The following is a 138,511-nucleotide window of genomic DNA, read 5'->3' as shown; positions in this document are numbered from 1 at the left end:
CAGAAGGGAAGTCGGGAGCAGGATGGGAGCTGGGGACCAGTCTCTAAGTCTCAGGAGGTGGCTGGGGTCTCGGGCAGATGGGCGTGGGGGCAGGGCGCAGAGATTGCAGGGGCTGCTTGGGAGCTTGGAAAAGGGGATCCCTCCCGGTGGGGCTAGAAGGGGACCTGCCTGGTGGCCAGAACCTGGGGCCAAGTTGGGCAGGTCTTCCCAGAGTGGCTGGTGCCCAGGGATGGTGTCCAGGTTGGGCCCAGATACTCACCTCTGGTCCAGAAGGGAAGTCGGGGGCAGGATGGGAACTGGGGGCCAGTTTCCAAGTCTCAGGAAGTGGCTGGGGTCTCGGGCAGATGGGCGTGGGGGCAGGGCGTGGAGATTGCAGGGGCTGCCAGGGGGGGCTTGGAAAAGGGGATCCCTCCTGGTGGGGCTAGAAGGGGACCTGCCCGGTGGCCAGAACCTGGGGAAAATTTGGGCAGGTTTTCCCGAGTGGCTGGTGCCCAGGGATGGGGGCCGGGTTGGGCCCGGATACTCACCTCTGGTCCAGAAGGGAAGTCCTTGTTCAGGTTCTTATTCTACAATCTCAACACACACCTTGAAAATATTCTCTGACTCCTACCTATTTCGCACATCCTAAAGATAATATTTGAATGGACAGAGCCTGTCCTTAGTTAAACACTTCTGTGTTTATGGTGCGGGGGCTATCTAATCCAGACCTTGTGTGTGCACTATGCAAGAAATGTAACACTGAGCCACTCCCCTACAACACCAGCAATGCACGCACATGTACAACAAGCAAACAAATTAGTCCTAAATAACTCCTTAAGATACATTGTTGTTTCTTTCCCTTCATAATTCAAATCCCACACATTCTTTCAAGTTCAGAGAAGTGTGATGTTTCTGTCTTTAAAGCAGGCAAAGTTGAAAATGAAGCACTCTTGCCTCATTCACTGCCACCTTCAGTTATATACGTTCCTGCACTTCCCATGGGAAACAAATATGTATCTTGCTCTGATAGCCTCCATAGCTATGGCAATTTGGGTTTTCAAAAACGTCATGAATCTTAAACAGCCTGTCCTAATTGCTCCGTAATAACATTCACATCTTTCAGATTACATGTTGACAATAGAGGTTTGGAAAATATGGCTACAATGTTCATAACCATGGATGACCGAGACTGCTGATTTTTCTGCCTCTCTGAAATCAAATATCTAGCAAAGTTTAAAATGTTGCCTCACTTGAGTATTGCTTGTGATTTCCAATCATCCTACTCCACCTTTGATGTTTTCCTCTTACCCAAGAGTTTCACAGCACTCAAGAAGCAGAAGCAGAAGGATCTCTGTGAGTTCAAGACCAACCTGGTCTACATGGCAAGGTCAAGGACGGCCATGGCTACATAGAAAGACCATGTCTTAAAACAGCAGTGTCTCAATTATGGCTTCTAATAGTTAATGAAATGTCTGGAACCCTCAACCTCAGAGCATACTGTTCATTCTTTCTCTTTGCTTGGAAAAGTGTCTCCCTTAAGGATTCTGCATATTTGTTTTGTCTCCACTTTAAATAGAGTATTGAAATAGAGTTAGGAGATCCAAAGGTAGAATTATCCCGTTATTTTCTCCATTGTAACATTAATTAATCTTGAAATGAAAACATCAATTAATTTTTTAACTGAACCAAGTACTACATGTATGCTATATGCTAAAATTTCAAAAAATGACTTTCAAAGTTAAAGTTTACATCAAATTTCAATTACAATAATTTTTAGGTAATATAACTTGAATTTCTACTACACCCAAAATACTCTTTTTTTTTAATTTAAACGTATTTTTTGAGAATTTTATCCCTCATTCTCCTCCCTCCAACTCAAACCATGTCACCCATTCCTTCTCAAAGTATTGATTAAAATTGTTTAATATAACTTTTATAGACTATTACTGCTATACGTACATATATACATACTACACACATCATCATCATCCTGAGTTCATTTAGTATTGTTTATATATTTATATGTTTAAGGTTGACCACTTGGTAATGAACAACCAATTAAGGGGCTCATTCCTGGGAAAATTGGCTACCCCTCTCCCCACAGCCATGGATTGACTAGGTCTTCATCTATGGGTAGGGCCTTGTGAAGTATTCTTTCTCCTCTGGGGACTATGACCTCACCAGTAGTTGGCTAGGATTCCAGGACCAGGCATGAATTCCCTCCTGTTGAGCAGGCCTAAGTGCAATTAGAAACCTAAAGCTGTGGGCTCAGCCTAAGAGAGAAGTGCCACTATTGCACCATGGGAACTACTTTGTAGACTAGTCATTATGTCATTGTTGTAGTTTGTAGACTTGTAGCTGGGTAGGGCTATTGATCGCTATTCTCCTTTGGCAGCTTGCATAGCATCTTCACATATTGCTTTACCCCAAAATCTGTTTTCTTTTTTGTTTTGTTTTGTTGTTTGTTTGTTTATTTGTTTGAGATAGGGTTTCTCTGTGCAACACTGGCTGTCCTGGAACTCGTTCTGTAGACCAAGCTGGATTTGAATTCAGAGATCCAACTGCCTCTGCCTCCGGAGTGCTGGGATTAAAGGCACGCACCACTATGCCTGGTTACATAACTCAAAATCTTTTTTTTTTTTGAAAGTTTAACCTACTTTTAATCAAAGCCAAAATGACCCTCCAATATTCCCAGAGATAGTTCTATGAATTGTAGAAATCTAGGTGTGCAATTTTTGCAATTCCATCCTTTTTTTTCTTTTCTTTTCTTTTATAATACTATTCAGTTCTACATAACAGCAACAGATTCCCTTGTTCTCCCCCTTCCTGCCCTCCTTCCCCCCAGCCCACCCCCCATTCCCACCACCTCCACATCAAGGCCATCCGGAGGACTGAGATCGACCTGATAGACTCAGTCCAGGCGGGTCCAGTCCCCTCCTCCCAGATTGAGCCAAGCGTCCCTGTATAACTCCCAGGTTTCATACAGCTGTCTCATGCAGCAAGTCCAGGACCTGGTTCCACTGCCTAGATGCCTGCCAAACAGATCAAGCCAATCAACTATCTCATCAAATATTTCTTCAATATCTACCCGAATGTGTTCTCCTAGAGGAGTCAGTGCTGTAGATTAGAGCTCAAGTTCCAGGAATAATACAAAAGTCCCTGTTTCAACTCTTTACACATGCACATAGAAAGAAGGGCAACTTCTTGATATTATAAAAGTTCTGGTTTTGCTTTTGTTTCTACAGGAGAAGAAAAGATATGCATACCATCAAAATTGATAAAGGTTCAATTTGAACAAGAGAGATCTCTTAATTAGAAGCATGACCATCCAATTAAAATTAACTTATACCACTAACAAATGATATTCATTTAATCAGATATAAGTTGCCAAAAGGAAACCTCCTCAAAGTTAGGCTTGGGGAAAGGTTTTTGTTTTTGTCATTCAGGAGAATGAAAGCTAAGGAGTCTGAAGAACACTGGACAAATGAGACATCTAAAGAGAAAGGACAAATGATCCAGAACAAATGTCCCAAGGAATAGAATAAATTGACCTATTGGTATATCACATATAAAATTTGTAAGTCTTCCTAAATGTTTGTTTCTGTTGTTTTCTACAGACACTTAATACAAATGGTTTTTATGTAGTCCCAGTTCAACCAACAATGAAATCTGTCTTTAGAGTTGGGGAATGGCTCTCTCCTTCTCCAAACCCAAGCATGCTTGTTAAAAGAAAATGCAATATCTCTGTATCATGTCAGAAGAGCCATCTGATATGGGACAGAAGAAAACCAAAATTAAGGGACTATTCTATTGCCACTAATCTCAATTCTTTGGTTCAATTTTGACTTTTTAAAACTTTTCTTAAGATATGAATTTTATATCAAAATTTTTAAGATTTATATATATACATATATTTTAAACATTTGTTATGATATTAATGTCATACAGAGTACTAATTCTAGAAAAAAAGGGCTTCATCTAGCTGCCTGTACATGTTTTTGTGTTTGAGTCTCTATCAGTTTTCTGCAGGGAATCATGACCATGTCTAACAGTGACTTTGAAGATTCCACAAAGATGATGAGGCCCCACAATGAGGATTCCACATAGTCAATAATAATACCACCAAGCTGACAAACATCACTTTAAGATCAGCTTTGGCCTACAAACGGCTTAGGACAATTTCAAGATGGCTAGCTGAGATGATCCAGATTCACAGACTATTTGAGCAAGAACATGAGATAAGCCCTACACTTTTGCATTATGCAGAGACCGGACAACAAATGATACAGCTACCTCTTCCAGGATTTAACAATTAACTCAACTTTTTTTTCAGGATCCCCTAAAGATGGCTTTGTCCCCAAACAGCAGGGACTAATGTTAAGAACATGACACCCACATGCCCAAGAGGCAGGGTGCGTGGTGTTTGGTCTTTCAATGGGTTTTTGTTAATTCTCATTGTTTAGGATGGTTGGTTACAAGTTGTTAATTGTTAATGATCAGGAAAAAAGTTAAACAAAGGAAATTAGATTTATGGTTCTTGTTTGAAAGAAAAAGGAAGAAAAAGATAAAGGTGATATAGATAAGAGGTAGATTATTGAATCTACTCTGAAAAGAAAAAGAGAGGATATGGATATGATATAGATTACAGGTAGATTATTGAATCTACTTTTAGAAGGCAACTACTAGTTTTAAATATTTTATATTGGATTGGATTTTTATATATTATATACAAATTATGTGTATTGCTAAAGAGTTGAGATTGATTTATATAGATATGATAAGATAAAAAGGTAGATTATTGAATTGACTTTTAGAAGGCAACTACTAGTTTTAAATATTTTACATTGGATTGGATTCTTATATATCATATACAAAGTATGTGTATTGATACCAATTTGAGATTGATATATCATACATATATTCCTAATCTTGTTCAAGATATTGTACCTATACAGTTCATTTTAAAATGTAATGAAATTTGCTAATACTTGAAAGTTATTATTACCAACTATTAGTACATAAAGAAATGAAAGTTAGTAGTTAGTCATTACAATTGAACTTGTAGTCATATTAGGTATGTTTTCAAGGTCAAGCAGAGATATATTGTAGATACACAGGTCATTTTCAAACCTTTCAGAGATCTACAGTATATGGAATTTAAGATGTTTTAATAACATAGTTTGTTTTTCTCTTTTTTCTGACTATGAGACATGTCTAGTCCTGGCATGGCCAATGTACATTAGATAAGATATGGACGTTGAAGAATCTCCACATGGAGTTTACTTTCACTGTGGCAAAAGTCAGCCACTGGGCAAGCAAATGCCTTTGAAATGACTGCTGGCAGTATGTTGTCCAAAATGGACAAGCAGGACATAAAACAAAGGACTGCCGATCCTTGCCAAGAAAAGTGTGGTTGCAGCTGTGGCAACAGGCATCCTCTGAGGCCAAGGCAATATGGCACCATCACTGAAGTGGCTTTGCAATCTGTAAAAGGTACAGCGCCCCTTCCTACAAAGGCAGCTGAACAGGCAGTGGGCTGATAGCTTCGGGTGTGCTGCTCCTATTCCACTGATCTCTCTCAGGATTTCACCCCTATATCTGGCTCCATGTTTTCTATTAAAAAGAGCCTTTAGAAATACAAACACATGAACACACATATATACATAAAGAAAAAGAAAAATTAATGGAAAAAATTGGACAAATTATTAATCCTGACACCCCCCCCCAAACTTGCAAGAGCAGGAAAAACCTAGGAAATCTGTCAGGAAGAGAGATACTGACCGTTCCCCACTGTTAATGGTGGTTAAATCAGGCACATATTATTTTTTTCAGAAAAGGTGTCATATGCCTTATAATGTATTTTGTGTGTTTATAAAAGTTGACTAATTGGCTGTCCATGGGTTTGACAGTGTAGATAAAGAGACAGAGACCCCGAGTCTGCAGCATGCTAATGGAGGAAGCTGGGGTCTTTATGGTGATGTGGAGCCATGGAAAGGCACTTGACATTTGTACTTGGGCCTCAGAGGACAGATTTCCCTCTCACTGACTCCCACACAAATTCTAGGAGACCTTTGCATTATCACTTCAGAGGAGGAAGAAAGCAGAAGGCAAAGAAAGAAGCAGCATAAGAAAAAAGAAAATGGGATCGATAGTGTCAGCTCTATTTAGCTAAATCCCAAAGCCTGAGTTCCATATATCTTGGGACTCTGAATGAAATGCCTTGTTCACAGCTTCCTTAACCATGAAATGGGGATAACACCAATGGCACAGGACAGGGATACCATGAGGGTTCATTGAGATACTTGCAGAGTTTGACATCCTTTTATTTCAACTTCACAAAACAGTGTACAGGTAACTACAGTTAACTTCCACTGAAAAGCATAATCTCAGCACTAGGACAGTGCTTCTATAGCCTATGTCAGCATGGATGCCTCATGGATGCCTCTGATTTCTGAATTACTGTAAATAGCTCAATCAAGCTGTCTGTAACAATCCAGTGCATCTCATCCTCAGCTCTAAACAGGATGTCTCCATCACATTCCTCCTTCAGGACTCAGGGAACCCCAGAGAAGAGGAGGCAGGAAGAGTGTAAGATCCAGGGGGGATGGAGGACACCAGGAGACCCTCTAAATCAACTGAGCAAAGCTCCTCTGAACTCTCAGAGACTGAGGCAGCAAGCACAGGGCCGGCATGGGTCTGCACCAGGTCTTCTGCATATATATTATTGCTTCCAGTTTAGTGTTTTCTATGGGATTCCTGAGTGTGTGAACAAATGGGTCTCTGATTCTTGTGTCTTCTCTTGGGCTCTTTTCCTCCTGTTTATTTTTGTGAAAGATAACATTACATTTAAAGTTTAGATTTACTATGCTTGAGAGACCAAAGAGCAAAATAATGCATGGAACATGCGAGCCCCTAGCTTGTACAAGCTGTGCCCTAGGAGCTCACTCTCCCCCCATTTTTCAAAGACATTGAAGACTGTCCTTAAATTGACTGATCCTGTAAAATCTGCTGTTCTAGCAAGATAATAGGTCATTGGACTAAATAATATTTCTGTTTTTGTAATCAAACTTCCTTACTCTGCTCAATGACTGGGACACCTGCAAGACATATATGTTAAAATTAGACCATGCTTTCATGTACACAGAATACATGTAATCTTGTGGTTTTGGCATTATAAGCCTTGGATTAATATGACCAGGGGCTGCAACTTGGGAGCGATCTCAGTTGCAGTCTTGGTATCATGAGCAGCTGGCACCAGTATTTATTTAATAAAGCCTCTTCTTATTAAAATTTATTCATGGTCACAGTGAATTTCTGAGTGAACCCAGACCCACATCAAGCAGCATGGCCAGCTTTCCTAGGGCCAACACATGGCAGGGCTGGCTTAGCACTGCCCTTGGATTTCATCGGGCATGGCCCCCTATGGTAATAAGGGCTACAGACATCAACACAGATCCCAGTTGCAGCAGGACCACAGATGCAGAGGTCGCCCGACAGAGCATCTCAGGCCCAGATGTTACCATGTCCCCTGTGGCAGCTCAGGTCACTTAGAGCAGTTCAGCCCCAGCAGCAAGTAGCATGGCTCTCAGACACCAACATGGTCTGAGGTGACTAAACAGACCTTGGGCATCTACATGGCCCATGGTGACAACAGATGGCATGGACATCAACTCAGACCCTGGTTGCTGTGGGGCCATAGACCCAGAGATGGCCCTAGACCGCAGCATGGGCTCTGAGGTACCATGGTACCAGGTGATAATACAGGCCAACCAGAGCAGCTTGGCCATGGGACACCAACATGGTCTCAGGTGGCAGACCAGACCTCAGTCATCTTCATGCCCTTTTGTGGTAAAAGGAGCCATAGACATCAACTCAGACCCTGGCTGCTGAAGGGACATGGACACAGACACTGCCCTCAGAAGCTACTTAGGCCCGAATGACACCTAGGGCCTGGGTGGTAGCATAGGCTACTCAGATCAGCATGGCTCTGGAGGCTTGGACAACAAGTCCACAGGTTGTGTCACAGACCCTGGGCATCCATGTGGTTTTGGTGGCAACACAGGACATGGACTTTAACACAGACCCCGGCTGTAGTAGGACATGGACCCAGGCACAGTCCTTTGCAGCAACATATCCTGGATGTCCCAAGGCCACAAGTGGCAGCACAGGACACTTATATTGGCATGGCACCAGAGGCAGCATTGTCCAGGGACACCAACACGATCCCAGGTGACAGCCCAGACCCTAGACACATGCATGGCTTTCAATGGTAGCAGGAGCCATGGACATCAACATATAGACCCCACTGCAGTAAGGCCATGGACCCAGACATGGTTCTCAGGTGCAGCTCAGTCCCTGATGTCACCACGGCACAGGGTGGCAGCATAGGCCAATTATATCAGTATAGCCCCTGAGGTGGAATGGTCCTTCGACACCTACCTGTCCACAGGTAGCAGCCCAGACACTGGGTATCCTGTGGTCTTTGTGGCAACATGGCCCATGGATGTCAACACAGACCCCTGCTGCAGTAGGACGACGGACCCAAACATGGCCCTTTGCAGCAGCCTGGGCCCAGGTGTCATCAATTCCCTGGGTGACAAGCAGGCCACCCACCCAAGCCGGCTCCTCACCACCTTTCCTTCTTCTGTTCCACCTCTTTCCACAGCACATGAACAATTCAGCCTCTCATTTTCTCCCATTTCTCCACCACACATTTGCTCATCATAATGACACCCTCCTGCCTTTCAATGTCTTTAGTCAGCCCAGGCCTTACTTGAGGACCCAGAACTTGACATTTTGTTTAAGGGGCATTTCCTGATGAGTGTACATATATATACTACAAAACCCCAGAAAGCATATGAAATTAACTTGGAAATTCATGATTTTATTGTTAACATGAGTGCTGAATTTTAGTGAAGCTGTACATTGAGTACATGTGTCGCCAAATTTATCTCTTGCTCCTGAACACAGATTGCACTCAAGGGATTGTCCTCCCTTTCCCTAAGGAGAATGACCCTTTCAATGAGAGGAGGTATGCTCTGTAATACTACAGACCTCTCTCTCTTCCTCTCTTCTGCTCTCTGATGGAAGAACCATGTCTGAAATCAGAGGAAGACAGAATTGGATTTAGCATTGACTTCTACTCCAGAGCCAAGAGGTAAAAACCACTTTAAGACACTTAACACTTACTTTCTATTCAGCTCATAAAAGCAAATATCAGCTGGGTGTCAACTTCTGCAATAGGCCATGATTCTGACTTTTTCCAGCAGTATAAACACTTCAGTGATTTCTTTTTCATTGGATGGAACGCTTAGCTTACGACTTGTTCCTTGATGTTAATTCAATATATGGTAACTGGGCAAAGGAAAGTCTTCATTCTGACATTTGACCATCAGCTGTAGAATGGCCTCCTCACTAGTGATACATTCCTCTTGTTTGGGCAGAGATTGTAGATCACCAAATGTTACAACATTTTAAAGGCATATGGAGGGGAACAGCTTTCTGTTTGTAAAAGCAGTCTTCAGTATGAAGTAATTAATCAACAGAAACAAGCATGGGAGATATTCAGAAACAAAATAGCATTCAAGGGTGCCAAAGGAATTGTTGGTGCTTGAAATTTCTGGAGAGTGAACAGGTGGTAGGCAGAGAAGGCCTGGACAATGGTTTGACATTTCAGTCTCCAGGGTTTGTGAAAGATGACTACCTTAACCTAAATGACCTACAGGACACTGAAACCTTTGCCATCTCCAGGAGTTCAGCAGAAAGGGTAACTTCCACCCACGGTAAATCTGAACAGTATATTCTTTCATGATATACAAAGTTCTTCAATATCAGGATGAAGAATACTATCTCTGCTTCAGCTATATTTCCAGAATCCTGTCCAGCACAGAGGGCACACTAGATCCTGCTGTGTCACCACGACATCTAAAGCCCATCTTTCTTCAAAAGGCAAAGAGTAAGATGGTCCACAACAGTGTGGGGAAAGTAGTCATAAATCAGCTCTTCCTAAATATGGCCTAGCTATGGAAATACAGTCACACTTACCATTTCACCATCCTCTCGGGCTCCTAGTGAATGAGAGTCCACTGTATTGGGAAGTTGTCAAACTGCACATTTGTGACTCCATGTACTTTCCCTCCCTGCATATTATGTGGATGTATAGTCTAAAGAAGACCAACCAAAGGACCGGAAGCCCTACTACCATCATGATACCTCCAATATATCCCAGTGGTTGACTCATGTGGGCTCACATTAAGTCAGAGTTCCCTGTGTTTGATCCCTAAAGCCTATCTATTACATTTGTAAGAGGAAAGGGGGAAATCAGAAATAAGGCTTTGTGAAAGTCACACTGAAGAGTGTGCAAACAGGAGACCATGGGTGTTGTCTATTGTGTCCTGTGTACACCTTCTCTCTGTACCTGCAATGCATGAGCCTCTCCAGAGGTGTAGTGTATCATCCTCTCTAGAGCTGCAGTGAATCATCCTCTCTAGAGCTGCAATGCATCAGCCTCTAGAGCTGCAGTGCATCAACCTCTCTTGAGCTGCAGTACATCATTCTATAGATCTGCAGTGGATCAGCCTCTATAGAGCTGCAGTGCAACATCCTCCATAGACCTACAGTGCATCATTCTCTGGAGCTGCAGTGCATCATCCTCTCCAGAGCTGTAGTGCATCAATCTCTAGAGCTTCAGTGCATCAACCTCTAGAGCTGCAGTGCATGAACCTTTCTAGAGCTGTAGTGCATCAGCCTCTCTAGAGCTGCATTGCATCAGGGGAGTGGCTTGGTCCTGCCCCAAGTGAATGTACCAGGCTTTGTTGACTCACAGTGGAGCCCTTACCCCATATGAGGAGTGGATGTGTAAGTGGATGGGGGAGGTGAGGGGTGAGAGCAGGAGATGGGGAGGGAGAGGAAACTGTGGTTGGTATGTAAAATGAAAATATCTTAAATAAAAAAGTGCCTATGACAAGGCTTCCCAAGACGTGAGGAAGGCTGTAGATTGGCTGTTCAATGGCTTTGCTTGGATTTACTGACCTTCACTTTGACTTCAGGAATATTCAGAGCTTGTGCAAGTTCCTTCCTGTGGAAAGAAAACCACCAATGTTTAGTGTGCAGTGTTTTACATGAAATGCAGAGTCATATATGATTACTACACTTTTTTAATATTGCTATCCTCCCTCATACCCCCATTTAACTTTCATTCTCAGAACTAGTCTTACTTTTGAAATGGTTTTACCTCTTACGAAAGTTTTTAAACAATACAGATGAATAATTTTAACACACTATTAAAAATTAAAAATAGATGCCAAAGTGTATGCTGAGCAAATTATACTCATTTAAAAAATAGCACCAGGGGAAGGGAAATGGAAAGCGAATGGAGTTGACGGATAGGTACACAGTCCCTGAAAAGATGACGAGGCTACTGGTGAGGAGGTCACCCACCAAAGTGTAAATCCTTAACACTGGTGAACTTGACACTAGTGAGTATTTTGACACACTATACTCATGTTTCTATATTGTACAGTAATTAAAATATGGCAGGAAATGAGTGGTGTTGACTATGTACACTTGTTTCAGGTCAACACTACACACTAATACTGATCTTGACCCCTACACAAGGCACCCTCCTGTACCCACCACCTACGAGAAGACAGCAGTGGCTTAGGGATGGAAGATAGGAAACCAGGGCCTGGAAGAACAAAAGGACATCTCAACCTGAGACAACAGGAAGGTTGGGGATAGCTCCTGGTGCCAGACACATACCTGGCCAGAGCATCTGGGTACTTGGTTTCTTTGAACAATTTTTCCATTTCCTCCACCTGCCACAGTGTGAATTTGAATGTGGTTCGCCGCTGCCTTTGTGAGGAACGGCGCCTCGGAATCCTAATCACAGCCTCAGCTGAGTCATTCTGGCCCTCACGGACCTGGCGACCCCCGTTATTTAGGTCAATTACGCAGCAGGCATCACCTCCACTAGGGTTGCCACCCACCATCTCGAAGGCAGCCTCTAAGGTGGGGACCTGACCTATTTCCTCAACATTCTCATTCTTGCTGGCCATGACTAGTAGTGGGCCGAAGCCACAGAGAGAAGTGGGGCCCCAGGAATGCTCACACTCAAGGCCTATTGTTCGGTCAGTCTCTACTACTGACGAGGCGTCAAGAGAGGGACTGAGGAAAGGGTGACGTCAATGTGTCCTTCTGCTCATGCTCCACACTTCTCCATGTTCCTGATGGTTGACTTCAACACGCTCCTCTCCAGATGAGCGGCATAGGCTTTGCTCTCCCTGACTGACTGCTCTGGGCTTTTTGAACTCCTGCTGAGGTAGGTGGTATTTACTTTGGTGCACAAATGGTGGGTGTGGCCCAAAGATGAGGAACTGAGGGAGCCACTGTGAACAGGCATGTGAAATGTCCTAGGAAGTTAAAACTTATTTCTAGGGCATGTGTGCAGAATGAGTTTTAGCCTGCATCTGCATGCATGCGCAAGCTGCCTGTTCCTCCTAGGTTGTAGAGATGACACTGAAGGGTGAATTGTGTAGCATTGCAAGATAATTGGGGAAGAGAGATGGGAGAAAGGTGGGAACACACACTGACCACAGGATCCTTGCGTGAACATGTAGAAAATTTCTGTGGACCTCACCCTCCACCTACTACTGCTGCTCAGAGAATGGGCTTAGAACTAACTGGACATGATCAGCTTAGTGGCTGCTAGTACAGGAGTCCCTGGTAGTACATTGAAGGCTAGTTAGCCATTCTTCTTCAAGCTCAGCATCAAGGACTTGGGAGTGAGTTTGAATATAATTCTAGTTAATGGCACTGTCGAAAACCAAACAAAAGACACTCCCTCCCCTCAAAAGAAAAAGTGATCTGCTTAAGAAATAGTTAAATCAGATTATAATAATTTTATAATCTCTGTTAAATTCCACATGTAATTTTTGCCTCAGTTTTTATCACTGAGGATGTCGATGCAGTCCCTTATTCTGTTGGATGGAAGGTAAATATATAAATATTCAGGCAGTGTTTAAAACAATACTTGGAATTAGCTCTTCTTGGAAAATCTGGTAGAATTCTGCACAGAAATCATCTGGTCCTGGGCCTTTTTATGGTTGGTAGACTTTTAATGACTGTTTCCATTTCCTTAGGGGTTATTGGTCTATTTAAATAGTTTATCTGGTCTTGATAACTGGTTTTAACTTTGGTATGTGGTACCTATCCAGAAAATTGATTACTTCTTTCAGATTTTCCAATTTTGGAGTACAAGTTTTTGAAGTTTGACCTGATGATTCTCTGGATATCCTCATTGTCTGTTGTTATGTCTCCATTTTCATTTCTGATTTGGATGCTCTCTCTCTCTCTCTCTCTCTCTCTCTCTCTCTCTCTCTCTCTCTCTCTCTCTCTCCTCCCTTTTGGTTAATGTGGATAAGAGCTTGTCTATCTTGTTCATTTTTTTCAAAGAACCAACTCTATGTTTCATTGATTATTTGTATTGTTCTCTTTGTTTCTATTTCATTGATTTCAGCTATCAATTTAATTATTTCCTGGTGTTGCTTCCTCATGGGTGACTTTGCTTCTTTTTCTTCTAGAGCTTTCAGTTGTGCTGTTAAGTCACTAGTGTGAGATTTCTCCAGCTTCTTTATGTGGGCATTTAGTGCTATGAATTTCCCTCTTAGCACTGCTTTCATAGTGTCCCATAAGTTTGGGTATGTAGTACATTCATTTTCATTGAATTCTAGGAAATCTTTAATTTCTTTCTTTATTTCCTGCTTGACCCATTGTTGATTCATTTGGGCATTATTCAGTATCCATGAGATTGTAGGCTTTCTGTAATGTTTGTTGTTGTTGAAATCTAGCATTAAGCCATGGTGGTCTGATAAAATACAGGAGGTCATTCCAATTTTTTGTATCTGTTGAGATTTGCTTTGTGACCCAGCTTGTGGTCAGTTTTAGAGAAGGTTCCATGGGGTGCTGAGAAGATGATATGTTCTTTCCTGTTAGGGTGGAATGTTCCATAAATATCTATTAAGTCCATTTGAGTCATAACTTTTGTTAGATCCCATATTTCTCTTTTTAGTTGCAGTCTGGCAGATCTATCCAGTGGTGAGAGTGGGGTGTTGAAACCTCCCACTACTAGTGTGTGTGGTTTGATGTGTGATTTAAACTTTAGTAATATTTCTTTTACAAATGTGGGTGTCCTTGTATTTGGGAGGCACAAATGTTCAGAATTGAGACTTCATCTTGGTGGTTTTCCCTGTAGTAAATATGTAATGTCCTTCCCGATTTCTTTCAATGGATTTTTGTTTGAAATCTATTTTATTAGGTATTAGGATAGCTACACCAGCTTGCTTCTTAACACTATTTGATTGGAAAGTCTTTTGCCAGCCTTTTTTCTCTAAGGTAATGTCTGTTTTTAAAATTGAGGTGTGTTTCTTGTATGCAGCAGAAGGATGGATCCTGTTTCTGTATCCATTCTGTCAGCCTGTGTCTCTTTATAGGTGAATAATGTTCATTGATATTAATGGATATTAATGACTAGTGACTGTTAATTCCTGGTATTTTTGTTGGTAGTGTTGTGTTTCTCTTCTTTTCTATTAGTAGGTGTGGAACTCTCTATTGCCTGTGTTTTCATGGGTATATCTAACTTCCTTCAGTTGGATTTTTCCTTCTAGTGCTTTCTGTGGGGCTGGATTTGTGGATAGGTATTGTTTACATCTGTAGATGTATCCAACCATATTATTAAATAAGAACACAGAACCAATTTAAAGGAGAAAGCCGAGAGGTCAGAGCTCAGAGCTAAAATCTCACCCTTCCTCCTGCGGTGTCCCAGCTTCCCGAAAGAGAGCTATTTCCCCGTGCGTAAGTCGTTTCATAGTCATTTTGCCTTATCATTGGTTGTAAACCCAAACACGTGACTGCCTCATTAAGGTCTGTATGTACAGCCGCCCAGGTCTTAAAAGCATATGTCTCCAATGCTGGCTGTATCCCTGAACACACAGAGATCTATGGGATTAAAGGTGTGTGCCACTACCGCCACACTCTCTCTATGGCTCTAATAGCTCTGACCCCCGAGCAACTTTATTTATTAACATACAATCAAAATCACATTTCAGTACAATTAGAATACCACCACATACATCTGGTTTTATCATGGAATATTTTGTTTACTGTGTCTATGGTGATTGAGATTTTTGCTGGATATAATAGTCTGGGTTGCCATCCATGGTCTCTTAGTGTCTGTTTAAGTCTGTCCAGGACCTTCAGAGTTCCATTGAGAAGTCAGGTGTTATTCTGATGGGTCTGCCTTTATAAGTTACTTGGCCTTTATCTTTGCATCTCTGTAGCTGTAGAGTTTTCTCTCCGAGTCCCACCAAGCTCTGGCAGTCCAATAGCCCACTTATAAAATAAAAACACAGACACTTATATTATTTAAACTTTTTGGCCTAATGGCTCAGGCTTCTAGCTATCTAGTTCTTACATCTTTAATTAATCCATTTCTATAAATCTATACCTTGCCACGTGGCCTGTGACGTACAGGCAGCTTCATGTGCTTCTTGTCTTGGTGGCAGCTGGCAGTGCCTCCCTCCACCTTCCTGTTCTCTCAGTTCTCCTCTCTGTTAGTCCTGCCTACACTTAATGCCTGGCTACTGGCCAATCAGTGTTTTATTTATTGACCAATCAGAGCAACACATTTGACATACAGAACATCCCACAGCACAGCTCTTAATAATTTTTCTTTATTCTGTATGTTTAGTGATTTGATTATTATGTGGCAAGGGGACATTTTTTGGGATTCAGTCTATTTGGTGTTCTGTAAGCTTCCTGTACCTTCATAGGCATTTCCTTCTTTAAGTTGGGAAAGTTTTCTTCTATGATTTTGTTGAAGATATTTTCTGTGCCTTTGAGTTGGCATTCTTCTCCTTCTTCTATCCCTGTTATTCTTAGGTTTGGTCTTTTCCTGGTATCCCAAATTTTTTGAACATTTTGTGTTACAACTCTTTTGGCTTCAGTGTTTTCTTTGACTGGTGAACCTATTTCCTCTATTGTATCTTCAATGCCAGAGATCGGTTCTTCCATCTCTTACATTCTGTTGCTTTTGCTTGCATCTGTAGTTCCTGTTTATTTACTCAGATTTTCCATTTCCAGTATTCCCTGATTTTGTGTCTTCTTTATTGCGTCTACTTCAGTTTTCAAATCTTGGACTGTTTCATTCACCTTTTTAATTGCTCTTTCTTGGCTTTCTTTAAGGGATTTATTGAGTTCATCCATTTTTTTTGTTTTTCTTTTCTTTCATTTCTTTAAGGGAAAATTTCATTTCCTCTTTAAAGGTCTCTATCAATCAGGGCTGAAATCAATGTGACTAGAAACAAAATATGCAAAGAATCAATGAAATGAAGAGTTGGTTCCTTGAAAAGGTAAACAGACAAATGATAAGCTAAACTAATCAAAATAACTGAAATCTCCTTACCAATATAATGAGAATTGAAAAGAGATATTAAAACAGTATTGCCTAGTTCGGTCCCATGCACGTTCCCCAGCTGTCAATCTAGAGTCAGTGGGCTCCAACTAGCTTGGGTCAGCTGTCTCTGTAGGTTTTCCCACCATGATCTTGACCCCTTTGCTCATATAATCCCTCCTCCCTGTCTTTGACTGGACTTTTAGAGTCTTAGCTGGGTTCATCTAGATAGAGGGAGCCATTATGTGGTCAGGGAGAAACCTGGTGCTGGGGAAATTCCCAGGAATCCACAAGGACGACCCCAGCTTAGACTACTAATGATAGTGGAGAGGGTGCCTGAATTGGCCTACCCTGGTAATCACATTGGTGACGACCCTAATTGTCATCATAGATCCTTCATCCAGTAACTGCTGGAAGCAGATGCAGAGATCCACAACCAACACCAGGTCAAGCTCTGGGAGTCCAGCTGAAGAGAAGGAAGAGGGATTATATGAGCAAGGGGGGTCAAGATCATGATGGGAAAAATCTACAGAAACAACTAAACCAAGATAGTAGGAAGTCACAAACTATGGACCAACAGCTGTGGAATCTGCATGGGACTGGACTAGGCCCTCTGCATAGGGGGGCAATTGTGTAGTTTGGTCTGTTTGAGGGGCCCCTGGCAGTGGCATCAGGATCTATCCATGATACATGAGCTGGCTTACTTGAGCCCATCATCTTTCTTGCTTATTCTTGATGCAGGGGTGAGGGGCTGAGATCTGCCTCTACTGAATGTACCAGGCTTTGCTGATTGACTCCTCATGGGAGGCCTTACAATTTTGGAGGAGGAGATTGGAAGTAGGGGGAGAGATGCTGAGGGGAGCAAGAAGAGTAACGAGAGGGACATCTGTGGTTGGTAGGTAAAATTATTAAAAATTTAAATAAATAGAAAAAGGTATCTCTTTCCTTTCTATCCCTTTCTGTTCTCCCACCCCCAGCTCAACTACCTAGTTCCCTCATGTTCTCTTGCCACCTTCCCTTACCTCTCGCCATGCTCTCTATTTACTCAGGAGATCTTATCTATGCCCCCTTCCAACAATGATCCATGCACGTCTCTATTAGGGTCCTCCTTGTTACCTAGTTTCTCTGGGGTTGCTGAACTAGGCCCTCTTAATGAGGGTTACAGATGTGTGGCTTGGTCAGTTTGTGGGACTACTGGCAGTAGAACAAGGATTTATCCTTGGTGCATGAACTGGCTTTTTGGAGTCCATTCCCTATGCCTTGGGATACATTGATACAGGGGGAGTGGGATTAGTCCTGCCTCAACTCAACATGCCAGACTTTGTTAACTCCCCATGGGAAGCCTTACCTTCTCTGAGGAATGGATAAGGGATGGAGTGGGGGAAAGTTGAGGGGTGAAAGATAGGAGGGGAGGGAGGAGGAACTGTGGTTGGTATGGCAAATGGAAAAAAATCTTTAAATTAAAAAAATTAAAACTTAGAAATCATTGCATGCAATTTCCAAAGAATTAATAAAAATCAGGAAATATTAACATTAAAAATTAAATCTGAAAGAAAATAAAAATGAATGAAAAATTAAAGACAGAAAAAAAGAGCTCAAAAAACATGTTCTGTGTGACAGGACATCAGCAGAAAAATCCCTATACTGGGAAACTCCAGGGCAAACACCAACCAGTGGCAATAGAACGTCTTAGGTTCAGTAATCATGTCATACTGTTGTTTTCAGTTGTGATCTCACATGGTACTTAAAGATTTTTTTAAAACAATTTCTACAACATCATATCATAAAAAGTACAACACAAAATTAGAAAGACTCTCCCAACAAAAAACACCCAGGCCAGAGAGATTCAACACAGATTCCACCAGACTTTCAAAGAAGAATTAACACTAATACTCCTCAAGTTGTTCTAAAAAACAGAAAAAGAAGGAACACTTCCAAATTTGTTTGACTAAGCCAGCATTTCCCTGATACCAAAACCAGTCAAAAACCCAACAAAAAATAAAAGTATATAGGCCAATCTCTCTGATGAACATAAACACAAAAATTTCCATTAAAATATTTGCAAGCCAAATTCAAGACCACATCCAAAATATAATTTAACTTCATCCCAGAGAAGCAGGGATGGTTTGATACATGTAAACCAGTAGATTTAATCCACCACAGAGACTCAAGGAGAGAAGCCTCATGAGCAGATCATTAGATGCTGAAAATGCCTTTAAGAAAATCCAACATCTCTTCATGACAGAAGTCCTGGAGAATCTAGGGATAGAGGGTTGATATTTCAACCTAATAAAGACAATATATAAATCCACTGTCAACTGGTCTGAGGTCACAATTGAAATTAAAACAAAGATTATGTGAATGTTAAGTTTATATTTGTAAAGTCATGTTTTTTGTACAAACATTCTGCCTTTCCTATTTGATAGCTACAGAATTACACTACCATTATAGGCAGGGTGGTAATTCTACAGATGTTGCAACTGGATTAAGGGAAAATTATATGTTAATATACTTTGTAAGAAAACACTCACATATGCAGCATACACCCACACCCACCAACACACACACACACACACACACACACACACACACACACACACACACACACACACACACACACACATACTACAAGCCCACAACAAACATCATGATAAATGGAGAAAAACTGAAATCATTTCTGCTAAAATCAAGAACAAGACAAGAATGGCCACTCTTTCTACTCTCTTTCAATAAATTACTTGAAGTCCTTGGTGGAGCAATGAAACAAGGCTATACAAGGGATACATATAGGAAAGAAAGATAGAAGTCTAATACACCTATTGGAAGATATGATTCTACACGTAAAGAATCCCAAAGAATCCACAGGATAACTAGAGCTGAAAAATACATCCAGCAATGTTGTAGGATACAAAATTAAAAAAAACCAACATCTCTAGTTTTCCTGTATATAGAGGAAAAACATATCAAGAAACCATAAAAACAATCCATTCACAATAGGATCAAAAATATCTTGAAATAAATCTAATCAAGGAAGATAAAGACTTGTACAATGAAAACTTTACACACTGAAGAAAGAAATGAAAGACAAAACCAAAATCTGGAAAGACCTCTCATGCTCATAGTCTAGTAAGATAGGGTGAAAATGTCCATCCTACTGAAAGTAATCTATGTATTCAATGCAATCTGGCAGGCCCAGCAGATGGCGGCTGAAACACAGTGGCAATAAAGACCAGAAACTGAGCTATTACCCACTGAAGAGCTGGTGAAAACAAGCTCTTAATCAAGAGCTTGGAACAGGGGTGCCTTTAATCCCAACACCCTGGGAAGAAGCTATCTCCGTGGGACAGTACCAGAACGAATCTGAACACTCCCTCTGAGGCCAACCCAGGGCCCAGCTGCTGATCCTGCAAAACCCAACAACTTGGAGGTGTTGGTGAGACTACTCTGCTCAGCTGAACTCCATTCGGGAGAGGATTCCGATCCCTACAGTTTGAAGTCTGAAGAAACAAGGTCAGCTGAGGAGTTGACAAATGAACAAAATGTGACCTGGGATCACAGAAGAAGGCGCTGCCCAGTCACCAAACCAGATCACCAGAATCATAAGTATATTCTTCACTGACTGAGATCAGCTGCTCTTGAAGAAACAGCCCAATAGCACCAATTTAACCAAGAACTCCTAGTGAAACAAGACTAAAAATTAGAACAAGAGAGGCACTCTCAGACACAGACACCAACTGCTTCGAGCAGAGGAAGAGATGAGTAGACACCAGGGTAAAAATACAAGCAACAACATACAGACCTATATGGCAACATCAGAATCTAGTGATTCTATACCTGCAAAACCTGAACATACCAAGCCAGAAGAAACAGAAGAATTCAATCCTAAAAATGACTTTAAGAAGATGAGAGTCCCTTAAAGAAGAAATAAAAAATTCCCTTTACAATAGCCACAAATTATATAGAATAACTTGGGATAACACTAACTAAACAAGTGAAGGACTTTTTTGATAAGAACTTTAAATCTCTAAAGAAAGAAATTGAAGAAGAAAACAGAAAATGGAAGGATCTCCCATGCTCTTGGATAGATAGTATTAACATAGTAAAAATGGCAATCTTACCAAAAGCAATCTACAGATGCGATGCAATCCCCATCAAAATCCCAACACAATTCTTCACAGACTTGGAAAGAAAAATACTCAGCTTCATATGGAAAACCAAAAGACCCAGGATAGCTAAAAGAATCCTATACGATAAAGCAACCTTTGGAGGCATCACCATCCCTGACCTCAAACTCTACTCTAGAGCTATAGTAATAAAAACAGCTTGGTACTGGTATAAAAACTGACACACGGACCAAGGGAATCGAATTGAAGACCCTGACATTAATCCATGCACATATGAACACCTGGTCTTTTACAAAGGAGCCAAAACTATACAATGGAAAAAAGAAAGTATCTTCAACAAATGGTGCTGGCATAACTGGATGTCAATATGTAAAAAATTACAAATAGATTCATATCTGTCACCATGCACAAAACTCAAGTCCAAGTGGATCAAAGACCTGAACATAAACCCAGTTACACTAAAATTAGTAGAAAAGAAAGTGGGAAGTACTCTTGAATGCATTGGCACCGGAGACCATTTCCTAAATATAACACCAACAGCACAGACCCTGAGCACAACAATTAATAAATGGGACCTCTCAAAATTGAGAGGCTTTTGCAGGGAGGAAGACACTGTCAATAAGACAAAAAGACAGCCAACAGAATGGGAAAAGATCTTCACCAACCCCACATGTGACAAAGGATTGATCTCCATAGTATATAAAGAACTCAAGAAACTAGACATCAAAATACTAAACAGTCCGATTAAAAAATGGGCTAAGGAGCTAAACAGAATTCACAAATCAAGAATCACCAATGGCTGAAAGACATTTAAAGAAATGCTCAACACCCTCAATCATCAGAGAAATGCAAATCAAAACGATTCTGAGATACCACCTTGCACCTGTCAGAATGGCTAAGATCCAAAACACCAATGACAGTCAATGTTGGAGAGGATGAGGAACAAAGGGAACACTCCTCCACTGTTGGTGGGAATGCAAGCATGTACAACCACTGTGGAAATCATTATGACGGTTTCTCAGAATATTAGGAATCAAACTACCTCAAGACCCAGCCATCCCACTCTTGGGCATATACCCAAGGAATGCTGATTCATACCATTAAGATATATGCTCAGTTATGTTCATAGCAGCCCTATTTGTAATAGCCAGAACCTGGAAACAACCTAGATGCCCGTCAACTGAAGAATGGATGAAAAAAATGTGGTACATATACACATTGGAATACTGCTCAGCAGAGAAAAACAATGAAAGCATGAAATTGGCAGGCAAAAGGATGGAACTACAAAAAATCATCCTGAGTGAGGTAACCTAAACCCAAAAAGACAGTCATGGTATGTACTCACTCATAAGTGGGTTCTAGATATAAAATAAAGAGCAATCAGACTACAACCCACAGAACCATGGAGGCTATATATATATAGCATGGAGGTCCCTAGGACGACTGTGGCCTATAATAAATTTTGGTTTTACTCAATTACTGAGCAAACCTCAATGAAACATCTCACTATAAAGATAAGAATACATACATTGTCAAGCTGATAATAGAAAAATTAGATAATTAATTTAAAAAAATAAAAGAAAAAATTTTGAAATATTAAACAAACAAACATTTTACTAAAGTTAAAAAAAGGGAGACCTAGGGACTGATCATTCCTCTCCACATTCCATTCTTTCCCTTGTTTTACAAATTTTAAAATTTTTTATCAGTGGATTCTGCTGGAATTTATCTGTGCATTGTGCTGGAGGATCTGATGCAGATAAGCACTGGAGGGCTCCTGTTGCAAGTCACCCTCTGGAGCGATGGAAGGATCTTTCTACTAGCACATGGAGGAGACCTGATCTAGTGTTGGTGTGGCCCTGTAGTTTGGTTTCTGTCTTTCCTCAGGACAATGAGGTTCTTCTTTGGATTCCTGAGAACTGAATGTGCCCTGTGGCTGCTGATGAAGACCAACATGACAGAGACCTAATGGGTCACCATGAAAAAAATCTACCCTTCTGATGCCAATAGAGATTGAGAACCCAATATGGCCAGCTTTGGCAAGCATTGATGTAAGCCTAGGAAATGTAGCCATGAGATTGGATTCTCCAGAAGAGCTGCCAGCTAAAGTCATGCTGGGATCAAGAAAAACGGGCCTTGGCGGTTCGTGTTCCTGGAATTGTATCCATGCCAGTGGATGTCCACACAATCCAGAAGAGAATCTGACATTCCTGCCGCCACTGTTGCTGTTATAACAATGGTGCACACCGCTGCTACTGTTTCTGGGATTACCATTTCATAATTGCTTACTACAGCTAGCACAGTGGAGACCCTGGAAACAAAAGTAGCTACCACATTTAGTTAATCTTTCATTCTATTGGGCGTGAGAAATTTAATTCAGTAGTTATATACATCTCAATTGGCTTTGAAAATTATAAACTTATAAACCAAAGTTCCAGTTGCTTTTGGGATACTATCTTACAAGGACTCCAATGTACAGTATGTCTCGTTAAGGAAGGGAATGGCTCAGTTGCTTTTAGCCTACTGACTATGGGTGAGATAGGACCTCTGTTGGTCTTTTCTGTATCAAACACACAGATTGCAAGCCCAGTGCCAGTTTGAGATCTTTGGCAGCAATTAACCATGCAGCTCACACATGATTGAGCTGGTATGATAATGAGTATTCAGAGACGGGTAATACCTTGGGGGCACTCAACATCCTAAGACAGAGCACCTGTGTGGCCTGGGCAGTTATCTCCATGATGCGGAAGGTGACCTGCTGACGTCCCATGCAACCCAAGTCAGAAGCTCATTTTTTAATAAAAGGGGGACCAGCAGGGCTCTGGGCCCTGTTTTGGGTAACTGTTGCCTTGCTTGCAGACCTTGACCTTGATATCCTCCCAATGCTAATTCCCTGCCAGATTCCACCATCCCGAATGCTTAAGGGAAGTTCCTTGTGTGTGTATCCTAATTAAAGGGCGTTAACAGGTTAGGTGCAAGATTGTAAAACATCAGTATCGAAATTCTACCCTCTGGGGTCCTCCCATTGTGCTGTAAGCCTGTATTTAACCTCCTACCCCCTTCAAAAAATGACATTGAACATTTAAAATTAATATATATTAATAATAATTATTTATATATAATTGAATGAATTCTGCAAATATAATCTATGAATACCACAAATGTGATTAATATCATGAGTGTAACAAATGAATATCATGAGTGATGAGTGTAACTTAAAAAATAAATAAATAAATATAAATAAATAAATAAATAAATGAATTTACAAAACAATAATGGTACCATTGAATGAGGGCTTGGAACCAGGGGCTAACTGACTGTAATTAGCCATAGAGAAGCCAGGAATACAGATAGGGAAGTTGGACAGGAAGGAGGAGGGAGGGACTTGTTAATCAAGAGCTCTCTTTGACCTGGGACATGTGGATAGAAGGTGTGCTGGCTGCCTAACCGGTAAGAAAGGGAAGGTCAGCTGGTCACTCCTCCTGTGCTTCTTTGTGGTAATATTGTGTTCCCCAAAATATTGTGCACCCTAATAAACTTATCTGGGTTCAAAGACAGAACAGCCACTAGATACAAAGTCTAGAAAATGGTGGCACACACACCTTTAATCCTAGCACTCCAGAGGTAGAAATCCCTCTGGATCTCTGTGAGTTCAAGGCCACATTGGAAAGAGCCAGGCATGATGACACATACCTTTAATCCCAAGAAATGAGCCTTTCATCCCAGGGAGTGTTGGCAGAAAGGAAAGATATATAAGGCATGAGGACCAGAAACTAGAAGCATTTGGCTGGTGAAGCTTTCAGGCTTTGGAGCAGCACATTTCAGCTGAGATTCATTCTGGATGAGGACTCAGAGACTTCCAGTCTGAAGAAACAGGACCAGCTGAGGAACTGGCAAGGTGAGATAGTTGTGGCTTTTTCTGCATCTGATCTACCAGGATTCACCCCAATAACTGGCCTCAGGTTTGATTTTATTAATAAGACTCTTTAAGATTCATGGTACACTTCTTTGATCTATAAGGTTTTGACCCAATATCTGATTCTCTAGTTTTCATTGGTAATGGACCCATTTAGCAAAACACAACATTCTCTTGTCCATTTCAAGATCTTTGTGCTTAGGGTAATACAGTTTTTATAATCATTTATTCATTCAACAAAATATCATAAGTACTCACTATGTGTTTTATTATCTTTAAAATGTTCAGGTTATTTAAATCATCTTACTTTTCCAGGAAGTTTATACTTTTCCCTATTTGCCTGGTCTTTACTCAAATGTTTAAACATTTTGTTTTCATTAAGCTATATTTAACTAAATTTTATGTTTCCTATCTAATTATTCTAATGTATAATGATCCACTAGCCTTAATTATCTGTTATCTTTTTCAGTCTTGTTTCCTTAATTAGGTAAGAATTTTCTTATATATACCATGATCATTTCTCAGAAAAATTTCAATGGAATGTTTGAGGGCTGAGAGAAAGGACATTCCTCTAAATGATTTTAGTTTTGTTCTGTGAGTCTGGAATCTATATGAATTGAATTCTTGGTTTGAGGTTTTGTGGCACAATTAAGTTAGTGTGAATTAGACTTACTCTTATGTACCTCTTTGTGGTTATGAATTCTGAGGATTTATCTTTGTACTCACAAACAAGGTTGATACTAGCAAGTTTACGTGTAGTTCTCCAGTCTTCTCTATTGGGGTTGGATTGTCCATGAGGGTTTAATTCTTAGTTTGCCTTTTGCTGGGGTAAATTTTCCTGTCCTAGTTTTATGTGGGATCTTCTCTTGGGCTTTTAAGACCAGGGGCCAGGGCCCAACAGGTCCCCCCTTTTTACTAAAAACTGAGCTCCTGCCTTAGGCTGCATGGGACGTCAGAATATCATCTTACCCATCATAGGGAGTACCTGCCCACAGTTCCCCTGACTTAGTGTGGTGCATGCATCCAGGAATTACCCATCATTGAATACTCATTTATCATACAGGCTCAGCTATGTATGAGCTGTAGGGTTAACTGCTGCCATATATCTAAAAGTGGCACTGGGCTTGCAATCTGTATGTTCAACACAGGAAAGACCAAAGTCCTAACCCGCCCATAGCCAGTGCATTAGGGCAACTGAGCCATTCCCTTCCTTAACGAGCCTTACTGCAAATTGGAGCCCTTGTCAGATGGTATCCCAAAAGGAAGTGGACTCAAGTTTTATTAATTTTATAACTTTTAAAGCCAATCAAAATGCATATTACTGCTGAATTAAATTTATCATACCCAGTAGAATGAAGGAGTAATTAACTGTAGTAGCTACTTTTGCTGCCAGGGTCTCCACTTTATTAGCTGTAGAAACCAAGTGTGAAATAGCAATCCCAGAAACAGTAGCAGCAGTGGCTGCTATCGCTGTAGTAGCAACAACAGCTGCAGTGAAGTCAAGTTGTATTTTGGAGCATGTGAGCACCATCTGTGTCTACAGCCATGGTCCACTGGCATGGACCCTACTCCAGGAACATGAACCACCAAGGCCCATTTTCCTTGATTCCAGCGTGACTTAAGCTGCTAGCTCTGCAAAAGAACACCTAAGAACCACAAAGAAAGACAGAGACAGCATACAAGAAGCAGAATTAACGGTCTCATTACGGTTACATTTCAAGCTCACAAATTTTAAGGTATCTTTCCAAGGGGGCTAGATGAATTCCAGGAGGCCATAAATGTTGAACAAAGCCATTCCTGAAGAGGTAGGTGCTACACCAGCGTGAAGAGGATTGCAAACACGAAAAGGTTCTGTTGGCATGGTACTGTTAACAAATGGAGGTCAGTGACCATACTACCAAATGTCAGGGTTGCCCTGTAATCTCCAAGGAGCCTGAGTGACATGTTCTCAAACATTCTTGAAAAAGCAGTTACCATACATTCCTTTCTGAAGAGTCCAACCTCATGGCTACAGTTCCTAGGCTTACATTAATGCTTGTCCAGGTTGGCCGTCTTGGGCTCTCAATCCCTACTGGCATCAGAAGTAATATTTTAAACTGCACTGTTTTTCTTGTTAGCTCAGTTTATTAATTAATTACTTTATGTATCTATCTATCTATCTATCTATTTATTTATTTATGTACTTTTGTATGTGTGTGTCTGTGTGTCTATGTTGTGTTGAATTTCCACAAATCTCAGCTGCAGATGCCTCGTGCTGGTTCTGGCATCCACCATTCTTAGCTTCTTAACTGCTTCTGGAGCTTTTGAAAACAGCCGTCAAATACAGTAGCTCCTCAGTAAGGGGTGGGGGGTCTGGAAAGCATAGGTTTGTAATGGCATTTCTCCCCAGGGATTCAGAGAAACCAAGTGCAGAAGAGAAGGCTCCACACGTCACAAACTGCTGTGGTATTTGAACTGCCAAAGTCCTACTCTGCTACTATGGAGCCTTTTACCCATGATCATTACTCTTTCCTACTAATTGATGCATGCAAATATTCAACCAGTTTCATGTTTCTTGAAGTGTGTTTGATGTACATTAATATTGGCCACAAGTTACTACAAGAGTATGGACCATGGCTTGATGTACTTGGGATGCCTTAGCTCAAGTAGTATTGCATAGGCTTCTTTCACTCATCCTGTTGGGGGTGGGGGCACTGAGGTCTAAGAAAAGCCTGTAGTGATGCAGTCCATTCATTCTGAACTGTAATTACCTCAGGTCTCGTTGAAACAAATAATCTAACAACACTGGAGAAAGTGTCCTATTGATTTTTTTAATTGTTTTTTATTAGTTTTTTTGAGAGTTTCTTGCTATGTGTTTGATCATATTTATCCCTGCCAACTATTTCTCAACTCATTCCCCCACATTCCTACCCACTTAATTTTGTGTCTTCTTAAAACAACAACAACAAAACGTTTCTTTAAGACCAAAGTGTAGTGCCAGATATCCTTGGGTGTGTGTTCTTCAGCTGGAGCAATGTCAACTTCCCAGACCTCTTAAAAGGAAATTGCCCTTCCTTTCCCAGCAGATAACACTTGTCAATAGCTCCTAGGCATAGAGGGGGATTGTGTGCCCAGCTCCCACTTCCATGCTGGGATTTGGTCTGCCTTGGGCTTGCACAGGTTTGTTTTTTTTTTCATGGTGTTGCAGTTTGTGTGAGTTCATATGTACATCTGCCCTACTGTGTCCAGAAGTTTCTTGTATTCCTCTACCACCTCATATTATTATACTCTTTCTTTGTCCTCTTCTTCAATGATCTCTGAAGCCTGTGAGGGGAGAATGAGGTACCTAGGTTCCCTTTAAGGCTGAGCATTCTTCTGTCTCTTATTCTCTGCACCTTGGCCAGTTGTGGGCCACTATGTTAACCACCGTTTACTCCATTTCAAAGCTCCGTAGATGAGGAATAAGAGATACATTGAGCTATGGATGTAATGATAAGTCAGTTATCATTATACTGCACATTATACTATGTGCATTTACAGTATCAGTAGTAAGTTCTCCCCTAGGGCCTATGACTGCTAGCTGTATGTTCTTGGTCTGATAATGGTGCTAGTATGGGTTTCCTCTTGTGGAGAGGAACTTAAATCCAATCAAAAAGTGCTTGGTTACACCAATACTATTTGAGCTGCTAATACACCAATGGCCATGTGTTATGATGATCATTGTTGTAGCTCAAAGGTTTCATAGATAAGTGTGACTGATGATGACTTTTCTCCTTTGGTAGACTGCATAGCATCTTCCAGCACATGAAAAGAAGCCAGTGGGGATTAAACATTTAGATCATTACCAACTTGATTCTGCCATGTTCTATGACCCAAGTATGGGTAACTTCAGCAGTAGGGTTAATGAAAATAAAAGGCCAAATGTTAAGACATTATGATTTTTTCTGTTATATAATTGAACTTTAATAAATTTTACATTTGTTCAATATGTTAAATAAATTTATTATAAGCTTGTAGTTTAAGGTACTTTAATTTTTCACTAGTGAAATTTATTAGAATATTATGATTTTTTGCTATTATGTAAATTAATTTTGATTCATTTTAAATTTGTTCACTGTTAAATAAATATTTTATGTGCTTCTATTTTTTGCCTTATATGTTTTAAATGTTTATCTACATTTTATTTAATTTTTAAAGTTTTAGAAATGAAAAAAAATCACATCCTTTCCTTCTCTATTTCTTTCCCTTCCATATCCTCTCCTCCTGGATGCCTCTCAAATTTATGTTCTCTTTTCATTGATCATCACATGCACACACACACACACACACACACACACACAAACACACACGCACACACATATGCACATATATATAAATACAATGTTCCCAGTCTATTTCATGTTGCTTGTATATGTATTTGATTTCAGAGCTGACCACTTGATATTGATAACCAGTTAAAAGGGTGATCCCTGGGGAAGACTAATTCTTTAGCAGTCTGTAGTTCTTTATTTAGAGGTGGAACCCTATGAGATTTCCCCCTTCAAGTTAGCATATTGATTGGTAATGTCCTTATTCAGGTCTTGTTTAGGCAGTCATAGTGTTGAATTATCATGGGTGAAGCTTCCCTTTCATTTCTGGTTCCTACAATCTTTCCTCTTCCTCTTAATGATGCTCCCTGAGCCTTAGGCGCAGGAGTTTTGTGTGTGTATCTTGGGGCTAGAAACCCCACAATCACTTGTTCTCTGACGTTGAGTGGTTGTGGTTTTCTGCAATGGTCTCTCTCTGTTACAAAGAGAAGCTTTTTTTGGTGAGGGGTGAGAGCTACACTTTTTTGTAGTAAGTGGAATTCACTTAGGAATTGTACTGATTTATTCAAGTGGTGGTACTGCATTCTCCTGTATGACACATGCCCTCACTAGCCCCAGCTAATTTCCTAGCTTAAAAGTACCTGGCAGGATATCCGTGCTGTTGAGTAGGCCTAAGTCTAATTAGAGAGCTGTTGGCGCGGTTTCAGCAGCATGGGTGGAACGTACCTATTGGGGAGTTCCGATGACGAATTTTTAGACAATAACAGATTCTTGAGCTGAGCCATGAGTGTGGTTGGAAATTGAAAGTGAACCGGAAGGGAAGTAGGCATTTCTGTTCGCAGAAGTCCAGTGGCTTCCAAAACAGATGAAATGTGGTCTGAGGGATGGTGTGACTACAAGCGACTTCCAGGAAAACAAGCGCCTCCTTGGAACCATCCCAGGGATGGCAACCATAGATTAATCAATGTTGTGCCAAAGAGACCGCCTCTGGGAGACAAGAGATCTTCTCTGCTAGCCAAACCCAAGGAAGGAGGCTACAGTAGATACTACTGTCATGTTGATTACCAAGAATGGGTCAAGGGCCGCTGTTTTACTCAGGATCCAAGAAGAGCCCCACCCTACAAAAGAGGCCATTATGGCTACAGATGGTCAAGAGATGAGTATTCCACAAGCCAACAGCCTCAATACAGGGCCATGAGAAACGGCTTTAGAAGAAAACGTTTCTATTCTTCCCATTATTCAAGACAACGCTCTCCCCATAAACGGGGCGCTCCTTTTTTGAGAGAATCACGTGTGGGCGGGAAGGACTCCCTACACAGCAGATTTGGATCCAGTCTCAGCAGTAGAAGCAGGATGCGCTCCTTCCACCAGTCTCGACAAAGATGTAAAGAGAGAGCCATCCAGTTTTTGAAAACATCAAGAGATACTGTGCCCTCAAGTTCTTCATCCAAGGTGTTAAAAAGCCCCAGCCGGCTGACTGAGAAGGAACAGGCTGATGCTGCAAGCAAGAGGGCTAATGAAAATCCCAAGAAGTCAGAAGAAAATAACTTGGCTGAAATTTCCGAGTTTGAGACGGGATCCAAGGCACCATTACGTATCACCCAGACAGAAGAACCCGAGTCAAACACAACAGCTGGCCCAGAATTGTGTGAAGACAGCCAGCTTAGCATTCGCTCTAAAGCGATCGCATCAAAAATCACTGAGATTGAGAAGGTTTACCGACAAGTCTGTGAAACTTTCGGGATGGTGGTGGAAAGGCTGGTTGAAAAGGATCGTTCGTTAGAAAAATCTATACAGTTTGCAATGAAGCAGAGTTTGCATGAAATAGGTGAGCAACGTGTTGAAGAACTCAAGCATTTCATTATGGAGTATGATAATTCTACTCCAGATTTTGGAGACCCTTTTTAGGAGAATTAGGGCTCGGTTCAAAAAATTGTGTAAAAGCTTCTAGATTTCTTACCTTTGGATTGTTTGCTCACCCTTGATGCATGGGGGTGAAGCTTGGTCCTGCCTCAACTGAATGGAAGTACTAACCCTTTTGGAGGAGGGGATGGGGGGAGGGTTTGCTGTTCCCCAATGGAAGTACTAACCCTTTTGGAGGAGGGGATGGGGGGAGGGTTTGCTGTTCCTCAATGGAAGTACTAACCCTTTTGGAGGAGGGGATGGGGGGAGTCTTGGGGGGGAGGAGCGAGGAGATGGAGGAGGGATGTGAGGGTGATCTGTGGTTGGTATGTAAAATGAATTAAAAAATTAAAAAATAAAGCCAGTTCATGTACACGGCATAAGTTCTGGTCCCATTGCCAGTGGAGAGGATGAGGGGAGCTTGGGGGGAAGCAGGACAAGGGGAGGGAGGGAGAACAGTGATTGGTATGTAAAATGAAAAAAACATAATTAAAAATTTAAATAATAAAAGAAACGTGGCAGAAGACAGCAAGGCCAGCTGAGCTCCCCTCACCTTGTAAGTGAGTCAGCGAATAAGTGAAGAGACAATTAGGACAGCCCACTCACTTCTACTTCTTCTTTTTTTTTTTTAACTACAATCTGGTTTATTTCTATCTATTACAAATGTATAAAAGATCCTCCATCAACGCTGCTGATAGCAGCAGAACCTTGAGAAATATACTTTTGGTTTGCCTCAGAAAAGGAACACATATTGCACTGTAAAGTTTATAAAATTGGCGCAAAACATTGTGGTAATGTTACAATACCAGTTTTTAGAGTTCAGTGACTAATGGGGAGCTGATGGGATACATGCAGAACTGTGAAAGCGATCTCACTTAGCCAGCTGTACACGTAGACTGTAAATCTACATTCAGATCATTTCTGAACTAAGACTATCATCTTAGTTTATCTGTTGAGGTCAACCAGGAAACCCTAGAATATACCTTGATTTTTGCAAAAAACAAAATAGGGGGAGGGGTTTCTTCAGCATTTCAGTCCACGAGTAACAGTATCCTAACAGGCAAAGTGTTCTCTCACTGTCAACATAGAATGAACTGCTGCTGGAGGTCAAGTTGGGCTTTAATTTGCATTAGCACTTACATGCATAGTAGTCCAAGTTGTTGAACTCATGACTTTAAAACGTAACTCTAAAAAAGTAAAATGGCCCTTCTTGGAAGACTAAAGAAAGACATCCAGCCACAGTTGTAAAAAGTCTCATCAAAACAATGTACCCTTTTATGAATTACACCTCAATTTAAAAAAAAAAAATAGCTCCAAATAAGAAGCAGCTCTGAAAAAGAAAATATACCTTAAGATATTTGAAAAAAAAAAACAAGGTGAATACAGGTTCAAAAATAATTAAGGTACATTTTCCTAAGGCTACCTAGAATTAGGCTTTAAAGAATTCTACCATTTAAAGTTTACCACTACTTACTAGATACCAATTTACAAACAAGATGTTCACTTTTTTTGTTCCTTTATCAAGAGAAAAATCTACCTTCAGACTCTGAGGGTGGTGATAGGGAGGGACTAGAAAACAAGATTCAAACAATCCCATGCAAATATCACATTTTTCAAATGGAAGAACTCCACACTGCACTAGAAGTTCCAATCACTAAGACACTTTCCATTGAAATTATTTAAGTACAAATACATGGCACCAAGGTTTAGGCCTAATATAGGCCTGAAAACCAAGTCCGTGTTTTCTGGAAGACAGGCCTCAAAAGTCCCAGTCAATTCCACATAACAATGCTTCAAAGATCAATTAGGTTTTCATATCCTTAATATTTTTGTGTTTGACTTCTAATCTTAAAGACTAGATTAAAACTTAGCTCAATTCCCAGAAGGCATTGCTTCCCTTTGCTCTATGAAAGAGTCCACCAAGACCTCTTCCTCAAAACCATCTAGCCCCCAGCCTCCAGCCTGTGCTTGTGATGCATCTTTCTCAACATCCTGAAAAGGTAATGTAGGTAAAATATGCTCATAAACATTAAGACTAGTTGTTAGAAAGACGTAACGAGCTTTATAATTTAAGTTTTAGAATAGAAATACTTGCAGCTTGATCTGCACTGACAATGATTTTCAGACCCTAGAATTCAACATTTACAAATTCTCATTCACACACACAAAACACACTATTATCAAACAACTTGTGTCTTGAGAAAATCTTTTTATTCTTCAGAGTAGATTAAATGATCTACCACATATCTATATTCTCCTTTTTTCTTTTTTTTTAAACAAAAACTCTAAATCTAATCTCCTTGTTCAGCTTTTTTCCTGACCATTAACAATTAACAACTTGTAACCAACCATCATAAGCAATGACAATATCCATAACTCATTAAACAACCAAAAACCTCCCATCCCAAATCTTAGGAATGTGGGCATCATTTTCTTAAAATTACTTCCTGCTTTCTGGGGGGTGAAGACATCTTTAGGGAATCCTGAAAAAAAATTTTGTGGTTAATTGTCAAGTCCTGTATCATTTTTCCAGTTACTGCATAATGAAAAAGTACAGGGCTTGTTTCAAGTCCTTGTTCAAGTAGTCTGTCAGGCTGGATCATCTCAGCTAGCCATCTCAAAATTGTCCTGAACAGTTTGTAGTCCAAAGTCGATCTTTCTGTGGTGTTAATCAGCTTAATGGCTTTACCATAGTCCATATGGAATCATTGTTGTGGGGTGCCATCATTGTTTTGAAGATTTCAAAGTTGCTTTTAGGTATGGTCATGGTTCTGTACAGAATTTGTGTGTGTGTGTGTGTGTGTGTGTGTGTGTGTGTGTGTGCCGTCTCTGTGGTTTGGAGTAATCACAGTCTGATAAATGTCTGTCTCTCGGAACCATGAATGTTCTACGCTAGAAGACAATATCTTCACAGCCATTTCTCCCCACCATTTGACTTGCCAAATTTTTCCAAACTGACTTTGCTGATGCTTTCTTGTAACACAATGGTCCTGGCAATTCTTCTCTGAACAAACAGCAGTAAACCATTCATCCCAGGTAGCAGAGTTCACCACAGTCACCAACACGATGAGAAGCAACCAGCAACTCAGAGCAGCAGATGCTGCCTCCATGGTCCCACTGCCACTGTTTGTGGCTGGGCCCCGGCCAAAGCTTCTCCTTAGCAAGCCTCCTAGGCCAGCCTCAAACTCCACATCCTCCTGCCTCTGCCTCCGTTAGCAAATCCTATGGGAATGTACCACCACAACCAGGTTTCATATTCACATCTGAAGTTTTGGAGGTAGGAATCACAGAAGAATGAGAACAAATGTGCCATTTGACTTTCTGTGCCTGGGTTAATTCACTTAATATAAAATTTTCTAGCTCCATCTCTTTGCCTCTAGATTTCATTTTCTTTACTGATGAATAGTATTCCACAGTGTATATGTACTGCATTCTCATTATCCATACATTAGTTGAAAACTACTTAGGTTATTTCCTTTTCCTAGTCTATGTGAACAGAGTGGCAATGAACAAGACTAAACAAGTATCTGGAGTAAGATGTCAAGAACTTTGGACACATGCCAAAGAACTGCTTGGCTTGCTCATAAGGTATGTGTTTGCCTTCATCTGTGTTCACACTACATGCATGTCATGCTCACGGAGATCAGAAGAGGTATCAGATCTTCTGGAACTGGAGTTAAAGAATGGTGTTGTGAGCCTCTAGGTAGGTTATGGGAATTGAACACTGCAGGGAGTATAGGAGCATCATGTAGCCTCTGTCTACACAACCAAGCTCCTGGTTGTGTCCACCAAAAATATCTCAATCATGGCCTATTGTCCCCTGGGATAAAAAATGAACCTCAGCTGACAAGCACAGGGTTAGGATGCCCTATTTAGGTTTTGCGTGATTAATAGCATGAAGTCCAGTCCTTTTAGAATCCAGTTCCATGACAACATTACAAAATAATTTGGATAACAAAGATGACATACACCTGTTGTTACAACACTTGGGAGGCTGAGGCAGAAGCATGGTCAATTCTAAGACAGCCTCAGCAGGTGGGGGAAACCATGTCAGAAAGGAAGGAAGGAAGGAAGAAAGAAAGGAAGGAAGGAAGGAAGGAAGGAAGGAAGGATGGAAGGAAGGAAGGAAGGAAGGAAGAAGAAAGGGGCTTGGCACCAGTGATCCATGCCTTACATAGCACCCAGTAATCAGAAGGTAGAGGAAAGTGGATCTCTGTGTGTTTGAAGCATGCCTAGTCTACAGAGTGAGTTCCAAGACAGCCAGGGTTACACACAGAGACCCTGTCTCAAAAAAGATAAAGAAAGAAAATTAGTTATATGTTCTATCTGAAATTTTAAAAGGACTTTCTAAATACAGTGCAATTTCTAGAGATATAGAAATGTAAGAGTGAAACATTTGATAAATCTCCTTTAGGGGTGACAAAGTTTTTTTTTTCTTTTATTTATTTTTTATTGTTTCTGGAATTCACTAGTTAGGAATCTCAACAGAATGAGTGAAGGTCAGTGAGAGATTCTGCCTCAAAAAATAAAATAAGTTGAAAATCAGGTAAATAGAAAAACTACATTAAGCAGAAGAACAGCCAGGTATGCTGGCATTTGCAGGTGGGGTATATCACAATCATTGAGATACAGATTGAATCATCAACAGGAATGAACCTACTTTGTCTTTACTATAAGATGGCTTTCAAGCCTAAGATGGAGGCAGCCTGGTTCATCAGCTGGGGAGATGGTTCAGCACTTAATAGCCCTTGCCACTCTTGCAGAGAAGCAGCATTCCCTTACCAGCACACAAATGGCAGCTCCTAAGGGCCTAAACCTCCAGTCCAGGTGATAGGATGCCCTCTTCTGGCCTCTCTGTGAACTGCATGCCTCTGTTACAATTAGGTGCCTGCAGGGGAAAACATTCAAACACATGAAACAAAACAGATAGTGTTAAACATACAGAAAACTTAAAAAATAATTAGCACATATATGTTTATATGATGACTTGTTTACCTGAGTGTTTATTAGAGCACTGTGTATGTGCCTGATACCCACAGTAATCAGAAGACCTTGTCAGATCCCCTGGGACTAGAGTTACAGACAGCTATGAGTCACAATGTGGATGCTGGACATAGAACCTCAACCTTTTGGATGAGCAGCCAGAGCTCTTAACCACGAAGCCATCTACACAGAGCGCCCCCATCCACCACTTTACTATTTTTTTTATTTATTTATGTATTTATTTTTGTTTCTTTAGACAGAGTTTCTCTGTGTTGTCTTGGCTGTTCTGGACTCACTCTGCAGACCAGGCTGTCCTAGAACACAAAGATCTGTCTGCCTCTGCCTCTTGAGTGCTGGGATTAAAGGCATGCAGCACCACTCCCCAGCCACACATTATTTTAAATTAATTATTTAGACAAGCTTATGTGTGTGCCAGGCTAGCCTCTAACTCACTGGGGGTCATTTGAAACCTCTGATCCTCCATGACTATACCACCTAGTCATTTCCGGGTCATATATACTGCGGGACCCATGACCCTGTGGTTGTGTAAGCACGTGACACAGCCACATGATCTATGAGCATGCGTGGAATAGCCACATGGGCCTGTGTGCACAGATGGGACTTGGCTTTTAAAAGACAGGCCCCATGTTCCCCTCTCCCTTCACACACGATTCCTTTCAGCAAGCCTGCTCACATCTATCCTTTTCTGCTCGTCTTAATAAATCTCTTGTTAGTGGATTCTGTCGTGTTTCCTTACTTTTCCTCACTGCATAAGAGTGCCACTCAAAACCATCAGGAAGAGTCACAGGCTACCTCCACTTCCCACTTCCTAAGAGATGTAATGGCAGCCTGAGTCTTTACCCCTCCCCCAAGCATCCCTCTCCAGGAGAAGGCAATGGGGATATTGTGAGATTTCTCGCTGCCCTGGAAAGCAAAGAAAGACACCTCCTTGTCCAAGAAAAAGACCCTCATGGGCTCCAATTTTCTCCTTCCCCTCCTCTCTGATTTATCTATTTCTACCCTAACAGCCAGGAAGTGAGTGAGAGATAAACAAAGCCTGGGAAGTCAGGGCCTTTGAGCCAAGGATGAGCACCTCAGCAGGCCCTTGGTCATAAGGGGAGCATCAGCTGGGAAAGAATACTGGGGGTTGGGATTGTAGGGAATGGAGGCAGAAAATCTCCACACTGATGGAGGCTTTTAAATGTCAGTTGAGGGGCTGCTGGTGTGCCTTGGCATGTCTGAGAACCTGGGTTCCATCCCCAGCTCCTCATAAAATAAGCCATTTTTAACCACTCCTGCCTTGGGATTTCAGTGCCTTTACTCTTTTACTTTCTACCGAGGATCTGGTTTCAAAAGGATACTCCTGATTGAGACATCCCTAAGGAAAACAAATTAAGGAAATATTATAGAGAAGCCTGTTGCAAACAGGAGGTCCTTTCTGTTGTGATTTTGATGGTGTGACTTCCTAGGCTTTTGCTGGTGCTGGAGACAATGCCCTGCCCAAGGCCTAGAGATAGTAAACTACTGCTTGGGCTAGTGCCTTTCACATGTAAAAAACCAGAAGCTAACTCACTCTGGATCCCAACCCCTCAGGAGTATTTCCCTACCCTAATCTCCCTGGGGCCAGTTACTAGGTAAGTCTGGCCTTGCCCACTGAAGCCACTCAAATTAGCCAGTCATTAACCTGAGCACCTATCCTAACCCCCTTCTTACCTATAGACATCACAACAAAGGGGCTTTTTACAGCCCTGTAACCCATGCCTTCTTCAAATCAATCCCCACCCCACTCATCCTAGTGGGAATCTGACACCCCCACACAAACATACATGCAGGAAAAACACAAATGTACATCAAATGAAAATAAATGAAAATTTAGGGCTGTAGAGATGGCTCAGAGGTTAAGAGCAGTGGCTGTTCTTCCAGAGGTCCTGGGTTCATTTTCCAGCAACCACATGTTGGCTCACAGCCATCTGTAATGAGATCTGGTGCCCTCTTTTGGCCTGAAGGGATACCTGCAGGAAGAACACTGTATACATAATAAAATTAAAATAAAATAAAATAAAATAAATGAAAATTTAAAAAAAGTATTGTCATCTCCTGAACTATCAGGCTCACTGTATCCACTAAATAAAAGACTACCCTAATGCAGGATGTGTTTCTGTAATTCCAGCAGTTTAAATTTGGAGGCAGGAAGATCAGGATTTTGAAGTCACCTTAATTTCCACAGAGAGTTCCAGACAAGGATGAACTACGGGAGACCCTGTCTCAGGTGACAAAACAAACAAACAGGCAAACAAACAAACAAAAGTGGCTTTATCTGGGACTGGGAGGCTTGGACCAAACCTAGGACCTTACACATGCTAAGCATTCTTCCAAACTTGGCTGGCTATTTTTAGTTCAGTAAAATCATGAAGCAAATGAAAAGACAAGAGGGAAGTCCTATTCCTTATGTATTTCTGGCCTGAGGAATCGTCCGAAAAAGTTTTTAATGTTACTCACTTCTGTACAATGAATGAAAACATGCATCCAGACTTTGTAGGGAAATAATGGTGTTGTTTGTTTCCATTTGATTGGCAGTGCTGGGATGGAACCCAGGACCTCCTGCATGCTAATCTAGTACTCTAGCTACACCTGTTACCCATGTGCCTCTTGAGAAGATTTAGTGTCTTTACTTTGGTTTTGAGACAAGATCTGGCTACATAGCATTGGCAGACTTCTGCTGCCTCTGCCTTCTGAGTGCTGGGGTCATGGATGTGGGTCACCAGGTCTACCTCACATACATTCATCGAAATGATATTAGTTAAAAGTTTAACTAAGCCCCTAGACAGCTACTTACTGACAAATAAACAGAATAGGAATGCATGCACAGATGATTCAGACCTACCACCACTGGAGTAACTGAGCTTACTAAGGTCTCCTTGTGCAAACAACACAAAACGCCAAGCAGGCCACAGGGAAAAGACCAACAGCACTTTCAGGGCCAGAGGGAAGACAAGGAGCTCTCACCATGCAGCAAAGGTGTTAATATAGGTGAGGGTGGGAAGACAGTCAGAGCTGTGTAAGTGCCATATGTGAGATTCTCTGGACATGAACTGGTCCGTTTACAAATGCATTAATTGGGTGGGAATATGCCAGAAACACTTGGATCAAAGCAAGATTCTTCACTTCCATGTAGTTGCACTTTGTAACACTTTTATTGTGACTGACTACAAATTGCAGTTTCCGGTTAACTGAAGTTCCAAGCTTTAGGCAGGGTGTGTGTGTGTGTGTGTGTGTGTGTGTGTGTGTGTGTGTGTGTGTGTGTATTTCTCTGGGGGTGGGTGGGTGTGTGTGTGCAAACACAAACCTATGTTAAAGTATCTATGAATCTAATTAGTTTGTTGGAACTTCTGGTAGTTAGGAAGAATAGGAAGCATGAAAGACCTGAGACAGATTATCTTGGGCTATCTTTACCCCATTAAGAGCCACCTAATGTTCACCTCTGTAGGACCAATTGCTAAATGGTCTTATTAATAAAAAAATAAAAATAAAACCCAGAGACAGATATTGGGGTAAAATGCTGAGAGATCAGAAAGGCTGAAAGAAGCAAGCCATGTTCTTATCACTTGGAGATCCTCTGCCAAAGAGAACTACTTCCTGTATACCCATGCCTACAGGCCTTTCTGTTCTGCCATGTCATTTCCTTTCTCTGCCCAGCTACATCACTTTCTCTGCCCAGCTGTCACTTCCTATCTGTCTGCACAGACCTGCAGACCTTTATGGTTAGTGCTGGGATTAAAGGTATACACCACCATGCCTGGCTCTGTTTGCTGTGTGGCCTTGAACTCACAGAGATCCAGACGGATCTCTGCCTTCCAAGTGATAGAATTAAAGGTTGTGCTACCACTGCCTGACTTGTATGTTTACTACAGTGGCTGGCGTTTTCCTCTGATCCTCAGATAAACGGGAGGTCATGTGAAAAATGGTATCAGGAACATTCATGGGAGGAATTTTTAGTAGGATCGACTGCTTTCAACCAAATAGGAGAAGGACTATTTGAGTGGAGGTACAGGACGATCAGATAGAAAGAAGAAATCAGGGTACAGGGTAGAGTGGGGGGAGGGGGAATAAACAAAGTAAAATGAGACACATCTGTAAAAATGTCATTTCATCAATAATGAAAGGCAACATTTAGTCTGCTAATTAAAAAAATTAACACTGGGAGGTGGTAGCACACATATTTAGTTCCAATACTTAGGCAGATGCAGTTAGATCTCTGGGTTTGAGGCCAGTCTGATTCTATAGAGCAATGTCCCAGACAGCCAGGGGTACACAGAGAAACCCTGTCCCTAAAAAATAAAACAATAACAACAACAACAACAACAACAAAATCCTTTACAAAGCACAGAGCACACATAAGAATTATTTCTTTTGGTTTCTTGGCTCTGTAGTAGATCACAGGTGCCATGAAGACAGGAAGGGGAAATGGGGGGAAACATAAGTGGGGAGGGCAATGATGGGGTGTGGGGGTAATGTATAGGGTGGGAAAGCCTGCAGGAGAGTGAATGGATAATGACTTCTTTGGTGTTTGAAAGAATCCATAGGCAGATCTATTTCTCATAGGCTTTCTTAAAAATGCATATACAAAATATGTACATGTAATTTAATTGGAAATATCCCATCCTGGGGAACAATGCCCTCCCCTGGAAGCACAGACATTAGGAGACAAAATCTGGTGACAGGTGTGGGAAACCTCCTTTGAGTTTTGTGGTTTGATGGTCCAAGAGATTTCCTCAGACAATATAAGCTGTTGCCATTGGTCTGGTTGCCTGCCAGAACTTGAGGACATGACCCTCCTGAAGAGCAACAACCACTGCTCTTCCAAAGGACCCAGGCACAGTTGCCAGCACTTCTGTGGCAGCTCACAGCCATCTGTGTCTGCAACTCCAGTTCCAAGGACTCCAGTACCCTCTCAGTTCCTCTTCTGTCCTCTGTGGGCACAAGGAATGCTTGTGGTACACACACATACATGCAGGAAAAACACCCAAAGGGGTGAGGTAGCACAACACTTTAATCCTTATTAAAACTTATTTATGGGCCGGGCGGTGGTGGCGCACGCCTTTAATCCCAGCACTTGGGAGGCAGAGCCAGGTGGATCTATGTGAGTTCGAGGCCAGCCTGGGCTACCAAGTGAGTTCCAGGAGAGGCGCAAAGCTATACAGAGAAACCCTGTCTCAAAAAAAAAAAAAAAAAGAAAGAAAAAAAAAACTTATTTAAGCTTGTTTTTCCCGTAAATGCTAATTTCCCGTTACATGGTTCCTTCAGTCACCCTTTGTCTCACTTAATGGAACTAAAGATTTTCTCAGGAAGTAGAAAAGAAACCCTGGAGGCTTTCCCAGGTCCACAGCTCCCGCCCTCTGAGACTCTGGGGCGAATCTAGGAGAGAGCAGTTATCCGCTGGGCGGGGCCAGCACTCAGAGGGACAGGAGTTTCTTTCTTCCTTTCCTACTTACCCTCAACTAAGAGCTGGGAGAGTGGGAAGGAGGCGCCCAGTGCATGCTGCTGGAGGTTGCAGTCCCCACAGATGGCTGAGATCCGACCACAGGACGGCCAGGCCTAGATCACGTAAGATTCCTGCATTATCCCCACCTTCCTGGTAGCTTGAGCAATCTCTCTGAAGCCAGGGCCTCTCCCTTGACTGAGTGTGTGACCCTGAATCTGGGAGCTTTGGGAATTGGCGCTTGCTGGGACCCTGGGGCAGGTGGAGGAGACACCACGTGGGATGGCCTTTTTCATGCGTTTAGGGACCCTTGAGTTTGTGCACTGGGCAGCATCTGCAAAGCCTGGTGGAAGGGCTTCGTGGACCCGGAATCACGTACCTGGTGTAGAGGAGGCTGTGGGAGGCCAGAGAGGGCTCAGGGACTTAGCACTAAGCAGCCACCCCCACCCTCTGCCTGTGCACAGCCAGTTAGGCGCGGGTGTTGTGGTGGTTTGAGCTAAGTAATCGCTAAAGTGTGGCCGCCCTCTGCAAGGCTGTGCGGGTTCCCCAAACTTAGGGCAAGAACGTTTGCTTTCGTGGATGTTTCAGAGGGAAAAAAATACTAAAAACAGCTGCATTTCTGAGTGTGTATTGGCAAGTTCTCACAAAACTTCAGGGTCTTTTTTGTTGTTGTTGTTGTTGTTGTTGTTGTTGTTGTTGTTGTTGTTGTTCTTGTTGTTGTTAGCAAGACTAGGTTTCTTTGTGTAGCCCTGGCCGCCCCTGGAACTCACTCTGTAGACCGGCTGTCCTCCAACTAAGAGATCCCTCTTACTAAGTCTCCCACGTGCTGGGATTAAAGTCATCCACCACCGGCCAGTCACATTTTCACTGGTCTAGGCTCTAGAGTTTTGTGAACTGGAGAAGATATGAAATCAAGGTTATGAATACTTTACAGCACTGATTGCGGATACCAGGACCTTGAACACGTGAGGAAAAGCACTCTGCCAACAACCACTTGCTCCCTGGGATATTAAAGCAATAATGAAACTTAAAATTTAAAATTTTTAATAAGAAATTCTTTCAGATACCAAAGTCTATAATAATACATAATATGCCTAAGAAGAGCAAGTCCTATTTAAAATACAGTTCAAAATGCAAATTATTTACAAATGAGAGCATTGTCTGTATTTGTGCGTGTGCCTCTCTATCCTTGTATTTGTTGTTTCTCATACTGAAGCATAAGCCTCCAATGCAGCATTATTTAAAACTTAAAGTTTCTGAAAAGATTGATATCATAGTTCCTACTTATTTACCACAATGAATATTATGTTCACATATAGCCATAGGTTTTTTTTTTCTTTGCTGTGTTTTTACTCAAATGTACGTATACTCACGCTTCCTCCTCTATCGTCTAGAATGATAATGAATAACAAAATACACAAAACAATACAAAAGAAGTTACCGCTCCATTGAATTTCTTCATCCCTACAAGGCTTATCAAGGTTTAGTCGGTGAACCAGGCATGGAACTAGGAACTTCGTGTATGTAGCCATCGCTCTTTCTCAAGTTTGTGTATACTCCAAGGTGATTTGATACCGGAATAGATTTAGGATCTCTTCCACTATTATTTTTCAAACTGTATTGTCCTCAACATCCTCCTGCTTTCATCATCCAATGCTAAGATAATAAGCCTCTTATAGCACATTCAGCACGGCAGAATTATTTTTGAAGTTTATCTTTTAAATTTCTCTGTGTGTGTATGACTGTGTATGTGTGTGTATAAAAAGTTTGTATGTGTAGTGCATGAGGCACAGTATACACGGTGGTCAGAACAAATATTAACAGTTAGTTTTCATTTTTAACCTTGTCTGAAACAGGGTCTCCCTTATTTTTGTGTTCTCAACGCACACAGTAGTGGACCTAGAATTTTTAGCTTTGTTCTGCTCGCTTCTTTAATTTCTATCTACCTAAACAAAGGTAGAACCACAGGGACACTATGGTTTCCAGAGGATCTAGACACAGGTTTCAGGCTCACTGAAGGAAATGCTTTTACCTGAGACACTTCTGTGATCTTACAATTCTTCTTCCATGAATGTTATACCTTTTTATATGTCGACAACTATTTTAAGTAAATTTTTAAATCAAGAAAATTACTCCTTGTTTATATCCATTATAAGCAAAGATATGGAGTGGGGTTCAAATGTCATTTGACACTATATGGGTCAGGATAGAATAATTAACCTACTCATATGATATATATATATATATATTCTATATACATTGAAAATAAAAATATATGATATATATCAGTGCTGTATATAGAAAACATGTATGTAAACTAAAATATTCTCTCAGAAGAATTGCTGTCGCTGTACCATGGAGAATCCAGACCCTCTATGCTGCATCTGGTTTGATGTAGGGAATTTCTTCTGGCCTACCTCACCATGTGAAAAAGTCCAAATGTCGACCCAGGAATTATAGGTGAAGCTGTCCCAGAAACACGAAAAAACTTCTGCAAACCACACACATACTGCCAAGTATGTGGGAGAGGTTCAAGGCTGCTCAGGCCCATGTAGCAAGTGAGACTAGAAGTCGGTCATGCATGTAACACCCTCCCTGCCATTCCCTCTCCTCTCTGGCTGCCAGGCCTTCACTCTGGCTTGTCTTTTGTTTATTTACAAATGGCTTCTTTCCCCTTCAGCTGTGCTACAGGTGGAATTTAGAGACTGGGGTCTGTCAGAAAAGGTTCCAGCTCCAGAGCCACATGCCAAGAACCATACAAGGACTCTGGGAAGCACCCCATCATCATCCTAAGCAATCTGGTTGTGTGTACCAAGTGGCCCCGGAGCACAAGGCAGTGAGGTGCCTCAAGGTGAATTCCAGAAAAAGCATCCAGAGCAGGTTTTGGGCTCAGGGGTGCTCAGAAAGAGGCCAGGCAGGACTTAGGTACCATGGGGCCCAGGATTCCAGGTCCCTGCCTCCCTGACAAGTCTCCCCTCTAGGATTCAGGACACACAAGCAGTCCGCATACCCCTGTGTTCTCCTGCCTAGCTCACCTTGCCTTAAATCCAGGGAGAACTCCCAGGGTCAAAGGTAGAAGACCCCCTTGTCCTGCACTCCCCTGTCCAGACATCATCTCAGCAGGAAGAATACACAGAGAAGGCTCTGAAATTAACAGAAGGCTCTATCTAGAGTCCAAGAACTGTGGAGCACGCAGGTGCACTTCTGTGTGTGTGTGTGTGTGTGTGTGTGTGTGTGTGTTGGTTGTGTGTGTTTTGTGTTTGTGTGTGCCTGGGTTTATTGTGTCCTATTCCTGTGAGGGCCAATAAGCAGTGCCTAAGAGGCAGAGTATATAAGGGTTTATGGTCATCAGTCCAGGTTGAAAGGGAAGGACAGGTTGTCATGTAGGGGAAACCTTTTAGGGTTGCATCCTTCAGCTCCAGCTCGGGTGAGCAAAAGGTTTGGAGTGGTGCGTCCTGTGTGTATTTCCTGGGCATGGTGGATGAGAGCATCTCTTGAAGAGCTGAGTGAGTCCTGTGTGTGCCTAGCCCTGCCACAGGTAGGTGGGTGTCCACAGAGGATACCGAGAGTTCCATGCCTTACAGGGTCTTGGGGATGTTAGAGAATGGAAAGAGAGGTTTTCCGTGGTGCCTGGTAATTGGTATAGGGTAGGGTCGGGTGGGAGGAGATGAGAGGTGGGAGATGGAGGACTTTGCAGAGGAGAGGGATTGTGACAGAGCTGGACGAAGGTCAGAATGGTTGCCTGGTGTTGCCTAGGAGACGGGTAAGGTGGGGTCTGCGCCCAGGTATTGGTAGACTAGAGGGTAGGTGGGTGCAATGTTTCTTCTTTTGATGTGTGCTTGTCTCTAGCTCAGGGACCTGGACGGCATGCCTGTTGAGGGGAGGTTGTGGATGTCCCCGGCCCCTAGTGATCCCTGCTTCGGGTGATGTGGGGCAGCATCCACCTGAATGCACTTCACCAAGGAGGCCAAGGTTTTGGAAGGAAGCCCTTCTCCTCTCCCATCTCAATATGAGACCATCGGACTATGGAACATGGGACTCAGGCCCCCGAACACGCAGTCCTGACCAGTGCACACAGCTGCCTGCCCTTTTCCCTTGTGTCCATCCCAGAGCGGCCTTCTGCCAGGTGTGAAGCCCGTGCTGGGCCTAGGGTGCCATTGAGTTGGGTGGCGTCTTGTAGACAGCTGCTGGATCTCTGAAAGCTGCAGTGTGTGTGTGTGTGTGTGTGTGTGTGTGTGTGTGTGTGTGTGTGTGTGTGTGTGTGTGTTAGGGGTGAGGGCCATTCTAGGGCAGGAATGCAGCTGTGAGAATACCCTGGTTTGGCTGATAGGGGGCGACGCTCAGCCCCTGGTCCCCAAATCCTTGAGTATGTTTCTGAGGCTCCTCCCCTAGAGTCCAGATTGGCATGTGGTTTGTGTACTATTCCCTTAGGGTCTGGTGTGGGCTGTCCAATGCTTCTGCGCCCACATGCACACACTCCGCACTTGGGCCCCTCCATCACACCCTCCACCACCCGCCTTCATGGGCTGGCTTGAGCCCAAAGCCGATTGTGTCAGGGCAGTACAGGGCATGGAGGAACCTGTTAAGGTCGCTAACCAACATCTGTCCACCGCACCCCCACCCGCCGCACACTCTGGGATCCCTAGCAGCAGCCCTAGAGCCTCAGGTCTGTACAGTCCAGGCCTACATGGTTGGCCTCCATTTTGGAACTAGACAGGAGAATTCCGGCCTTGTTTTGAAAATTTTTTTTTGCTTTGCGAAGGGCGGAGGCAGAGCACCCTTCACCATTGGAGGCTGACATTCGCGGTGCTCTGCTGCCATTAGGCGGATGCAATTTGCGGATTCCGCCAGCAAGTCCATGTGCTTCATTGGAAATGGAGGCGGGCAGGCTATGGAAGGGCTTCCTCGTGAGTCCCCCAGGAAAAGAAGTGGTTCCATTGCCCGCTCTATGACCCAGGGGAGCTGGAGGTGGAAGCAGGGTCCAGGTGACCAGCTCCGGGCGGGCACCAGAGGCTTGGCTTGCGGGTCACGGAAGCACAGCCTCCCGGGTCCTCTGGGCGCCACGTCTGACAGGAGCAGAGGACTTCTCAGCAGAGGATTGTGCAGCCTGGGCTGCATCATGGTCGGTGTGGGTAGCTTTTCCTGCCAGGGCGCGAGCCTGCCTGCCTGTACCATGGTGCACAAGGCCACCCTGCCACCCCCTAGCTTTTGTCTGAGCATCCCCAGCAGTACCCACAGCTCACTTCCGGAGACCACACAAACTCTGCCCTGAATCTCTGGGAGGGTCTCAGGGTCTCAGGCCTGGTGGCTAGCCACTGTGGCCAAATGTCTGTCATCCATTTAACTCCTCCTTCCATCCCCTCTCTTCTCTGGCTGCCAGATATTCTCTCTGGCTTGCCTTTTGTTCCTTTTACCGGGTTTTCCCTGGATCTGTGCTTCAAGTGGAATTCAGGGCCTGGGACCTGTCAGAAAAGGTTCCTGCTCCAGAAACAGATATCTAGATCCCTACAAGGGGTCTGAAAGCCCACACCCATCATCATCCTCTACAAGCTGGTTGTGTGTGTACCCAGTAAGACAGTGTGTTGGCTCAAAGTGAATCCAATTAGAAGCAGGTTGAGAAGGGTTTGGACTCAGGGGTGTTCACAAACAGGTCGTGTAGGACTTAGGTACCATGGAGGCCAGATTTCATGGCCCCTGCCTCCCCTGACAAGCCTCCCCTCTGGGATGCAGGACACACCTGCAGGCTGCATACTCCTGTCTTACCTGCCAAGCTCACCTTGCCTTAAACCAGGTTAGAGCCCCTAGAATCAAAGGTCCAAAAGCCCTTGTCCTTCACTACCCTGTCCAGGCATCATCTCAGATGGAAGAATACTTAGAGAAGGCTCTGAAATTAACAGTGGCCTCTATCTAGAGATCTAGAACTGCTGAGTACACAGGAGTCCGTGTGTGTGTGTGTGTGTGTGTGTGTGTGTGTGTGTGTGTGTGTGTGTACTCCGGGTATTACTGTGCCCCAGTACTGTGAGAAGACATAAACAGTGACTCAGAGGAACAGTATATAACAGTTATGGTGGTCAGCTCTGGGATGTAGGGGAAGCACGGGTTGGCATGTAGGGGAAGCCTTACAGGGCTCCATCGTTCAGCTCCAGCTCAGGTGAGCACAAGTTTTGGAGTGTTGCAACCTGTGTGTGTTTTGGGGCTCAGGGCCGAGCCGGGCCATAGTGGATTGGAGCATTGTGTAGGAACCATCGGGAAGGTGGCAGGACTGTCCTTTGAAGTGGCCTGCCAGGCAGGTCTAGGAGGTCAGGGCCTCCACCCCCAACCCAAGCACTAGGAAGCTCCCTTGTTAGCCTCATCAAATATCTCCAGGAAGCTTTGTAGAGAGGAAGATTTGGAAGAGCATAGACAGGCTTGTCTCCAGGTGGCAGGGAGAGTGATTTTCTTCTAGGCTCCATCATGGAAGATGTCAGGAGTGTGGAGGTGGGCCTTTGTAGGCTTTCAGTGCTCATTGAAGCAAGGCTTCCTGTTGGGGAGTGCAAAGCATTTCCCGACTGAACATGGCCTAGCTACCCGGGATACCAGGATTAGAGTGTACATAGGAAGGAGGGATAGAGAAAGACAGAGATACAGGTGGAACTGGAGGTAGAGGAGGATAGAGAAATGGTTGGGGGGACAGGGAGCCAGAGGGTAGCTGAGAAATTGAGAATCTGCATGTGGGATGTGGGGTGTTTTCGAGTTTGTTAGTGTTTTTCTATGCAGGCTGGTGGGCAGACCCATTCTGTCTGTGGACACTTGTTTCTCTTCCATGGGTTTGGGGCCCTGGAGGGAATTTTGTGTGAGGACGCCTGGAATAGGGGTGGTTGTGTGCTGCAGGAATCCTGGTGTTTGTGTTAAGAGTCCCTCAGCTTCTATGTTGCCTGTCCTAGGTCCACTTGAATCTCTTGAAGAGCTGAGTGAGTCCTGTGTGTGCCTAGCCCTGCCACAGGTACGTGGGTGTCCACAGAGGATACAGAGAGTTCCAGGCCTTACAGGGTCTTGGGGATATTAGAGAATGGAAAGAGACGTTTCCTGTGATGCCTGATAATTGGTATAGGGTAGGGTCGGGTTGGAGGAGTTGAGGAGTGGGAGATGGAGGACTTTGCAGAGGAGAGGGATTGTGACAGAGCTGGACGAAGGTCAGAATGGTTGCCTGGTGTTGCCTAGGAGACGGGTAAGGTGGGGTCTGCGCCCAGGTGTTGGTAGACTAGAGGGCAGGAGGGTGCAATGATTCTTCTTTTGATGTGTGCTTGTCTCTAGCTCAGGGACCTGGACGGCCTGCCTGTTGAGGGGAGGTTGTGGATGTCCCCGGCCCCTAGTGATCCCTGCTTCGGGTGATGTGGGGCAGCCTCCACCTGAATGCACTTCACCAAGGAGGCCAAGGTTTTGGAAGGAAGCCCTTCTCCTCTCCCATCTCAATATCAGAACATCGGACCATGGAACATGGGACTCAGGCCCCTGACCCTGGAGTCCTGACCAGCGCACACAGCTGCCTGCCATCCCGAGGCAGGTTGTTTGGTCTTTCAATGGGTTTTGAATAATTGTCATTGTTTAGGATGGTTGGTTACAAGTTGTTAATTGGTAGTGGTCAGGAAAAAAGTTAAACAAAGGAAATTAGATTTATGGTTCTTGTTTGAAAGAAAAAGGAAGAAAAAGATAAAGATGATATAGATAAGAGGTAGATTATTGAATATACTCTGAAAAGAAAAAGAGGATATAGATAAAAGGTAGATTATTGACTCTACTTTTAAAAGGCATCTACTAGTTTTAAACAATTTACATTGGATTGGATTCTTATATATCATATACAAAGTATGTATGTTGATACCAATTTGAGACTGTTCAAGATATTGTACCTATACAGTTCATTTTAAATGTAATGCAATTTGCTAATCCTTGAAAGCTATTATTACCAAATATTAGGACATGAAGAAATGAAAGTTAGTAGTTAGTTATTACAATTGAACTTGTAGTCATATTAGGTATGTTTTCAAGATGAAGCAGAGATATATTGCAGATATACAGGTCATTTTCAAACCTTTCAGCGATCTACAGTATATGGCATTTAAGATGTTTTAATAACAAAGTTTGTTTTTCTTTTTTTTTTCTGACTATGAGACATGTCTACTCCTGGCATCACCAATGTACTTTAGATAAGATATGGGCACTGAAGAATGTCCACATGGAATTTACTTTCACTGTGGCAAAAGTTAGCCACTGAGCAAGAAAATGCCCTTGAATTGACTGCTGGCAGTATGTTGTCCAAAATGGACAAGCAGGACATAAAACAAAGGACTACCAATCCTTGCTAAGAAAAGTGTGGTTGCAGTTGTGGCAACAGGAGTCCTCTGAGGCCAAGGCAATATGGCACCATCACTGAAGTGGCTTTGCAATCTGGAAAAGGTACAGTGCCCCTTCCTACAAAGGCAGCTGAACAGGTAGTGGACTGATAGCTTTGGGTGTGCAGTGGCACAGTAGATGAAACAGTTATTCTTGGAGGAGTAACTAGGCTGACAGAGTCTGACCTCTCAATAGTAGACTGGCATTTAATAAAGGAGGTGAAGCCACCCTTAAACTAAGAAGAATGGGAAGCTGAATTATTGGTGAAATTAAGCCTTTGGAATTTGCCCCACGTTGGGCGCCAGATATTGGTGAAATTATTATGGCCACTCCACGTAGTTAAAAGAAAGATTTATTTAGTGGGTTACTTCCCAAAAAGGGAAAGGTAGGTCGTGGGCTCTAGGGAAGGTGTATGGAAGTCCAGTGGTGTTCTCTGGAGCTCTGCTCGGTCAACCTCCACTGTCTAGGGTCCAGGAACAGAGAGAGCACGCTGGCCCATTCAGAACTCGGGTATCTCTGCGCCTCCCTTGGCCCCGCCTTGTAGGCATGACAGTTGCAGAAGCCTCAATAGGGGTTGGAATTTCCAGATCAAAGCTGGAATGGCTACCCACTACACTGAATTCCAAAAATACCAGCCATTTCCAGAATTTAAAATCCTGAATCATGACATGACACTGGCAGCATCCAAGTTTATCTGGTACATGAAATACTCTCACTGAATGTGTGGTTGAGCTGTAGGCCTTGCATACATCCTGCTTCACAAATGAGTCTGTCAGATCTGCTAAGCCTATAGGTCGAAGATGATGCCCCAACATTCCAGAGAAACTCTGGTCCAGGAAGCTGGCTGTTTCTGTCAACTCACATTCTTTGGAAGTCACTGGTTTGTACTTTCTGTTTTGCTAGGTAATATTATTTCCTTCTCTGGTGTCTGAGGGAGTTGTAGATTAGATAGTTGTAGTTACAGTTTTCTTGTTAAGAAATTCAGAAAAGCAACTCACTAAGAGGAGTTAAGTGTGTAAGATTGAAAGGCATCATAAGATAGTTTTCTGTTGGTAATATAGGTTAGGAGAGAAAGTGAATTAGGTAAAACATTTTGGACTCACCATAATAGGATAGATAATGGAATATTTTCTCTAAATTTGTCAAATGCAAATAGAGTAGACATTGTTGATATATATTTTGCATATATATTGTATATAGTTAATGTACTTATTGTATATAGCTTTTCTTATATTAGTTATAACTTTATTTTATTAGACCAAAAAGGAGAAATGTGAAATTTGATTTGTGCTCTAATAAATAAAGCTTGCATAGAGATCAGAGGAAAAAGCCAGCCATTATAAGGAAACACAAAAGTTGGCAATATTAGAACACGCCTTTAATCCTATCTCTTGGGAAGCAGGGATCTGTTCTGGATCTCAGTGATTTCAAGGCAATAACTGGGAACAGAGTCAGGTGTGGTGGCACATGCCTTAAATTCCAACACTAGGTAACCACAGAGGTCTTGAGGTATATAAAGACAGAAAGTGATGGGCAGGAAGAGGAAGTGATGTACCTGGACAGAGAGAGCAAATCAGATGGCAGAACAGCAAGGCATAGAGGCATGGGTACACAGGAAGTCTCCTTTTGGAAGCTTTGGAGTAGGCAAGGTGAGGTTAGTGTGTGGCTGCTCCTATTCCTCTGATCTCTCTCAGGTTTTTACCCCTATATCCGGCTCCATGTTTTCTATTAATAAGACCATTTAGAAATACAAACACAGCTGGGCGGTGGTGGCACACGCCTTTAATCCCAGCACTTGGGAGGCAGAGGCAGGTGGATCTCTGTGAGTTCGAGGCCAGCCTGGACTACCAAGTGAGTTCCAGGAAAAGGCGCAAAGCTACAAAGAGAAACCCTTTCTCGAAAAACCAAAAAAAAAAAAAAAAAAAAAGAAAAAGAAAAAAAGAAAAAAAGAAATAAATACAAACACATGAACATGCATATATACATAAAGAAAAAGTAATGGAAAAAAATTGGATGAATTATTAATCCTAACCCCCCCCAAAAATTCTAAGAGCAGGGAAAACCTAGGGAATCTGTCAGTAAGAGGGGTACTGACCGTTCCCCACTCTTGATGGTGGTTAAATCAGGCACATATTATTTTTTTCAGAAAAGGTGTCATATGCCTTATAATGTATTTTGTGTGTTTATAAAAGTTGACTACTTGGCTGTCCATGGGATTGTCAATGTAGATAAAGAGACAGAGACCCCGAGTCTGCAGCATGCTAATGCAGGAAGCTGGGGTCTTTATGGTGATGTGGAGCCATGGAAAGGCACTTGACATTTGTACTTGGGCCTCAGAGGACAGATTTCCCTCTCACTGACTACCACACAATTTCTAGGAGACCTCTGCATTATAACTTCAGAGGAGGAAGAGAGCAGAAGGCAAAGAAAGAAGCAGCTAAGAAAAAAGAAAATGGGATGGACAGTGTCGGCTCTATTTAGCTAAATCCCGAAGCCTGAGTTCCATATATCTTGGGACTCTGAATGAAATGCCTTGTTCACAGCTTCCTTAACCATGAAATGGGCATAACACCAATGGCACAGGACAGGGATACCATCAGGGTTCATTGAGTTACTTGCAGAGTTTGACATCCTTTTATTTCAACTTCACAAACCAGTGTACCGGTAACTACAGTTTGCTTCCCCTGAAAAGCATAATGTCAGGACTAGGACAGAGCTTCCAGAGCCTATGTCAGCATGGACGCCTCTGACTTCTGAATTACTGTAAATAGCCCAATCAAGCTGCCTATAACAATCCAGTGCATCTCATCCTCAGCTCTAAACAGGATGTCTCCATCACATTCCTCCTTCAGGGCTCAGGGAACCCCAGAGAAGAGGAGGCAGGAAGAGTGTAAGAGCCAGGGGCGATGGAGGACACCAGGAGACCCTCTAAATCAACTGAGCAAAGCTCCTCTGAACTCTCAGAGACTGAGGCAGGAAGCACAGGGCCTGCATGGGTCTGCACCAGGTCTTCTGCATATATATTATTGCTTCCAGTTTAGTGTTTTCTATGGGATTCCTGAGTGTGTGAACAAATGGGTCTCTGATTCTTGTGTCTTCTCTTGGGCTCTTTTCCTCCTGTTTATTTTTGTGAATGATAACATTACATTTAAAGTTTAGATTTACTATGCTTGAGAGACCAAAGAGCAAAAAAATGCCTGGAACATGCAAGCCCCTAGCTTGTACAAGCTGTACCCTAGGAGCTCACCATCACCCCCTATTTTTCTAAGACATTGAAGACTGTCCTTAAATTGACTGATCCTGTAAAATCTGCTGTTCTAGCAAGATAATAGGTCATAGGACTAAATACTATTTCTGTTTTTGTAATCAAACTTGCGTACTATGCTCCATGACTGGGACAATTGTAAGACATATATGTTAAAATTAGACCATGCTTTCATGTAGACAGAATACATGTAATCTTGTGGTTTTGGCTTTATAAGCCTTGGATTAATATGACCAGGGGCTGCAATTGGGAGCGATCTCAGTTGCAGTCTTGGTGTCATGAGCAGCTGGCACCAGTATTTATTTAATAAAACCTCTTCTTATTAAAATTTATTCATGGTCACAGTGAATTTCTGAATGACCCCAGACTCACCAAATTTTGTTCAGTTCTAACATGTTAGTTTTTGTTTTACTTATTATGTTATTATTTATTTATTTATTTATTTTATTTTGTTCGTTTGTTTGTTTAATTAATTATTTTGGGTTTTTCAAGACAAGGTTTCTCTGTGTATCCCTTGCAGTCTTGGAACTCACTATGTAGACCAGGCTGGCCTCGAAGTCACAGAGATCGATCGGCCTGCCTCTGCCTCTCAGGTGCTGGGATTAAAGGTGTGTACCATAACAGCTCGGCTATAGATTATTTCATTATTACCCTTTAGAAGCCTGTATGTTTTCACACACACACACACACACACACACACACACACACACACACACACACACACACCTTTATTATTTCTTTGGGAATTTCACATCATGCACTCCAATTCTGCTCATTTCCCAGTTCCTTCATATCCTCCCTCCACTCTTGCAGTGTCCCTCCCCAAAAGAAAATAAAAGAAAGACCAAACTAAACTAACCAAACAACCAAACAAAAGACCCACATCTCTCCTCTGTCTTTCCTGCCTCTTCAACATCTCTTCATTCATTTGAGTGGCACTGGGATCCTTGGTGTGTCCTGCAGTATACCCTTTTGTTCAATCAGCCCCACCTGAAAATGAAAATTGCAATGAGTCATTGATCTGGTTTAAGGCCTCTGGTTTCTGGTCCACCATCATCACTGGATCCTCACTGAAACTCCTCTCTGACATCCCTCGGCTGCCCCTAGTCATGGAGATCTGCAGAACCAGTCCCTTCACATGCTCAAGCAGGTCCTAGATGGGGTAGATGGTGGGCCAATCCAAGGACCTGGATATGAACCTGGGTGGTAGTTGAGCTTGCCAGTCCTTGACAGAAGAGCTGCCCCCCTCGGGTGAGGGGTGGAATCAGCTCTCTTATGCTCATGGCATCAGGACCATCTCTCTCATGCCTGTGTTGAGGGGTGGGGCCAACTCTCATAAGTACAGGGGGCCAGCTCTCCATGCCCAAGCCATTGGGACCAGCTCTCCTGTGAGGGTCAGGGTCAGCACTCTCGCTGAAGCGTCTAGTGAGGAGCAGGGCCAGCTTTCCTCGGGCCAACACATGGCAGGGCTGGCTTAGCACTGCCCTTGGATTTCATCATGCATGGCCCCCTATGGTAATAAGGGCCACAGAAATCAACACAGACCCCAGTTACAGCAGGACTACAGATCCAGAGGTGGCCCTGCAGAGCATCTCAGGCCCAGATGTTACCATGTCCCCTGTGGCAGCTCAGGTCACTCAAAGCAGTTCAGCCCCAGCAGCAAGCAGCATGGCTCTCAGACACCAACATGGTCTGAAGTGACTAACCAGACCCTGGGCATATACATGGCCCATGGTGACAAAAGATGACCCTAGACCGCAGCATGGCCTCTGAGGTGCCATGGCCCCAGGTGATAACACAGGCCAAACAGAGCAGCTTGGCCATGGGACACCAACATGGTCTCAGGTGGCAGACCAGACCTCAGGCATCTTCATGCCCCTTTGTGGTAACAGGAGCCATAGACATCAACTCAGACCCTGGCTGCTGTAGGGACATGAACCCAGACATGGCCCTCAGAAGCTACTTAGGCCCGAATGACACCTAGGGCCTGGGTGGTAGCATAGGCTACTCAGATCAGCATGGCTCTGGAGGCTTGGACAACAAGTCCACAGGTTGTGTCACAGACCCTGGGCATCCATGTGGTTTTGGTGGCAAAACATAGGACATGGACTTTAACACAGACCCTGGCTGTAGTAGAACATGGACACAGGCACAGTCCCCTGCAGCAACATATCCTGGATGTCCCAAGGCCACAAGTGGCAGCACAGGACACTTATATTGGCATGGCACCAGAGGCAGCATTGTCCAGGGACACCAACACGATCCCAGGTGACAGCCCAGACCCTAGACACATGCATGGCTTTCAATGGTAGCAGGAGCCATGGACTCCAACATATAGACCCCAACTGCAGTAAGGCCATGGACCCAGACATGGCTCTCAGGTGCAGCTCACTCCCTGATGTCACCATGGCACAGGGTAGCAGTATAGGCCACTTATATCAGTATAGCCCCTGAGGTGGAATGGTCCTTCGACACCTACCTGTCCACAGGTGGCAACCCAGACACTGGATATCCTGTGGCCTTTGTGGCAACATGGCCCATGGATGTCAACACAGACCCTGGCTACAGTAGGACCACGGACCCAAATGTGGCCCTTTGCTGCAGCCTGGGCCCAGGTGTCATCACTTCCCTGGGTGACAATCAGGCCACCCACCTAAGCCGGATCCTCACCACCTTTCCTTCTTCTGTTCCACCTCTTTCCACAGCACATGAGCCATTCTGCCCCACCTTTTTCCCCGTTTTTCCACCATATATTTGCTCATGATAATGGCACCCTCCTGCCTGTCAATGTCTTTAGTCAGCCCAGGCTTTCCTTGAGGACCCCGGCTGGCCTTTGGGTGGCTGCCACCCACCTGAGCTGTTTTCTAGTGACAAACAGAAAGGTAGATATGTCCAGATGGACGGGTAAGTGGGGAGGAACTGGGAGGAGTAGGGGCAAGGGAAACCATAATCGGGATATATTATGTGACAAAAATGTCTATTTTCATTGAAAGAAAAAAGAAAGAATTGTTGTGACCCCTCCCCAAATAAAAAGTAATCATCACCATCAATACTTTCTGTGCCCACCTTCTCCGTAGATTCTACATTTGCAGGGTTACTACTGAATCTCTTGTTCAAAGGATCAAGTGAGCCTGAATCAAGAAGGCTTAAGTGATCCACTGTTTCACAAATAACATGTGTAGGGAATAGTCATCTGTGCAAGTAATAATCATGCCTTAGAAATGTCACCCCCCAAAAAACAGAAGTTGTCATTTTGTTTAAATGGCATTTCCTGAAGAGTGTACATCTATATACTACAAAACCCCAGAAAGCATATGAAATTAAATAACTTGGAAATTCATGATTTTATTGTTAACATGAGTGCTGAATTTTAGTTAAGCTGTTCATTGAGTACAGGTGTCACCAAATTTCCATCTTGCCCCTGAACATAGATTACACTCTGGGGATTGCCATCCCTTTCCTTAAGGAGAATGACTTTTTCAATACGAGGAGGTATGCTCTGTAATACGACAGACCTCTCTCTCTTCCTCTCTTCTGCTCTCCGATGGACAAACCATGTCTGAAATCAGAGGAAGACAGGATTGGATTTAGCATTGGCTTCCACCCCAGAGCCAAGAGATAAAAACCACTTTAAGACACATAACGCTTGCTTTCTATTCAGCTCATAAAAGCAAATATCAGCTGTGTGTCAACTTCTGCGATAGGCCATGATTCTGTCTTTTTCCAGCAGTATAAACACTTCAGTGGTTTCTTTTTTTATTGGATGGAACGCTTAGCTTATGACTTGTTCCAGGTCCTTGATGTTAATTCAATATATGGTAACTGGGTAAAGGAAAGTCTTCATTCTGACATTTGACCATCAGCTGTAGAATACCCTCCTCACTAGTGATACATTCCTCTTGTTTGGGCGGAGATTGTAGATCACCAAATGTTAGCACATTTTAAAGGCCTATGGAGGGGAACAGCTTTCTGTTTGTAAAAGCAGTCTTCAGTATGAAGTAGTTAATCAACAGAAACAAGCATGGGAGATTTTCAGAAACAAAATAGCCTTCAAGGGTGCCAATGGGATTGTGGTGCTTGAAATTTCTGGAGAGCGAACAGGTGGTAGGCAGAGATGGCCTGGACAATGGTTTGACATCACAGCCTCCAGGGTTTGTGAAAGTTGACTAACTTAACCTAAATGACATACAGGACACTGAAACCTTTGCCATCTCCAGGAGTTCAACAGAAAGGGTAACTTCCACCCACGGTAAATCTGAACAGTATATTCTTTCATGATATACAAAGTTCTTCAGTATCAGGATGAAGAATACTATCTCTGCTTCAGCTACATTTCCAGAATCCTGTCCAGCACAGAGGGCACACTAGGTCCTGCTGTATCACCAGGACATCTAAAGCCCATCTTTCTTCAAAAGGCAAAGAGTAAGATGGTCCACAACAGTGTGGGGAAAGTAGTCATAAATCAGCTCTTCCTAAATATGGTCTAGCTATGGATATACAGTCACAGTTATCTGTTAGATTTCACCATCCTCTCGGGCTCCTAGTGAATGAGAGTCCATTGTATTGGGAAGTTCTCAAACTGCACATTTGTGACTCCATGTACTTTCCCTCCCTGCATATTATGTGGATGTATAGTCTAAAGAAGACCAACCAAAGGACCAGAAGCCCTACTACCATCATGATACCTCCAATATATCCCAGTGGTTGACTCATGTGGGCTCACATTAAGTCAGAGTTCCCTGTGTTTGATCCCTAAAGCCTATCTATTACATTTGTAAGAGGAAAGGGGAATTCAGAAATGAGGCTTTGGGAAAGTCACACTGAAGAGTGTGCAAACAGGAGACCATGGGTGTTGTCTATTGTGTCCTGTTTCCACCTTCTCTCTAGCTGCAATGCATCAGCCTTGCTAGAGCTTTCGTGTATCATCCTCTCTAGAGCTGCAATGAATCATCCTCTCTAGAGCTGCAATGCATCAGCCTCTAGAGCTGCATTGCATCAACCTCTCTTGAGCTGCAGTAAATCATTCTGTAGAGCTGCAGTGGATCAGCCTCTCTAGAGCTGCAGTACAACATCCTCTCTAGAGCTGTAGTGCATCAACCACTCTTGAGCTGCAGTAAGTCATTCTACAGAGCTGCAGTGGATCAGCCTCTCTAGAGCTGCAGTGCATCAACCTGTCTAGAGCTGCAGTGCATCAGCCTCTCTGGAAGTGCAATGCATCAAGGGAGGGGCTTGGTCCTGCCCCAACTGAATGTATCAGGCTTTGTTGACTCACAGTGGAGCCCTTACCCCTATGAGGAGTGGATGTGGAAGTGGATGGGGGAGGTGAGGGCTGAGAGCAGGAGATGGGGAGGGAGAGGAAACTGTGGTTGGTATGTAAAATGAAAATATCTTAAATAAAAAAGTGCCTAGGACAAGGCTTCCCAAGACCTGAGGAAGGCTGTAGATTGACTGTTCAATGGCTTTGCTTGGATTTACTGACCTTCACTTTGACTTCAGGAATATTCAAAGCTTGTGCAAGTTCCTTCCTGTGGAAAGAAAACCACCAATGTTTAGTGTGCAGTGTTTTACATGAAATGCAGAGTCATATATGATTACTACACTTTTTTAATATTGCTATCCTCCCTCATTTAACTTTCATACTCAGAACTAGTCTCGCTTTTGAAATACTTTTACCTCTTAAAAAGTTTTTAAACAATTCAGATGAATAATTTTAACACACTATTAAAAATTAAAAATAAATGTCAAAGTGTATCCTGAGCAAATTATACTAATTTTAAAAATAGCACCAGGGGAAGGGAAATGGAAACCAAAAGGAGTTGATGGATAGGTACACAGTCCCTGAAAAGATGACGAGGTTACTGGTGAGGAGGTCACCCAACAAAGTGTAAATCCTTAACACTGGTGAACTTTACACTAGTGAGTATTTTGGCACACTATACTCATGTTTCTATATTTTACAGAAATTATAATATGACTCTAAATGAGTGTTGTTGACTATGTACACTTGTTTCAGGTCAACACTTCACGCTAATACTGACTTTTACCCCTACACAAGGCACCCTCCTGTACCCACCACTTAGGGAGAAGACAGCAGTGGCTTAGGGAGGGATGATAGGAAACCAGGGCCTGGAAGAACAAAAGGACATCTCAACCTGAGACAACAGGGAGGTTGGGGATAGCTCCTGGTGCCAGACACATACCTTGCCAGCGCATCTGGGTACTTGGTTTCTTTGAACAATTTTTCCATTTCTTCCACCTGCCACAGTGTGAACTGCAATGTGGTTCTTCGTCGCCTTTGTGATGAACGGCGCCTCGGAATTCTAATCACAGCCTCAGCTGAGTTGTTCTGGCCCCCACGGACCTGGCGACCCCCGTTATTTAGTGCCGTTACGCAGCCCGCGTCACCTCCACTAGGGTTGCCACCCACCATCGCCAAGGCAGCCTCTAAGGTGGGGACCTGAGCTATCTCCTCACTATTCTCATTCTTGCTGGCCATGACTAGTAGTGGGCCGAAGCCACAGAGAGAAGTGGGGTCCCAGGAATGCCCACACTCGAGGCCTATTATTCGGTCAGTCTCTACTACTGACGGGGTGTCAAGGAATGGGTGACGTCAATGTGTCCTTCTGCGCATGCTCCACACTTCTCCACATTCCTCATGGTTGACATCCACATGCTCCTCTCCAGATGGTCGCCATAGGCTTTTCTTTCCCTGACTGACTTCCCTGGGCTTTATGAACTCCTGCTGAGGTAGGTGGAATTTGCTTTGGTGCATAAATGGTGGGTGTGGCCCAAAGATGAGGCACTGAGGGAGCCACTGTGAACAGGCATATGAAAGGTCCTGGGAAGTTAAACCTTACTTCTAGGGCATGTGTGCAGAATGAGTTTTAGCTTGTGGCTGTGCGCATGCGCACGCTGCCTGTTCCTCCTAGGTTGTAGAGATGACACTGAAGGGTGAATTGTGTAGCATTGCAAGATAATTGGGGAAGAGAGATGGGAGAAAGGTGGGAACACACACTGACCACAGGATCCTTGCGTGAACATGTAGAAAATTTCTGTGGACCTCACCCTCCACCTACTACTGCTGCTCAGAGAATGGGCTTAGAACTAACTGGACATGATCAGCTTAGTGGCTGCTAGTACAGGAGTCCCTGGTAGTACATTGAAGGCTAGTTAGCCATTCTTCTTCAAGCTCAGCATCAAGGACTTGGGAGTGAGTTTGAATATAATTCTAGTTAATGGCACTGTCGAAAACCAAACAAAAGACACTCCCTCCCCTCAAAAGAAAAAAATGATCTGCTTAAGAAATAATTACCTCAGATTATAATAATTTTATAATCTCTTAAATTCCACATGTAATATTTGCCTCAGTTCTTATCACTGAGGATGCTGATGCAGTCCCTTATTCTGTTGGATGTAAGGTAAATACATAAATATTCAGGCAGTGTTTAAAACAATATTTGGCATGTGACATACGGCATATGACAGCTTTTCAGAGAAATAATAGGTGCCTGAGTTAGCCACTGTCAGAAGTGGGGAGGGTCAGTACCACCACTCTTCCGACAGATTCTCAAAAGTAATGAAAATTTTGCCTTATTCAAGATTACAAATTGCTCCCGAAAAGATACAAAGAGAAGATACTATTAATTATTTAGGATATAAAATATGTGGACAAAAAATAGACCGCAACAGGTGCAAATGAGGAGAGATCGATTATGGACCCTTAATGACTTTCAAAGATTATTTGGAGACATTTCATATCTATGAACTGTTGCTGGGGTAAAATATGATGAAATGAGTAATTTGTTCAAAACCTTAGAAGGTGACAAGGATTTAAATAGTCCAAGAGAATTATCACCTCAGGCTGAGAGAGAATTGGCCTTGGTGGAAAAGAAAGTACGGGAAGGACATGTGGATTGTGTGGATCCAAAGCTTGATTGATTTTTTTTTTTACTCTCTAAGAATTCTGCTATAGGAATTTTAATGTAGAGGGAAGAAATCTCATTGGAATGAATATTTCTACCAAATAAACAGAGTAAAAAATTGAAAACATATGTGGAAAAAAATCTCTGACTTGATCTTAAAAGGAAAATTGAGGCTTCGTCAATTAGTAGGAATAGACCCAGCAGAAATTGTTGTACCTTTAACTAAGGAGGACATTGACTAGCATAATCATCCAATTAAAATTAACTTATACCACTAACAAATTCTTTTCATGTAATCAGATGTAACTTGCCAAAGGGGAATCTCCCGAAGTTAGGCTTGGGGAAAGGTTTTTGTTTTTGTCTTTCAGGAGAATGAAGGCTATGGAATCTGAAGAACACTGGACAAATGAGACATATGATGAAAAAGGACAAATCATCCAGAAAATAATGTTCCAAGAAAAAGAGTAAATTGGCCCACTGGTATATCACATATAAAATTTCATAAGTCTTCCTAAATGTTTGTTTCTCCTCTTCTCTCCATACACTTAGCATAACCCTAGGGTTTTTCCTGCTCTTGGAAGTTTGGGGGAGTGTCAGGATTAAAAATCCAGTTCAATTTTTTTAGATTTATTTTTCTTTTCTTTATGTGTATGTATGTGTTCACGTGTTTGTATTTGTACATGTGTATGGGTGTAGACACATTATAAGGCATATGACACATTTTCAGAAAAAATAATAGGTGCCTGAGTTAACCACCGTAGAAACTGGGCAAGGGTCAGTACCCCTCTTCCTGACAGAGTCCCATATTCCTTACAGTGTATTTTGTGTGTTTATAAAAGTTGACTATGTATATAAATTGACTATATATAAAAGTTGTCCATGGATTTGTCAGTGTAGATAAAGAGACAGAGCCCCCGAGTCTGCAGCAGGCTAATGCAGGAAGCTGGGATCTTTGTGCTAATGTGAGCCATGGAAAGGCACTTGACATTTGTACTTGGGCCTCAGAGGACAGTTTTTCCTCTCGCTGACTGCCACACAATTTCTAGGACATCTCTGCATTATAACTTCAGAGGGAGAAGAGAACATAAGGCAAAGAAAGAAGCAGCTAATTAAAAAGAAAATGGGATGGGCAGTGTCAGCTCTATTTAGCTAAATCCTGAAGCCTGAGTTCCATATATCTTGGGACTCTGAATGAAATGCCTTGTTCACAGCTTCCTTAACCATGAAATGGGCATAACACCAATGGCACAGGACAGGGATACCATCAGGGTTCATTGAGTTACTTGTAGAGTTTGACATCCTTTTATTTCAACTTCACAAACCAGTGTACCGGTAACTACAGTTTACTTCCCCTGAAAAGCATAATCTCAGCACTAGGACAGTGCTTCCAGAGCCTATGTCAGCATGGACGCCTCTGACTTCTGAATTACTGTAAATAGCACAATCAAGCTGCCTGTAATAATCCAGTGCATCTCATCCTCAGCTCTAAACAGGATGTCTCCATCACATTCCTCCTTCAGGGCTCAGGGAACCCCAGAGAAGAGGAGGCAGGAAGAGTGTAAGAGCCAGGGGCGATGGAGGACACCAGGAGACCCTCCAAATCAACTGAGCAAAGCTCCTCTGAACTCTCAGAGACTGTAGCAGCAAACACAGGGCCTGCATAGCTCTACACCAATCCTCTGAATTCAGTTTAGTGTTTTATGGGACTCCTGAGTGTGTTGACAAAGGGTCTCTGATTCTTGGGGTCAGTCCAGAAGCCCTGGCTGGGACTTCCATGCTTTCACCTTGTGATTCCAGAGCTGAGAGAATATTTCCCTATGTATTCCTAGTCCCTATGTGATTGTGGGTTAAGCGCCATGCTCAATGACCTGAGCAAGGGCTGTGCTCAGGCCTCATTCCCCACCCCTTGGCTCATTTCATGCTGCAGACACCATGCTCTGAGTCTTGTTATTTGCCTCCCTGCCTGCCTTGTGCCCTTTTCCGTGCCTTCCTTCACACCTTCCAGGGTGCAGACCTTTCTTCAACTTACTCCTTTACATTCTCAGCTTCTCCTCTCCCTTCACAAAGGGTCGTGGTCCTAAATGCATGACATCACTGAAGAAGTAGCTAAACTTATCTTCCTCCTCCATAGTCGGGGCCTCAGACCTGGTAGCTCAGTGTTTAGGCCAAAGAGGAGACTGGGCTACAAGCTGTCTTGACTTTGACCCACACCTGAATCTTAGCTTAGCTCCTGTCTTGAAGCTCCCCTGGAACAGCCTCCCTTTGTACTGTTGAAGAGTTCAGTAAACATTTTCCTTTCGTCATTGTGATGCTGTAACATTGACATCCCTGAGCTCCTGAACCTCTCATGTCAGACCCGAGGTATTCATACTTCAATGCTTAGCCTTCACTCCTGACCTGTATACTTGACATCTACTTATGAATCATATTGCAGAAGCATTGCTTCAGGCAGCTTCTATGAAAGCTGGTTAGGATGGACTTAACTCCTGAGGTTTGAAGTTTGAAGCTGGAAGAAAATGATGTCAAGGTGAGCCTTGATGCTGAACAAGAGGCTGCTGCAGCAGCAGGAATGGCAACTTTGAAGGTTCTCTGAACTGTCCAGACAAATTAAAGAACCAGGGTATCCCAGAACATAAGGATGGTGTGATCCACTACATGTGGGTGCGCGTAACCAACCCTTCACCTGCTGGAAAAGAATTGGGTGCCCTGAGCCAATGAACCATCTCTCCAGCTCCCACATTTGTCTTAATTTTAGTTTCAATTTCAACCACTAAAATAACAAATTACTGTGTCAAAGAATTTTTCCTGAGCAGGCAGTGGTGGTGCATGCCTTTAATCCCAGCACTCAGGAGGCAAAGGTAGGTGGGTTTCTATGAGTTTGAGGACAACATGATTGACAGGGTGAGTCTGTCAATCAGGGATACAAACAGCCAGGGATACAAAAAGAAACCCTGTCTCAAAAGGCCAGAAGAAAAAAGAAGAAAGAAAGAATAAAGGGGAAAAAAGAATTATTCTCTCTTTTCTAATTAATTATTTTTTTCCAGCCTGATTACTTTTAAATTGAATTCAGAGAATTCTCTGCATATAATTTTGCCTGTTCATAATGAAATACTTTATTGAATAGCAATAAATTCACAAGCTACATCAATTTTGTTGGCTGTAATTTGTCAATTAGTCCTTTTCTTGATAGCTTGCTTTTGGCAACCACAAATGCTTCTATGTCAATTCTAATTGCTAATAATAATTTTCAGGTAACATAGTGCTTATCACACAGTAAACATATCTGTAAATGTGTAGGTTACAGAATAGCTGCAATACGATTCAAGAGGCTACAGCAGAGTTCAAGGATTTCCAAGAGGCCTTGCTGGAGTCAGAAGCAGAGTGCAGATACAAAGGCTAAGAGCCAATGCAGCTGCTTGGTAAGACATTAAGGAACTCAATTGGAGAGTTGCTGGAGGTGTGTGTGTTAAGGTTGCAGGTTCCAAGACCAAATAAGACTCTCAGAGTTGACTCAGTCTACAAAGGTAAATTATAGAGGCATGGAAAGTATAGCCTTGAGGTGTGGAATCATGGACAAGTGGATGGATAGTCAAATGCACAGACAGACAGATGGATAGCAATTAGAGTAGGCTCTGTCAGCAGTAAGAACTGAGCTGAGCCCTGTGAAATACTTGGGAATTTTCTGTCTTTTGGTGCCTTGATTCACATACAAATTTATCAGATGACAGGTTTGTAGAGATTTTGCCATCACAATATTAGGTATTCTCATCCATGTGGGGGTTCAGGAAAAGCTGTTGCACCCTTTGCTGCTCTGGTTATACAAGGATAATTTCTCTGGCGTAAGATTTTTGTTATCATTAGGAAATGCTTCATGGGCTTTCTGATGTCTATATGCAGAGCAACATACAGAGTCATCTTGCCACAGTGTATACAATCAAAATGAAGCCCAATGTTGTTCATAAAATGTAGTCTCTCTGGCTAAGGGACAGTATGAAAGGCAGTGATTTATGGAATATAGGGTAGCTCACAGCCTGATCTCCATAGTGAACTCTTCAGGAGCCTCCTGGCCTACATACAACTCATAGGCAAGTAGCTCGCTCCGGTACTAAGATTTTTAATTAACAACCACGTGGTTTCTGGTAGTAGCTTTTCATAACCATGCAGTATGCCTTTTTCCAAATTCCTTAACTGATTTTTAATGGTTTTAGATGGTTTTTCCAAATCTGGAAAACATTCAGAGTCTTGAACTGTATCACTGGTGTAATGAAACCTTTTTATAACGGTTGGGCAAGCTCCCAGAAGTGCCATTTACATCCTTTCCAAGCAAGTGCTAACTGTTTTCAAGAATCAGTAGCTAAGGGTTTAGTAATGAAAAGTGTTGGAGATGGAAGCAGGAAGGCTAAGAGTTCAAGTTTACCTTGGGCTATATTGACAGTTTGAGGTTGATTTGTGACACAACCCTTTGCTTCCTGCCTCCCCTTGAAGAACATGTTTTCTAAAACAACACAGTATTTAAATTATATTCTCCCAGCATATGTTCATTGACACACTTCTCTCCTTATTAAAAAAATAACTCCTTGGTGAAATTCTTCTCTCCCAGCTGCTGTTTACAAATCCATTTGCTAAAGAGGTTCATAAACTTCACATGTATTATCAGATATTAATAACCATATAAATTTGTTTCTGTCTTCCTTGAATGACATTTATTATGTAATTCTGCTGGCAGACCATAAAAGAAAACAACTTCTTTGAGACATGGTGGATTGGGCAAACCTTGCATGATCCTTTGAAAACTTTGAAGAGTCCAGAGTGATGGTGAGACCTAGAGATCTCACCTACCAAATTGAGTTATAGTGTTAATTCTGTAAATCTGTCACCAAGTTGATGACTCAACTTCACTCTTCTGAGGTTTGCTCACTGACTAGGGCATGAGCATTTTTCTTCAGTGATGCTCACCACAAATTTGGGTGGTATATTCAGCTTCCTGTGCTTGCTAATTCCTTCTGTCTAAATAGTTTCCATTTCTCTGTCTTATGTTATCTATTCCTATCACTGTTTGCTTTCAGCTAGCCATTTTCCCCAATATCCAGTGCATTCCTTCTAGGTTAAAACATTTTATAATTCAATGGGCAGTAATAAGTAGCTATATTAACCCCAAGTGATATTCAATATCATACTTAATGATGAAACAGAATCTCTCTCAGGTCTACATAATTGCATTATAAGTATTTTACTGACTGAGTTATCGTCCCAACCCTGGGATCCTCTTTTACTGGACTTAACAACCTCCCATCAAACATGCATTTGGCTTTGGGATCCACAACAAAAATAAACTTGTTTTCTTTCTCCTTGTATCTCAAATAAAGCCACATGTCAGGGACAGAGTATATCATACTTGGGAAGTCTCAGTAGCAAGAGTTCCTTAGAGCTGTGGCAGTAGGAATTTTGTCACATTTGGCCATATCACACAGCCTATTGGGGCACATAGACTCACAGATACACACACACTGAAAATGTTTTAACATTTCTTTTTTAGTGTGTGTGTGTGTGTACATGTGTACCATAGCATATACATGGAGCACCATGTTAAATCTGGGATTTGGATTCACATTGTCAGACTTAGTGGCAAGCACCTTTAGCTGATGAGTCCTCTCACCTGCACAGTGCTTCTATATTTTAAATTCAAATTATTTTTCAGAAATATAATTTTTCAAGTATTTTATCCCCATGACAATTTGTCTCACACTTACAACAATGTCTTTTGTGAAACAGTTTTTAATTGTCAGGTTAATTTCATCAGTACTTCATATTATGGATCAGGTTTTTATTTAAATTCAAACAATTATTTGCCTAGTATTAGTTTATACATTTTTATTAAGAGATTTTCTACTCATTTTACATTCCAACCACAGAATCCCCTGTCCTCCCTCCTCCCGCACCCCAGCCTTCCCCTGCACCCCACCTCCCATTCCCACCTCCTCCAAGGCAAGGTCTCCCATAGGGCATAAGCAGAACCTGATACATTTAGTTGAGGCAGGCCCAAGCCCCTCCTCCCTGCACCAAGGCTTTGCAAACTGTCTCACCATAGGCACTAGGAGCCAAAAAGCTGCCTCATGCACTAGGGATGGGTCCTGATCCCACTGGCTGGGGGCCCCTTAAACAGTTTAAGCTAAACAATTGTCTTGCCTATCCAGAGGACCTAGCTCAATACCTTGAGGCCTCTCAGCTATTGGTCCACACACACAGTTCATTCATTTCCAGTAGTTTGGCCAATTGTCTCTATGTTTTCCCATCATGGCCTTGATGTCCCTTGCTCATAGAATCCCTCCTCTGTCTCATTGACTGGACTCCTGGAGTTCGGCCTGGCACCTTGCCGTGGATCTCTGCATCTGCTTCTATCAATCACTGGATGAGAGCTCTATGATGACAGGGTATTCAGCCATCTGATCACCAGATTAGACCAGTTCATGCACCCTCTCCACTGTTGCCAATAGTCTATGGTGGAGTCATCTTGTAGATTCCTGGAAACTTCCCTAGCACTCTGTTTCTTCCTATTCCCATGATGTCTTCATTTATCATGGGGATCTCTTTCCTTGCTCTCCCACTCTGTCCCTGTTCTAGCTTGAACCTCCTGTTCCTGTATGTTCTCATCCCCCATCACTTGCCCTCCATTTTCCCCCTCACCCCCAGTTTGCTCATGTAGATCTCATCTATTTCTCATTCACTAGACAATCCATGCATCCTTCATAGGTTCTTCCTTACTAGCTAGCCTCCCTGGAGCTGTGGGTTGCAGTCTGGTTACCCTTTGATTTTCATCTAGTATCCACTTATGACAGAGCACATACCATGTTTGTCCTTCTGAGTCTGGGTTACTTCACTCAGTATGATATTTTCTAGTTCCATCCATTTGCCAGCAAATTTCATGATGTATTGTTTTTCCATGTGGAGTAGAACTCCATTGTGTATATGTATCACATTTTCTTAATCCAGTTTTCAGTTGAGGGGCATCTAGGTTGTTTCCAGGTTCTGACTATTAATAATAATGCTACTATGAACATAGTTGAGAATGTGTCCTTGTGGTATGATTGAGCATTCCTTGGGTATATACCCAAGAGTGGTATAGCTTAGTCTTGAGGAAGATTGATTCCCAATTTTCTGAGAAACTGCCATACTGATTTCCAAAGTGGCTATACAAATTTGCATACCCACCAACAATGGAGGAGTGTTTCCCTTGCTCTACATCCTCTCCTACATAAGCTGTTTTAAGTGTTTTGACCTTAGCCATTCTGACAGTTGTAAGATGGCATCTCAAAGTAGTTTTGATTTGCATTTCCCTGATGACTAAGGATTTTGAGCAATTCCATAAATGTCTTTTGGCCATTTGAGATTCTTCTGTTGAGAATTCTCTGTTTAGCTCTATATCCCATTTTTAAAATTGGACTGTTAGGTATTTTGATGTCTAGTTTCGTGAGTTCTTTATATATTCTGGATATCAGCCCTCTGTCAGATGTGGGCTTGGTGAAGATCTTTTCCCCTTCTCTAGGCTGTCGTTTTGTCTTATTGACCATGTACTTTGCCCTACAAAAGCGTCTCAGTTTCAAGAGGTCCCATTAATTAATTGTTGCTCTCAGTGTCTGTGCTACTGGTGTTATATTTAGGAAGTGATCTCCAGTGCCAATGCATTCAAGAATACTTTCTACTTTTCCTTCTATCAGGTTAAGTGTAACTGGATTTATGTTGAGGTCTTTGATCCACTTGGATTTGAGTTTTGTGCATGGTGAAAGATATGGATATATTTGCAATCTTCTACATGTTGACATCCAGTTACACCAGCACTATTTGTTGAGGACGCTTTCCCTTTTCCATTGTAAAGTTTTGGTTTCTTTGTCAAAAATCAGGTGCTCATACATGTGCAGATTAATGTCAGGGTCTTCAATTGCATTGGTCTACATGTAGGTTTTTATGCCAGTACCAAGCTGTATTTATTGCTGTAGCTCATTAGTAGAGCTTGACGTCAGGGATCGTGATACCTCCAGAGGTTGTTTTATTGTGCAGGATTCTTTTAGCTATCCTGGGTTTTCTGTTTTTCCATATGAAGTTAAGTATTGTTCTTTCCAAGTCTGTGAAGAATTGTGTTGGGATTTTGATGGGGATTGCATTGAATCTGTAAATTGCTTTTGGTCAGATTGCCATTTTTACTATGTTAATCCTACCTATCCATGAGCATGGGAGATCTTTCCATTTTCTGATATCTTCTTCAATTTCTTTCTTCAGAGACTTAAAATTCTTATCATACAGGTTCTTCAATTGCTTGGTTAGAGTTAGCATAAGGCATTTTATATTATTTGTGGCTATTGTAAAGGGTGATGTTTCTCTGATTTCTTTCTCGGCCCCTTTATCATTTGTATATAGGAGGGTTACTGATTTTTTGAGTTAATATTGTATCCTACCACATTACTGAAAGGGTTTATCAGCTGTTTGGAGTTCCCTGGTAGAATTTCTGGGGTCATTTATATACAATATCATATTGACTGCAAATAGTGAAAGTTTGGTTTCTTCCTTTCCAATTTCTATCCCTTTGATCTCCTTATGCTGTCTTAATGCTCTAGCGAGAACTTCAAGTACTATATTGAGTAAATGTGGGGAGAGTGGACAGACTTTTCTTGTTCCTGATTTTAGTGGAATCACTTTGAGTTGAGTTTCTTTCCATTTAATTTGATGTTGGCTGTCAGCTTGCTGTAAATTGCCTTTATTATGTTTAGGTATGTTCCTTTTATTCCTGATCTCTCTAGGACTCTTTTTCATGAAGGTGTGTTGGATTTTGTCAAAGTTTTTTTCAGCATCTAATGAGATGATCTTGTGGATTTCTCTTTCAATTTTTTATGATGTATTATATTGACACATTTTCGTATGTTGAACCATCCTTGCATCCCTGGGATGAAGCCTACTCCTTGATCATGGTGGATGATTTTTTGATGTGTTCTTGGATTCAGTTTGCCAATATTTTATTGAGTATTTTTGCATCATTGCTCATGAGGGAGATTGGTCTGTAATTCTCTTTCTTTGTTGCATCTTTGTGTGCTTTGGGTATCAGGGTAACCTTAGTCTCACCAAAAGAGTTTGGTATTGTTCCTTATGTTTCTATTGTGTAGAACAATTTAAAGCACATTGGAAATAGCTCTTGTTTGGAAATCTGGTAGAATTCTGCACAGAAACCATCTGGTCCTGGGCCTTTTTTGGATGGGAGACTTTAATGACTGTTTCCATTTCCTTAGGGGTTATTGGTATATTTAAATAGTTTATCTGGTCTTGATAACTGGTTTTAACTTTGGTATGTGGTACCTATCCAGAAAATTGTTTACTTCTTTCAGATTTTCCAATTTTGTGGAGTACAAGTTTTTGAAGTTTGACCTGATGATTCTCTGGATATCCTCAGTGTCTGTTGTTATGTCTCCATTTTCATTTCTGATTTAGATGCTCTCTCTCTCTGCCTTTTGGTTAATATGGATAAGAGCTTGTCTATGTTGTTCATTTTTTTCAAAGAACCAACTCTTTGTTTCATTGATTCTTTGTATTGTTCTCTTTGTTTCTATTTCATTGATTTCAGCTATCGATTTGATTATTTCCTGGTGTTGCTTCCTCATGGGTGACTTTGCTTCTTTTTCTTCTAGAGCTTTCAGTTGTGCTGTTAAGTCACTAGTGTGAGATTTCTCCAGCTTCTTTATGTGGGCATTTAGTGCTATGAATTTCCCTCTTAGCACTGCTTTCATAGTGTCCCATAAGTTTGGGTATGTAGTACATTCATTTTCATTGAATTCTAGAAAATCTTTACTTTCTTTCTTTATTTCTTGCTTGACCCATTGTTGATTCATTTGGGCATTATTCAGTTTCCATGAGATTGTAGGCTTTCTGTAATTTTTGTTGTTGTTGAAATCTAACATTAAGCCAAGGTGGTCTGATAAAATACAGGAGGTCATTCCAATTTTTTGTATCTTTTGAGATTTGCTGTGACCCAGCTTGTGGTCAGTTTTAGAGAGGGTTCCATGGGGTGCTGAGAAGATATGTTCTTTTCTGTTAGGGTGGAATGTTCCATAAATATCTATTAAGTCCATTTGAGTCATAACTTTTGTTAGATCCCTTATTTCTTTTTTAAGTTTCAGTCTGGCAGATGTATCCAGTGGTGAGAGTGGGGTGTTGAAATCTCCCACTACTAGTGTGTGGGCTTTGATGTGTGATTTAAGCTTTAGTAATATTTCTTTTACAAATGTGGGTGTCCTTGTATTGGGGGGCACAAATGTTCAGAATTGAGACTTTATCTTGGTGGTTTTCCCTGTGGTAAATATGTAATGTCCTTCCCGATCTCTTTCAATGGATTTTTGTTTGAAATCTATTTTATTAGGTATTAGGCTAGCTACAGCAGCTTGCTTCTTAAAACTATTTGATTGGAAAGTCTTTTCCCAGCCTTTTTTCTTTAAGGTAATGTCTGTTTTTAAATTTTAGGTGTGTTTCTTGTATGCAGGAGAAGGATGGATCCTGTTTCTGTATCCATTCTGTCAGCCTGTGTCTCTTTATATGTGAATTAAGTTCATTGATATTAATGGATATTAAAGAGTAGTGACTGTTAATTCCTGGTATTCTGTGTTGGTAGTGTTGTGTTTCTCTTCTTTTCTATTTGATGGGGTGGAACTCTCTATTGCCTGTGTTTTCATGGGTATATCTAACTTCCTTCAGTTGGATTTTTCCTTCTAGTGCTTTCTGTGGGGCTGGATTTGTGGATAGGTATTGTTTAAATCTGGTTTTATAATGGAATATTTTGTTTACTCTGTCTATGGTGATTGAGATTTTTGCTTGATATAATAGTCTGGGTTGGCATCCATGGTCTCTTAGTGTCTGTATAAGTCTGTCCAGGACCTTCAGAGTTCCATTGAGAAGTCAGGTGTTATTCTGATGGGTCTGTCTTTATATGTTACTTGGCCTTTTTCCTTTGCAGCTCTGTAGCTGGAGAGTTTTCTCTCCGGGCCCCACCAAACTCTGGCAGTCCAATAGCCCTCTTATAAAATAAACACACAGACACTTATATTATTTAAACTTTTTGGCCTAATGGCTCAGGCTTCTAGCTATCTACTTCTTACATCTTTAATTAATCCATTTCTATAAATTTATACCTTGCCACGTGGCTCATGGCTTACTGGCAGCTTCATGTGGTCCTTGTCTTGGTGGCAGCTGGCAGTGTCTCCCTCCACCTTCCTGTTCTCTCAGTTCTCCTCTCTATTAGTCCTGCTTACACTTCCTGCCTGGCTCCTGGCCAATCAGTGTTTTATTTATTGACCAATCAGAGCAACACATTTGACATACAGACCATCCCACAGCATAGCTCTTAATAATTTTCTTTATTCTGTATGTTTAGTGGTTTAATTGTTATGTGGCAAGGGGACATTTTTTGGGATTCAATCTATTTGGTGTTCTGTAAGCTTCCTGTACCTTCATAGGCATTTCCTTCTTTAAGTTGGGAAAGTTTTTTTCTATGATTTTGTTGAATATATTTTCTATGCCTTTGAGTTGGTATTCTTCTCCTTCTTCTATCCCTGTTATTCTTAGGTTTGGTCTTTTCATGGTGTCCAAAATTATCTGAACATTTTGTGTTACAACTCTTTTGGCTCTAGTGTTTTCTGACTGATGAATCTATTTCCTCTATTGTATCTTCAATGCCAGATATCTGTTCTTCCATCTCTTACATTCTGTTGCTTTTGCTTGCTTCTGTAGTTCCTGTTTATTTACTCAGATTTTCCATTTCCAGCATTCCCTCATTTTGTGTCTTCTTTATTGCCTCTATTTCAGTTTTCAAGTCTTGGACTGTTTCGTTCACCTTTTTAATCCCCTTTCTTGGCTTTCTTTAAGGGATTTATTGATTTCTTCCATTTTTTGTTTGTCTTTTCTTTCATTTCTTTAAGGGAAAATTTCATTTCCTCTTTAAAGATCTCTATCAATCAGGCCTAAAATCAATGAACTAGAAACAAAATATGCAAAGAATCAATGAAATGAAGAGTTGGTTCCTTGAAAGGATAAACAGACAAATGATAAGCTAAACTAATCAAAATAACTGAAATCTCCTAACCAATATAATGAGAATTGAAAAGAGATATTAAAACAGTATTGCCTAGTTCGGTCCCATGCAGGTTCCCCAGATGTCAATCTAGAGTCAGTGGGCTCCAACTAGCTTGGGTCAGCTGTCTCTGCAGGTTTTCCCACCATGATCTTGACCCCTTTGCTCATATAATACCTCCTCCCTGTCTTTGACTGGACTTTTAGAGTCTTAGCTGGTTTCATCTTGATAGAGGAAGCCATTATGGGGTCAGGGAGAAACCTGGTGCTAGGGAAATTCCCAGGAATCCACAAGGATGACCCCAGCTTAGACTACTAATGATAGTGGAGAGGGTGCCTAAACTGGCCTACCCTGGTAATCAGATTGGTGAAGACCCTAATTGTCATCATAGATCCTTCATCCAGTAATTGATGGAAGCAGATTCAGAGATCCACAATCAAGCACCATGTCAAACTCTGGGAGTCCAGTTGAAGAGAAGGAAGAAGGATTATATGAGCAAGGGGGGGGGGGCAAGATCATGATGCGGAAAATCTACAGAAATAACTGAACCAAGATAGTAGGAAGTCACAAACTATGGACCAACAGCTGTGGAACTTCCATGGGACTGGACTAGGACGTCTGCATAGGAGGGCAATTGTGTAGTTTGGTCTGCTTGAGGGGCCGCTGGCCGTGGCATCAGGATCTATCCCTGATGCATGAGCTGGCTTTCTTGAGCCCATTATGTGTCTTGCTTACTCTTGATGCAGAGGGGAGGGACTTGGATCTGCCTCTACTGAATGTACAAGGCTTTGATGACATAATAATCAAAACACTAAACACACACTCACACAGAACAAAGAAAAAAATATTAAGAGCCACAAAGGAAAAAGACCAAGTAACATATAAAGGCAAAACCATCAGAATAACACCAGACTTCTCAATAGCGACTATGAAAGTCAGAAGGTCATGGACAAATCTTTTTTTTTAAAGATTTATTTATTTATTATGTATACAGCATGTATGACTACAGGCCAGAAGAGGGTGCTAGATCCCATTACAGATGGTTGTGAGCCACCATGTGGTTGCTGGGAATTGAACTCAGGATCTCTGGAAGAGCAGTCATTGCTCTTAACCTCTGAGCCATCTCTCCAGCCCAAGTCATGGACAAATCTTATGCAGACACTAAGAGACCACGGATGCCAACCCAGACTATTATACCCAGCAAAACTCTCAATCACCATAGGCGGAGTAAACAAAATATTCCAGGAAAAAAAAAAAACAGATTTATTCAATACCTGTCCACAAACCCAGCCCTACGGAAAGCTCTAGAAGGGAAAATCCAACCCAAAGAAGCTAAACATATCCATGAAAAATCAAGCAATAGATCATCCCACACCAACATGCACCAAAGAAGGACAACACAACACAACCACAAAAATAACAGGAATTAACAATCACTGGTCATTAATATCCATCAATATCCATGGTTTCACCTCACCTATAAAAAGACACAGGCTAACAAAATAAACAAACAGGACCCATCCATCTCCTGAAAACAAGAAACACACCTTAACTTCAAAGACAGACACTACCTCTGAGTAAATGGCTGGGAAAAAGCTTTCCAAACAAATAGACCTAAGAAACAAGCTGGTGTAGCTACTCTAATATCTAATAAAGTAGATTTCAAACTAAAATCAATCAAAAGAGATCAAGATGGACATTACATATTTATCACAGGAAAAATCCACCAAGATGAAGTTTCGATTCCAAACAGTTATGCTCCAAATACAAAAGCACACACATTCATAAAAGAAACACTACTAAAGTTTAAAATGCACATCAAATCCCACACATTAGTGTGTGGCCTGGGCAGGCACCTCCATGATGTGTAAGGTACCATGGAGGCCTGGTTTCCTAGAACTGTTGTCTCTCTTTCTCATCTCTGTCTCTCTCTGTCTCTCTCTGTCTCTCTCTGTCTCTGTCTCTCTCTCTCTCTCTCTCTCTCTCTGTGTGTGTGTGTGTGTGTGTGTGTGTGTGTGTGTGTGTGTGTGTGTTTTGGGTGTTTGTGTGTGCCTGGTTTTATTGTGGCAGATATATTTTAGATAGACAGGTCATCTTCAAACCCTTCAGAGATCTACAGAATATGTCATTTAAAATGTTTTAAGAACTTAGAACATTTTTCTTTTTGTTATGGCAGTACCAATCTACTTCGGAGAAAATATGGGCATTGAAGAAACTGCATATGGAGTTAACTTTCATTGTGGCAAAAGTTAGCCACTGGACAACAAAATATCCTCGAATCAACTGCTGACAAACAGGACAAAGTGGACAGATAGGACACGAAACAAAGACTACTGATTCTTGCCAAAACAAGTGTGGTAATGGATTTATCAAAAGTCATCTTCTAAGGCCAGGACAATATGGCACCATCCCTGAAGTGGCCTTCGCAATCCAGAAAAGGTACAGTGCCCTTTTCCTCGAAGGCAGCTGAACAGGCAGTGGGCTGATGGCTTCTGATGTGCAGTGGGATGACAGCTGACACAGTTATTCTTGAAGAGTAACTAAACTCACACCTCTCAATAGTAGACTGGCATTTAATCGAGGGATATGGAGAAGAACAGGATGCTTACATGAAGCCACACACACACATAGCCAAGAAGAATGGACAGCTGAATTAAAAAACCATCAACAATTTCCAGAATTTAAAATCCTGAATCAGGACATGACACTAGTGGAATTCAGGTGCATGTGGTACATGGACTGCTCTCACCCAATGTGAGGTCAAACTATTGACCTTGTGTACATCCTACTTCACAAATGAGTCTGTCAGATACACTAAGCCTATAGGCTGAAGATGATGCCCCAACACTGCGGAGAAACCTCAGGTGACTGTCTAGGCAGCTGGTTGTTTCTGTCAACTCACAATTTTTTTGCAAGCTGTTTGCATGCACTTCCTGTTTTTATGTTTTATTAGGTAGTATTATTTCCTTCTCGGGTCTCTAAGGGAGTTGAAGTTTAGTTAGTTATAGTTGAAGATTAGTTAGGATTGAAAGTGAATTAGGTACATTTTGGACTTACCAAAATAGGATAGATAATGGAATTATTTTCTCCGAATTTCTCAAATTCAAATGGACTGAACATTGTTTAAGTATTTATTACTTGTATATAAGGTATATAGTTATTGTACTTTTGTATATAGTTTTTCTTATGTTATTTATAACCTTTTCCCCTTTCTCTTTTTATTAAAACAGAAAAGGTGGAACATGGTGATATTTTAATTGTACTGAAATGTGATCTTATTTGTATGTTAATAAATAAAGTTGCTTTTGTGTCAGAGCCAATAGCAAGCCACAGCAGAAACTGGGCAGCAGTTGTGGTGCACACCTTTAATCCCAGCTCTTGGGAGGCAGAGCTAGGCAGATCTCTGTGTGTTCAAGGATACAGCCAACATGAAGACACACACCTTTATTCTCAATACCAACCATAGAAGCTGCACAGACAGGCAGTGACAAGGAGGTCATGTAGTTGGGTTTACAACCAATGAGAAGGTAGAATAGTGTGGGTGCCATGGGCCCTGGCCCCCGACTGTGAGTGGCTGCAGCCTTGCTTGCTGACCTTTACCAGATGTCCTCCCTATTCAGATTCCCTGCCGGTCTCCTTCTCACCTAAGGATCACCAGAGAACCTACCGGAGGTTCTTTGTTCCTACATCCCGCTTGTGGTGTAAACAACTTAGGTGCATCCTGTATTTGGTGTAAACAACTTAGATACAAGAATGTAGAACATTGGGTCTAGAATGTAGACCATTGGTATCGAAATTCTGCCCTCCGGGGATCCTCCATTTGTGTTGTAAGCCTGTATTTAAGGTTTCTTCCCTCTTTCAATAAACGGCATTCGGCATTCAGCCATGGCGAATGACTCGCTGTCCCTTGTCTCTACTTTTAATCTGAAGCCCTTCGCTCGGACATGGTGAATGGGTATCGGTAATGCTGGCGTTACTGCTACAGAATAGAAAGTCTATGAAAAAAAAAACAAACAGGAAGTATATCTCTTGCTGAAGAGGACAACAGCAGCAGTGAAGGGCAAGGTTTTTAGCGCTGAGCTCTTGGGCTTTCATTTCTGCATTGGCTCTTATTTAACAAGACCATTCACCTAACAGTGTTCTGCTAGGCCTTTGCCTCTATTTATACTTCTATAGTCCCTCCACCAGGCAAAAACACTGCAAAGGATACAACCATCATGGTATGTGCTTTTGCTTCTCTGGCACCATCAAAAAGCACACATCATGAGGTACATGACATCCCAGTTGTGTGATATCCAGGGCAGTTTGAAATTTCCCCAGCTAGGTAGAGGTGTTCCCAGGTGCAACACCCAGTCTAGCCACCTTGCAGATACAGGGAGCTGAATCACCCACAAACATGAATCCTGGGGAAACTCAGTATTCTGGGACCATAGCAATGTAGGATGATATATTCCACCACCTTGGAGTGTTTCTTACAGTTACAGTAGCACAAAGTTCAGAGGCTGTGCATCCCAAACACAAAAACAACAACAAAAACCCCAAACAAACAAACAAAAAGCAAAATGATGAGGTTCACAACAACAACCCCACTCCTGGTACAGTTTTCTGTATCAGTTTATTTTATGTTGCTGTGATAAAATACCCAGTCAGAAAGCAACTGAAGGAAGTAAATGTGTATTTTAGCTTACAGTTCTAGAGGGATAGGGTCTATCATAGATGGGAAGGCATGAAATAATGGTATGAGCAAGTCTGGCTAATCCTGTTTTCATACACACACACAGGAAGCAAAGAGAGAACAAAAAAATGGTTAAAGATAGAAACCTTCAAAACACTTTCAAACACATTTAGAATATTTCCAAAGATATAAAATAAATTGAGCTATAAAATCAATAAATACTAAAGAATTGGAACAAATGCCAAGGGTTTTCTCTGTCTGCATTGGAAATGGATTGAAAATTAATAATTAAATATAAAACACATGGAATAGAATCTAAATATAATAGGCACACATAGCTCATTGATTTACAATGAAGTCTCACATAAATCAAGTTTCTTAGTGTTCTGTTGCTGTGAAGAGGCACCACGACCATGGCAAATCTTATAAAAGAGAGCATTTAGTTGGAGTTTCTTTATACTTTCAGGGGTTTAGTACATTTTCATCATGGTGGGGAGCATGGAGGCATGCAGGCAGACATGGTGTTGGAGAAATGGTTGAAATCCTGATCCACAGGCAACCAGAAGAGAGAGAGACTCTGGGCTTGGCATGGGCTTCTAAAACCTCAAAGTCTTCCTTCAGTGAAATACATCCTCCATCAAGGCCACACTGACCCCAACAAAGCCACACTTCCTAATCCTTTCAAATTGTGCCACTCCCTAAGCATGAGCCAATGTGGGTTATTCTTATTCAAACCACCACATGAAGAAATACATTGAAGACAGCTGGCAGCCTGGGCAGTCATCCAAAGTTCTTCTGTAAAGTTGGGGCATCTGTCTTCAGCACACAGGGCTAGAGTCTCTCAGTCACTTCTCTTCATGTCCTGTAGAATGTCTGTAGCAGGAATCTTAAAAATTCTTATTAATAAAATCAAACCCGAGGCCAGTCATTGGGGTCAATGCTGGTAGATCAGAGAGACAGAACAAGCCACAGCTATCTCACCTTGCCAGTTCCTCAGCTGGTCCTGTTTCCTCAGACTGGAAGCTTCTGTGTCATCCAGAATGAATCTCAGCTGAACTGTGCTGCTCAAAAGCCTGAAGCTTAACCAGCCACATGCTTAACCAGCCAAATGCTTCTAGTTTCTGGTCCTCACGCCTTATATACCTTTCTGCTTTCTACCATCACTCCATAGGATTAAAGGATTGCTTCTTGTGATTAAAGGCGTGATGAGTCATGCCTGTCTGTTTTCAATGTGGCCTTGAACTCACAGAGATCCCAGATGGATTTCTGCCTCTGGAATGCTAGGATTAAAGACATGTGCTATCACTGCCTAACTAGTGGCTTTTCTGTTCTCTGACCCCAGATAAGTTTATTAAGGTACACAATATTTTGGGGAACACAATACCACCACAAATGTCTGGTAGTTTCCTCTGTGAAACAGGAACCTGAAGGACCATTTTGCCAAGCAAAAGTTCAGTGGTCACCTTCCTATGGGTCCTACATGTCCATTTGATCAAGCAGTCCAGGTAAGAACAGTCTCTTGCCCAAAGGGCTATTTTTGCCAAGAAGAAGATAAAATCCATATAGAGTGTCTTTGATGCCCATCCTCCTCTCTGAAGTAAATAGGTGCTGCCAAGAGCAGACATGCCTCACTGTCCAGAAAGTCTAAGTTTTTTAACATTTTAAATGCCATATTATGTAGTTCTTTGAAGTGTTTCCTTAGTTATGATAAAAGATAAGTTAAATATGAAGCCTTAGACTCACAAATATAGGAGAGATAGATATCTTCTTTCATTTTGGCAAATACAAATAGATTTAGATATTATAACTATAATTCTTGCTTGATAATTGTTTTGTTATTTTATAGTTGTTATTTTACTATGTGAATGTTAAAACCTTCCTTTTTGAAAAAAAGAAAAGGGGAATTGCTGTGGGATATTCTCTGCACTGTGAATGTGTTGCTCTGATTGGTTAATAAAGTGCTGATTGGCTTGTAGCCAGGCAGGAAGTATAGGTGGGATAAAGAGAGAGGAGGAGTCAGGGAACAGGAAGGCTGAGGAGGGAGACAAGGCCAGCCACCACCATGAGGAGCAGGATGTAAAGCACTGGTAAGCCCCAGCCATGTGGCAAGGTATAGATTTATAGAAATGAGTTAATTTAAGATATAAGAGCTAGATAACAAGTAGCCTGCTGCAGGCATACAGTTTATAAGTGAAAAAAAAAGAAAAAGGAAAGAAATACATTGAAATTACCAAAATAACTGAGATTTGTGGGATAGATAGAGTCCAAATTAGTATAGATAAAGAATTGATTGGTTTAAAAAAATACCATATATTAGAAAAATAGAAATTCAAAACACTGTGGTCTATGTCAATATAAGAGAAAACAGAGCAAAGAAAACCCCAATTAAACAAAAAAGGGACTAATAATGATCAGAGAAGAAATAAATTGGAACAAAACACAGAAAGTTGATCATCTATTGTAAGAGAGGATGTGGGGGCATACTATAAAATACTTATAATCATTGCAATAGTGAGCACAGCAGCTTTGAACACCTGGACAGGACTTGGACATAAGGAAGGAACAGAATGACATGAAAATAGAAAGAAATAGGAAGAGTACTACTTGATAGGAATGGTCCCAATTTTACATTTAAGAATGGGAGGGAGATAAGAGGGATAATGGGAGGGTGAATTATTGACATCATAATCATATGCATGTATTAAATTACTAAAAATGAATTTGGTAAAATATATTCATTTAAAATGTCATAAAATTCACAATCATCTTCCAATATAGACAGGAAAATAATCCAAGAAACACAAATTTTGGCAAGAGAGATTACTACAACAAATCACACATGTCAGAAGTGTTATTTGTAATCCTGTGAACACTTTACAGAAATAAATTCGATAACTTAAATGAATTATACAAATACATTTTAATCTGGTTTGGGGAGACATAATAAAAATAAAATCACTTTTTAAACATTAAAAAAATTAGAGCATTTCCTTCTAAGTTTATAGACAGTTAAATATCAGCAACAATTTTACACAATCACTTGTAGAAAATAATAAAATTGGGAATGGGAACACTTATCATTCTTTCTTATGAAGGTAGCATTACTTGGCCCTTAAAACTTGGTAAAAAGCAGTATAGGAAAAAACAAAACGTCCACAAAAACATGACAACGAAAAAGACTCAAATGACATCGTTATCACTAAGAAATTTTTTATTCATTTTACATACAAACCACAGATCTCCTCTCTTTCCTTTTTCCACTCCCTCCAGTCTTCCACACAAACCCATCCCCCATGCCCTCCTTTGAAAAGGTAAGACCTCTCATGGGGAGTCAGCAGAGCCTGGTACATTCAGTCCAGGCTAGTCCAAGACCCTCCCCCTGCATCAAGGCTTTGCAATGCATCCCACCATAGGCAGTGGGTTCCAAAAAGCCTGCTCATGCAGCAGGGATGCATGACATGAACAAATGTGATTCACCAACATAGAAGTAGAATTATCTACCACAAAGATTGGGTTTATTGTAGGAATATAATGCTCATCCATTAAAAAGAATGAATCTATGTAAGCTGCAATATTAAGAGACTAAAAAGGGAAAATTATTGTCATATCAATTGATGAAGAAAAGCTATTTGACAAAATGTGATGCCTGCTCATAATAATTTCAAGAAACCCAAGAAAAGAGAACTTTCCTAACTTGATAAATTAATAAAAATTACACAACAGTTGTCATATTTACAGAAGAGTAAGTCAAACAATCATTACTGCTGTTGTATTCTAAATTTGCATAGTACTGGAAGTGTTAGCTTGTGTAGTTAAGTCAAAGGATTGAGAACGTAGGAGTTGAGGTACCTGTCCCCAGGCCCTCCCAGGGTTCCTTAAGAGAAATGCTTCCAGGAGCAAGGGAAAAAGATTTCTATAATAATTTCATACACACAGGCAAATGCTCTTCATTCTATGTGCTCTTTACTCTTGTGTTCTTTGTTTCATCCATCTTTATTCTTCGCTTCATTTTTATTTTTCTACCCATTACAAATTCCCAAGTGCATATATGTACACACACACACACACACACACACACACACACACACACACACACACAATCTCTCGATTCATTAGTAACTTATTACTAAAAACTGCAAAGCAACTCTCAGGGGCAAGCATTCTGATAAGAGTCACACTTGGCAAAGACTTGGTCGGTTTAATTGGTGAGTGAAAACAGCTGCAAATTGTAAAATGTTCTGGCTCATCTCTTAAAGGGATAGCTACAAGGGTACAAGGGAAGAAACTAAACAAATAAGAGATTTAAGGAAAAGGCAAAGAATACGTGTACTATTCTATATTTCTTAAGTGTGGTTAATAATATCTGGACATGGTTAGTCAGTTAACAGCCTTTTCCTAATAATTACCTGAATCTCAGGACCTAAACAGTCTACTGAGTCTAAAATCTTGCATTAAAAATTGGTGTAGAAGTATATGCAAAGTGTTCATTGCTTTTTGGATGGGAGTGGGGAGGTGCCAGTGGAGGAAGCTGAGAGCAGCATAGGTGCTATTGATCTCTTGAAGGATATAACAAGGCCAGACGCCTGCACTCAAGGCCTATTGTTCAGTCAGTCTCTACTACTGACGGGGCGTCAAGAGAGGGCCCGAGGAATGGGTGACGTCAATGTGTCCTTCTGCGCATGCTCAACACTTCTCCATGTTCCTCCTGGTTGACATCCACATGCTCCTCTCCAGATGGGCGCCATAGGATTTTCTCTCCCTGACTGACTGCTCTGGGCTTTTTGAACTCCTGCTGAGGTAGGTGGTATTTACTTTGGTGCACAAATGGTGGGTGTGGCCCAAAGATGAGGAACTGAGGGAGCCACTGTGAACAGGCATGTGAAAGGTCCTGGGAAGTTAAACCTTACTTCTAGGGCATGTGTGCAGAATGAGTTTTTTTTTTTTTTTTTTTTTTTTTTTCAAAACAGGGTTTCTCTGTGTAGCTTTGTGCCTTTCCTGGAACTCGCTTTGGAGACCAGGCTGGCCTCGAACTCACAGAGATCCGCCTGCCTCTGCCTCCCGAGTGCTGGGATTAAAGGCTTGCGCCTCCACCGCCCGGCTTAGAATGAGTTATAGCTTGCATCTGCATGCATGCGCATGCTGCCTGTTCCTCCTAGGTTGTAGAGATGACACTGAAGAGTGAATTTTATAGCATTGCAAGATAATTGGGGAAGAGAGATGGGAGAAAGGTGGGAACACACACTGACCACAGGATCCTTGCGTGAACATGTAGAAAATTTCTGTGGACCTCACCCTCCACCTACTACTGCTGCTCAGAGAATGGGCTTGATTGAATTTTTTTTTTTTTTACTCTCTAAGAATTCTCCTTTAGGAATTTTAATGTAGAGGGAAGATATGATATTGGAATGGATATTTCTACTGAATAAACAGAGTAAAAAATTGAAAACTTATGTGGAAAAGATCTCTGACTTGATTTTAAAAGGTAAATTGAGGCTTGGTCAATTAGCAGGAATAGACCCAGCAGAAATTGTTGTACCTTTAACGAAGGAGGACATTCACCAGCATGATCATCCAATTAAAATTAACTTATACCAGTAACAAATTCTTTTCATGTAATCAGATGTAACTTGCCAAAAGGGAATTTCTCCAAAGTTAGGCTTGGGGAAAAGTTTTTTCTTTCAGTAGAATGAAGACTATGGAATCTGAAGAACACTGGACAAATAAGACATCTGAAGAAAATCTGGTAGAATTCTGCACAGAAACCATCTGGTCCTAGTCTTAAATTTGGCATGTGGTACCTATCCAGAAAATTGATTACTTCTTTCAGATTTTCCAATTTTGTGGAGTACAAGTTTTTGAAGTTTGACCTGATGATTCTCTGGATATCCTCATTGTCTGTTGTTATGTCTCCATTTTCATTTCTGATTTGGATGCTCTCTCTCTCTCTCTCTCTCTCTCTCTCTCTCTCTCTCTCTCTCTCTCTCTCTCCCTTTTGGTTAATGTGGATAAGAGCTTGTCTATCTTGTTCATTTTTTTCAAAGAACCAACTCTTTGTTTCATTGATTCTTTGTATTGTTCTCTTTGTTTCTATTTCATTGATTTCAGCTATTGATTTGATTATTTCCTGGTGTTGCTTCCTCATGGGTGACTTTGCTTCTTTTTCTTCTAGAGCTTTCAGTTGTGCTGTTAATCTCTAGTGTGAGATTTCTCCAGCTTTTTTATGTGGTCATTTAGTGCTATGAATTTTCCTCTTAACACTGCTTTCATAGTGTCCCATAAGTTTGGGTATGTAGTACATTCATTTTCATTGAATTCTAGGAAATCTTTAATTTCTTTATTTATTTCTTGCTTGACACATTGTTGATTCATTTGGGTATTATTCAGTTTGCATGAGATTGTAGGCTTTCTGTAATGTTTGTTGTTGTTGAAATCTAACATTAAGCCATGGTGGTCTGATAAAATACAGGAAGTTATTCCAATTTTTTGCATCTGTTGAGATTTGCTGTGACCCAGCTTGTGGTCAGTTTTAGAGAGGGTTCCATGGGTGCTGAGAAGATGATATGTTATTTTCTGTTAGGGTGGAATGTTCTATAAATATCTATTAAGTCCATTTGAGTCATAACTTTTGTTAGATCCCTTATTTCTTTTTTAAGTTTCAGTCTGGCAGATGTATCCAGTGGTGAGAGTGGGGTGTTGAAATCTCCCACTACTAGTGTGTGGGCTTTGATGTGTGCTTGAAGCTTTAGTAATATTTCTATTACAAATGTGAGTGTCCTTGTATTGGGGTACACAAATGCTCAGAATTGAGACTTCGTCTTGGTGGTTTCCCCTGTGGTAAATATGTAATGCCCTTCCATATTTCTTTCAATTGATTTTTGTTTGAAATCTATATTATTAGGTATTAGGATAACTACAACAACTTGCTTCTTAAAACTATTTGATTGGAAAGTTTTTTCCCAGCAATTTTTCTCTAAGGTAATGTCTGTTTTTAAAATTGAGGTGTGTTTCTTGTATGCAGCAGAAGTATGGATCCTGTTTCTGTATCCATTCTGTCAGCCTGTGTCTCTTTATAGGTGAATTAAGTTCATTGATATTAATGGATATTAATGACTAGTGACTGTTAATTCCTCGTATTTTTGTTGGTAGTGTTGTGTTTCTCTTCTATTTGTTGGTGTGGAACTCTCTATTGCCTGTGTTTTCATGGGTATATCTAACTTCCTTCAGTTGGATTTTTCCTTCTAGTGCTTTCTGTGGGGCTGGATTTGTGAATAGGTATTGTTTACATCTGGTTTTATCATGGAATATTTTGTTTACTCTGTCTATGGTGATTGAGATTTTTGCTGGATATAATAGTCTGGGTTGGCATCCATGGTCTCTTAGTGTCTGTTTAAGTCTGTCCAGGACCTTCAGAGTTCCATTGAGAAGTCAGGTGTTATTCTGATGGGTCTGCCTTTATAAGTTACTTGGCCGTTTTCCTTTGCAGCTCTGTAGATGGAGAGTTTTCTCTCCGGGTCCCACCAAGCTCTGGCAGTCCACTTATAAAATAAACACACAGACACTTATATTATTTAAACTTTTTGGCCTAATGGCTCAGGCTTCTAGCTATCTAGTTCTGACATCTTTAATTAATCCATTTCTATAAATCTATACCTTGCCACGTGGCCCGTGACTTACTGGCAGCTTCATGGGTTTCTTGTCTTGGTGGCAGCTGGCAGTGTCTCCCTCCACCTTCCTGTTCTCTCAGTTCTCCTCTCTGTTAGTCCTGCCTACACTTCCTGCCTGGCTCCTGGCCAATCAGTGTTTTATTTATTGACCAAACAGAGCAACACATTTGACATACAGACCATCCCATAGCATAGCTCTTAATAATTTTCTTTATTCTGTATGTTTATTGGTTTGATTATTATGTGGCAAGGGGACTTTTTTTTGGATTCAGTCTATTTGGTGTTCTGAAAGCTTCCTGTACCTTCATAGGCATTTCCTTCTTTAAGTTGGGAAAGTTTTCTTCTATGATTTTGTTGAAGATATTTTCTGTGCCTTTGAGTTGGCATTCTTCTCCTTCTTCTATCCCTGTTATTCTTAGGTTTGGTCTTTTCATGGTGTCCCAAATTTTCTGAACATTTTGTGTTACAACTCTTTTGGGTTTAGTGTTTTCTTTGACTGATGAATCTATTTCCTCTATTGTATCTTCAATGCCAGAGATCTGTTCTTCCATCTCTTACATTCTATTGCTTTTGCTTGCTTCTGTAGTTCCTGTTTATTTACTCAAATTTTCCATTTCCAGCATTCCCTCATTTTGTGTCTTCTTTATTGCCTCTATTTCAGTTTTCAAGTCTTGGACTGTTTCGTTCACCATTTAAATAGCTCTTTCTTGGCTTTCTTTAAGGGATTTATTGATTTCTTCCATTTTTTTTTTTTTGTCTTTTCTTTCATTTCTTTAAGGGAAAATTTCATTTCCTCTTTAAAGGTCTCTATCAATCAGGGCTGAAATCAATGTGACTAGAAACAAAATATGCAAGGAATCAATGAAATGAAGAGTTGGTTCCTTGAAAAGGTAAACAGACAAATGATAAGCTAAACTAATCAAAATAACTGAAATCTCCTTACCAATATGATGAGAATTGAAAAAAGATATTAAAACAGTATTGCCTAGTTCGGTCCCATGCAGGTTCCCCAGCTGTCAATCTAGAATCATTGAGCTCCAACTCGCTAGGGTCAGCTGTCTCTGTAGGTTTTCTCACCATGATCTTGACCCCTTTGCTCATATAGTCCCTCCCTCCCTGTCTTTGACTGGACTTTTAGAGTCTTAGCTGGGTTCATCTAGATAGAGGGAGCCATTATAGGGTCCTGGAGAAACCTGGTGCTAGGGAAATTCCCAGGAATCAACAAGGACGACCCCAGCTTATACTACTAATCATAGTGGAGAGGGTACCTGAATTGGCCTACCCTGGTAATCAGATTGGTGAAGACCCTAATTGTCATCATAGTTCCTTCATCCAGTAACTGATGGAAGTAGATGCAGAGATCCACAACCAAGTACCAGGTTGAGCTCTGGGAGTCCAGTAGAAGGGAAGGAAGAGGGATTATATGAGCAAGGGGGGGTCAAGATCATGATGGGGAAAATCTACAGAAACAACTGAACCAAGATAGTAGGAAGTCACAAACTATGGACCAACAGCTGTGGAACCTGCATGGGACTGGACTAGGCCCTATGCATAGGGGGGCAATTGTGTAGTTTGGTCTGTTTGAGGGGCCCCTGGCAGTGGCATCAAGATCTATCCCTGGTGCATGAGCTGGCTTTCTTGAGCCCATCATCTGTCTTGCTTACTCTTGATGCAGGGGCGAGGGGCTGAGATCTGCCTCTACTGAATGTCCCAGGCTTTGCTGACTGACTCCTCATGGGAGACCTTACAATTTTGGAGGAGGAGATGGGAAGTGGGGGGAGAGATGCTGAGGGGAGCAGGAAGAGTAACGAGAGGGACATCTGTGGTTGGTAGGTAAAATTATTAAAAATTTAAATAAATAGAAAAAGGTATCTCTTTCCTTTCCCTTTCTGTTCTCCCACCCCAACTCATCTACCTAGTTCCCTTATGTTCTCTTGCCACCTTCCCTTACCTCTCCCCATGCTCGCTATTTTCTCAGGGGATCTTATCTATGCCCCCTTCGCACAATGATCTATGCACGTCTCTATTAGGGACCTCCTTATTACCTAGTTTCTCTGGGGTTGCTGAACTAGGTCCTCTTAATGTGGGTTACAGTTGTGTGGCTTGGGCAGTTTGTGGGACTACTGGCAGTAGAACAAGGATTTATCCATGGTGCATGAACTGGCTTTTTGGAGTCCATTCCCTATGCCTTGGGATACATTGATACAGGGGGAGCGGGATTAGTCCTGCCTCAACTCAACATGCCAGACTTTGTTAACTCCCCATGGGAAGCCTTACCCTCTCTGAGGAATGGATAAGGGATGGAGTGGGCAGAAGTTGGGGGGTGAAAGAGAGGAGGGGAGGGAGGAGGAACTGTGGTTGGTATGGAAAATGGAAAAAAATCTTTAAATTAAAAAATTAAAGATTACAAATCATTGCACGTAATTTCTAAAGAATTAATAAAAATCAGGAAATATTAACATTAAAAATTAAATCTGAAAGAAAATAAAAATGAATGAAAAATTAAAGAAAAAATAAAAGAGCACAAAAAACATGTTCTGTGTGCCAGGACCTCACCAGAAAAATCCCTATACTGGGAAACTCCAGGCAAACACCAAGCAGTGGCAATAGAATGTCTTAGGGTCAGTAATCATGTCTTAGTGTTGTTTTCAGCTGTGATCTCACATGGTACTTAAAGATTTTTAAAAGAATTTCTACAACATCATATCATAAAAAGTAAAAAAAAAACAAAATTAGAAACACTCTCCCAACAAAATACACCCAGGCCAGGGAGATTCAACACAGAATTCCACCAGACTTTCAAAGAAGAATTAACACTAATACTCCTCAAGTTGTTCTATAAAACAGAAAAAGAAGGAACACTTCAAAATTTGTTTTACTAAGCCAGCATTTCCCAATACCAAAACCAGTCAAAAACCCAACAAAAAAATAGAAGTATATAGGCCAATCTCTCTGATGAACATAAACACAAAAATTTCCATTAATATATTTGCAAGCCAAATTCAAGACCACATCCAAAAGATAATTTGACTTCATCCCTGAGAAGCAGGGATGGTTTGATACATGTAAACCAGTAGATTTAATCCACCACAAAGACTCAAGAAGAGAAGCCTCACGAGCAGCTCATTAGATGCTGAAAATGCCTTTACGAAAATCTAACATCTCTTCATGACAGAAGTCCTCAAGAATCTAGGGATAGAGGGTTGATATTTCAACGTAATAATGACAATATATAAGTCCTCTGTCAACTGGTCTGTGGTCACAATTGTAATAAAAACAAAGATTATGTGAATGTTAAGTTTATATTTGTAAAGTCAAGGTTTTTTTACAAAACTTCTCCTTTTCCTATTTGAAAGCTATAGAATTACACTGGCATTATAGGCAGGGTGGTAATCCTACAGATGTTGCAACTGGGTTAAGGGAAAATTATTTGTTAATATACTTTGTAAGAATACACTCATATGCAGCATACATCCACACCCACCTACACACACACACACACACACACACACACACACACACACACACACACGACAAGCCCACAACAAACATCATGATAAATGGAGAAAAACTGAAATCATTTCTGCTAAAATGAAGAACAAGACAAGAATGACCACTCTTTCTATTCTTTTTCAATAAATTACTTGAAGTCCTTGGTGGAGCAATGAAACAATGTGATAAAGGGGATACATATAGGAAAGATAAAAGTCTAATACACCTATTTGAAGATATGATTCTACACATAAAAGATCCCAAAGACTCCACAGGACAACTGGAGCTGAAAAATACATCCAGCAATGTTGTAGGATACAAAATTAAAAAAACAACATCTCTAGTTTTCCTGTATAGAAATGAAAAACATATCAAGAAACCATAAAACCAATCCATTCACAATGGGACCCAAAATATCTTGAAATAAATCTAATCAAGGAAGATAAAGACTTGTACAATGAAAACTTTACACACTGAAGAAAGAAATGAAAGACAAAACCAAAATATGGAAAGACATCTCATGCTCATAGTCTAGTAAGATTAGTAGGGTGAATATGTCCATCCTACTAAAAGTAATCTATGTATTCAATGCAATCAGGCAGGCCCAGAAGACGGCAGCTGAAACACAGATGCAATAAAGACCAGAAACTGAGCTATTACCCACTGAAGAGCTGGTGAAAACAAGCTCTTAATCAAGAGCTTGGAACAGGGGTGCCTTTAATCCCAACACCCTGGGAAGAAGCTATCTCCGTGGGACAGAACCAGAATGATTCTGAACATTCCTTCTGAGGCCAACCCAGGGCGCAGCTGCTAATCCTGCAAAACCCAACAACTTGGAGGTGTTGGTGACACTACTCTGCTCATCTGAACTCCATCCAGGAGAGGATTCCGATCCCTACAGTTTGAAGTCTGAAGAAACAAGATCAGCTGAGGAGTTGACAAATGAACCAAATGTGACCTGGGAACACAGAAGAAGGCGCTGTCCAGCCACCAAACCAGATCACCAGAATCATAAGTATATACTTCACTGACTGAGATCAGCTGCTCTTGAAGAAGCAGCCCGATAACACCAATTTAACCAAGAACTCCTAGTGAACCAAGACTAAAAATTAGAACAAGAGAGGCACTCTCAGACACAGACACCACCTGCACGGAGCAGAGGAAGAGATGAGTAGACACCAGTGCAAAAATACAGGCAACAACATACAGACCTATATGGCAACATCAGAACCTAGTGATTCTACACCTGCAAGACCTGAACATACCAAGACAGAAGAAACAGAAGAACTCAATCCTAAAAATGACTTTAAGAAGATGATAGAGGCATTTAAAGGGGAAATAAAAAAATTTCCTTAAAAGGGAAATAAAAAACTCCATTAAAGAGGAAATAAAAACTTCCCTTAAAGAGGAAATGAAAAACTCCATTAAAGAGGAAATAAAAAACTCCCTTAAAGAAATGGAAGAAAAAACGAACAAAAAATGGGAAGAAATCAAAGAAAGCCAAGCAAAAGCAATTAAACCGATGAAAGAAACATTCCAAGATCTGAAAAATGAATTTGAGACAATAAAGAAAACACATGCTGAGGGAATGCTGGAAATAGAAGTCCTGACTAAACAAACAGGAACTACAGAGATAAGCATAATCAACCTATTGCAAGAGATGGAACAGAGAATCTCTGACCCTGAAGACACAATAGAGAAAATAGATTCATAGGCAAAGAAAACACTAAAGACAAAAAAGTCGTAACACAAAACGTCCAAGAAATTTGGGACACTATGAAAAGACCAAACCTAAGAATAATAGGGATAGAAGAAGGAGAAGAATACCAAGTCAAAGGCCCAGAAAATATATTCAACAAAATCATAGAAGAATACTTTACTGAGCAAACCTCAATGAAACATTTCACTATTAAGATAAGAATACATACTCTGTCAAGCTGATAATAGAAAAATTAATTAATTAATTTAAAAAAATAAAAGAAAAAAATTTGAAATATTAAACAAACAAATATTTTACTAAGGTCAAAAAAACGGAGACCTAGCGACTGATCATTCCTCTCTACATTCCATTCTTTCCCTTGTTTTATAAATTTTAAAATTTTTTATCAGTGGATTCCGCTGGAGTTTATCAGTGCATTCTGCTGGAGGATCCAATGCAGATAAGAACTGGAGGGCACCTGTTGCAAGTCACCCTCTGGAGCGATGGAAGGATGTTTCTACTAGCACGTGGAGGAGACCCTATCTAGTGTTGGTGTGACCCCGGAGTTTGATTTCTGTCTTTCCTCAGGACAGTGAGGTTCCTCTTTGGATTCCTGAGCACTGAATGTGCCCTGTGGCTGCTGATGAAGCCCAACATGACAGAGACCTAATGTGTCTCCATGAAAAAAATCTACCCTTCTGATGCCAATAGAGATTGAGAGCCCAATATGGCCAGCTTTGGCAAGCATTGATGTAAGCCTAGGAACTGTAGCCATGAGATTGGATTCTCCAGAAGAGCTGCCAGCTAAAGTCATGCTGGGATCACGAAAAACGGGCCTTGGGGTTCATGTTCCTGGAATTGTATCCATGCCAGTGGATGTCCACACAATCCAGAAGAGAGTCTGACATTTCTGCTGCTGCTGTTGCTGTTATAACAACGGCGCACACCGCTGCTACTGTTTCTGGGATTACCATTTCATAATTGCTTACTACAGCTAGCACAGTGGAGACCCTGACAACAAAAGTAGCTACCACAGTTAGTTAATCTTTCATTCTATTGGGCGTGAGAAATTCAATTCATTAGTTATATACATCTCAATTGGCTTTGAAAATTATAAACTTATAAACCAAAGTTCCAGTTGCTTTTGGGATACTATCTTACAAGGACTCCAATGTACAGTATGGCTCGTTAAGGAAGGGAATGGCTCAGTTGTCTTTAGCCTACTGACTATGGGTGAGATAGGACCTCTGTTGGTCTTTTCTGTATCAAACACACAGATTGCAAGCCCAGTGCCAGTTTGAGATCTTTGGAAGCCATTAACCATACAGCTCATACATGATTGAGCCGGTATGATAATGAGTATTCAGAGACGGGTAATACCTGGGTGGCACTCAACATCCTAAGACAGAGCACCTTTGTGGCCTGGGCAGGCGACTCCATGATGTGTAAGGTGACCTGCTGACGTCCCACACAACCCAAGTCAGCTCATTTTTTTAATTAAAGGGGGACCTGCAGGGTCCTGGCCCCAGCTTTGGGTAACTGTTGCCTTGCTTGCAGACCTTGATCTTGATATCCTCCCAATGCTAATTCCCTGCCAGATTCCACCATCCTGAATGCTTAAGGGAAGTTCCTTGTGTGTGTATCCTGAATAAAGGGCTTTAAAAGCTTAGGTGCAAGATTGTAAAACATCAGTAGCGCACTTCTACCCTCTGGGGTCCTCCCATTGTGCTGTAAGCCTGTATTTAACCTCCTACCCCCTCAAGAAATGACATTCAAAATTTTAAAAATATATATATATTAATAATAATTATATATATAAAATTGATTGAATACTGCAAATGTAATCTATGAATACCACAAATGTGATTAATATCATGAGTGTAGGTAATGAATATCATGAGTGATGAGTGTAACTTAAAAATAAATAAATAAATAAAAAAATTTACAAAACAATAATGTTATCATTGAATGAGTGCTTGGAACCAGGAGCTAACTGACTGGAATTAGCCACAGAGAAGCCAGGAATACAGATAGGGAAGTTGGACAAGAAGGAGGAGGGAGGGACTTGTTAATCAAGAGCTCTCTTTGACCTGGGACATGTGGATAGAAGGTGTGCTGGCTGGGTCTCCGGTAAGAAAGGGAAAGTCAGCTGGCCACTCCTCCTGTGCCTCTTTGTGGTAATATTGTGTTCCCCAAAATATTGTGCACCCTAATAAACTTATCTGGGGTCAGAGACAGAACAGCCACTAGATACAAAGGCTGGAAAATGGTGGCACACACACCTTTAATCCTAGCACTCCAGAGGTAGAAATCCCTCTGGATCTCTGTGAGTTCAAGGCCACACTGGAAAGAGCCAGTCATGATGACACATACCTTTAATCCCAAGAAATGAGCCTTTCATCCCAGGGAGTGTTGGCAGAAAGGAAAGATATATAAGGCATGAGGACCAGAAACTAGAAGCATTTGGTTGGTGAAGCTTTCAGGCTTTGGAGCAGCACATTTCCGCTGAGATTCATTCTGGATGAGGACTCAGAGGCTTCCATTCTGAGGAAACAGGACCAGCTGAGGAATTGGCAAAGTGAGACAGCTGTGGCTTGTTCTGCATCTGATCTACCAGCATTCACCCCAATAACTGGCCTCAGGGGTGATTTTATTAATAAGACTCTTTAAGATTCACGCTACACTTCTTTGATCTATAAGGTATTGACCCAAAATCTGATTCTCTAGTTTTCATTGGTAATGGAGCCATTTAGCGAAACACAACATTCTCTTGTCATTTCAAGTTCTTTGTGCTTAGGGTAGTACAGTTTTTATAATCATTTATTCATTCAACAAAATATCATAAGCACTCACTATGTGTTTTACTATCTTTAAAATGTTGAGGTTATTTAAATCATCTTAATTTTCCAGGAAGTATATACTTTTCCCTATTTGCCTGCTCTTTACTCTTATGTTTAAACATTTTGTTTTCATTAAGCTGTATTTAACTACATTTTATGTTTCCTATCTAATAATTCTAATGTATAATGATCCACTAGCCTCAATTATCTGTTGTCTTTTTCAGCCTTGTTACTTAATTAGGTAAGAATTTTCTTATATATAACATGATCATTTCTCAGAAAAATTTCAATGGAATGTTTGAGGACTGAGAGAAAGGACATTCCTCTAAAAGATTTTAGTTTTCTTCTGTGAGTCTGGAATCTATATGAATTGAATTCTTGGTTTGAGGTTTTGTGGCACAATTAAGTTAGTGTGAATTAGACTTACTCTTATGTACCTCTTTGTGGTTATGAATTCTGAGGATTTATCTTTGTACTCACCAACAAGGTTGATACTAGCAAGTTTACGTGTAGTTCTCCAGGCTTCTCTCTTGGGGTTGGATTGTCCATGAGGGTTTATTTGTTAGTTTGCCTTATGCTGAGGTAAATTTGCCTGTCCTAGTCTTATGTGGGATCTTCTCTTGGGCTTTTAAGACCTTGAATTTCCCCATGATTCTGAGAGTTACCTCAATCTCACCCAAATCTCTTGGAAGCAAGTCAATTGTAGTTCTCAGATTTTACCATCATTCATTGCTTAGCCTAAATATTCTTTTAATTATTTTGTCAGTATGCAGTTATCTGTAGAGACTTAAGGGTTTTTTTTAGTATTTTTATGTTTTGCATTTGAAGGTTTATCCAGGTCATCTAATTCTCTATCAAGACTATTCTTCTTTTTTAATCCATAAGGGAACTGTTGGTTTTAGACTGCATCACCATAAGATTCATCCTGTTAGAAGTCTCACTCTGAAATATCCACCCTTAATTATTTTCATCAAGAAAGATCTCATTAAAGAGAGATTAATTGATTTAACTCATCCTGTTTTCTGACAATAATTCAATAGACACAAATACATTAATAAGCATTGATTTTTTGGCTAAATATCAAATTAACTGACATTGTTATTCAGCAAACAGGAGTATCATAAACTCATATTATCAAACATTTTTATAGCCTCAAATGAAGACAAATATCAGATTTCAGAAGCTTTCTGGTTGTAGCAACACCTGTGTTACTACCCATTCACCATGACCGAGCGAGAGGCTGAGGATTAAAAAGAGAGACAAGACAGCGGGTCTTTCCTCTCAGTAGAATGCCCCCTATTGATGGTGGGAGGAGACCTTAAATACAGACTTACAATACAGTTGAAGAACATGGGAGGGCAAAAGTTTGCTAAGGATGTTTTACATTCTAGCACTACATCAACATGCAGGATACACAAACAAGGAACCTGCAGTAAGCTGTTTAGGAGGAATGAAACCGGCAGGGAATTAGCTTAAGGAGGACATCTGATCAAGGTCAGCAGGCAAGGCAACAGCTCCCCAAAACCGGGGGCCAGGGCCCAACAGGTCCCCCCTTTTTACTAAAAACTGAGCTCCTGCCTTAGGCTGCATGGGACATCAGCATATCAACTTACCCATCATAGGGAGTACCTGCCCAGGCCCCACAGGTCCCCTGACTTAGGGTGGTGCATGCCTCCAGGCATTACCCATCATTGAATACTGATTTATCATACAGGCTCAGCTGTGTGTGAGCTGTAGGGTTAACTGCTGCCATAGATCTAAAAGTGACGCTGGGCTTCCAATCTGTACTTTCGACACAGGAAAGACCAAAGTCCTAACCCGCCCATAGCCAGTGCATTAGGACAACTGAGCCATTCCCTTCCTTAACGAGCCTTACTGCAAATTGGAGCCCTTGTCAGATGGTATCCCAAAAGGAAGTGGACTCAAGTTTTATTAATTTTATAACTTTTAAAGCCAATCAAAATGCATATTACTGCTGAATTAAATTTATCATACCCAGTAGAATGAAGGAGTAATTAACTGTAGTAGCTACTTTTGCTGCCAGGGTCTCCACTTTACTAGCTGTAGAAACCAAGTGTGAAATAGCAATCTCAGAAACAGTAGCAGCAGTGGCTGCTATCGCTGTAGTAGCAGCAACAGCTGCAGTGAAGTCAAGTTGTATTTTGGAGCATGGAAGCACCATCTGTGTCTACAGCCATGGTCCACTGGCATGTACCCAACTCCAGGAACATGAACCACCAAGGCCCATTTTCCTTCATCCCAGCGTGACTTAAGCTGGTAGCTCTGCAAAAGAACACCTAAGAACCGCAAAGAAAGACAGAGACAGCATACAAGCAGCAGAAGTAACGGTCTCGTTACGGTTACATTTCAAGCTCACAAATTTTAAGGTATCTTTTAAAGGGGGCTAGATGAATTCCAGGGCGCCATAAATGTTGTACAAAGCCATTCCTGAAAAGGTAGGTGCTACACCAGCGTGAAGAGGATGGCAAACATGAAAAAGCCCTGCTGGCATGGTACTGTTAACAAATGGAGGTCAGTGACCATACTACCAAATATCAGGGTTGCCCTTTAATCTCCAAGGTGCCTGAGTGACATGTTCTCAAACATTCTTGAAAAAGCAGTTATCATACATTCCCTTCTGAAGAGACCAACCACATGGCTACAGTTCCTAGGCTTACATTAATGTTTGTCAAGGTTGGCCGTCTTGGGCTCTCAATCCCTACTGGCATCAGAAATAATATTTTAAACTGCACCGTTTTTCTTGTTAGCTCAGTTTATTAATTAATTGATTGCTTTATTTATTTATTTATTTATTACTTTATTTATGTATTTATTTATTTATATTGTGTGTGTGTGTGTGTGTCTCTGTGTGTATGTCTGTGTTGTGTTGATTTTCCACAAATCTCAGCTGCAGATACCTCGTGCTGGTTCTGGCATCCACCATTCTAGGCTTCTTAGCTGCTTCTGGAGCTTTTGAAAACAGCCATCCACTACAGTAGCTCCCCAGAAAGGCGTGGTGGGTTCTGGAAAGCACAGGTTTGTAATGGCATTTCTCCCCAGGGATTCAGAGAAACCAAGTGCAGGAGAGAAGGCTCCACACTTCACAAACTGCTGTGGTATTTGAACTGCCAAAGTCCTACTCTGCTATTATGGAGCCTTTCACCCATGATCATTACTCTTTCCTACTAATTGATACATGCAAATATTCAACCAGTTTCATGTTTCTTGAAGTATGTTTGACGTACACTAATATTGGCCACATGTTAATACAAGAGTATGGATCATGGCTTGATGTACTTGGGATGCCTTAGCTCAAGCAGTGTTGCATAGGCTTCTTTCACTCATCCTGTTGGGGTTGGGGGCACTGGAAGTCTAAGAAAAGCCTGTAGTGATGCAGTCCATTCATTCTGAACTGTAATTACCTCAGGTCTCATTGAAACAAATAATCTAACCACACTGGAGAAAGTGTCTTATTGATTTTTCTTTAATTGTTTTTTATTAGTTGTTTTTTGAGATATTCTTTCTATGTGTTTGATCATATTTATCCCTGCCAACTATTTCTCAACTCATTCCCCCCACATTCCTACCCACTTAATTTTGTGTCTTCTTAAAACAACAACAACAAAACGTTTCTTTAAGACCAAAGTGTAGTGCCAGATATCCTTGGGTGTTTGTTCTTCAGCTGGAGCAATGTCAACTTCCCAGACCTACATTCTTAAAAGGAAATTGCCCTTCCTTTCCCAGCAGATAACACTTGTCAATAGCTCCTAGGCATAGAGGGGGATTGTGTGCCCAGCTCCCACTTCCATGCTGGCATTTGGTCTGCCTTGGGCTTGCACAGGTTTGTTTTCTTTTTCATGGTGTTGCAGTTTGTGTGAGTTCATATGTGCTACTGCCCTACTGTGTCCAGAAGTTCCTTGTATTCCTCCACCACCTCAGATTATTATACTCTTTCTTTGTCCTCTTCTTCAATGATCTCTGAAGCCTGTGAGGGGAGGATGAGGTACCTAGGTTCCCTTTAAGGCTGAGCATTCTTCTGTCTCTAATTCTCTGCACCTTGGCCAGTTGTTGGCCACTATGTTAACCACCGTTTACTCCATTTCAGAGCTCCTTTGATGAGGAATAAGAGATATATTGATCTACGGCTGTAATGATAAGTCAGTTTAATACTATGTGCATTTACAGTATAACATAACAGTAATAAGTTCTCCCCTAGAGCCTATGACTGCTAGCTGTATGTTCTTGGTCTGATAATGGTGCTAGTATGGGTTTCCACTTGTGGAGAGGAACTTAAATCCAATCAAAAAGTGCTTGGTTACACCAATACTATTTGAGCTGCTAATACACCAATGGCCATGTGTTATGATGATCATTGTTGTAGCTCAAAGGTTTCATAGATAGGTGTGACTGATGATGACTTTTCTCCTTTGGTAGCCTGCATAGCATCTTCCAGCACATGTAAAGAAGCCAGTAGGGATTAAACATTTAGATCATTACCAACTTGATTCTGCCATGTTCTATGACTCAAGTATGGGTAACTTCAACAGTAGGGTTAATGAAAATAAAAGGCCAAATGTTATGACATTATTTTTCCTGTTATATAAATTAATTTTAATAAATTTTACATTTGTTGTATATATTAAATAAATATATTATAAGCTTGTAGTTTAAGGTACTTTAATTTTTCACTAGTGAAATTTATTAGAATATTATGATTTTTTGCTATTATGTAAATTAATTTTGATTCATTTTAAATTTGTTCACTGTTAAATAAATATTTTATGTGCTTCTATTTTTTGCCTTATATGTTTTAAATGTTTATCTACATTTTATTTAATTTTTAAAGTTTTAGAAATGAAAATACAATCACATCCTTTCCTTTTCTATTTCTTTCCCTTCATATCCTCTCCTCCTGGATGCCTCTCAAATTTATGTTGTCTTTTCCTTGATCATCACATGCACACACACACACACACACACACACACACACACACACACACACACATACACGTGCGCACAAATATATAAATACAATGTTCCCAGTCTATTTCGTGTTGCTTGTGTATGTATTTGATTTCAGAGCTGACCACTTGATATTGGTAACCTGTTAAAATGGTCATCCTTGGCAAAGCCTAATTCTTTAGTAGTCTGTAGTTCTTTATTTAGAGGTGGAACCCTATGAGATTTCCCCCTTCAAGTTAGCATATTGATTGGATTGTCCTTATTCAGGTCTTGTTTAGGCAGTCATATTGTTGAAATATCATGGGTGAAGCTTCCATTTCATTTCTGTTTCCTACAATCTTTCCTCTTCCTCTTAATGATGATCCCTGAGCCTTAGGCGCAGGAGTTTTTTGTGTGTGTATCTTGGGGCTAGAATCCCCACAATCACTTTTTCTCTGATGTTGAGTGGTTGTGGTTTTCTGCAATGGTCTCTCTCTGTTGCAAAGAGAAGCTTTTTTTGGTGAGGGGTGAGAGCTCCACTTTTTTGTAGGAAGTGGAATTCACTTAGGAATTGTACTGATTTAGTCAAGTGGTGGTACTGCATTCTCCTGTATGACACATGCCCTCACTAGCCCCTGCTAATTTCCTAGCTTACAAGTGCCTGCCATGATTTCCGTGCTGTTGGGTAGGCCTAAGTTTAATTAGAGAGCTGTTGGTGCGGTTTCAGCAGCATCGGTGGAACGTACTTATTGGGGAGTTCTGATGACGAATTTTTAGACAATAACAGATTCTTGAGCTGAGCCATGAGTGTGGTTGGAAATTGAAAGTGAACCGGAAGGGAAGTACGAATTTCTGTGCGCAGAAGTCCAGTGGCTTCCAAAACAGATGAAATGTGGTCTGAGGGATGGTGTGACTACAAGCGACTTCCAGTAAAACAAGCTCAGGGATGGTATGACTACAAGCGACTTCCAGGAAAACATGCGCCTTCTTGGAACCATCCCAGTGATGGTAACCATAGATTAATTAATGTTGTGCCAAAGAGACCGCCTCTGGGAGACAAGAGATCTTCTCTGCTAGCCAAACCCAAGGAAGCAGGCTACAGTAGATACTACTGTCATGTTGATTACCAAGAATGGGTCAAGGGCCGCTGTTTTACTCAGGATCCAAGAAGAGCCCCACCCTACAAAAGAGGCCATTATGGCTACCGATGGTCAAGAGATGAGTATTCCACAAGCCAACAGCCTCAATACAGGGCCATGAGAAATGGCTTTAGAAGAAAACGTTTCTATTGTTCCCATTATTCAAGACAAAGCTCTCCCCATAAACGGGGCGCTCCTTTTTTGAGAGAATCACGTGTGGGCGGGAAGGACTCCTTACATAGCAGATTTGGATCCAGTCTCAGCAGTAGAAGCAGGATGCGCTCCTTCCATCAGTCTCGATGTAGATGGAAAGAGAGAGCCATCCAGGTTTTGAAAACATCAACAGATACTATACCCTCAAGTTCTTCATCCAAGGTGTTAAAAAGCCCCAGCCGGCTGACTGAGAAGGAACAGGCTGATGCTGCAAGCAAGAGGGCTAATGAAAATCCCAAGGCATCAGAAGTAAATAACTTGGCTGAAATTTCCGAGTTTGAGATGGGATCCAAGGAACCATTATGTATCAACCAGACAGAAGAACCCGAGTCAAACACAACAGCTGGCCCAGAATTGTGTGAAGACAGCCAGCTTAGCATTCGCTCTAAAGCGATTGCATCAAAAATCACTGAGATTGAGAAGGTTTACCGACAAGTCTGTGAAACTTTCGGGATGGTGGTGGAAAGGCTGGTTGAAAAGGATCGTTCCTTAGAAAAATCTATACAGTTTGCAATGAAGCAGAGTTTGCATGAAATAGGTGAGCAACATGTTGAAGAACTCAAGCATTTCATTATGGAGTATGATAATTCTACTCCAGATTTTGGAGACCCTTTTTTAAAGAATTAGGACTTGGTTCAAAAAAATGTTTAAAGCTTCTATATTTCTTACCTTTGGATTGTTTAAATCCTTAATATTTTGTGATGAAGAGAAATATTTTGTAACTGACCACGTTGCTAGTATCAAATAAACATCTACAATATCTTTTAAAGTCTCTTAATTAGAATGCTTTCCCTATGTGTAGAATCGTCTAATCCATCTTCATACATCTCCTCCCAAAAATAATGCTCAATTAACTTTTTAATGTTTGAAAAAACAGTTCTGGAGAGCAGCTCTCTGTACTTAACTCATGTTCAATAGTCTTCCATGGTGTGCTGGTCTCAGGAGTTTAATTTGTAGTTAGCGCTCATTCCAGGTTGCATCATAGGCATTGTTAGCATTTTGCGTTGAGTTTGTCTGCTGCCTGCTTTTCTTCTGCTTTGCAACTTTTGGTGATGTCAAAACATGCTGTCTTAAGGAAGTAGAACTTAGCTGTCTTGCAATATTTCTTTTGAGAATAATTCTTCTTTAGTATTGGAAAAAAGCACTTAAAAAATCTCTAAAGGACACATTAAAACAAAACCTTCTTCTCAAGTCATTGAACTTAGTGTGTCTCTTCTATGAAGTGAGGCTTCTAATGGCTCTCTCTGAACAACATTTTAGATAAGACTGATAGGAGGGGTAACCTGAGATGCAAGATGCATTTTAACTTGAAATTTCTCAGAAACACTACTGGTAGCTATAAAAAATTAGACTATACAACAACTTGGAGTTTTGTTTTAGGCCTGTTCTTTATCAAAGAGGGACCTGACAAGGAGCTCATGCTTGTGATAAAATGACAGACTTCTCTGTTAATTTCCGTGATCTAAGTTCTGTGGACTTAGCGAATCTCCCTCTTCACAAGTGTTATCATAGAAACGAGGCAGACTAAGGCATTGCACCATATGGAATGGGCTCTAAAAAGGCAGTTAATGAGCAGGGAAACAAGGAGGACCCTAAGAGGGATGCATGCATCACCTTGGGAAGGAGAAACAGAGGATATCTACATGAGTAAACTGGGGGTGAGGGGGCCAATCGTGGGAAGGGGATGAGGAGTGAGAAGCTGGTCAAGGTGGGGGAGGGACGGAGTGGCAGAGCAATGAAAGAGATATCTTGATAGAGGGAATCATGAGGCTAGGGAGAAACCTGGTGCTAGGGAATTTCCCAGGAATCCACAAGGATGACTCCAGATTAGACTACTAGCAATAGTGGAGAGGGTGCCTGAACTGGCCTACCCTGGTAATCAGATCAGTGATTACCTTAACTGTCTTCATAGAGCCTTCATCCAGTAACTGATGGAAGCAGGTGCAGAGATCCACAACCAAGCACCAGGCCAAGCCCCAGGAGCCAGTTGAAGAGAGGGAATCGGAATGAGGAAGGGAAGTTCAAGATCATGATGGAAAATCTACAGAGACAACTGGACCAAGTTCGTGGAAACTCACGAACTCTAGACCAACAGCTGTGGAGCCTGCATGAGACTGTACTGTCCTCTGCATGAGGGAGAAAGTTGTGTAACTTGGTCTTTTTGAGGGGCCCCTGGCAGTGGGATCAGGATCTATCCCTGGTGCATGAGCTGGCTTTCTGGAGCCCTTTACCTATGGTGGGACACCTTGCTCACCCTTGATGCATGGGGGAGGGGCTTGGCACTGACTCAACTGAATGTACCAGGCTTTGCTGTTCCCCCATAGATGGACTAACAGTTTTGGAGGAGGGGATGAGAGGGAGGGTTGTGGGGGGAGGAGGGGGGAGATGGAGGAGGAATGAGAGGGCAATCTGTGGTTGGTATGTAAAATGTATTTAAAAATTAAAAAATAAAGCCATTTCGTGTACCCAGGATAAGTCCTGGTCCCATTGCCAGGGGGTGGGATGAGAAGAACTTGGGGATAAGTGGGAGAAGGGGAGGGAGGGAGAACAGGGGTTTGTATGTAAAATGAAAAAAAAACATAAATAAAAAAATTAAAATAAAAAAATGGGGCAGAAGACAGACAGCAAGGCCAACCGAGCTCCCCTCACCTTGTATGTGAGCCAGTGAACAAGCAAAGAGACAATTAGGACATCCCACTCACTTCTTGATCCTTCCCAGCATAGCACTGAGCCACAATACACAATTTGTAAATAGGTACATTAAAATCACGGTTTTAATTACTGCCCAATTTCATTATCTACTTTTTGTGAGTCAAGGTTTTACAGTCTAGACCTAGCAAGACTGAAAACCATTGTGTAAACCAGGCTGGCCTCAAACTCACAGAGATCCCCCTGCCTCTGCCTCCTGCATGCTGGGAATAAAGACATGTGCCACCATCCTCAGTATTCTGTTGGTAATGGCCAAGATGTAAGAGTTGGTGATTCATACTTGTAGGCAGATTTTTTTCCTTTGAGCCTCCAGCTCACAATTAAAAAATGACATGGAGACATACTATTAATTATGAAAAGCTCAGCCTATAGATTAGGCTTTTCCCACTAGCTCTTATAACTTAAATTAACCCATTTATATCAATCAATGTTGTGCCACATGGCTTTTTACCTCTCTTCCATCTTGCACCTCCTGTTTCCTCTCCATGTCCACTGGTTGCTGCGGGCCTCAGGAATATATCATACGAACTCAGCTGGTTATGGCAAAGTCACTACCTGGAGGAATCAGGGAATTCCTCTAGAGTAAGCCAAATCCCAAGGAGTTTTTGGTATTACTTGGCTTGTTATATATCAGCTGTATTCTGTTATGAAAATATTGGGTGCCTTCATAGCTTTCCCAATTGACTTTTCCTTAAGAAGGGCTAACAGTGTTGACTGATCTCTCTCTGGACATGGACATTCCAGGTGTTTGGAGAACAGCCTCAGGAAAGGCTTTCTCTGGAATCATGTATCTCCCTTAGCCACTTTCACAGACTACAGGAAAAACCATCCACGTGGGCACCCAACTTCCGAGGATAACAATAACAGCCCACGTGCAAGTCTCCTGACTTAAATTCCACAAGGAGACACCACCCAGGTCAGCACCCAACTTTCAAGGACTAACAGTGATAGCAGCCCACATACAGGTCTCCTGACTTAATGTAAATTTGACAAGGGGACACCGCCTAGGTCAGGTGGACATTAAGTAATAGCTTTATACAATTTAGCTCGGACACTCCCTATTCATATTGGGAATTCCAGGGCACAGGACAGAGAAGACAAAAGAGAATGGAAGAACTAGATGGGTAAGAACTTGAGGATAGCAAACTGAGATGGGGAAGAACTAGATTGAAGGGCTAGAAGAGAGTACTAGAGGAACGAAATGGAAGATGAGGAAGAGCCAGAAGGGGAAGAACAAGATGAAGAAGACACAGATGAGAGAGAAGGAGATGGGAGAGGAGCTGATAGGGGAAAGAACTAGATGGATAAGAACCTAGAAGGGACAGAACTAGATGAAGGAATTAAGATAGAACCTAGAGGGAACAGTAAATAAATATAGAGAGAAATCAGGCAAGAAAGGAGCTAGACATGAGAGCAGAATAGAAGCTGTGTAGAGAGAGAACTATCACAGAATAATAAAGTGTATGAACTAAGGAGTTTCGTGTACATAAGATTCATTTCTTTTCTTCAAAGATTAATTTTCAGCTGGTTGTAGATTCCTCCCGGACCCTGGGAGGGGACTATCGAGGGGCTGGACCCCAATAGTCTCTGATACCTGGTGTCTGTCACACGCCTAGATTCATCTCTCTTCCTCTCTTTCTTCCCGGAAGTCCTGTCTAACCTCTTTCTGCCTAGCTATTGGCCATTCGGCTCTTTATTAAAGCAATCAGAAGGCGCCCTGGCAAAGACACATCTTCACAGTGTACAAAAAAAATGATTCCACAGTACATACTTAGGAATATTTTGCCAAGCTCTTCATTGTGGTACTTTGGTGTCACAGCTGGGTAGGTGTATTTTTTTTTTACTTTATTTATTTTATTTTACAATTCCATTCACTTCTACATATCAGCCATGGGTTCCCCTATTCTCCCCCTCCCACCCCCTCCCCTTACCCCCAGCTCACCCCCCATTCCCACCTCCTCCAGGGCAAATCCTGCCCCAAGGACTGCGATCAACCTGGTAGACTCAGTCCAGGCAGGTCCAGTCCCTTCCTCCCAGTCTGAGCCAAGTGTCCTTGCATAAGTCCCTGGATTCAAACAGCCAACTCATGCAATGAGCACAGGAACTGGTCACACTGCCTAGTTGCCCCCCAAACTGATCAAGCCAAACAACTGTTACACCTATTCAGAGGACCTGAACCAGCTGTGGGCCCCTCAGCCTTTGGTTCATAGTTCAGGCGTTTCCATTCATTTGGCTATTATTTTTTTCAATAATCGAGTAAAACCGAAATTTATTATAAGCCACAGTTGTCCTAGGGACCTCCATGCTATATATATAGCCTTCATGATTCTATGGGTTGTGATCTGATTGTTCTTTATTTTATATCTAGAAGACACTTATGACTGAGTACATACCATGACTGTCTTTCTGAGTTTGGGTTACCTCACTCGGGATGATTTTTTCTAGTTCCATCCATTTGCCTGCAAATTTCATGCTTTCGTTGTTTTTCTCTGCTGAGTAGTACTCCATTGTGTATATGTACCACATTTTTTTCATCCATTCTTCTGTTGACAGGCATCTAGGTTGTTTCCAGGTTCTGGCTATTACAAATAGTGCTACTATGAACATAGCTGAGCATGTATCTTTATGGTATGAATCAGCATTCCTTGGGTATATGCCCAAGAGTGGGATGGCTGGATCTTGAGGTAGTTCGATTCCTAATTTTCTGAGAAACCGCCTTATTGATATCCACAGTGGTTGTACAAGTTTACATTCCCACCAACAGGGGTAGGTGTATTTGTTGTTTCCTTCCTTTGGCTGCTTGCACAACACCCAGTACAATGAAAACTAGTCCTCAGGGTGCAGACGTTCAGGTCAGATCCAGCTTGGGTCCTTCCAGTCCTGTGTCTGAAGTACATGGTATTTTCAGCAAGAGAGACTTATCTGCAACTTCTGTGAGACAGCCAAGGGCAATGTCCATATCCTATACTGTTTTGGGACTCTCAAATTCCCCTTATCAGCAACTCAAAAGGGAATGTTTCATCCCTGGAACTGGTGATTTTGCTAGACAGTCTATGGCTTTTTGCAGAAACATTGACAGCTCAGCTGGGGAAATTTTCCTTTAAAGTACAGATGTATACACACACAGACACAGACACACACACACACACACACACACACACACACACACACACACGTAATTTTAGATAAAAAACCATTGTCTTAGTTAGTGTTTCTGTTGCTGTTATGAAGCACCATGACGTAAAAACAAGTTGAGGAGGAAAGTGTTTATTTGGCTTACACTTCCATATCACTGTTCATCATCAAAGGAAGTCAGAACAGGAATCTGGAGGCAGGAGCTGATGGAAAGGCCATGAAGGAATACTACTTGCTCGATTGCTCCCCATGGCTTACTCAGCCTGCTTTCTTATAGGACCCAGGACCACCAGCTCAGGGATTTCACACCCACAGTTTGCTGGGCCATACCCACCAATCACTAACTAAGAAAATGCCCTACAGGCTTGCCTACAGCCCAATCTTATGGAGGCATTTTCTCAGTTGAGGCTCCCTCCACTCAGATGATGCTACTTTGTATAAAGTTGACAAAAAAGTAGCCAGCATAATCACTGTGGCTTTTTTCAAGCATCCTTACTGTTATTTCCACCTCTTCCCCTCCATCCCCATTTGTATTGACCACCCTCTTCCATTTCAATGAAAACCTCCCCTGTTTTCACTATTTCCCCTCGAATCATTTGTATATTGTTATTCCTTACTCCATGGCTCCTTCCCACGCCCCTCCCCTCTAAGCTACCACTTGACTTTCATAGTTTCTGCATTTACTCCAGGTTTCATAGTCACACCTGAAGTTTTCGAGGTAGGAGTCACAGAAGAATGAGAACAAATGTGCCATTTGACTTTCTGTGTCTGGGTTAATTCACTTAATATATTATTTTCTAGTTCCAACCCTTTGCCTCTAGATATCATTTTCTTTACAAATGAATAGTATCCCACAGTGTATATGTACTGCATATCCATTCATTAGCTGGAAGCTATTTAGGTTATTTCCTTTTCCTAGTCTATGTGAACAGAGTGGCAATGAACAAGAATGAGCAAGTATCTGGGGTAGGATGTCAAGAACTTTGGACACATGCCAAAGAACTGCTTGGCTTGCTCATAAGGTATGTGTTTGACTGCATGTGTGTTCACACTACATGCACGTCATGCCCACGGTGATCAGAAGAGGTATCAGATCTTCTGGAACTGGAGTTAAAGAATGTTGTCAGCCTCTAGGTACGTTACAGGAATTGAAGCTTGGTCCCCAGAGTAAAAGTGCTTTTTTTTTTTTTTTTAAGCAGAAGAGCAGCCAGGTATTCTGGCATTTGCAGGTGGGGTATAGCCCAATCATTGAGAAACAGATTGAATCATCAACAGGAATGAACCTACTTTGTCTTTGCTATAAGATGGCTTTCAAGTCTAAGATGGAGGCAGCCTGGTTCATCAGCTGGGGAGATGGTTCAGCACTTAATAGCCCTTGCCACTCTTGCAGAGAAGCAGCATTCCCTTACCAGCACACAAATGGCAGCTCCTAAGGGCCTAAACCTCCAGTCCAGGTGATAGGATGCCCTCTTCTGGCCTCTCTGTGAACTGCATGCCTCTGTTACATTTAGGTGCCTGCAGGGGAAAACATTCAAACTCATGAAACAAAACAGATAGTTTCAAACACAGAAAACTTAAAATTAATTAGCACATATATGTTCATATGATGACTGTTTTACCTGAGTGTATATTAGAGCATGGTGTATGTGCCTTGTGGGCGCCATGGGCCCTGGCCCCCGACTGGGAGTGGCTGCGGCTTTGCTTGCTGACCTCGATCAGATGTCCTCCCTATTCAGATTCCCTGCCGGTATCCACCCTTCTGAATGCTTAAGGGAAGTTCCTTGTTTGTATATCCTGCATTTTGGGCGTTAACAACTTAGATGCAAGAATGTAGAACATTGGGTCTGGAATGTAGACCATTGGTAGCAAACTTCTGCCCTCCGGGGGTTCCTCCATTTGTACTGTAAGCCTGTATTTAAGGTTTCTTCCCTCTTTCAATAAACGGCATTCGACATCCAATCGTACGAATGACCCGCTGTCTCTTGTCTCTATTTTTTAATCCGCAGCCCTTCGCTCAGACATGGTAAACGGGTATCGGTAATGCGGGCGTTACCGGTACAAATGGAGGTTCCACCGAGATCTGAGAAAGAAGGACCAGCTGACGGACACTCTTGGAAGGCGGGCCGGCATTTTAAAGGTAAGAGTGAATTGAAATGGGTGTAATTAGTTCACAGTGGGTTAATTGGACTGTTGAAGCAGGAAGGCACCAAAGTTAAGAAAGGGCAAGACAGCTAAAGATTTTAAATGAAAAAAGGAAATCTTCCCAAAAGAGAAGAGGGAAGGAAAGGAAATTTCCCATTAGAAAAGGGAGAAAAAAATTTAATCAAGAAAAAAGAATTTTCCCGGTAAAAAGGGGAAAAATTTTTTGAAACTAGGCCTAAAGATTGGGTCTTTAGAGGAAGGATGAAGGAAAGAGAGAAGCCTCATCCCGTGGTAATGGAGGAAGAAAAGAATTTTTCCAACTGTAGAGTTTTTCAGGATAGCTGAAACTCTGAGCTCTTTCTTCTCGCCAGTGCAGAACCGCAGCATCTGAATTACAAAGAATCGGCAGGTAGGCCTCATTGCTGCTGGCTGAACAGCAAGCGAGCCCAGAGCTTAAAGTTTTGCTGTCTGTTTGCTTAACTTTGGCTCAAATGTTTTTTTATTTTTCCCTCAGAGTGGGAATAATTCAATATTTAGGATCCCTTCGTGGGAAATGTTTTTCTGTTTTCCCTTATGGTGGGAATAACTCGTTATTAGGTAGTCCCTTCATGGGAGTAGGAAATTTAAATGTGAGTTTGTGTGTGCGGGGAGTGCCCAGCGGCTGTGGCGGACAAAGGCGTACAGGAGATAGCCCGAAGCAGCGGGCAGACAGGTACGCGCCGGTGGGAGGCAGAGCCGTGATGGAGTGCGGTCCAGGCAGGCACTGGCAATAGAGCCTGAGCACTGGACAGAGCCAGTGAGCTGAGGCCGGGAAGGGACTAGCACTAAAAGTTTAAACCGGGCCTAACTTCTGGTGAAAAATGGTTTCGGTCGTGACATTGAATGCTAAGTCAATGCTGTTTGAATAAAGGATGTTCTGTTCTTTTGATTGTCTTGATAAATGTTTGGATAAATGTTTGATCCTCATGGTAGATAAACTAGAGGAACAAAATTCATAATTTTGAACTATATATTAGGTGTGCTCTTGTCTGTTGATCATTACTGAAAATTTGGCTCTACAATTTAAGTTGCTTTCTAGAAATTCTTGGTTTAATTCTATAAAAAATATAACACCTGAAATGAATTGGGTTATCAGCTTATTAAATAATGTTGCTAAGATAAACCCACAAATAATAATCTCTTCCTGATAAAGAGGTTACAAAATTATTTTTCCAGTAAATAAAATACAGGTAAATTGTTTGGTCCACATTGTTAATAATTGGCTATTTGTGCTAATGTGCTACTTGAAATTTATAAGAAAGGATCCTCTTTTTAAGATTTTATAAAAATACTACTAAAGAGTATTACCTAAAGTTTACCTTTTCAAATCCTATAGAGATTGTATTTAATGCTTTTATAATTGACATATGTAAAAAAGACCATGAAAACAAAAGCTGGTGATAGAATTATTCACTATTATTATTATAATTATTGCTCAATTATTATTGCTTTCATATTTTAAATTCAAAATGGCGCCAATATATAGAACTGGAGGCTTTGGAAGTACAGGAAAAAAGGTGTTTTGACAAACAGTTATCAATGATAACAGCCTAAATTAAAAATAAAATTGTGTGGGATTGAGATAGAAAGATTATTAGATTCTGGTGCTGGATATATCTATAATTTCACAAGAATCCTGAGATCCCAATTGGCCCCTTAAAAATTCTACCTCTCACCTACAAGGTATCGGCACAGCTCAGACGCCATTACAGAGCAGGCTACTTTTAAATTGGAAGGACAAGGAAGGTCATGCAGGAACTTTTCAACCATTTGTGCTACCTGACATTCCAGTGAACTTGTGGAGACGGGATATGTTAGATGGTATGAGAACAGTGCTTACTACACAGCCTGTACAACAGATGCTAAAGAGTCAGGGCTACTGCCCGGACAGAGGCTTAGGGAAAATGTTGCAAGGAGACCCGCTCCCTGCGGCAGACAAAAACTGTGTCACTAGGGGTCCTGGCGATACTAGAATATTCGGGTCTTTTCTATAGAGGTCACTACACAACAGCCTTTGATTATACAACCGATAAAAATCACTTGAAAAAGTGATGACCCTATATAGATGGAGCAGTGGCCCCTTACTAAGGAAAAATTGGAGGCTGCGTATACATTGGTTAAGGAGCAGTTAGATGCTGGACATATCATTCCTTCCACTTCACCTTGGAACTCACCTATATTTGTTATTAAAAAGAAATCAGGAAAATGGAGGCTATTACAGGATCTTAGAGCTGTAAAAAAAAACCATGCTTCTCATGGGAGCAACACAGCCTGGCTTGCCTGCCCCTGTGGCAATTCCTAAACATTGGCACTTAATTGTGGTTGACTTGAGGGATTGTTTCTTCACCATTCCTTTGCATCCTCAAGGACAGGCTATAGTAGAACGCTGCCATCGTACCTTAAAAACTTATATTGCTAAAGTAAAAAGGGGGGAGCTAGGGGCTCATCTCTCCTCTCCACATTCTATTCTTTCCCTTGTTTTATATATTTTAAATTTTTTATCGGTGGATTCTGCTGGAGTATCCGCTGCAGATAAGCACTGGAGTGCTCCTGTTGCAAATCATCCTCTGGTGCGATGGAAAGATCTTTCTACTGGCACTTGGAGGGGACCCGATCCGGTGTTGGTGTGGGCCTGGGGACTTAGCGCTAAGCAGCGCCCCACACACACACAAACACTCTCTGCCTGTACACAGCCAGTTAGGCCCGGGTGGTGGTTTTACCTAAGTAATCGCTAAAGTGTGGCCGCCCTCTGCAAGGCTGTGCGGGTTCCCCAAACTTAGGGCAAGAACGTTTGCTTTCGTGGATGTTTCAGAGGGAAAAAAATTACTAAAAGCAGCTGTATTTCTGAGTGTGCATTGGCAAGTTCTCACAAAATTTCAGGGCTTTTTAAAATTTATTTTATTTTATTTTATTTTTTTAGCGAAACTAGGTTTCTTTGTGTAGCCCTGGCCGTCCCTAGAACTCACTCTGTAGACCCGGCTGTCCTCCAATTTAGAGATCCCTCTTCCTAAGTCTCCCAAGTGCTGGGATTAAAGCCATCCACCACCGGCCAGTCACATTTTCACCGGTCTAGACTCTAGAGTTTCGTGAACTGGAGAACATATGAAATCAAGGATATGAATACTTTACAGCACTGATTGCGGATACCAGGACCTTGCTCACGTGAGGAAAAGCACTCTGCCAACAACCACTTGCTCCCTGGGTATTAAAGCAATAATGAAACTTAAAATTTAAAATTTTTAATAAGAAATTCTTTCAGATACCAAAGTCTATAATAATAAAATATGACTAAGAGGAGCAAGTCCTATTTAAAATACAGGTCAAAATGCAAATTATTTACAAATGAGAGCATTGTCTGTATTTGTGGGTGTTCCTCTGTATCCTTGTATTTGTTGTTACTCATACTGATGCACAAGCCTCCAATGCAGCATTATTTAAAACTTAAAGTTTCTGAAGAGATTGATATCATAGTTCCTACTTATTTACCACGATGAATATTATGTTCACATATAGCCATAGGTTTTTTTCTTTGCTGTGTTTTTACTCAGATGTAGGTATACTTATGCTTCCTCCTCTATCGTCTAGAATGATAATGAATGACATAACACACAAAACAATGCAAAAGAAGTTACCGCTCCATTTAGTTTCTGCATCCCTACAAGGTTTATCAAAGTTTAGTAGGTGAACCAGGCATGGAACTAGGAACTTCCTGTACGTAGCCATCGATTTCTCAAGTTTGTGTATACTCCAAGGTGATTTGATACCGGAATAAATTTAGGTTCCCTTCCTCTATTATTTTTCAAACTCTCTTGTCCCCAACAACCTCCTGCTTTCATCACCCAATGCTAAGATAAGAGGACTCTATTAACACATGTATGTAAACCAAAATATTCTCTCAGAAGAATTGCTGTCGCTGTACCCTGGAGAATCCAGACCCTCTAGGCTGCATATGGGCTGATGTAGGGAATTTCTACCGCCCTACCTCACCATGTGAAAAAGTCCAAATGGCGACCCAGGAATTATAGCTGGAGCCTTCCTAGAAACACGCAAAAACTTCTGCAAACCACACACATACTGCCAAGTATCTGGGAGAGGTTCAAGCCTGCTCAGGGCCATGTAGCAAGTGAGGACAGAAGCCTATCATGCATTTAACACCCTCTCTGCCATTCCCTCTCCTCTCTGGCTGCCAGGCCTTCACTCTGGCTTGCCTTTTGTTTCTTTTACAAATGGCTTCTTTCCCCTTGAGCTGTGCTACAGGTGAAATTTAGAGACTGGGGTCTCTCAGAAAAGGTTCCAGCTCCAGAGCCAATGCCCAGAACCATACAAGGACTCTGGGAAGCACCCCATCATCATCCTATGCAAGCTGGTTGTATGTACCCAGTGGGCCCTAAGCACAAGGCAGTGTGGTGGCTGAAGGTGAATCCCAGTAGAAGCATCCAGAGCAGGGTTTGGGCTCAGGGGTGCTCACAAAGAGGCCAGGCAGGACTTAGGTACCATGGGGCCCAGGATTCCTGATCCCTGCCTCCCCTGACAAGTCTCCCCTCTAGGATTCAGGACACACATGCAGGCCGCATACTCCTGTGTTCTCCTGCCTAGCTCACCTTGCCTTAAACTCAGGGAGAACTCCCAGGGTCAAAGGTAGAAGATCCCTTGTCCTGCACTCCCCTGTCCAGACGTCATCTCAGCAGGAAGAATACATAGAGAAGGCTCTGAAATTAACAGAGGGCTCTATCTATAGTCCAAGAACTGCTGAGCACACTGGTGCACTTGTGTGTGTGTGTGTGTGTGTGTGTGTGTGTGTGTGTGTGTGTGTGTGTTGGTTGTGTGTGTTTGGTGTTTGTGTGTGCCTGGGTTTATTGTGTCCTAGTCATGTGAGGGCCCATAAGCAGTGCCTAAGAGGCCCAGTATATACGGGTTTTATGGTCATCAGTCCATGTTGAAAGGAAGGCCAGCTTGGCATGTAGGGGAAACCTTTTTGGGTTCCATCCTTCAGCTCAGGTGAGTACAAGTTTTGGAGTTGTGCGTCCTGTGTGTGTTTTGGGGCTCAGGGCCGAGCTGGGGCATGGTGGATGAGAGCATTGTGTAGGAACCATCGGGAAGGTGGCAGGACTGTTCTTTGAAGTGGCCTGCCAGGCAGGTCTAGGAGGTCAGGGCCTCCACCCCCAACCCAAGCACTAGGAAGCTCCCTTGTTAGCCTCAGCAAATGTCTCCAGGAAGCTTTGTAGAGAGGAAGATTTGGAAGAGCATAGACAGGCTTGTCTCCAGGTGGCAGGGAGAGTGATTTTCTTCTAGGCTCCATCATGGAAGATGTCAGCAGTGTGGAGGTGGGCCTTTGTAGGCTTTCAATGCTCATTGAAGCAAGGCTTTCTGTTGGGGAGTGCAAAGCATTTCCCGACTGAACATGGCCTAGCTACCCTGGATACCAGGATTAGAGTGTACATAGGAAGGAGGGATAGAGAAAGACAGAGATAGAGGTGGAATTGGAGGTAGAGGAGGATAGACAGATGGTTGGGGGGACAGGGAGTCAGAGGGTAGCAGAGAAATTGCGAATCTGCATGTGGGATGTTGGGTGTTTTCGTGTTTGTTGGTGTTTTTTCTATGCAGGCTGGTGGGCAGACCCGTTCTGTCTATGGACACTTGTTTCTACCCAAGCCTCTACCTTCTTCATGATGTTATTCATAAGGCTGTTTTCTTCTGCTTCTTCCAATTTTTGATGTTCAGGTCTAGATGTTGGAGGCGGGCTAGGTTCTGTTGATGCTGTATTGCTCTTCATTTTGTTGTATGTACTTCTGCCTTGACGTCTGCCCATCACCTTGTGGTTCGTTCTTGGTCTTATCAGCGCACTTGGTTCAGACAGAGCTGACAGATTCGGGAAGTCTCTCTCTCTTGTCCAGATGGGAGCTCTCTTGTCCAAATGGTATCTCCGGGGCAGGATGGAAGTTCTTATCTAGATGGGAAGTCTGGGGCAGGATGGGAGCTTTTGTCCAGACAGTAAGTCCGGGATAGGATGGGCTCTCTTGTCCAGAAGGGAATTCCAGGGCAGGATGGGAGCCCTCCCTGGTCCAAAAGGGAAGTGGGTGGGGGGGAGATGGGAGCTGGTGGCTGGTCTGTATATCCCAGGAAGTGGTTGGGGTCTCAGGCGGATGGGCATGGTGGCAGGGCATGGAGATTGCAGGAGCTGCGGGCGGGGGGCGGGGGTTGGAAAAGGGGATCCTTCCTGGTGGGGCTAGAAGAGGACCTGCCTGGTGGCCAGAACCTGGGGCCAAATTTGGCAGGTCTTCCCAGGAGTGCCTGGTGCCCAGGGATGAATAGGTTGATTGACAGTTGATTGGCTTGATCTCTTTGGGAGACATCTAGGCAGTAGTACCACATCCTGGGCTCATTGCATGAGTTAGCTGTTTGAAACCTGGGACTTATGCAAGGATGTTTGGCTCAATCTGGGAGGAGGGGACTGGACCTGCCTGGATTGAGTCTACCAGGTCGATCACAGTCCTCGGGGGAGGCTTTGCCCAGGAGGAGGTGGGAATTGGGGTGGGCTGGGGGGAAGGGGAGGGGGGCAGGAAGGGGGAGAACAAGGGAATCTGTGGCTGTTATGTAGAAATGAGTGGTATTGTAAAATAAAATAAAATATAAAAAAATAAAAATAATGGGAGGGAGATAAGAGGGATAATGGGAGGGTGAATTATTGTCATAATAATCATATGCATTTATTAAATTACTAAAAATGAATTTCTTAAAATATATTCATTTAAGATGTCATAAAATTCACAATCATCTTCTATGATAGACACGAAAATAATCCAAGAAACACAAATTTTGGCAAGAGAGATTACCACAACACATCATTCATGTCAGAAGTGTTATTTGGAATACTGTGAACACTTTACAGAAATAAATTTGATAACTTAAATGAATTATACAAATACATTTTAATACATCTGGTTTGGGGAGACACATAATAAAAATAAAATCACTCTTTAAACATTAAAAAAGTAGAGTATATTCTTACAAATTTATAGACAGTTAAATATCAGCAACAATTTTACACAATCACTTGCAGAAAATAATAAAATTGGGAATGGGAACACTTATTCTTTCTTATGAAGGTAGCATTACTTTGCCCTTAAAACTCGGGAAAAAGCAGTATAGGAAAAAACAAAACGTCCACAAAAACATGACAACCAAAAAGACTCAAATGACATCATTTTTACTAATTATTTTTTTATTCATTTTACATACCAACTACAGATCCCCTCTCTTTCCTCTTTCCACTCCCTCCAGCCTTCCACACAAACCCATCCCCCATGCCCTCTTCTGAAAAGGTAAGACCTCTCATGGGGAGTCAGCAGAGCCTGGTACATTCAGTGGAGGCTGGTCCAAGACCCTCCGCCTGCATCAAGGCATTGCAATGCATTCCACCATGGGTAGTGGGCTCCAAAAAGCCTGCTCATGCAGCAGGGATGCATGACATGAACAAATGTGATTCACCAACATAGAAGTAGAATTATCTACCACAAAGATTGGGTTTATTGTAGGAATATAATGTTCATCCATTAAAAAGAATGAATCTATGTAAGCTGCAATATTAAGAGACTAAAGAGGGAAATTATTGTCATATCAATTGATGAAGAAAAGTGTTTTGACAAAATGTGATGCCTGCTCATAATAATCCCAAGAAACTCAAGAAAAGAGAACTTTCCTAACTTGATAAATTAATAAAAATTACACAACTGGTGTCATATTTACAGAAGAATAAGTCAAAGAACCATAACTGCTGTCGTATTCTAATTTTGCATAGTACAGGAAGTGTTAGCTTGTGCAGTTAAGTCAAAGGATGGAGAACGTAGGAGTTGAGGTACCTGTACCCAGCCCCTACCCAGGGTTCCTTAAGAGAAATGCTTCCAGGAGCGAGGGAAGAAGATTTCTATAATAATTTCATACACACAGGCAAATGCTCTTCATTCTATGTGCTCTTTACTTTTGTGTTCTTTGTTTCATCCATCTTTATTCTTCTCTTCATTTTTATTCTTCTACCCATTACAAATTCCCGAGTGCATATATGTATACACACACACACACACACACACACACACACACACACACATTCATTAGTAACTTATTACTAAAAACTGCAAAGCAACTCTCAGGGGCAAGCATTCTGATAAGAGTCACACTTGGCAAAGACTTGGTCAGTTTAATTGGTGAGTGAAAACAGCTGCAAATTGTAAAATGTTCTGGCTCATCTCTTAAAGGGATAGCTACAAGGGTACAAGGGAAGAAACTAAACAAATAAGAGATTTAAGGAAAAGGCAAAGAATACGTGTACTATTCTATATTTCTTAAGTGTGGTTAATAATATCTGGACATGGTGAGTCAGTTAACAGCCTTTTCCTATTAATTACCTGAATCTCAGGACCTAAACAGTCTACTGAGTCTAAAATCTTGCATTAAAATTTGGTGTAGAAGTATATACAAAGTGTTCATTGCTTTTTGAATCGGATTGGGGAAGTGCCAGTGGAGGAAGCTGAGGGCAGCATAGGTGTTATTGATCTCTTGAAGGGTATAACACGGCCAGACGCCTGCACTATCACTTCTAGTTTGCTATAATTCTTCTGAAGGGTTTGGATCCAACAAGGCCAGCCACCTGCTGTTCCACTCTGTAAAACTTCCACAAGGACATTTCATTTGGCCAATTTGCCTTGTCAGTGACTGAGGATGGAGAACAAAACTTCCAAGTGTCTACAGTCCACATGGAACAATACATATAGTTATGAAGCGTATTTTAGTATTTTTCTATTCATCAAACTGATACAGCGACATGAGAAAACATCTTCTTGACTATCCACAATTATGTGTGCCCATAAGATTGAGATGTAATCATGAGAGTACATGTACACATTACATGAAAATGCATGGTGATGGAGAGCTACCACAGCTGTTATTGCACAAGAAACTACAGATGGGAGCAACAGTACTGATAGTCAGTGGCCAACAAAGCCTTCGATGAACAGTATACTCCATCTGAGAGACTGGTGGGTCGACCTGATGAACACTAGTTGTCACCTGCTGTATACTCCCATGGCCTTTTACTGCCAGCAGCTCTCAATAAAACATACTAATGGGAGAATAGAGAAATTAGGTAAACTCTAATAGTCTTTCTTGATTGTCAACTTGATGGGAGTTAGAATCACCATGGAAATCTCTCTCCTAACATGACTTTGAGAAACTTTCTAGACTGGGCTAATTGTGGTGGGAAGACCTATTCTAACTACAGGAGACACCATTTAGTAGGCTGGGGTTCTGACTAATTCAAAAGGAGAAAATCAACTCAACTCCAGCATTCATTTCCCTCTCTGCTTCCTGTCTACAGATACAAAGTGACCTCTAACATCTAGTTGCTGCTACCATGACTTCTCTGTCATCATGGACTGTGCCCTGAAGTGATGAGCCAAATAAACCAATCTTCCTTAAACTGTTTTTGTCATGTATTCTGTTACAAGAATTGCAAAAGAAACTAATACACTATTTCTTTCTGCAGAAAACAAAATATTTTCAAAGTAAGTTCGCTAGAGTCTACATAATTATACTTCTACCATCAATATGTAAATTCAGTGGGATCACAAAATCAAAGATTAAAATTCTGTTGTGTATCTTGTGTATTGGCAATAGTAGATGGAATCCAAATAAGTAGCGATATTTATAATCACTCAAAAATAAAATTAAATACATAGGGTTTAATTCAGTAGACATATAAGCTAAAAACTTTGATAAAAACAGAAAAAAACATACATAAATTTAAAGGTATGCAATGCTTAAAAATTAAAAGATTTGATATTGAAAAAGATAAAGTTTTCTAACAATATATACATATTAAGTACATTTCATATAAATATCATAACAACATTGTCATAAAGAGATTAATGAAGGAAAGTAAAATATAGAGGCAGAATTATTTGTATCACTGAAATATTTTTGTCTTCTACTTGATCCAATCTACTGATAGAGCTTTCCTCCTGCGTTTTCTTTTCAATTCCTCTTAATTTTTGCTCATTTTCTTCAGTATTTCTGTCTCCTTCCAGAAATCAGTTTTCAAATCCTGAACTTTCTTCGTCATTCAATTCATGATTTCATTTGTATTTGTTCAGTTGTATGCTTCTCGTGAAAGCGTAGAGTTTGGTGCATATGTGTTTAACATTGTTGTCTCCTTAGTCTATTAGTCTTTGAACAGAATGAAGTATCATTTATCTCTTCTGATTCACTTTAGTTTGAAGTCTATTTTGTCAGATATTAGGACATTGTTCTGGCTTGTTTTTTTGGTCCTATTTACTTGGGATAGTTTGTTCCACCCTTTCCCTCTTAGATGGTGCCTGTCTTTGAAGATAAGATGAGATTTTGGTAGAGATAGATTTTGGTTTCTGATCCCTTCAACTAACCACTTGTTTTCATTAGGTAGTTGAGGCTAAAGGTGTATGTTGTGTGCTTGAGTTTATATTGTTGTTTTTTGCTGTTCTTAGTTTTATCTCATAATTTCATAGTTATAGCTGTATTTTCTTTCTATAGCCTCTTGGCTATGCTCATTCCTCTCTTCAGTCCCAAGTATTACTTCCAATATTTTCTGTTGAGCTTGTTTGGTGTACACACATTTCTTCAGCCTATTTACTTCATGGAAAGTTTTTTTTTTATGTCTCTTTCAACTGTGGTGGATAGTTTTGATGGGTACAGTTGTCTGGGTTGGCATCTGTGCTCTTCTGGAATTTGGAGTATATTGCTCAGGGCTCTTCTGGCTTTCAAAGTTTCCACTGAGAATCATCTGTCAGTCTGATGGGTTTTTCCCTTGTTTGTGTTTTGTCTCTTGCAGCTTTCAATACCTTCTTCATTCTCTGTATTTAGTGTTTTTAATAACATATGTCACAGGGAGTTTCTTTTCTCGCCCTATCTGTTTGGTGTTCTGCGTGCTTCTTGATTCTGTGAGCGTTTGCCTTTCTGTAATTTTGGAAAGTTCTTCTATGATGCCATTGTCCTTGAATTCTTCATATTCAATGCCTATTGTCCTGGTTAGTTTCATGTCAACTTGACACAAGAGTCATCTGAAAAGAGAAAACCTCAACTGAGAAAATGCTTCCATATGATCCAGCTGTAAGATATTTTCTTAATTAGTGATTGATTGTGGGAGGGGTCAGCCCATTGTAGGTGGTGCTATCCCTGGGTTGGCTGTTTTTGGTTCTATAAGAAAGCAGGCTGAGTGAGCCACAAAGATCAAGCTGGTAATCAGCACCCCTCATGCCCTCTGCAGCAGTTCCCGCCTCCAGGTTCTTGCCCTGTTTGAGCTCCTGTCCCAACTTCCTTCAGTGACTATGATGGGAAACTATGAGCCAAATAAACCCTTTCCTCCCCAACTGTCTTGAGGTCATAGCATTGCATTGCAGCAATAGAAACACTAAGATACTTATAATTCATTAATTTTGCCTTTCTATAGTGTTATAAAGTTGTACATAGACATTTCGTCTTTTTATATTTTTTATATTCTTTGGTCTAATGCCTCTAACTTAAGACCTGTTAATCAACTTTCTACTTGATTCATTTTATTTGTAAGGTTTTCCCCTGAGTTTTCTAAGTGAGTTTTTGTGTTTTAATTGCATTTTCATTTCAGCTTGAGTTGTCTTCACTATTTCTATGTCTTTACTGAACCCAGTTTTCAAATCCTGAATTGTCTTTTTTATTTCATTCAGTCATGTATTTGTGTTTTCTAGGACTGCACACTGGAATTAATTTCTATCCTATTTCAGGCCATTGATATTTTTGTTTCTTTTTTTTTTTTTTTTTTTTGGTTTCTCGAGACAGGGTTTCTCTGTGTAGCTTTTCTCCTTTCCTGGAACTCACTTGGTAGCCCAGGCTGGCCTCGAACTCACAGAGATCCGCCTGGCTCTGCCTCCCGAGTGCTGGGATTAAAGGCGTGCGCCACCACCGCCCGGCCTTGTTTCTTCTTAAAACTCCTCAAAGTATTTGATCAGGTTCATGATTGTTCTTTTAAATGTTGTGCCCTGGAGTTCATCTAGATATTTCTAATTGAAGAACACTTCTATAGTACTAGTAGGTTTGGGGAGGACATAGTGTCTTAGCCTTTCATATTGTTTGTGTCTCTGTGCCATAACCTGGTTGTGTGGAATATATTCATTGGCTGGGTGTCTGATGTGAGATTCCAGCCTGCCTCAGTTGAGTGAAAGTTTGGTTCTGTTTGTCAAGAATGGTCGGCCAGTCCTTCAGATATGGGGTGTAGATTTTTATTGGAAGAATTGGGTAATTCCAATTCAGTGATAACAAAAAAGCATGGGAATATGACTATTGGATGGGTTTGTCTGGGTGTTTAGTCTGAGCTTCCAGAGGTAGACCTGGGAGTGTGAGGATGGTGCAGAATGCAGGAATCTGGGTCACTAGACTGTACTATTGTTTAGGCTGCACAATCCCACTGAAATCTGGGAAGGTGAGGTCATGGTGCCATTGAGTGGGAATCTGGGTTACTCTCCTGGCTGGGTTGATGAACAAGCTAAGAGACCCCAGCTATTCTTGGGAGTGTGAGGGGAATGTTGAAGGGTCATTCACCAAGCTGGGCAGACATACACCTAAGCAACCTTAGCTAGGCCTTCTGGGAGTATGAGGACGACACTGGAGGGCAGGAATACAGTCACTCACCAGGATGAGCTGGTGCATTCATCTGTGTAGCATGAGCTAGCACTGAGAGTGTTATCTGTTTTCTGAGGATTCCATGCATGCAAACAGTGTACTATGATCATCTACTTTAACTCCTCCCCTAACCTCCCCAACACCCCTCTCCCAATGTCATGCCTTTCTTTGATACCCCAAAGTAAGTTCAGTTATTGCTGCCCACATATGCATGGGTACAGGGACATCCACTGGAACATGGAAAACCTACCAGTGACCACACATATATCCAATATAGTTTTTTAAAATTTCTTCTTCTTTTTATTTTATGTGCATGTTTGTCTGTGTACTATATGCTTGCCTCATGCTCACAGCTTCCAGAAAAGGTCACTGGATATCCTGCAATTACAGAGTGTTGTCAGCTGCCCTGTGGATGTTGGGAATTGAGCCCTATGTCCTCTGGAAAAACATCCATTACTCTTAGCTGCCATCTCATCTCTCTAGTCCTTTCGAAATTATTTAACAGGCAAAATTACCTGTTGGTGATGACAGAAAGCAGCATTTTCCCTTTGGGGAGCACCGACAAGACAGGAGAAAGTATATATCACTTCTCTGGAATAGTGGAAATGTACTTTGTTTCAATTTAGAGGATTTTTATCTCCATATATACTTTTGTAAAACTCATTTACATGTCATTTGTGAGCACAAAATGACTCAAATATGATGGATATTTCCTATCATTGGTGTGGTCTTATTTAAAGCACTATAAGCTAAATGTATACTTTCACTGTTCTCCTTTCAATTTAGATCAGCTGAATAGATACTGTGGGTAATGTTAGGAAATAATATGGGTCCAAAACTTTGGTATAGCTAAAATCTGAAACAGAGTTTTAAACTAAGTTGATTTTCTACACTAAAAATGGAAAAACAAACTGACATTCTTTCATGACAGATTACTGGATAACACTAAGGAACAAACCTCAGTTTTTACTCAGTCATTCTCATTTTCATGGTATCTATAAATTTTAATTTGTAGTCATTTGTGTGTAAGGTTGTCAGAAGTATGTAGAGCATGGCTCAAGTGAAGACAACTATAAGATAAGCAGATATCACTAAGTAGTGTTTCATGCAAATTTCTAATTTTTTATTTTATTATTTCACAGTGTATGGGTATTTTGCCTGCCTGCATGTCTATGTACCACATGTCTGATATGTCCATGGAGTTAGAAGGCAGTGTTGGATCTCTGCAAATTGGAGTTATCATTACAGATAAACTAATTTTCTATTCTAGTATTAACACAAGAGGCACAGACAAGGAAAAACATTTTCAACTCTAGGGACATATCAAGTCACAGCTGTGAATTGGCACTGACTAGGGCTAACCTCAAAGGTAGATACAACCAATGGTGTTTTTTTTTTTTACTATTGATACAAAACACAGCTCACATCAAAAAGAGAATAAGAGAGTTTACTCTGAGCAAAAGAGGAAGCAGACACAGACTCAGGTTGACCCAAATTACCTACTTTAATAAGGAAGTAGTTACATAACCTTTTTATAGTCACAAAACAAAAGTCATTTATCAGGGTATTTATCAAGTACATTGGCAAGGACATCAGGTAGGAGGCTTATAGGAAAGCAGAGAAATCTTTCCTAGAGTCTTCAGATGCTATCTAATGACATTTTTAACTTGTAGGTTTGTGGAAGGTGATGACCTTCTAAGGAAATATAACAAAATTTTACTCGATAATTACAAGAATATTAGGATAGATACAAGGAAAGGCAATAAATAGCTAAGAGGACTCAAGATAACTCGGATTATTTGATTTGTTTTGGGACATTTGAACTCTAGTCACAAAGTTCTAATCAGTCAATTCCTTCTGGTATCTTCCTCAACACAGACGTAGCAATTTTCTTGGGAACTTGATTTCATATTACCTACTTCATAGGATTCCACAAACTTACTATAGCAGTCTCCATCTCAGCAGATCAGGAAAAAACCCACAATTGGTTCAGTAATAAATATTTCTTTTCATTTATTATATATATATATATATATATAATATTTTAAAATCATTTTGAAAGTGAGAAAGGTTTGAAAAATATTTCCAATTGTGAATGATCTCATAAGATGTATTTCTTCTGACATGACCCAAGGATCATGTAACATGAGACTGTGAGTATAGCCTATGATAGGTTACCATGAAGTGGAAGGATGGCCAAAGTGGATGAAAGGAAACAAAGACTGGGAACAAGGGATTAAGCTTAGATGTTAAAGTATTTGCCATTTAAACAAGAAGACCTAGGTTTGTATCACCAGAACCCCTGTAAATTCTGGATGAGCATGGATGCCCATCTGTAATTCCAGCCTCCAATGTTGGTGGCAGGGAACCCTGGAGGAGCCGGGCCACCTAATGTAATAGAAGAAGACTCCAGGATCAATTTGGACCCTCCAAACCCTCTTGTCCATGCACATACAAGTTTGCCAAAACACTTAAGGCCATGCTTGCATGTCCTCACATACTGCAAATATATACATATGAAAAAAGAGAGAAAAGAAATTCTGGGGGCAAGAATAATTTTGTCTGTTTCCTGATTTCTGTATGTAGTTCTATTTGAAAACTATCTCAAAATAAAATTATAATATAGATTGTGGCAATATATATCACAAGGCACATGCGATTATACAAATCGATATCAAATGGCAGTGACCTATTAGTACCATCTGGACAGTTGTAGGGTAGCTGCAAATAAATATATTGTCAATCATCAAGAAACGTCTTAGTTGTGTTACATTGTTCAGGTTCTTATTCTACAATCTCAACACACACCTTGAAAATATTCTCTGACTCCTACCTATTTCCCACATCCTAAAGATAATATTTGAATGGACAGAACCTTTCCTTAGTTAAACACTTCTGTGTTTATGCTGCGGGGGCTATCTAATCCAGACCTTGTGTGTGCACTATGCAAGAAATATGCCACTGGCCGGGCGGTTGTGGCGCACGCCTTTAATCCCAGCACTTGGGAGGCAGAGCCAGGCGGATCTCTGTGAGTTCGAGGCCAGCCTGGGCTACCAAGTGAGTTCCAGGAAAGGCGCAAAGCTACACAGAGAAACCCTGTCTCGAAAAACCAAAAAAAAAAAAAAAAAAAAAAAGAAATATACCACTGAGCCACTCCCCTACAACACCAGCAATGCAGGCACATGGACAACAAGCAAACAAATTAGTCCTAAATAACTCCTTAAGATACACTGTTGTTTCTTTCCCTTCATAATTCAAATCCCACACATTCTTTCAAGTTCAGAGAAGTGTGATATTTCTGTCTTTAAAGCAGGCAAAGTGGAAAATGAAGCACTCTTTCCTCATTCACTGCCACCTTCAGTTATATAAGTTCCTCCACTTCCCATGGGAAACAAATATGTATCTTGCTCTGATAGCCTCCACAGCTATGGCAATTTGGGTTTTCAAAAACGTCATGAATCTTAAACACCCTGTCCTAATTGCTCCGTAATAACATTCACATCTTTCAGATTACATGTTGACAATAAAGGTTTGGAAAATATGGCTACAATGTTCATAACCATAGATGACCGAGACTGCTGATTTTTCTGCCTCTCTGAAATCAAATATCTAGCAAAGTTTAAAATGTTGCTTCACTTGAGTATTGCTTGTGATTTCCAATCATCCTGATCCACCTTTGATGTTTTCCTCTTACCCAAGAGTTTCACAGCACTCAAGAAGCAGAAGCAGAAGGATCTCTGTGAGTTCAAGACCAACCTGGTCTAGATGGCAAGGTCAAGGACAGCCATGGTTACATAGAAAGACCATGTCTTAAAACAGCAGACTATCAATCATGTCTTCTAATAATTAATGAAATGTCTGGAACCCTTAACCTCAGAGCATACTGTTCATTCTTGCTCTTTGCTTGGAAAAGTGTCTCCCTTAAGGATCCTGCATATTTGTTTTGTCTCCACTTTAAATAGAATATTGAAATAGAGTTAGGAGATCCAAACGTAGAATTATCTTTTTATTTTCTCCATTGCAACATTAATTAATCTTGAAATGAAAACACCAATTAATTTTTTAACTTAACCAAGTACTACATGTATGCTATATGCTAAAATTTCAAAAAATGACGTTCAAAGTTAAAGTTTACATCAAATTTCAATTACAATAATTTTTAGGTAATATAACTTGAATTTCTACTACACCCAAATACCCTTTTTTTTTAATTTAAATGTATATTTTCAGAATTTTATCCCTCATTCTCCTCCCTCCAACTCAAACCATGTCCCCCATTCCTTCTCAAATTATTGATTAAAATTGTTTAATATAACTTTTATAGACTATTACTGCTATACGTCCATATATACATACATACACACATCATCATCATCATCCTGAGTTCATTTAGTATTGCTTATATATTTATATGTTTAAGGTTGACCACTTGGTAATGAACAACCAATTAAGGGGCTCATTCCTGGGAAAACTGGCTACCCCTCTCCCCACAGCCATGGATTGACTAGGTCTTCATCTATGGGTAGGGCCTTGTGAAGTATTCTTTCTCCTCTGGGGTCTATGACCTCACCAGTAGTTGACTAGGATTCCAGTACCAGGCATGAATTCCCTCCTGTTGAGCAGGCCTAAGTGCAATTAGAAACCTAAAGCTGTTGGCTCAGCCGAAGAGAGAAGTGCCACTATTGTACCATGGGAACTACTTTGTAAACTAGTCATTATGTCATTGTTGTGGTTTGTAGACTTGTAGCTGGGTAGGGCTATTGATCGCTATTCTCCTTTGGCAGCTTGCATAGCATCTTCAGATATTGTTTTACCCCAAAATCTGTTTTCTTTTTGTTTTGTTTTGTTGTTTGTTTGTTTATTTGTTTGAGATAGGGTTTCTCTGTGCAACACTGGCTGTCCTGGAACTCGTTCTGTAGACCAAGCTGGATTTGAATTCAGAGATCCACCTGCCTCTGCCTCTGGAGTGCTGGGATTAAAGGCACGCACCACTATGCCTGCTTACATAACTCAAAAATCTTATATGACCCTCTAGAAGCAAAAAATAACTTATTGGAATGTGATAATTTATATATAAAAACTAAAGTAGCTGCATGGCAAAAAATTGTCTTAATATTCGGTGTTTCATCTAAATTTAAGATATAACTATATTTTTAGCCTGATGGTACTATTCTGAATTAAGATTTGTATAATTAAATAAAATTTAAGAAGATGGTTAATTGAAATATGTGATAACATAATTAATTTTTCATTGCAGTTAACAAAGTATCAAGTAGCACTTTAATTAAAATTATATTTAATTTATTTCTATGACAATTACATTTTCTATTATAGCCGTTTCTGTGGTATTTCCACAGATGAGAAATATTGCATGAATATATTTTAAAAGATAATTGCATTTGAATAGTTGTGTGGTAATAAATGAATAAGTACTATCCATATGCCTGGGAATTTTTTTAAATATGAACTTGGAATTTTTTTAAATGTCCTAGAAATGTTGACTATTAGGATTTTAACGTCCTCCTTACAGACATTTTCTTATGGGAATATGTACTTGGTCCTTACAACTGGCAGAATATCATCAAATATTTCTTCAATATCTATCCTAATTGTTCTCCTAGAGGAGTCAGCGCTGTAGATTAGAGCTCAAGTTCCAGGAATAATACAAAAGTCCCTGTTTTAACTCTTTACACATGCACATAGAAAGAAGGGCAACTTCTTGATATTTTAAAAGTTCTGGTTTTGCTTTTGTTTCTACAGGAGAAGAAAAGCTATGCATACCATCAAAATCGATAAAGGTTCAATTTGAACAAGAGAGATCTCTTAATTGGAACCATGACCATCCAATTAAAATTAACTTATACCACTAACAAATGATTTTCATTTAATCAGATATAACTTGCCAAAAGGAAACCTCCTCAAAGTTAGGCTTGGGGAAAGGTTTTTGTTTTTGTCACTCAGGAGAATGAAAGCTAAGAAGTCTGAAGAACACTGGACAAATGAGACATTTAAAGAAAAAGGACAAATCATCCAGAATAAATGTCCCAAGGAATAGAATAAATTGACCTATTGGTATATCACATATAAAATTTCGTAAGTCTTCCTAAATGTTTGTTTCTGCTGTTTTCTACAGACACTTAATACAAATGGTTTTTTTGTAGTCCCAGTTCAATCACCAATTAAATCTGGCTCTAAACCCAAGCATGCTTGTTAAAAGAAAATGCAATATCCCTGTTTCATGTCAGAAGAGCCATCTGCAGGGGTCTGCACCAGGTCTTCTGCATATATATTATTGCTTCCAGTTTAGTGTTTTCTATGGGATTACTGAGTGTGTGAACAAATGGGTCTCTGATTCTTGTGTCTTCTCTTGGGCTCTTTTCCTCCTGTTTATTTTTGTGAAAGATAACATTACATTTAAAGTTTAGATTTACTATGCTTGAGAGACCAAAGAGCAAAAAAATGCCTGGAGCATGCAAGCCCCTAGCTTGTACAAGCTGTGTGTGCCCTAGGAGCTCACCCTCCCCCCATTTTTCTAAGACATTAAAGACTGTCCTTAAATTGACTGATCCTGTAAAATCTGCTGTTCTAGAAAGATAATAGGTCATTGGACTAAGTACTATTTCTGTTTTGGTAATCAAACTTGCTTACTCTGCTCCATGAGTGGGACAACTGCAAGACATATATGTTAAAATTAGACCATGCTTTCATGTAGACAGAATACATGTAATCTTGTGGTTTTGGCTTTATAAACCTTGGATTAAGATGACCAGGGGCTGCAACTTGAGAGAGATCTCAGTTGCAGTCTTGGTGTCATGAGCAGCTGGCACCAGTATTTATTTAATAAAGCCTCTTCTTATTAAAATTTATTCATGGTCACAGTGAACTTCTGAATGACCCCAGACTCACCAAATTTTGTTCAGTTCTAACATGTTAGTTTTTGTTTTACTCATTATGTTATTATTTATTTATTTATTTGTTTGTTTGTTTGTTTGTTTATGTAATTATTTTGGGTTTTTCAAGACAAGGTTTCTCTGTGTATCCCTGGCAGTCTTGGAACTCACTATGTAGACGAGACTGGCCTCGAACTCACAGAGATAAATTGGCCTGCCTCTGCCTCTCAGGTGCTGGGATTAAAGGCTAACCAGAGCAGCTTGGCCATGGGACACCAACATGGTCTCAGGTGGCAGACCAGACCTCAGGCATCTTCATGCCCCTTTGTGGTAACAGGAGCCATAGACATAAACTCAGACCCTGGCTGCTGTAGGGACATGGACACAGCCATGGCCCTCAGAAGCTACTTAGGCCCAAATGACACCTAGGCCTTGGGTGGTAGCATAGGCTGCTAGGCTATGGAGGCTTGGACAACAAGTACACAGGTTGTGTCACAGACCCTGGGCATCCATGTGGTTTTGGTGGCAACACAGGACACAGACTTTAACACAGACCCCGGCTGCAGTAGGACATAGACCCAGGCACAGTCCTCTGCAGCAACATAGCCTAGATGTCCCAAGGCCCCAAGTGGCAACACAGGACACTTATATTGGCATGGCACCAGAGGCAGCATTGTCCAGGGACACCAACACGATCCCAGGTGACAGCCCAGACCCTAGACACATGCATGGCTTTCAATGGTAGCAGGAGCCATGGACTCCAACATATAGACCCCAACTGCAGTAAGGCCATGGACCCAGACATGGCTCTCAGGTGCAGCTCAGTCCCTGATGTCACCACGGCACAGGGTGGCAGCATAGGCCACTTATATCAGTATAGCCCCTGAGGTGGAATGGTCCTTCAACACCTACCTGTCCACAGGTAGCAGCCCAGACACTGGGCATCCTGTGGCCTTTGTGGCAACATGGCCCATGGATGTCAACACAGACCCCTGCTGCAGTAGGACCACGGACCCAAACATGGCCCTTTGCAGCAGCCTGGGCCCAGGTGTCATCACTTCCCTGGGTGACAAGCAGGCCACCCACCCAAGCCGGCTCCTCACCACCTTTCTTCCATTCCACCTCTTTCCACAGCACATGAACCATTCTGCCTCTCTTTTTCTCCCATTTCTCCACCACACATTTGTTCATCATAATGGCACCCTCCTGCCTGTCAATGTCTTTAGTCAGCCCAGGCCTTCCTTGAGGACCCAGGCTGGCCTGTGGGTGGCTTCTACCCACCTGAGCTGTTTTCTAGTGACAGACAGAAAGGTAGATGTGTCCAGATGGACGGGTAAGTGGGGAGGAACTGGGAGGAGTAGGGGCAAGGGAAACCATAATCAGGATATATTATGTGACAAAAAAGTCCATTTTCATTGAAAGAAAAAAGAAAGAATTGTTGTGACCCCTCCTCAAATAAAAAGTAATCATCACCATCAATACTTTCTGTGCCCAACTTCTCTGTAGATTCTCCATTTGCAGGGTTACTACTGAATTCCTTGCTCAAAGGATCTAGTAAGCCTGAATCAAGAAGGCTTATGTGATCCACTGCTTCACAACTAACATGTGTAGGGAATAGTCATCTGTGCAAGTAATACTCATGACTTAGAAATGTCTCCCCCCCAAGAAACAGAACTTGACATTTTGTTTAAGTGGCATTTCCTGAAGAGTGTACATATATATACTACAAAAACCCAGAAAGCAAATGAAATTAAATAACTTGGAAATTCATGATTTTATTGTTAACATGAGTGCTGAATTTTAGTTAAGCTGTTCATTGAGTACATGTGTCACCAGATTTCGCTCTTGCTCCTGAACACAGATTGCACTCTAGGGATTGCCGTCCCTTTCCCTAAGGAGAATGACCCTTTCAATACGAGGAGATATGCTCTGTAATACGACAGACCTCTCTCTCTTCCTCTCTTCTGCTCTCCGATGGACGAACCATGTCTGAAATCAGAGGAAGACAGGGTTGGATTTAGCATTGGCTTCCACCCCAGAGCCAAGAGATAAAAACCACTTTAAGACACATAACGTTTACTTTCTATTCAGCTCATAAAAGCAAATATCAGCTGTGTGTCAACTTCTGCAATAGGCCATGATTCTGTCTTTTTCCAGCAGTATAAACACTTCAGTGGTTTCTTCTTTATTGGATGGAACGCTTAGATTACAACTTGTTCCAGGTCCTAGATGTTAATTCAATATATGGTAACTGGGTAAAGGAGAGTCTTCATTCTGACTTTTGACCATCAGCTGTAGAATACCCTCCTCACTAGTGATACATTCCTCTTGTTTGGGCGGAGATTGTAGATCACCAAATGTTAGCACATTTTAAAGGCGTATGGAGGGGAACAGCATTCTGTTTGTAAAAGCAGTCTTCAGTATGAAGTAATTAATCAACAGAAACAAGCATGGGAGAGTTTCAGAAACAAAATAGCATTCAAGGGTTCCAAAGGGATTGTGGTGCTTGAAATTTCTGGAGAGCGAACAGGTGGTAGGCAGAGATGGCCTGGACAATGGTTTGACATCACAGCCTCCAAGGTTTGTGAAAGTTGACTACCTTAACCTAAATGACCTACAGGACACTGAAACCTTTGCCATCTCCAGGAGTTCAGCAGAAAGGGTAACTTCCACCCACGGTAAATCTGAACAGTATATTCTTTCATGATATACAAAGTTCTTCAATATCAGGATGAAGAATACTATCTCTGCTTCAGCTACATTTCCAGAATCTTGTCCAGCACAGAGGGCACACTAGGTCCTGCTGTGTCACCAGGACATCTAAAGCCCATCTTTCTTCAAAAGGCAAAGAGTAAGATGGTCCACAACAGTGTGGGGAAAGTAGTCATAAATCAGCTCTTCCAAAATATGGTCTAGCTATGGAAATACAGTCACAGTTACCTGTTAGATTTCGCCATCCTCTCAGGCTCCTAGTGAATGAGAGTCCATTGTATTGGGAAGTTCTCAAACTGCACATTTGTGACTCCATGTACTTTCCCTCCCTGCATATTATGTGGATGTATAGTCTAAAGAAGACCAACCAAAGGACCAGAAGCCCTACTACCATCATGATACCTCCAATATATCCCAGTGGTTGACTCATGTGGGTTCACATTAAGTCAGAGTTCCCTGTGTTTGATCCCTAAAGCCTATCTATTACATTTGTAAGAGGAAAGGGGAAATCAGAAATGAGGCTTTGGGAAAGTCACACTGAAGAGTGTGCAAACAGGAGACCATGGGTGTTGTCTATTGTGTCCTGTTTCCACCTTCTCTCTGTAGCTGCAATGCGTCAGCCTCGCTAGAGGTGTAGTGTATCATCCTCTCTAGAGCTGCAATGCATCAGCCTCTAGAGCTGCAGTGCATCAACCTCTCTTGAGCTTCAGTATATCATTCTATAGATCTACAGTGGATCAGCCTCTATAGAGCTGCAGTGCAACATCCTCCCTAGAGCTGCAGTGGATCAGCCTCTCTAGAGCTACAGTGCATCAGTCTCTGGAGCTGCGGTGCATCATCCTCTCCAGAGCTGTAGTGCATCAGTCTCTAGAGCTTCAGTGCATCAATCTCTAGAGCTGCAGTGCATCAGCCTCTCTGGAGGTGCAATGCATCAGGGGAGGGGCTTGGTCCTGCCCCAACTGAATGTACCAGGCTTTGTTGACTCACAGTGGAGCCCTTACCCCCTATGAGAAGTGGATGTGGGAATGGATGGGGGAGGTGAGGGGTGAGAGCAGGAGATGGGGAGGGAGAGGAAACTGTGGTTGGTATGTAAAATGAAAATATCTTAAATAAAAAAGTGCCAGGACAAGTCTTCCCAAGACCTGAGGAAGGCTGTAGATTGACTGTTCAATGGCTTTGCTTGGATTTACTGACCTTCACTTTGACTTCAGAAATATTCAAAGCTTGTGCAAGTTCCTTCCTGTGGAAAGAAAACCACAAATGTTTAGTGTGCAGTGTTTTACATGAAATGCAGAGTCATATATGATTACTACACTTTTTTTTAATATTGCCATCCTCCCTCATACCCCCATTTAACTTTCATTCTCAGAACTAGTCTTGCTTTTGAAATGGTTTTACCTCTTACGAAAGTTTTTAAACAATACAGATGAATAATTTTAACACACTATTAAAAATTAAAAATAAATGCCAAAGTGTATCCTGAGCAAATTACACTAATTTAAAAAATAGCACCAGAGGAAGGGAAATGGAAACAGAAAGGAGTTGATGGATATGTACACAGTCCCTGAAAAGATGACGAGGCTACTGGTGAGGTCACCCAACAAAGTGTAAATCCTTAACACTGGTGAACTTTATACTAGTGAGTATTTTGGCACACTATACTCATGTCTCTATATTTTACAGTAATTAAAATATGGCAGGAAACTCGTGGTGTTGACTATGTACACTTGTTTCGGGTCAACACTACACATTAATACTGACTTTTACCCCTAAACAAGGCACCCTCCTGTACCCACCACTGAGGGAGAAGACAGCAGTGGCTTAGGGAGGGATGATAGGAAACCAGGGCCTGGAAGAACAAAAGGACATCTCAACCTGAGACAACAGGGAGGTTGGGGATAGCTCGTGGTGCCAGACACATACCTGGCCAGCGAATCTGGGTACTTGGTTTCTTTGAACAATTTTTCCATTTCCTCCACCTGCCACAGTGTGAATTTGAATGTTGTTCGCCGCCGCCTTTGTGAGGAACGGCGCCTCGGAATCCTAATCACAGCCTCAGCTGAGACGTTCTGGCCCTCACGGACCTGGTGACCCCCATTATTTAGGTCAATTACGCAGCAGGGGTCACCTCCACTAGGGTTGCCACCCACCATCGCCAAGGCAGCCTCTAAGGTGGGGACCTGAGCTATTTCCTCACCATTCTCATTCTTGCTGGCCATGACTAGTAGTGGGCCGAAGCCACAGAGAGAAGTGGGGCCCCAGGAATGCCCACACTCAAAGCCTATTGTTCGGTCAGTCTCTACTACTGAAGAGGCATCAAGAGAGGGACTGAGGAAAGGGTGACGTCAATGTGTCCTTCTGCGCATGCTCCACACTCCACATTCCTCCAGGTTGACATCAACACGCTCCTCTCCAGATGGGTGCCATAGGCTTTTTTCTCCCTGACTCACTGCTCTGGGCTTTTTGAACTCCTGCTGAGGTAGGTGGTATTTACTTTGGTGCACAAATGGTGGGTGTGGCCCAAAGATGAGGAACTGAGGGAGCCACTGTGAACAGGCATGTGAAAGGTCCTGGGAAGTTAAACCTTACTTCTAGGGCATGTGTGCAGAATGAGTTTTAGCCTGCATCTGCATGCATGTGCATGCTGCCTGTTCCTCCTAGGTTGTAGAGATGACACTGAAGGGTGAATTGTGTAGCATTGCAAGATAATTGGGGAAGAGAGATGGGAGAAAGGTGGGAACACACACTGACCACAGGATCCTTGCGTGAACATGTAGAAAATTTCTGTGGACCTCACCCTCCACCTACTACTGCTGCTCAGAGAATGGGCTTAGAACTAACTGGACATGATCATCTTAGTGGCTGCTAGTACAGGAGTCCCTGGTAGTACATTGAATGCTAGCTAGCCATTCTTCTTCAAACTCAGCATCAAGATCTTGGCACTGAGTTTGAATATAATTCTAGTTAATGGCACTGTCGAAAACCAAACAAAAGACACTCCCTCTCCTCAAAAGAAAAAATGATCTGCTTAAGAAATTGTTACCTCAGATTGTAATAATTTTATAATTTCTGTTAAATTCCACATATAATATTTGCCTCAGTTCTTTTCACTGAGGATGTCGATGCAGTTCCTTATTCTGTTGGATGGAAGGCAAATACATAAATATTCAGGCAGTGTTTAAAACAATACTTGGAATTAGTTCTTCTTGGAAAATCTGGTAGAATTCTGCACAGAAACCATCTGGTCCTGGGCCCTTTTATGGTTGGGAGACTTTTAATGACTGTTTCCATTTCCTTAGGGGTTATTGGTCTATTTAAATAGTTTATCTGGTCTTGATAACTGGTCTTAACTTTGGTATGTGGTACCTATCCAGAAAATTGATTACTTCTTTCAGATTTTCCAATTTTGTGGAGTACAAGTTTTTGAAGTTTGACCTGATGATTCTCTGAATATCCTCATTGTCTGTTGTTATGTCTCCATTTTCATTTCTGATTTGGATGCTCTCTCTCTCTCTCTCTCTCCATTTGAGTCATAACTTTTGTTAGATCCCTTATTTCTCTTTTAAGTTTCAGTCTGGCAGATGTATCCAGTGGTGAGAGTGGGGTGTTGAAATCTCCCACTACTAGTGTGTGGGGTTTGATGTGTGATTTAAACTTTAGTAATATTTCTTTTACAAATGTGGGTGTCCTTGTATTGGGGGGCACAAATGTTCAGAATTGAGACTTCATCTTGGTGGTTTTCCCTGTGGTAAATATGTAATGTCCTTCCCGATCTCTTTCAATGGATTTTTGTTTGAAATCTATTTTATTAGGTATTAGGATAGCTACAGCAGCTTGCTTCTTAAAACTATTTGATTGGAAAGTCTTTTCCCAGCCTTTTTTCTCTAAGGTAATGTCTGTTTTTAAAATTGAGGTGTGTTTCTTGTATGCAGCAGAAGGATGGATCCTGTTTCTGTATCCATTCTGTCAGCCTGTGTCTCTTTATAGGTGAATCAAGTTCATTGATATTAATGGATATTAATGACTAGTGACTGTTAATTCCTGGTATTTTTGTTGGTAGTGTTGTGTTTCTCTTCTTTTCTATTTGTAGGTGTGGAACTCTCTATTGCCTGTGTTTTCATGAGTATATCTAACTTCCTTCCGTTGGATTTTTCCTTCTAGTGCTTTCTGTGGGGCTGGATTTGTGGATAGGTATTGTTTACATCTGTAGATGTATCCAACCATCTTATTAAATAAGAAACACAGAACCAATTTAAAGGAGAAAGCCGAGAGGTCAGAGCTCAGAGCTAAAATCTCACCCTTCCTCCTGCGGTGTCCCAGCTTCCCGAAAGAGAGCTATTTCCCCGTACGTAAGTCGTTTCATAGTCATTCTGCCTTATCATTGGTTGTAAACCCAAACACGTGACTGCCTCATTAAGGTCTGTATGTACAGCCGCCCAGGTCTTAAAAGCATGTGTCTCCAATGCTGGCTGTATCCCTGAACACACAGAGATCTATGGGATTAAAGGTGTGTGCGCCTACCGCCAAACTCTGTCTATGGCTCTAATAGCTCTGACCCCTGAGCAACGTTATTTATTAACATACAATCAAACTCACATTTCAGTACAATTAGAATACCACCACATACATCTGGTTTTATCATGGAATATTTTGTTTACTCTGTCTATGGTAATTGAGATTTTTGCTGGATATAATAGTCTGGGTTGCCATCCATGGTCTCTTAGTGTCTGTTTAAGTCTGTCCAGGACCTTCAGAGTTCCATTGAGAAGTCAGGTGTTATTCTGATGGGTCTGCCTTTATAAGTTACTTGGCCTTTTTCCTTTGCAGCTCTGTAGCTGGAGAGTTTTCTCTCCGGGTCCCACCAAGCTCTGGCAGTCCACTTATAAAATAAACACACAGACACTTATATTATTTAAACTTTTTGGCCTAATGGCTCAGGCTTCTAGCTATCTAGTTCTTACATCTTTAATTAATCCATTTCTATAAATCTATACCTTGCCACGTGGCCGGTGACGTACCGTCAGCTTCATGGGCTTCTTGTCTTGGTGGCAGCTGGCAGTGTCTCCCTCCACCTTCCTGTTCTCTCAGTTCTCCTCTCTGTTAGTCCTGCCTACACTTAATGCCTGGCTACTGGCCAATCAGTGTTTTATTTATTGACCAATCAGAGCAACACATTTGACATACAGACCATCCCACAGCACAGCTCTTAATAATTTTTCTTTATTCTGTATGTTTATTGGTTTGATTATTATGTGGCAAGGGGACATTTTTTGGGATTCAGTCTATTTGGTGTTCTGTAAGCTTCCTGTACCTTCATAGGCATTTCCTTCTTTAAGAAGGGAAAGTTTTCTTCTATGATTTTGTTGAAGATATTTTCTGTGCCTCTGAGTTGGCATTCTTCTCCTTCTTCTATCCCTGTTATTCTTAGGTTTGGTCTTTTCATGGTATCCCAAATTTTTTGAACATTTTGTGTTACAACTCTTTTGGCTTTAGTGTTTTCTTTGACTGGTGAATCTATTTCCTCTATTATATCTTCAATGCCAGAGATCGGTTCTTCCATCTCTTACATTCTGTTGCTTTTGCTTGCATCTGTAGTTCCTGTTTATTTACTCAGATTTTCCATTTCCAGTATTCCATGATTTTGTGTCTTCTATATTGCATCTACTTCAGTTTTCAAATCTCGGACTGTTTCATTCACCTTTTTAATTGCTCTTTCTCGGCTTTCTTTAAGGGATTTATTGAGTTCTTCCATTTTTTTTGTTTGTCTTTTCTTTCATTTCTTTAAGGGAAAATTTCATTTCCTCTTTAAAGGTCTCTATCAATCAGGGCTGAAATCAATGAACTAGAAACAAAATATGCAAAGATTCAAAGAAATGAAGAGTTGGTTCCTTGAAAAGATAAAGAGACAAATCATAAGCTAAACTAATCAAAATAACTGAAATCTCCTAACCAATATAATGAGAATTGAAAAGAGATGTTAAAACAGTATTGCCTAGTTCGGTCCCATGCAGGTTCCCCAGCTGTCAATCTAGAGTCAGTGAGCTCCAACTAGCTTGGGTCAGCTGTCTCTGCAGGTTTTCCCACCATGATCGTGACCCCTTTGCTCATATAGTCCCTCCTCCCTGTCTTTGACTGGACTTTTAGAGTCTTAGCTGAGTTCATCTTGATAGGGGGAGCCATTATGGGGTCAGGGAGAAACCTGGTGCTAGGGAAATTCCCAGGAATCCACAAGGACGACCCCAGCTTAGACTACTAATGATAGTGGAGAGGGTACCTGGATTGGCCTACCCTGGTAATCAGATTGGTGAAGACCCTAATTGTCATCATAGATCCTTCATCCAGTAACTGGTGGAAGCAGATGCAGAGATCCACAACCAAGCACCAGGTCGAGCTCTGGGAGTCCAGATGAAGAGAAGGAAGAGGTATTATATGAGCAAGGGGGGGGGTCAAGATCATGATGGGAAAAATCTACAGAAACAACTGAACCAAGATAGTAGGAACTCACAAACTATGGACCAACAGCTATGGATCCTGCATGGGACTGGACTAGGCCCTATGCATAGGGGGGCAATTGTGTAGTTTGGTCTGTTTGAGGGGCCCCTGGCAGTGGCATCAGGATCTATCCCTGGTACATGAGCTGGCTTTCTTGAGCCCATCATCTGTCTTGCTTATTCTTGATGCAGGGGGGAGGGTCTGAGATCTGCCTCTACTGAATATACCAGGCTTTGCTGACTGACTCCTCATGGGAGGCCTTACAATTTTGGAGGAGGAGATGGGAAGTAGGGGGAGAGATGCTGAGGGGAGCAGGAACAGTAACGAGAGGGACATCTGTGGTTGGTAGGTAAAATTATTAAAATTTTAAATAAATAGAAAAAGGTATCTCTTTCCTTGCTCACCCTCTCTTTTCCCCCACCCCCAGCTCAACTACCTAGTTCCCTGATGTTCTCTTGCCACCTTCCCTTACCTCTCCCCATGCTCGCTATTTTCTCAGGGGATCTTATCTATGCCCCCTTCCCACAATGATCTATGCACATCTCTATTAGGGTCCTCCTTGTTACCTAGTTTCTCTGGGGTTGTTGAACTAGGTCCTCTTAATGTGGGTTACAGTTGTGTGGCTTGGGCAGTTTGTGGGACTACTGGCAGTAGAACAAGGATTTATCCATGGTGCATGAACTGGCTTTTTGGAGTCCATTCCCTATGCCTTGGGATACATTGATACAGGGGGAGCGGGATTAGTCCTGCCTCAACTCAACATGCCAGACTTTGTTAACTCCCCATGGGAAGCCTTACCCTCTCTGAGGAATGGATAAGGGATGGAGTGGGGGGAAGTTGGGGGGTGAAAGAGAGGAGGGGAGGGAGGAGGAACTGTGGTTGGTATGGCAAATGGAAAAAAATTTTTAAATTAAAAAATTAAAACTTAGAAATCATTGCATGCAATTTCCAAAGAATTAATAAATATAAGGAAATATTAACATTAAAAATTAAATCTGAAAGAAAATAAAAATGAATGAAAAAATCAAAGAAAGAATAAAAGAGCTCAAAAAACATGTTCTGTGTGCCAGGACCTCAGCAGAAAAATCCCTCTGCTTGGAAACTCCAGGCAAACACCAAGCAGTGGCAATAGAATGTCTTAGGGTCAGTAATCATGTCATACTGTCGTTTTCAGCTGTGATCTCACATGGTACTTAAAGATTTTTAAAAGAATTTCTACAACATCATATCATAAAAAGTAAAAAACAAAATTAGAAAGACTCTCCCAACTAAAAACACCCAGGCCAGAGAGATTCAACACAGAATTCTGACAGACTTTCAAAGGAGAATTAACACTAATACTCCTCAAGTTGTTCTATAAAATAGAAAAAGTAGTAACACTTCCAAATTTGTTTGACTAAGCCAGCATTTCCCTGATACCAAAACCAGTCAAAACCCAACAAAAAAGAGAAGTATATAGGCCAATCTCTCTGATGAACATAAACACAAAAATTTCCATTAAAATATTTGCAAGCCAAATTCAAGACCACATCCATAAGATAATTTGATTTCATCCCAGAGAAGCAGGGATGGTTTGATACATGTAAACCAGTAGATTTAATGCACCACAGAGACTCAAGAAGAGAAGCCTCACGAGCAGCTCATTAGATGCTTAAAATGCCTTTAAGAAAATCCAACATCTCTTCATGACAGAAGTCCTCGAGAATCTAGGGATAGAGGGTTGATATTTCAACCTAATAATGACAATATATAAGTCCCCTGTCAACTGGACTGAGGTCACAATTGTAATTAAAACAAAGATTATGTAAATGTTAAGTTTATATTTGTAAAGTCATGGTTTTTGTACAAAATTTCTGCCTTTCCTCTTTGATAGCTACAGAATTACACTGGCATTATACGCAGGGTGGTAATCATACAGATGTTGCAACTGGGTTAAGGGAAAATTATTTGTTAATATACTTTGTAAGAATAAACTCACATATGCAGCATACACCCACACACACCAACACACACACACACACACACACACACACACACACACACACACACACACACTACAAGCCCACAAGAAACATCATGATAAATGGAGAAAAACTGAAATCATTTCTGCTAAAATCAAGAACAAGACAAGAATGGCCACTCTTTCTACTCTTTTTCAATAAATTCTTGAAGTCCTTGGTGGAGCAATGAAACAAGGTGATAAAGGGGATACATATAGTAAAGATAGAAGTCTCATACACCTATGTGAAGACATGATTCTACACATAAA

General features: G+C 41.4%; 2 protein-coding genes and 1 long non-coding RNA gene across 6 annotated transcripts; all 3 read left to right on the top strand.

Moving 5' to 3' along the window:
- Window positions 1–29,622: 29,622 nt before the first annotated feature.
- Window positions 29,623–30,664, top strand: LOC143270777 (periphilin-1-like). 4 transcript variants are annotated; one of them, XM_076561882.1, is made up of 3 exons: window positions 29,623–29,698; window positions 29,882–30,204; window positions 30,325–30,664. In XM_076561882.1, the coding sequence occupies exons 1-3, from the start codon at window positions 29,623–29,625 to the stop codon at window positions 30,658–30,660; spliced, it is 735 nt and encodes a 244-aa protein (XP_076417997.1). In that variant the 3' UTR covers window positions 30,661–30,664. The 4 variants fall into 4 exon arrangements, with proteins under 4 accessions (XP_076417997.1, XP_076417996.1, XP_076417995.1 ...); XM_076561881.1 differs by having other exon boundaries at window positions 29,882–30,664; XM_076561880.1 differs by having other exon boundaries at window positions 29,623–30,204.
- Window positions 30,665–41,135: 10,471 nt separating this feature from the next.
- Window positions 41,136–76,675, top strand: LOC143270984 (uncharacterized). Its single transcript, XR_013048216.1, has 3 exons — window positions 41,136–41,241; window positions 59,020–64,095; window positions 74,956–76,675. It is a non-coding gene; the product is annotated as an uncharacterized LOC143270984 (long non-coding RNA).
- A 22,305-nt stretch (window positions 76,676–98,980) lies between these two features.
- LOC143271059 (periphilin-1-like) lies at window positions 98,981–100,069 on the top strand. The gene is made up of 2 exons (XM_076562931.1): window positions 98,981–99,604; window positions 99,725–100,069. The coding sequence occupies exons 1-2, from the start codon at window positions 98,981–98,983 to the stop codon at window positions 100,067–100,069; spliced, it is 969 nt and encodes a 322-aa protein (XP_076419046.1).
- Window positions 100,070–138,511: the final 38,442 nt, after the last annotated feature.

The sequence above is a fragment of the Peromyscus maniculatus genome, chromosome X (assembly GCF_049852395.1).
Source record: "Peromyscus maniculatus bairdii isolate BWxNUB_F1_BW_parent chromosome X, HU_Pman_BW_mat_3.1, whole genome shotgun sequence".
Lineage (NCBI taxonomy): Eukaryota > Metazoa > Chordata > Mammalia > Rodentia > Cricetidae > Peromyscus > Peromyscus maniculatus.
Note: the sequence above shows the minus strand (reverse complement) of the source record. Positions and strands in the feature narration are given on the sequence as shown.

What these genes read in the sequence shown, in the direction of transcription:
- LOC143270777 (XM_076561878.1), top strand. Translation starts at nt 29,623, where the DNA reads ATGTGGTCTGAGGGATGGTGTGACTACAAGCGACTTCCAGGAAAACAA.
- LOC143271059 (XM_076562931.1), top strand. Translation starts at nt 98,981, where the DNA reads ATGTGGTCTGAGGGATGGTGTGACTACAAGCGACTTCCAGTAAAACAA. An exon ending in CCTCAAGTTCTTCATCCAAG is followed by an intron (nt 99,605 to 99,724) that starts GTGTTAAAAAGC and finishes TCCGAGTTTGAG; the next exon opens with ATGGGATCCAAGGAACCATT.